This window comes from Mustela erminea, chromosome X, assembly GCF_009829155.1.
Source record: "Mustela erminea isolate mMusErm1 chromosome X, mMusErm1.Pri, whole genome shotgun sequence".
Classification (NCBI taxonomy): domain Eukaryota; kingdom Metazoa; phylum Chordata; class Mammalia; order Carnivora; family Mustelidae; genus Mustela; species Mustela erminea.
Window position 1 is genome coordinate 42,419,428 of NC_045635.1, and position 121,896 is coordinate 42,541,323.

The following is a 121,896-nucleotide window of genomic DNA, read 5'->3' on the forward strand; positions in this document are numbered from 1 at the left end:
TAAATAAATAAAATCTTAAAAAAATAAATCAGAGCCCTCAAATCGTGGGATACACACACCCAAACAGATCAGGGACCTCACATCCTGGATGTACACCCAAAAGAGCTCAGAGAATTTAAATTTAAATTCTAGGAAATACACGCCCCCAACGAATAGACCTCACATCCTGTGACACACAAAAAGATCAAAAACCACATGAGCGGAGATAGACACCCACGAGTGTTTCAGAGAAATAGCATCTGGGGACGTGTACCCATAAACAGATCGTAGACCTCAATCCCTTGAGACATATACACATAAAAATATCAGATACCTCATGCGCTGGGACATATACCTACAAACATTTCCAAGCACTCATATCCTAGGAGATAAACTAAAGGACGGATTGGGGGGGGGGGGACCTGGGTGGCTCAGTGGGTTAAAGCTTCTGCCTTCAGCTTGGGTCATGATCCCAGGGTCTCTGCTGAGCAGAGAGCCTTCTTCCTCCTCTCTCTCTCTCTCTTTCTCTCTCTCTCTCTCTCTCTCTGCCTGCCTCTCTGCCTACTTGTGATCTCTGTCAAATAAATAAATAAAATCTTAAAAAAAAAAAAGAATGGATCAGGGACTTCACCTATTGGGACCCATGCCCACAAGGACACCAGAGACTTGAAGCCTGGGCATAAACCCCTAATGCCTCAGAGACCTTACATGCTGGGACAAAGAAAAGGCAAAAACCTGATGACCCGAGCAAGACACAGAACCATAAACAGATCAAGGACCACACGATATTGACACACATACCGGGAACAGACCCTCACGTCCCAAGACATGCAACCACAAAGGGTTCAGACAACTCCTATCTTGATGGGCACCCACAGACAAATCTGACATCCTGGGGCACGGACCCTCAGGGATGTCATACTCTCGGACAGACACCCGCAGACAGGTAATACACAGAGAACTAGATGAAAGACCTCTCATCCTGCAACATAAATCCAAAAAGTGGTCAGAGAATTCACATCCTAGGACATATACCTGTGGCCCTAAGATGCACTAGCAAAACATCAGAGAGCATACGCCATGGACAGACACCCACAGAGAGATCAGATACTGCCCACTGAGACAGATGTAGAAAAAGAGCAGAGAGAGGCACGTTCCAGGAAATGAACTAAAATATCCAGACCAATTCACCCACAGAAAGATTAGAGACCTTAAATGTTTGACAACACACATAAAGAGATCGGAGATATCACATCCTGGGATGCACAGTGACAGAACACTCACAGACCTTACATGCTGGGAAACAGGCAGAGAAACTGACCAGAAACCTCACATCCTAGGACCCCCCCCCAAAGAGTTCATGGACATGAAGTCCTACAAAAATGCACCCCCAGACCATTCACAAACCTTGCATCCTGGAACACACACAATGAACCAATCACAGGCCTCATATCCAGGACTCTCCCCGCAAAGAGGATACAGATCCGGAGACACACACTCAGAAAGGTATCAGTGCCCTGAAGTCCTCGGAAGACAGCCACGCACAGGTTGGTCTAACCTCCAATCCAGTAACACATGCAGATGAACAGCTCAGAGACCCACATTCTGGAGCATCCAAAACAAAAAGACAGACCAGAGAACTTCAAATCCACAATCAAGTCAGACACTCCACACACTGAAAAACACCCCCAGGAAATCACCAGATGGCAGCCGTGACATCTTGTGGTGTAACCCACAAAGAGATCGGAGGATTTGTTGTTTCAGCTTCAAGTCTCTTTCTTTCACTCTCTGACCTCTGCTTCTGCCATCACGTCGCTTTCTGTGACTACTTCCATCATCCCACAGCCCCCTCCCTCAGTGTCCACAGTCACTTGGTTTCCTGTGATTGCTAAAAGTCCTAACTCCCTCACATAGGGACCCTTGTGATTAGAATGGGTCCTCCTGGGGAATCCAGGATAACCGCCCCATCTCACGATGCTTCCTAAATACATGTCTGTAAGATCCCTTTCTCCGAGTAAGACGACATATTAATGAGGTCCAGGACTGGGGTGAGCATGTATTTGGAGATCTGTTATTGGATGAGACAGAACACATGTGCACAAAGAGAAAGCTCAGCCCTGCGACACAGGGACATGAAGTGCTTGAAGACTTCACATCTGGAGTCCCACACTCCCAAGGAGACCAGAGACCCAACCCCCTGGGACATACATGCAGAGCACAAGAAAGCTACGTTCTGAGACATTGGCCAGCTGATGCCTAAGGTCCTCACACTCTGGGAATTAAACCTACAAAGACAGAAGAGAACCCGGTCTCTGGGACATATGCATCCAAAGAGAACAGGAACCAGATATGTTGGGCTATACACCTACACAAAGATCAGGGACCCACATTCTAGGACCCCCAAACAGACCAGACCTCTAACTCTGAAACACACACACCAAAGGAGCAGAAAAGCAGCCCACATTCATTTTCTCTCTCTTTCTCTCTCTCTTACACACACACACACACACACACACACACACCAGGGACCCCACACACTGGGACACAGAAACACAAAGAGAACAGACCTCATGCCCTTTACCAACATGCTCAAGGAGATGACACAGTCCCATATGTGACATACATGCACCACCAGATCAAAGACCTCATCTGAGAAGCACAACCCATACCACACCAGACACCTTCCATCCTGCGATATGAACCAACCAACAGGTTAGAGACCTCACACGCTGGTAAATGCATCCAGATAGATTTGGACACCTGAAATCTTCAGGCATACAGTCTCAAGGAGATCAGAGAGCTCAGATCCTGGGAGACGAGCCCACTAACAGAGATCCTCCCATAAAGAGGTGAAAGTCCTCATGTGCACAGAAATACTCCCAGAAACATCAGAGAGCTGGCAATGCGGGACACACACATGCCACCAGCTCGAGTCCCCAACCCATCTGAAACATACTACCCATCATGAGCTCAGAAATCTCAAATCCTGGATGATTTGAGATGATTTGAGATTCTTTTTTTTTTTTTTAAGATTTTTATTTATTTATTTGACAGAGAGAGATCACAAATAGGCAGAGAGGCAGGCAGAGAGAGAGAGGAGGAAGCAGGCTCCCTGCTGAGCAGAGAGCCCGATGCGGGACTCGATCCCAGGACCCTGAGATCATGACCTGAGCCGAAGGCAGCAGCTTAACCCAGTGAGCCACCCAGGCACCCTGATTTGAGATTCTTAAGAGATAAGAATTTCACTTCGTGGCTTATATACCAACAAACAAATCATAAACGCTAGCAAATGCTCCCATGAGATGTCGCACATCTGACGACCTGGAACATAAATCCCAAACAGCTCAGAGACGTAACACTCTAGCGTGCACACTCCTAGAACATCACAGATCTCACATCCTAGGACACGCATCAAGAAAGAGATCAGAGAACTCACCTGGATGAAAACCCCAGAAACAGCAAACAAGTCAGAGAAAAGATCAGTGAAAAGATCAAACACTTCACGCTCTCAGACAAATACCCACAAACAGAGGAGGGAATTTCCATCGTGGGATGGACACCCTGCTTCATTCCTGCTTCAGTCACCAGTGAACATACCAGAGGCTTCCACAGCACGAGACAGAGACAAACACACGGATCCAGAGATCTCACATTCTAGGACATAAAATCTCAGAAACAGAGCAAGCAAAAGGAAATGACACCCGCGAAGAAGGCAGAATCCTTACACCATGAACATACCCCACCCCTGGACAGTTCAGAGAATTCACATCCTGGGCACAGTCTGCAAAACCAGATTCTCCTCTCCTAGGACCATATACCCCAAAATGGCCGGGTCCACAAATTCTGGGACACACACTATTACGGAGATAGAGACCTCACACCCTGGTTTGTACACCTGCATGTGGGTCAGAGACCTGCCACCAGCAGACACACACTCACAAACAGAGGTGTTCACGGCCTTGGATATGTGCCGACAACCAGATGGAGACCTCACAGTCTGGGACACTGTAGTCCTTTCTTCCCTCTACCAGCTTTTTTTTTTTTAATTTTTTTAAAAATTTATTTATTTGACAGAGAGGGGTCACAAGTAGGCAGAGAAGCAGGCAGAGAGAGAGCGGGGTGGGAAGCAGGTTGCCCGCTGAGCAGGGAGCCCGATGCGGGGCTCGATCCCAGGACCCCGAGATCATGACCTGAGTCGAAGGCAGAAGCTCGAACCCACTGAGCCACCCAGGTGCCCCCCACTTTTTTTTTTAAAGGGAAGAAGGTGACAGCACCCGGTTGGCTGTCAGTAGAGCATGTAACTTGGCTGGAGCCTACTAAAAGAAGAGAAAGAAGGAAAGGAAAGACGGAAGGAAAGGGGAAAGGAAAGAAAAAAAGGAAAGGGGGAAAGGGGAGGTAAGGGGAAAGGAAATGGAAAAGGAAAAGAAAGGAAAGGAAAGGGGGCGCCTGGGTGGCTCAGTGGGTTAAGACTCTGCCTTCGGCTCAGGTCATGATCTCGGGGTCCTGGGATCGAGCCCCGCACCGGGCTCTCGGCTCAGCAGGGAGCCTGCTTCCCCTTCTCTCTCTGCCTGCCTCTCTGCCTGCTTGTGATCTCTGTCTGTGTCAAATAAATAAATAAAATCTTTTTATTTTTCCTTTTTTTTTAAAGATTTTATTTATTTATTTGACAGACAGAGACCACAAGTAGGCAGAGAGGCAGGCAGAGAGAGAGAGAGAGGAGGAAGCAGGCTCCCTGCTGGGCAGAGAGCCCGATGCGGGGCTCGATCCCAGGACCCTGAGATCAAGACCAGAGCCAAAGGCAGAGGCTTTAACCCACTGAGCCACCCAGGTGCCCCTAAAATCTTTTTAAAAAAGGAAAGGAAAAGAAAAGGGATGGGGAAAGGAAAAATAAAAGGGGAAAGGAAAGAAAGAAAAGGAGGCCATGTTTCTCCAATTTCGTGAAGGTGCAGGCTTTTTAGCTTCTCAGGGCTCTGGACCTGCTTCTGTAGCAAATCGCCCCAATCTTCTTGTAAAACAACACAAATTTATTATCCTATGTTTCTGAAGATCAGAAGACTGACAAGTAGTCTCCTGGGGTAAACTGAAGGTGTCCGCAGAGTCAACTTCCTTCTTGAGTTCCTAGGCAACAATCTATAGGACGACCACATTCTTAAGCTTGTGACTCCTTCCTCCACCTTTGAAGTCAGCAGTGTTTCGTCTTCCAACCTCTCTCTCTTTTTCCAATCAATCTCCACCTCTGTTTCTCTTTGATCTCTGCTTATGGTCACTTTTTTATTTTTATTTATTTATTTTTTGACTCTGCGGTCCTTCCCACACTGTGTTCTCGGATTCTTGGCTTCGTGTGTCCCTCCGCTAAGGACACATATGATACATTGGGCCTACCCTGATAATCTGGGATAATTTCCCCATCTCAGCAGGCTCAATTTAGTCATATCTGCAAAGTCCCCCTTTTTGGGTAAATTAACATAATTACAGGTTCCCGGGATTGGGAAGTGGACATCTTCAGGGTCTCGCTATTTGTTCACCAGAGACAAGCCCAAATAGCTCATAGACCTCACATTTGGAGTCATATAAGTGAGACACCTTCCGGCCTCTAACATACATCCAGAAAGAACAGATACACACCCATTTGGGTCCTTAGACCAAAAATGCGCAGAGTTCTTGGAATTAAACTCACAAACGTAAGAGAACCTGCCATCTAGGCTTTGAGATCTCCCTTGAACAGGTCTGAGGCTTCACACCCTGCTTCACTGACCAGTGAATATATCAGACATCTCACACCACCAGATACTACCCCCCACACACATCTGGAAATTCCCATGTTGGGACATACATGTCTCTTTGGGACAAAGAGATTCCAGACCTCGCAACTTGGGACACAGAGCCACAAACGTGACAGACACTTCAAATGCCACAAATAGTGCAGAGCCCTCACACCATGGGACAGAGACCATCAAACAGATCAGGGAGCTGAAATTCTGGGATACACACCCACAAACAGATTCGAGACCTCACAACCTCGACATATAACCACAAAGAAACCACAGGTTTCACACTCTGCCACACGTACCCACAAACAGATTGGAAAGCTCAAGCTCTGAGTCATATGTTATAAAGAGATCATAAAGCTCACATCCAGAGATATAATCCACAAACAGCGCAGAAGCCATACGTACCCAGGGCGCAGACCCGCACATGGACCAGAGATCTTAAATCCCGCAGTGCACAACCACAATCAAGCCAGATGCCTCAGACGCTAAGATACCAGAAACAGATTATAGACCTGAAATCTTATGGTGAAGACGCACACACAGATCCAAGAGCACATGTGCGGGGATGTTTACCAGCAAACAAATCAGATGCCTCAAGTCAAGGGACATACACCCACAAAAATTCAGAAACCTCACACACCCTGGACATACGACCTAGATAAATCAGGGATCTAATGAGCTTGCAACTGACCAAACAGATCAGAAACATTGCATCACCAGAAACACCCGACCAAACAGATCAGAGACTGAACAACTGTAAGGCAAACCCACACACATCTGGCAGACCTCACATAATAAGAATGGATTCCCCAAATCAGCTCAGATACCTGACATCTTAGGACGCATGCACACAAACTGGAGGCCTCGCATCCTAAGACATATTCCCACAAACAGCTCAGAGATCACAAGTTCTGAGACATACCCGCCCCTCCCCAAACATTGCAAAACCTCTCATTGTGGTCCATACACTGGCACATGGATCAGAGAGCCCCCACCATCAGACACCTGCTCACAGATGGGGGCGTCCACATCCTGGGCTGTGCACTGACAACCAGATAGAGACCTCGTGACCTGCAATGTTGTATTCATTTCCTGTCCACTGTTATATGAAACAACACACATTTACTATCTTTACCTTTCCACTGGGCAGAAGCTAAGAAAGGGTTTCAAAGGGCTAAAATCAAGTTGCTGGTCGGATTGTATCGCTCCTGGAGGCTCTAGGGGGAGAATCCATTTCCTTGCCTGTTACAGTTTCTGGAGCTACCTGCATTCCTTGGCTCATGGCCCCCTTCCTCCAATTTCAAAGCAGTATTTCATCCTCAAATCACTTTCTCTGATTTCTGTTTCTGTCATCACATCTGCTTCTCCGACTGTCCTGCGTCTCTCCTGTAAGGACCCTTGTAATTACACTGGAGTCAGCTGGAAAATCCAGGACAGTCTCCCCCATCTCAAGATAATCACTTTATCACATCTGCGAAGGACTTTTTTTTTTTTTTGCAAAGACCTTTTAACATGTAAGGTCCCATAGTTCCATGTTCCAGAGATGAGAACACGGCCATCCTTCAGCGACCTTTTCCAATTTAGATATACATACACGAGCAATGAAAAACATCCCATCCTATGATACACACCCATAAGTAGGTCAATGACCTCACATCCCATATCATATGATTCCAAAGAGATTGGAGATCTCCCACCCTTGACATACATACAGAGAGAGAGAGGTGTTCTGTGTCCTATACCCACACAGGGTAGGGATCTCTCAAACTGGAACACATCACCACAAACAGAAGACATCTTACACCCTCAGACACATACACAGAGGTCAGAAACTCAAGTCACGTAAGAGACCTTAGTCTAGGAAAAATACCTCAAGACTGATGATGTACTTGACTTCTTCAGGAAACACCCACAAGGAGTTCAGAGAGTTCACAGCTTGGGACACAGACCCACAAAAAGACCAGAGACTTGAGCCAAATGAAAGACACCACCAGTGAGCTGGATATACACACCTGAACAGATCCGAGACCTCCTGTCCTGGCACATATATAATCAAATCAATCAGAAATCTTGGAAATACCCATGAAATATCAGAGACCTAACAACCTTGACATAACTCACAACCACCTCAGAGACCTGATGCGAAGAGACACACAGAATAGCATAGAGACCTCACATCCAAGGACACATACTCATAAACCAACCAGAGACCACCCATCTTGGGATGTGCAACCCACAAAACCCACAAATTTAGGGATACACACTCTCAAACAGGTCAGAGACCTCTTGCCCTGGCTCATACACCCACACACAGATCAGAGGCCTCTACCATCAGACACACTGACAAACACACTCCTAGAATGTGAACAGACAACCGGATGGAAGCATCACAACCCAGGACACTGTATTGGTTTCTTATTGCTGTTGTAACAAGTCACCACAATTTCAGGGTTGTGGAAAAACACAAATTTATTTATATTACATCTCTGGAGGTTAGAAATCCGAAAATGGGTCTTACAATATGAAAGGCAGGTGTGAACAAGGCTGTGTTCCTTCTGGAGACTCTAGGGGAGAATTCATTTCCTGGCCTTTTCCAGTTTCCAGAGCGCCTATATTCTTGGCCCCTGGCCCCTTCCTCCCCCTGCAAAGCTCTCCGTGTTTCATCTTCAAATCTCTCTGATTTTTGCCTCCATCATCAATCTCCTCCCTGATTCAGGCTCCCTGTTCACATGTCCTTCGCTGGACATCTTCAGAGTCCTATTGCTTAGCTGAGAACAGACGTGTATGCACAACTGGGAATTTCACGGCCCAGGACATACCCCCATGAACAGCTCAAGGACTTTACAAGCTGAGACACATACCCACAAACATCTCCACCATCAGATCACCGTGTCTGACTTGTCTGTGTTGTTACTCTGCATTCAGTGACAATAGCCATTGTTTCCCCCCTCATTTTAGGACTCTTGTGATTACACTGGACACCTCTAGAAAATCTAAGAAAATCTTCCCCTCTCAAGATGTGTAATTTAATCATGGCTTCAAAGTACCTTTTAACATGTAAGGTCACCTCTTCACGCACAGTTTCCAAGGATTAGGACCTTGGACCATCTTTAGGAGGCCTTAAGTCGGCAGAGTGGAGACATACACACACACACAGTAAGACACCTTAAATCACAAAACACACACCTCCCAAAATCTCAGAGACCTGAAATCTTGGAACACAGACTAGAAACAGCTCTCATCCCTCCTCTGGAGTCATACATCTAGAAAGTGATCAGAGACCTCCTTCCCTCAGACATACATCTAAAGAGAGCAGAGAGACACACATTCTGGGACACATACCCACAAACCGGTCTGGGACCTCAAAAATTGGGACACATACCCACAAACAGAACAGATCTCATACCATTGACTAACAAACAAAAGAGACTCCCCCCTCCACCGCAAAGAAAACAACAACAACAACAAAAAACACTTGTGTACTGTGATAGAGACACACAAAGGAATCAGACTTCATCTGAGAAATACAACCAGAAATGGCTCAGAGACCCAAACCCTTGCAACAAGAACCCACAATACATTACAGACCTCATATCCTGGGAAATGCACCCGGAGTAATTAAAGAGGCTTGTTAGCTTGGGGCCCATACCCAGGAGGGAGCGAGAGAGCTCAAATCCTGGGGCACATACCTGCCAACAGAGCAGAAGCCCCAACCCTGAGATACAGCCCCACAAAGAGCTCAGAAATCTGACCTTCGATATATGCACTTGAAAAAATAATAAATTCCACATCCTGTTATGTGTCCAAGGATACAAATCCGAAATCTCTTAAATACTTGCAAACAACGCCAGAAAGCATGAGAGGTCTAACAAGCTGGGACGGGCAGCCTCAAACAGCTCAGGGTACTCGTGCCTGGGATGTACGTCCACGAATAGCTCTAAGACCTCACATCCTAGGACATGGATTCTGAAACAGATTACGGAACTCACACATTGGGAAAACACCCAGAAACATACCAGTCCTTTTAGCCTGGTTCACTTACCAGAAAACAGATCAGGATCCTCACACCATATACCCTCCCACGCATAAATGATCAGAGAGCTCACATCCTGGGATGCACGTCAACAGATTAGGGAACTCGCAACCTGGACACATAACCATGTAGACCTCAAACCCCCACAGTATATATCCGCAAAGAGATTAGAGACCTCACACTCTGAGAAATAGGCCAACAAACAGATCGTGGGGCTCAAATCAGATAGACTCCAAAATGGATCAGAGACTGTATACTACGAGATATACCCACAAATAGATCAGAGAACCCAAATCCTGCAACCTATGTTTCCAGGTACACCAGAGACCCAACATGCTATGAAAAAAGAGTTACAAACAGACCACAGAACTAATATCTTGTGCCACACACCCATGAAGAGATCAGAGAGGTCACACCCAGAGATACACACTCACAAGAGATCAAAGGATTCGGCCCAATGGACATACCCTCACAGCAAGCTCTTTCAAACCTCGCACCCTAGGCATTCATAACTCAACAGATTAAAGACCTTATATTCTGGCATATATACCACCAAAGCAAATAGCAAGTTCATCATCGTGAGAAATATACCTGAAACACATCAGAGACCTGATAATCTCAGAATACAACCCACAAATGTCATAAAGACCTCACACACCGGACATACACCCCAAATCAGCTCAGAGACCTCTTGCCATCAGACCTGCACACACAAACAGACGGTAGAGTTCACATCCTGTGATTTGTGCCAACAACCAGATAGAGACCTTGCAACCTGAAACAGTGTACTGACCTGTCGCTGCTGTGACAAGTCACCGCGATCTTAGTGCTGTAAAACAACACACGCTTACTGCCTTAACATTCCTACAGGTCAGAAGGCCAGAAAAGAGTCTTGTAGACTGGCCTTCCTCCTGGAGGCTCCAAGACGGAATCCATTTCCTTGCACTTCCCACTTTTAGGGACCGTCTGCACTTGTTGGCATGTGGCCCCTTCCTCCATCATCAAAGCCAGCAGGTGTTCCAGTTGTCACACCTCCTTCTCTCAGTTGGCTTCCAACTTTGCATCACTGTCTCGGACTCCGCGTGCATCACTCTCACACGGCCATTTCTGACGCTCACCATCCCACCTCCCGCAGAGAAGGACCGTCATCATCACATTAGGCCCACATGCTCGATCCAGGATAAATTCCCAATCGCAAAGTATTTCATTTCATTACACCTACGAAGTCCTTTCTGCCAGAAAGTTAACACAGTCACAGGTTCTGGGAATTGGGACGTAGCGATCACTGGAGGCCAGTATTCAACTAAACGGAGCACAGACATGATGTACATGGCATGGGGTGATACAGATGTGACATTCTGGGAAGTACACCCACAGACCCATCAGGGAACTCACACCTCATATGCACACCCACAAAAGGATCAGGGACCTAACAGCCTGCAAAGTCTAGCCATAAAGAAATCAGAGACTGGGAGGCACCCGGCAGGCTCGGTTGGTAGAGCATGTTACTTTTGATCTTGGGGTTGTGAGTGTGAGCCCCACACTGGGGCTTAAAAATAAATCACAGACTTCAACTCCTGCAACACAAACCTATAAACAGTTCAGAGACTGCATACGCTGGGCAGTCCATTGAGAAGCAGACCATGGTTCCTGCACCCAGCACATATACTGACTATCACGCGGAAGCCCTCAAAGCCCAGAACACAGACCCATAAAGAGTTCATATATGGCACCTGCTGTCATTCACTCCGAAACAGATCAGAAACCTCACAACCCGGGATATGTGCCCAAGTCCATTACAACCCTCATTCCCTGCGACACTCTCTCTCTCTCTCTCTCTCTCACACACACACACACACACACACACACAGCTCAGACATCTCATGCACTGGGACACTTACCACCAAGCAGATCAGAAACTTTATGTCCTGGGGTGTACAACAAACAGATCAGGGAACTTACATCCTTGACAAGATTCATGACCAGACGGCACATACTGACACATACAGGAAGGAACACAGAAGAAACCTCACAGCATAAACACAACCACAGAAAGGTCAGAAACCTTACACTCTGGGCATACATACCCTAAAAGATCTAGGCCTTCACATTCTAGGACATACACCCACAAACAAATCAGAAACCTCAACTCTTGCAGATAACCCCACCCCAGGAGATCGGAGAACCTACAACCTGGGACACATACCAGTAAAAACTAAAGAAACATATTCTGGGGATGCCTGGGTGGCTCAGTCGGTTAAGTGGCTGCCTTTGGCTCAGGTCATGATCCCAGGGTTCTGGGATCGAGTCCCGCTTGGGGCTCCCTGGTCAGTGGGGAGCCTGCTTCTTCTTCTTCCTCTGCCTGCTGCACATGATCTTTCTCTCTCTCAGATAAATAAATAAAAACTTTTTTAAAAAAGAAAAAAAATGGATTCTGGGATGTACATTCACAAGTGATCAGAGAACTTACATCCTGGGGCGTATAAGCACAAACAGCTAGGACCCTTACATCCTGAGAATCTGCAAAACCAGATCAGACCTTACTCTCATATTGGGCCCTACTGCTCAAAAGAGAGGAAAGAGCTCCTCTCTTGGGAATATACCTGCAGATAAGTAAGTGGCCTCACGCCATGAGACATATACCCTCATCCAGGTGGGAGACCTCACATGTTGGGGAAACACAAGAACAGATGAGTACTTCACACTGTGGGTCACGCCCCCTCAAAAAGATCAGAGACATCATATCATGCATGGTGGGATAGGGGCACTTAGAACCTGACATTGCTGCTCCGTTTGTAAGAATTAACTCCATGAACTGATCAGAGACCTCACACCCAGGGACATATAACCATAAATAGATCAAAGATCTTACACGTTCTATGTACACCCACGCAAGAGACCTCACATCCCAAGACATACAATGATAAATAGTCACAGGTCTCGCTCACATCCCAGAACAGCTAATGATAAAAAGACATACGCCTCATAGCTCAGTAAATAAGCCCCCAACCGGCTCAGAGACCTCACACGATGGGAAGCAAACCCAAAAGGACCTCGCAGATCTCACACACTGAGACATACAACTGCAGACGAATAAGAGACCTCACACCCGTGTTCACAGAAGCACAAATATACTGGAAAACTTACACCCTTGGCATGCACCCACGAAAGACCCTTCACATGCTGATAATTATAGTGACAAGCATATCACAGACCTCAAATCCTGCAGCTTACATGTGCAAACATCAGTGACCTCTCACTCTGGGACATATACCCACAAACACTATCAGAGATCCGCCCCCCTTCTGATGAATACACCACAAAGAGATCAGAGACCTCACAAGGAGGGGACATCGTTGCAGAAACAATGCAGACATGACATTCTAGGACATACAGCCACAAACAACACAGACAAGATACCTGGGAATTATAACCATAGGGGTGAAAGACCTGTAGGTCCTAATGCAATTATCCAAAGATCAGAGACCTTCCATACAGAGACATATCAAGGACTTCTTACATTGGAACATATACCTAGAAACAGATCAGGGACCTCATACACCGAGAGATATACTCACAAACAGACCTTGACATACACCAATAAAGACAGACTCACATACTAGAATATAACAACAAATAGATCAGAGACCTCAGACCTTGCGATATACATCAGCAAAGAGCTCAGGGACTTCAAACCATGGAATATATATAAACACCCAAAGAGTTCAGAGACCTATATGCTGGGTCATACAGCCACAAACATACTTGAGAACTCACATTATACTCCCCCCCCCACTCCAAATAGCTCAGAGACCTCACTCCCTGGGAAATGCCAACATAAAATTATCAAAAAACTGGTACCCTTGATCTATACTCATGAAGACAGACCTCCTATACTGAGACATACAAAGGGATAGACAGCTCTGAGACCTCATACACTCACAAACAGACCATGTATTTCAAATTCTGGTACATACACCCACAGAGTTCAGGGAACTTACATCTTGGGAACCACACCCACAAACACAGCAGAGACCTCACACTCTGGGACACACACCCTCAGACAGAACAGTCATATCCTGCAACGCGCACCCCACGAATGGACCAGAGGGCTCCCAGCCCCAGAAAACATAACTGAAAGAGCTCAGAAATATACCAACCAGGAAAATATATCCACAGAGACCTCAGAGACTGTGTGTATTGGGAAATATATCTACAAACATGTCAGCGTGCTCATGCATTGGCACATATATCCCCTAGAGACCAGAGAGCTAACATCCCGGGACATAAAACCAAAAACAGATCACAGACCTCATATCCTTGACCTGCATCCAAAAGAGAGATCTCCCATCCTGAAATATACAATGACAAACAGATCAGAGACCTCAGAGCCTGGGACATATACCCATAAGTGGATCAGAACCCTTTATACCATTAGAGCATAAACCCATGGAGCTGAAACCTCACACCCAGGACATACACATCCACACAGATTAAAGAATTAACATCCTGGAATATATACCCACACAAAAAAAATCTCTGATCCTGGGAACCACACACCCAAACAGATCAGAGACCTCATAATCTTGTGTACACACAGTCCGAGAGTTCGGCTACCTTGCACCCTGGTACATACGCCAGTGAACAGACACCTGGTAAATTGCAACGCAGAGCTGTGAGCAGGTCAAGGGACCCCACACATTTGGGACACACACCTACAAACAACTCAGGAACTGCATATCTTGGGACATACACCCGTGAACAGTTCCGAGGGCTGATACCTTGAAACACAGATTTCCCCTGCCCTTGGTTCCAGAAATATCAGTATTTGGACATTGACTCTTTGAACACAGTGGAGATGTTATACACGGGGACTCACTGGCCTGCACCGCTCCAGCACCGATCAGCCTAAATGCAAATTAGGCTGCATATGGCGTGATATCTCTTCCTGGGACTTAAAACTCCACACACTTCACAGAACCAAAGGGATCCTCCAAACACGATCCTCCAGAGTCCATGGCTGTGAACACTGAGACACGCAGAACACCTCATACCCACAGCACAGACTGCAAGGGAGCTCGGAGACTTCAGATTCCAGACCCAAGTACTAGGTAACTCAAAGACAACATACCCCGGGATTAAGGATCCCAAACAGTTATGATCACATTCTGGACATGAACCCCAAACAGCCCAGAATCCCCACACTTTGAGGCACAGATCCCCAAATAGTTTAGAGACCTAAAAACACATAGAGACTGCCCCCTTCAAAGAGATCAGAGACCTACAAATATGACAAAGGGAATGCCCCAAATACCCAGACAGATATGGATACAGGTCACAAAAAGCTCGGAAATCTCAAACTCTTGACAGAGAGCCTCATAGAGCTCAGAAATGCCACTGATGAACCAAAACTTAGCAATTTAGCACAACAGAAAACACCAATCATCTCACACAGTTCTGGAGTCAGGAATTCAAGAGCAACTTAGCTGCATGATTCTGGCTTTCAGTCCCTCAGGCTGCAGTCATCAGAAGGCTTGAGTGGGGCCGGAAGCTTGGCTTCCGATCCAGATCCCTCACATTGCTGGCAATTTGGTGATGGCTTTGGCTGGGGTGCCTCAGTTCTTTGGTACACAGATCTGTCCATATGGTTGCTTGAGAGTCCTCACAGCATGGTGGCTGCCTTCGCCTGGAGCAAATGGTCCAAGAAAGAGCAAGACAGAAGCCAAAATGCCTTTAAAACGTTCCTCTATGTAAGTACTGCTTTGCTGCATCCCACGAACATGGTTAAGTTTTATTTTTCATTTTCATTTAGTTCAAACTATTCTGGGCAGAGGGTGCCTGGATGACTCAATCAGTGAAATGTCTGACTCTTGATTTCAGCTCAGGTCTTGATCCCAAGGTTGTGGGTTCGAGCCCTGCCACTGGGCTCCATGCTGGGCATGGAGCCTACTTAAAAAAAAAAAAAAAGATACAAACTATTCTTTGACTTCTCTTATGACTTCTTTGACTCACCGAGGCCCTGCGCCCTCCCCCACAGCCTTTCTCCAGAGCTCAGGCCCTGCCTCTTGCATAAAAGTACAAATCTGGGGGCGCCTGGGTGGCTCAGTTGGTTAGGTGTCCAACTCCTGATTTTAGCTCAGGTCATGATCTCAGGGCTGTGAGTTTGAGTCCCACACGGGGCTCCATGCTGGGCGTGGAACCTGCTTGAGATTCTCTCTCTCCCTCTGACCCTCTCCCATCCCCTCTCTCCCTCTCTAAAAAAAGGATAAACCTGTCTCTCTTATAACTGGAATTACAGTTTTCACAGGAAGAACAATGTTTTTTTTCTCCCTGTGCACCTTTGCCTCATGACATACAACCTATTATGTATGTCCTCAAAGGAACAGCTGAAGTAAAACTGGGGGTTTACTAGAGATGGAAACACAATTCTGGAGAATATTTCCTCTTTATTGAACCCAACAGACATTTATATTAAGCAACATGTGCACATGACACCCATGTTCCAACTGAGACCGTCTTAGACTCACACTGGTCCCCTGGCCAGAGATGGCATTCACCTAGATTTCATCCCTTTCCCCAGCCCTGAACTTGGCTTTCAGAAGGGATGTGTGATTAGGCGGGGAGGGGTCTGAAATCAAGAGAGTGCAGGTGTGCGGACTGTCTGACACTGTCCTCCTGACTCAGAGAGGTCTTGCAAAACTTCAGTAGGTCAAATTAAGGTTTAGAAAGATGCTCCAAAAAGCTGGACTCTCCTACAACCCAGCCAGGACTTGGGGGTTCCAGGCTCTGAAACAGATTCTACCAGGCTCCAAATACCCATGTGTACTGGGTGTGGATAAGGCCTGATTCCAATGTCCATCTGAGCTATGTGATTCCCAAGACAGGGCTCTCACTGCTCTGGAACCACAAACCACCACCTCTCCACAAGCACGATCTCCACAAACGGTATCAAGGGAGAATCTGTGACCTCCAGAACAAAGGGCAAGACAGAGGTTCTGAAAGAAGTAGCCACCGGTATTTCCCAGTCTTGACAAGAGAGCTGGGGTAGCTGTGAGTCCCCAGGGAGGAGTCCACTACCAATCACATGACTATAGAGCCAGGACAACGTGTGTGTGCCCAAGACGTCCGAATTTTGGCAGGTGACAAGATCACTCATTCCTTATATAACACCCCAAAGAGCTTGGGGCTTCCAAACACTGGAGCAGAGACCTTGAAACAGACCAGTGACTTCACATCCTGAGAAATTTGACCCAAATGCTTCTCAGAAAACACCACGAACTTCAGACAAAGAGGCCAACCTGCCCCAAATTGTCAACTTGCCCCCCACAACGAACATCTGGCAGTACCTAGGGACACTGTGGTTGTCACCACTAGAAGGGGAGAGGTGCTACTGGCAAAGAGTGGGTAGAGATCAGGGATGCCACTTGTCAGCGGCCCCCTAGGAACATACCTATAGTTGAACAAGTAGGGTTCATTATTCATTTCTGTGAGGGAGAACGCATACCGCAGGAGCCAAGAGACATCTCAGTAAGAGGGTGTCCGGGAAAAACCATTTAGGGGCTGACTCAGTCAGAAGAACATGTGACTCTCGATCTCAGGGTTGTGAGTTCGGGCCCCACTTGGGTGCAGAGATTACTTAAAAAAAATTTTTTTTTAATTAAAAAAAAAGAGCCAATGACAGGATCTGGGTTTCAGTTAAGTGGTTTGGGGGAGGCTCTAAAGAAGGGGGACTCCTTCTAGATTGGACACTGTCAGAAAGTGAGGGCAGTTTTCATGACTGGGTATCTCAATAAATCTTATCTCTAGTGAGGGCAGACTATAGTAAGGACAAAGCTGAATTTGCTGTTAAAAAAAAGGAGCAGTCACTCGTTTTAACGGAGAGAGGGGGATGTTTGGTACCTTGTAGGTGGTGCAAAGACAGGTTTTTGTCTGTGCTTAGACAACATAATAAAGTAGCTTTGCTTTGTCTCATTTTATCGTGGTCTCAGAGTAAGCTTGTCTGAGGTTAGTGTTCTTTGAGGCTGGTTATGTCTAACAGGAGGATGACACGGCTTAGCTGTAAGTACTGGAACAACTTTGGGTGTTGGGGTCTCCTCCCTTCTTTCCTCCCTCTTTCCTTTCTTGCCCATGCTAAACATCTTTTATGGATTGATTTATACCTCTCCCCACTCAAATTCATATGTTGAAGTCCTAATCCTTAGGACCTCCAGAATGTGACCTTATTTGGAAACAGGGCCACTGCAGATGTAAGAACAAGGCATATTCCTGGAATACAGTGGGCCCCTAAGCCAATATGACTGATGTGTTTATTTAAAAAGGGGCATTTGGACACAGATACACACGTACAGAACACCATGTGAAAATGAAGGAAGAAATCAGGGCGATGCAACAGAAGCCAAGGAATGTCAAAGCCTGCCAGGAAACTACCAGAAGCTAGGGGAGAGGCATGGACAGATTCTCCTTCTCAGCCCTCAGAAGGAAAGAAACCTACCAACACCCGGATCTCAGACTTCCAGCCTTTGGAACCATGAGACAATAAATTTCTGTTGCTTAAGCCCTCCCAGTTTGTGGTATTTTTTTTTTTATAGCAGCCCTAGCAAACTAGTATAATATCCTACAATGCCTTCCATAACAAAGAATTTTCCAGTCCAAGATGTTCATAGTGCTCAGGTTGGGAAATCCTGCCCCAGACACAGATTCCAAAAGTATCCAGTGATCTCATTATCTCTGACAAAGACCAATAAAAACTGGCTGGGGGTACACACAGCTTTGAACTTAGACCCCCAAAGTGCTCAGAGATCTCCCACCCTGAACACAGAAGCCTAAACAGCTCAGAGAAGATATGTCCAGAAGAGACCCTAATAGGTCAAAGATATAATTCTCTGGGACAGAAATCAGCAAGGAAATAAGACCTAGTATTCAGAAACACGCAACAAATGCTCAGAGACATCACAGCAGGGGACACAGAACCCAAGAGAGCCCTGGTCCAAAAAGCTCAGCTATTTCACACCTTGGCCATAGACACGAAGCAGGTGAACAATGGCTCAGGAACAACAGTATCCATTTCCTGGTTCTGAAGTCATACAATGGTTACACAAGTTCTTTATATTAGGGGAAACAGGGCTAAGGGTATATAGGAACTCTGCACTCTTTTTGCAATTCTAAGTCTATAAAATGATTTTAAAATATTTTTAAATGAAAAAAGGTTAAAAGATGTAAAAGGGAATTTACATTTTATAAACTTTAAGAAACACATTTTGCCAACAAGCTCAGAAAACAGTATGGAGCCCCTCCAGTGGTCAGAGAAGTGCCAAGAAAAAGGAAAATCAATTTTAAAGAAAAAGCAAAAAACCTCCTGCACATTCTGAGACAAAGACCCCCACCCCCAAACAGCTTAGAGACTTCTCACCCTGAGGCAGAAACCCACGAACACCTGGAAGACTTGAATCTCTGTGACACAGACCTCCACATTGCCAGCAGCCTGCAGTAGCTACCCGGGCTGTGAGCTGACCTGACTTCAGAACCACTTTCCTCCTACCTACCTACACTCAGGCATATCCCTCCCCTGCCGGATGCCTAAAATCCCATCATTAAAAAGTTTATCCTTGGAGTTAGATCTTGCCCCTTCGAAATTCCCCCTTTTCTATGCCACACAGCCCACCCCCTCTCCTTACTCCTCCACAAACACACACAGACACCTCCACACACCCTTAGTTAGGCCTGGTCCAGAGTGGGGGCAGGAAGCCTCCAAGTCATCCTGTGGGGGGCGGGGAAGAGGGGATGTCCTAGAGGAGGATCATAAGATCACCTTGAACCTTCTTTGCAGAACTCAGACCTACAGGTAGCCTGAAACACAGATGTCAGGAACCCCAGGGAAGAATTTTTCTCAGTGCTACTGTGAACAGTGAGTGGGTCCTGAAATCAATATAATGGGACACAATAAACATTGTTTTTAAAAGAATAAGAACAGGTAGAAGAGAAGAGAAAAGGTTACCCGACACATTCTGTGCTAGCCAATAATGCCAGCTTCTTTACAGGTGCGCAAACTGAAGTTCCCAGACGGGATTCGAACTTATGGTCTCCAGAAGCGAAAACCCTGCCTCTGCAACCGCGAAGGCCGAGGCGGGGGCCATAGCGCCTGCGCCAATTCAGCAGCCAATAGCAGTAAGGAGCCGGACGACCCATTCGAAGCCTATCATTGACTCCCGAAAACCTTGGTACCCTGGAAGAGCTTGGGTGGGCAGTCTTGTGGTGACCAATCAGCGCTTGGGATAGGGCTTGGTCCCGCCCTACTTGTTTGCAGAACCAATCACTGCTCCGCAGCCTTCTACCTCACACCACCCCTGCTGTTGATTCGAATCTTCAGAGCCAACCCGGCGTAAGATCATGGTGGCGGCAGCTTCCAGATGGGTGGAGGCTTTAGGCTGAGGGTGGGGTCTACCATCCCCCTCCCTGGGGCTCCTTTTGGTCTGGACAGCGCCGTTCCCTTCTCCATCCTGAGTGCAGCTGATGCACAAGCAGAATGGGGAAACCTTGCACGTCCCTACACATAGAGTGGTTTCTTCCAAAATACACAACCCCCACCCTCATCCCTGGTGGTACCTCCCGGAACCGACAGTTCCGTCTCCGTGTCACACAATGGTATGTTCCAGAGCGGCACTACTCATCATTAACCCTTCCTTCCTTCCCACCCTTAAAGCCCTCCTTACGTGTGTGTGTGTGTGTGTGTGTGTGTGTGTGTGTGGCCTAGGAAGGGGTGTTTACTGTCAATGCCCCAGGCTTCATTCCATCTTCAGTTCACGCCAACTGTACAACTGAATAGACTCTAATGTCTTTCTCTCTCTTCACCCGCTCCATTCCACACTCCCCCCGACATATCCCCCAATGGACCGTCCCAGCCCCATACCCAATGATCTAGCTGAATACGATGCCAAGGTGTCCCAACCCCCTGCTGCAGAGCCCCAGCCCGGTAAAAAGGCGTGCGTTTTCCTGATGCAGCTGATGGAGGTGTGAATTTGTGTGGCAGCACCTATCGAAACAAAAATGGCTATCCCTCCCCACTGGTACCACCAGAGTGCATGTGTATTTCTAGTCCCCCGTGTCTCCACAAGCACCTAAAAGTGCCCCGCACACAGTAGGCACTCAAAAGGGAGTTTGTTGAATAAATAACTTCTTTGACCTGGCAGTTCCACTTCTAAATATGTGTTCTACCGAAATATACACGCACCAGTCTGTGTGCACAAGAATGGGAGGAGAAAACAACTAAAGGGTAAAGGGTAAATTAATCAAGGTTATTCATGTTATACCATAGACTACGTGCTGGCTGTGAAACAGAATGAGACCTCACTACTGGAAGCACAACCCAGATGGCTTGGGGACATCATACCATTGGACACAGGGCACAGAAAAGTTTGGAGACCTCAGACCATGGCACCCAGAGTCCAAAGCAGTTCAGGGGTCTCACACCATGGACACAAACCACAGAACAGCCTAGAGACCTCACACTCTGACCAAAGGCTGGCCAGAAGCGCCAAGGACTCACCTAACAAGACAGATAACCAGTTATTTTATAGATCTTGTCCTCTTGCCACAGACTACTACAAACAGCAACAGGAACCTCACACCCTGAGACCCTAAAGCACTTCAGGGACCTTTCATTGTGAGACCTAAAACCCCAAACAGCTTACATACCTCATACCATGGACACAGACCCCAAAACAGCTCTGAGATCTCACCACCTAGGATACATATAAAACATCTGGGCAAAGACCTCACAAGCTTGACACAGACCACAAAACATTTCAGAGGCCTGGACACAAACAAGGAGGGTGACACACCTGTGTCCGCTGGAGGGACTGTCTAAAGGACATACTGTTAATGGTGAGGGGAGCAAGTGACGGGGGGTGGGGGAGTGCTCAAAGGCGTTAAGATGAGCATTAGCCCTGCAAATTATTCTAAGACCTCACACCCAAACAGCTCAAAGAACTATAACATGAGCCTTGTGACCCAATCCCTGGGATACTGACCCCAGACAGCCCAGAAAGGTGTTACTCTGCACATAAGTTCCCAAACAACTCAGGAACATCACACGCTGGGACAAGACACGGCACTAAAAATAATTTAGTGACCTCAGACTCTGGAAATGTCTTTAAAGAGCTTATGAGATTTTATACTTAGGAACACATACATTCAAACACTCAGAGACTCCACACCCTGGAATAAAGTTTCCAAAACAGTACAGAGACTTAAAACTCTATAACCAAGGTCCCCAAACATCTCAGATGCCCCAAAATCTGCGACATGGAGTTCACAATAGAGACATTGTACCTTGGATGCAGACCTAGAAACTTTTCAGAGACCTTACAACTTGACATACAGGTTAAATAAATATATAGATCAAAGACCTTAGACCCTAGAGACAAACCCCAAATATCCTAAGAGACTTGATACTCAAGAACACAGACGCTCAAAAAAATGACACACAAAAACGCAGACACCTTGGGAAAGGGACACTGAGGGCTGGGTGGCAGGGTGAGTCAGTCGGTTAAACTTCTGCCTTGGCTCAGGTCATGATCCCAGAATCCTGGGATCAAGCCCCACATGGGGCTCCATGCTCAGTGGGGAGCCTGCTTCTCCTTCTCCCTCTGCCCCCCATGTGTATTCTCTCTCCATCTCTGTCTCTCTTTCCCTTTCTCTTTCTCTCACAAATGAATAAATTGTTAATATTTTATTTTATTTATTTTTTATTATTTTTTAAAGATTTTATTTATTATTTATTTGACAGACAGATCACAAGTAGGCAGAGAGGCAGGCAGAGAGAGGAGGAAGCAGGTTCCCTGCTGAGCATAGAGCCTGATGTGGGGCTCGATCCCAGGACCCCGGGATCATGACCTGAGCCAAAGGCAGAGGCTTTAACCCACTGAGCCACCCAGGTGCCCCTAATATTTTATTTTTAATAGGATTTTATTTATGTATTTGAGAGAGAGACAGCAAGAGAGGGAACACAAGCAGGGTGAGTGGGAGAGGGAGAAGCAGGGTCCCTGCTAAGCAGGGTCCCTGCTGAGCAGGGAGCCTGAAGAAGGGCTCAATCCCAGGACCCTGCAATCATGACCTGAGCTAAAGACAGATGCTTAACAACTGAGCCACCCAGGTGCCCCATTAAATAAAAGAAGAAGAAAAGAAAAGAGACACCAATATAGCTAAGTGACCTTGCTACCAGGAAACAGACTCTAATAGATCACATACATCCCTTGCTGGAATGGAGACCACCAAAAAGATCAGAAACTTCATGCCTGGAAACAAACCCCAAATTACTCAAAAACTTTACATCAATGGAACTTGGGAGCTACATGAGCCGGAACAACTTGCCCACTAAGGCCAAGAACCCAAAACCACTCACAGATCTCCAGACACAGATACCCAACACCCCATAGACTTTACAGACAAGACACTGACCTCTAAAGCATTCCAGATATTGGAGAGACAAAGAGAACAGAGATGCCATACCTTGTCACACATCCCCATAAATCACTAGAAACTGACCCCAAATAAGGCAGGGACATCACACTCAAGAAAGTAATCCTTAAGAGGACAGAGAAACCACACCATGGAATACAAAGTCTGAAACAGATACAGGCCCCAAATAGTTCAGAGATCACAAGTCCTGGGATACAGACCCCCAGACAGCTCAGATACCTCTGAGTCAGGACCCAGACTCTGAAGCAGCTCAGCGGCATCACAGCACATCATATGCGCTCACAGAAATACCTCAGAGATGTCAGACTCTGGGAAATATACCCATAAATAAATAAAAGACCTTCTTGTAACCAAGACCCACACAAATGTCAAAGGCCTCACTCCTGGAAACACCTGCCAAATGTCTCCAAGATCTCACATAATGGAAATTAGACCCCCAAGAGATTCGAGGTCTCACACCCTTGAGGGAGACTCCCACAAAGTTCAGAAACCTTCAGCCCTGGACCCACATCCCCAAAGAGTTGAAACACTGCCCATGCTGAGGGAAGGACAACCCCACCCCCAATGTAGAAAACATTCATTGAGGCAAAAAGAAATTGGGGTGCCTAAGTGGCTCAGTGGGTTAAAGCCTCTGCCTTCAGCTCAGGTCATGATCCCAGGGTCCTGGGATCAAGTCCCACATTGGACTCTCTGCTCAGCCAGGAGCCTGCTCCCTCCGCCCCTGCCTGCCTCTTTGCCTATGTGTGTTCTCTGTCAAATAAATAAAAATTAAAAAAAAAAGAAATAAAAACACCTCAGCAATCTCATTCTGTGGTACCAGACTCCAAAATGACAAAAATCTCACACCTCTGGACACAGAACATTAAACAATTCCGAAGCCTCATATACTGGATGCGAGTCCCCAAGGAGCTCAGAGGCTTCATAGTCTGGAACAATGACCTAGAAACACTGTAGACACCTCCTACCCTGAGTCACAGTGTCCCAAAGAGCTCAGAAAGCTCCGACTCTGAGCACAGCACAGGACAATTCTACGGCCTTAACCTCTAGACACTGACCACTCCATTCTACCCTCCCACTCCCCAGCAACTCCCACCTAACCTCACAGACAAAGTGAGAACAGAAGGACTCAAAAACAAAGAGATCTCACACGCCCCAGAAACCTTCAGAAGTGGACACAAGCTCAAGACAGCTCTGACAGTTCTTTTTCTAGAATACACACCCCAAAATGGCTCAAAAATTCCCCGTGGAGCATAAATACTAAGTACCTCAGTGATCTTATCCCCTGAGAGCTAACCAAAACAACTCAGAGGACATGACACTCTGGACTCCCAGAGAGTTCAGAAGTCTCAGGCTCCAGAACCCAGATCCATGAATGGTGATCTCACACAGTCACACAGATGGCTAAAGAGCCCAGAGACCCCACCCCTTGGAAACAGAGGTCAGATACATCATAACCTTGACAGTGACTATCAACAGGAACAGACTCTTCACACCTGGAAACATACCCCAGGTGGCTCAGAATTTCCATCATGTGTCACAGAACCCAAAACAGGAGAGAGACTTCACATCCTGGACACATGTCGCAGAACAATTCAGAAACCTCATGCCATGAACAGAGATGTCCATGAGCTCACAGATCTCACGTTTCAGGATTCAGATCCAGAAAACAAAAACAAAAACAAAACCCCGAACTCAGAGCTATCATACTATGGGGTACAGACCCTCAAAATAATCCTTGGAGTCTGCCAACAGTTGCCAGTTACTCAAAGAGCTCGGATGCCAGGGGCGCCTGGGTGGCTCAGTTAGGCGTCTGCCTGCGGCTTGGGTCGTGATCCCAAAGTCCTGGGATCAAGTCCTGCATTGGGTTCCTTGCTCAGCGGGAAGTCTGCTTCTCCCTCTTCCTCTGCTCTGCCCCCGATACTGCTCATTCCCCTCTCTCTCTGTCTCAAATAAATAAATAAAATCTTTTTAAAATAAATAAAAAATGAAAGAGCTCAGATGTCTCACATCTTGGACATAGACCACAGAACTAATCAGAAACTCCTCTCTTGATAGATTTTGAACAGGCTCCAAAATAGCTCATGGACTACATAGAAATCGATTAACAAAGAAACCTCCTACCTGAGACACAAACATGATAAAATTTTGAGACCTAACATCCTATGACTAGACCACGCATAGGTCAGAGGCATCACACACTTATACAGAAACTGTCAAAAACGTGAAAGACTTCAAACCCTGCAACATACCCCCCCCAAAACACAGGGATTTCATGGCATGGAACACAGACCCAAAAGAACTCAGATACCTCATACCCTTCAGAGAACTCAGGTCCCCAAAATGCTAAGAGACTTTACTCCCTGGACACAGACTAAAAAAAAAATTTATGATCTTCATGCCATGAATGAACATAATCTAGAGAAACACAGGAACCTCAAATGTTAGGACACAGACACAGGACCACCTCCAATAGTTCACATGGTAAACACACCCAGGGACATAGTAATTCAAAGCCACTCAGAGACCTCATACCTTGGGACAGAGCCCCCAATCCCAACATCTCAGGTACCTTACACTCTGGGACAAAATCCTACACACAGTTCAAATACCTCGAACCCTTGAGGAAAAAAAAAAGGCATAAAATTTCAAGATCTTATACCCTGGACACATATCCCAAAAGAACTCAGACACCGCCTATGATAAGGCATGGAGCTACTAAGCATGTGTACCCCCACAGTCTGGTCCACACAATCTCTAAAATGTCATATTCCAACCCTGGGGAATAGACCCCAAACACTTCAAGTGATCTCATTCACTGGGACAGCAACCACAAACCATCCCAGTGACTTCACACCCTGCCACAGATCTCTACAGCTCTGAAAATGTATGCACCAGATCTATGTATATCCCAGAGACCTTGTACCCTGATACACAGACCCCCTAATGTTCCAGAGACCACATAGCCCATGCCCTAGACTGACGAACAATTCAGATAACTAATACCCCGATTAATCACACGACCCTGAATGAATCAGATATCAGCCCTGGAAGTGAGATTTTTCCAAAAAGAACAAAAGCATCACACCTAAAATTTACCCCAAACAGTTCCAGAACTTCATACCATGCAAGACAGATGCCAAAATTGTTTTTGAGAATTTGCATCCTAAGACAAACACCAAAACAGCTCAGAGATTTCACACACAAATACACAAGCTACAAAAACCTTAAAGATTTCATTTCTTGGGATACTGGCTTGGGATAAATGGCTCAGGGACTGTAGTCACTAGAAACAGTACCTTAATAAGTCAAAAACATCACATCTCAGGACTGATACTCCCCAAAGGAACAGAGGCTTCAAATATACCCCGAACAACATAGGGATCTCATGTCATGGGACACAGAAATCAAAGGTTCTCAGAGACGTCACCTACTGGGCAGACACACACACACACACACACACACGCACACACACACCAGAGTTCTCAAATTCTGTGTCACAGGTGCCCAAATAGTTAAAATAAATCTTAATTCAGATAAAACTCCCAAAGAGCTGAGAGACCACATATTCTGGGGAAAGATCTTCAGATAGTATAAGGATCTGCTTTCCAGAGTGCTTGGTTCACTCATTTGGGAGATCATTGTGATCCTTGCTCTTGGGGTTGTGAGTTTGAGCCCCACATTGGGCAGAGAGATTATTTTTTAAAAATAAAATAGTGCTGGGGCGCCTGGGTGGCTCAGTTGTTAAGTGTCTGCTTTCGGCTCAGGTCATGGTCCCGGGGTCCTGGGATCGAGCCCCGCATCGGGAAGCCTGCTTCTCCGTCTTCCACTCCCCCTGCTTATGTTCCTTCTCTCGCTGTGTCTCTGTCAAATAAATAAATAAAATTTTTAAAAATAAAAAATAAAATAGTGTTTTTTTAAATAACCAATTGGAAATTCTAGGACCCCAAAATGTATCATTTGAAATAAAAAATTATCCAGATGTGTTCAATAGTAAAATAGATATGATGGGGGAAATATCTGTGAATCTGAAGCTAAATCAATAGAAATTATTTAACTTGAAGAACAAAGAGAAAAATATTGAAAAATGCGAGGAGGACTTTAGGGACCTCTTAAACAATATTAAAAGGTCTAATATTTATGCTACTGGAGTCTCAGGGGATGATATTGGCAAGGAAAAAAATTGAAGAAATAAGGACCAAAACTCCCCCAAATCTGGGTGAAAGACATAAGTTAACAGACTCAAGAATTGCCAAGAAATATCACAAATCAAATTATAAAAACCCCCACATTATTCATAAGAGAAAAACAGTACAAATTCCATAAATTTCTTGTCAGAAATATGGTGGCCAAAAAACAATGAGACAACATTTTGAAGTGCTGAGAATAACAGTCAATCCAGAATTCCAATCAGTAAAAATGACTTTCAGAAATGAACCAATGAGTGCCTGGGTGGCTCAGTGGGTTAAGCCTTTGCCTTCCGCTCAGGTGATGATCTCAGGGTCCTGGGATGGAGCCCCGTGTTGAGCTCCACACTCAGCGGGGAGTCTGCTTGCCCTTCTCCCTCTGCCCCTCCCCCCAACTCATGCTCTGTCTCTCTCTCTCTCTCAAATGAATAAATAAAGTCTTTAAAAATAAAGACATTCTCAGATGATGGGAAATGAAGACAATAGGTCAATAGCAGATGGGCTGTGCAAGAAATGATAAACAGAACACCAGAAAGAAACTTGGAACTTCAAGAAGGAGGGAAGAAAAACAAGAATGGTGAATATCTGGGTAAATTTAAAAGACTATTTTTCTCCTCTTAACTTCTTCAGACTATTAATAACTGTCCCGAGCAAAAATGTTACTATTGTGTGTTAACGTTTTCAATGTATAAAGATGTAATACATACGACAACCAGAACAAAAGGGGGTAGGGCAAAGGGAGTTACATGGTTGCAATCTGTCTACATTGTTGCCAGAAAATCAGTAAGGATACAGAGGACTTGAAAAATGTTATTAAACAGTTGGACCTTTTATAGAGTACTTTGACCAAGAACAGCAGAATACACATTCTTCTCAAATGCACATGGAACATTCACCAAAATAGGCCATATTCTGTGCAATGAAACAATCTTTAACAAACTTAGAAGAATTGAAATCACAGGGGCCCCTGGGTGGCTCAGTCGGTTAAGTGTCTGCCTTTGGCTCAGGTCATGATCCTGGAGTCCTGGGGTCAAGCCCCACATCTTGTTCTTTGCTCAGCGGGAAGCCTGCTTCTTCCTTTTCATCTCCCTCTGCCTGCTGCTCCCCCTGCTTATTCTCTCTCTCTCCCTGTCAAATAAATAAAATCTTTTAAAAAAAGAATTAAAATAAGAAAAATAAGAAAATATGTTCTCTGGCCATAATTGATGAAACTGGAAATTGGCAACAGAAACATATATATGTGGAAAATCTCAAAATATTTGGAAACTAAGTAACCACTTTTAGGTAATCCATGAATCCAAGAGGAAATCTAAAGGAAAATTAGAAACTAGTGTGAATTGGATAAAAATAAAAATATAATGAATCAAAATTTGAGGGATGCAGTTCAAGTGGGGATGAGAGGGAATTTAATAGCAATAAAATGCCAATAAGAGAAAAGGAGAAAGGTCTCAAATCAATTATCTAAATATCCAATTTAGAAAACTAGAAAAATTATGTCCAAAGGAAGGAAATAATAAAGATACAAACAGAAATCAGTAAAATTGAAAACACACACACACAGGGGTGCTTGGGAGGCTCAGTGGGTTAAGCCTCTGCCTTTAGCTCAGGTCATGATCTCAGGGTCCTGGGATCGAGTCCCGCATTGGGCTTTCTGCTCAGCGTGTAGTCTGCTTCCCCCCACCCCCCTGCCTACTTGTGATCCCTCTGTGTTAGATAAATTTTTTAAAAATCTTAAAAAAAAAAAGAAAAGAAAACACACACACACAAAAAAAAATAGAGAAAATCAATGGAATCAAATGCCAGTTCTTGGAAAACATCAATAAAATTGAAAGTGTAGAGCATGAAAAGTGTACAATTTTTTTTCATTAACTCCTAAATCAATAAGTGATTCTCTGTAGAAATTTTCTATTATTTCTGAAATCTCAGCTAGAAGGGATTTTACTCAAAACAGCCTAATTAGGAAGCCTTTGTCATATAAAAAATTATGCATAAGCAAAGGGAAATTTTTTGTCTGCATTGTGATTACTTGAATTCACAGTTATGCCATAAAAAGTAAGGTATTTAGATCTTTCATAACATCTCTATAGTAAGTGGACATATTATATATTTTATTATTGCAGTAGATTTCATCCTGGCACTTAAAAATTAGCTTGAAGTTTTGGAATCAGAAAATACTCTGGTAGTAAGACATTCAAGCAGACATTTGACCCTGTAAATTAATGATGCTAAAGTGTAGGACCATTACAACTTCTGTTGCAATTAATTTATTTTCTTCCACTGAATTTGTTTAAACATTTATTTTTAAGTAATATGTACACCCAACATGGGTGTGCAAATCACACCCCGGAGATCAAGAGTCAGAAGATCTACGAGCTGAGCCAGCCAGGTGCCCATGAATTCCTTAATGAAAATTTTATCATTTTATGAGTTCCTTTGGTACAAGTTGAGGAAATCCTACATCTTGTATGCTTAGCTGTACTAATTTGGCTTATATTTGACTTCCTACCATTTTTATATTGAATGATGGCTCAAAGAATTTCAAAAGGACCTTTCCTCATTTAGTGTCTACTGTTAGTAAATTCACCACAAAATTTACGCCTGCATTTTAGCATTTTGGTGCTTAAATACACACACACATGCATGCATGCATGCATATATATGATAGCAACCACCACAACTATGGTTGGAGTTAATAATCTCACAGTGCGTCTGTTTTATATCAAATGCATAACAAACCATGAGCTGTTGGAAGACGTGATCAAACAATAATTTGTATTCAGTATCTGCTGCAAATGAGGTAAACTTCACATTTAACCATGAAGGTGAGCTGTACTTGTAAGGTGTACTTTTCCAGAACATAGTCAGAGCTTTGGGAAGGTTTTGGAGAGCCAGGCATGCAGAGATTGGTTGCTGTAGAGAAGCAGAAGTGCGAAGACACTGAAGGACTTTCAGGGTTTTCCTGCTCCTGCTGGAGTAAGGCGGCTGGCAGTCCCAGGCTTTCAGAACAGGTGGCTGGAGTGAGCATGCGCTGTTTGCACGTCACCTAGGAGCATGCGGTTTTCGTTGACTGGCTGACTTTTCAGGAGGGCTTATCACTGGCTGGCATTTATCACCCAGAGATAATTGGATGTACTCCACAATTTGTTTATTCATTCTCTAGTGTGCCCAGAGAAGTGGAATTTCTGGATTACCAAAGATGCATATCCTTAAATAATTCCAAATGGTTTGCCAAATCGGTTGAATAAATTTTTAAAAGATTATTTATTTATTTATCTGAGAGAGAGAGAGAGAGAGAGAGAGGGAGCATGTCAGAAGGAGAAGCAGACTCCCTGTGGAGCTGGGAGCCCAATAGCCTGCTTCTCTCTCTCCCTCTGCTGCTCCCCCTGCTTGTGCTCTCTGTCAAATAAATAAATAAAATATTTTTAAAACAAATATTTTTGTTACCATTCTGGTAGTACGTGATGTTCCTTATTGTGATTTTAATTTGCTCTTCCCCTGGTGAAAAAAACGAGGTTGAATGTCATTCACCATTTTTTAAAGACTTAAAAATTTTTTTTTAAATAGTCTCTACCCCCAAGATGGGGCACAAATTCACAACCCGAGTTCAAGAGTTGCATAATCGGGGCGCCTGGGTGGCTCAGTGGGTTAAAGCCTCTGCCTTCAGCTCAGGTCATGATCCCAGGGTCCTGGGATCGAGCCTCTCTGCTCAGCAGGGAGCCTGCTTCCCCTTCTCTCTCTCTCTCTGCCTGCCTCTCTGCCTACTTGTGATCTCTGTCTGTCAAATAAATAAATAAAATCTTAAAAAAAAAAAAAAGAGTTTCATAATCTACCAACTGAGCCAGCCAGGCACCCGTCTTTCACACTTATTGACCATTTGGGCATCCTCTTCTGTAAGTGCCTGTTTGAATCTTTTGCCTACTTGTTTATTGAATTTCACAAGCTTGAAGTCCTGGTTGATTTGTAAACTCTCCGAAGCCTGGTCACTGGAGTGAGGCTATCATTGATTGGCTGATTTTCAGAGCACGTGTACAGATCCAAATTATCTCTATAGGTGATTACTTGTTCACAACTTTGGAGTTCAGCCACGAAACAGGAACAGCGGGCTCTCTGCTCAGCAGGAAGCCTGCTTCCCCCTCTCTCTCTGCCTGCCTCTCTGCCTACTTGTGATCTCTGTCAAATAAATAAATAAAAATCTTGAAAAAAAGAGTTTAATTGAGACCATGAGTGGGAGGGGGTACAGAGAGAGGGAGAAGCAGACTCCCCACTGAGCAGGGAGCCGGATGGGGGACTCCATCCCAGGACCCTGAGATCATGACCTGAGCTGAAGGCGGATGTTTAACCAACTGAGCCACCCAGGTATCCCTAAAATGATTTTAAAAACACAAGAAACAACAGGTGTTGGCAAGAATGTAGAGATAAAGGAACCCCCATGCACTGTTGGTGGAAATGCAAACTGGTGCAGCCACTCTGGAAAACAATATGGAGATTCCTCAAAAAATAAAAAAAAAAAAAGTAGGGGCACCTGGGTGGCTCGGTTGTTTAAGCCTCTGTCTTCGCCTAGGTCATAGTCTCAGGGTCCTGGGATCGAGCCCCACATAGGGCTCTCTGCTCAGCAGGGAGCCTGCTTCCCTGTCCCCCACCTGCCTCTCTGCCCACTTGTGATCTCTCTCTCTCCATCAAATAAATAAATAAAATCTTTAAAAATAAATTAATGAAAAAAATCTTTAAAAATTTAAAAAGTAGAACTACCCTCCAATCCAGTAATTGCATTACTGCGTGTTTACCCATAGTCTACAAAGCACTAATTCTAAGGGACAGATGCACCCTTGTGTTTTTTGCAACATTATTTGCAATAGCCAAATTATGGAAGCAGCCAAGTGTTCACTGATTAGTGAATGGATAAAGGAGATGTAGTATATTATATATACACAGGATAATATATATAGTATATACACTGTATACACTATAAAATATATACATACACACAATGGAGTATTACTCAGGCATAAAAAGAGAATGAAAACTTGCCATTTGCAATAATATGAATGCTTCTAGAGAGTATAATGCTAAGCAATGTAAGTTAGAGAAAGACAAATGCCATAGGATTTCACTCACCTGTGGAATTCAAGAAACAGAACAAAGATACAAACAAATACAAACCAAAAAAGAGACTCTTAACTATAGAGAACTGCTGATTGCCAGAGGGGAGCAGGTGAGGAGTTGGGTAAACAGGTGAAGGAGATTAAGAGTCCACTTGTCTTGATCAGCATGGAATCATGTGTAGACTCCTTGAATCACTGCACCCAGCTGGCTCATTTTTTTAAGCATCTGGTTCTAGATTTCAGCTCAAGTCATGATCTCAGGGTCGTGGGATGGAGCCCCACATTGGGCTCCTCATTGGGTGTGGAGCCTACTTAGGATTCTCTCTCTCCTTCTCCCTCAGCCCCTCACCCTGCTTGCACTATCTGTCTGTCTGTCTTTAAATAAGCAAAATCTTAAAAATAAAAAGGTAAACAACTCTCACCTTTCTTAGTGCAATGCCATGCAGAAACAGACAACAGCCTAGATTTGGCCCATGGGTCACAGTTTTCTAGCCCCTGAAACAGAACATAGCCAACTTTCGTGGTCATGATTTCCTTGCTTTTCTTGCTCTCTACCACCCACATCTGTGAACCTTAACAGCAGAGTTCAGTCTTGCCTGCTTTGAAATTATATAAAGGAACTAAAGTACAGTGTGTATGTATTGTGTCTTGTTTTTCCTCAACATTAGGTCTGTGAGACACCTGGACGTTGTGTGTAGCTAAGATCTGGTCATTCTCATGACTTTGTAGTACTCCATCAGTAGACAGATATCCCACGATGTGTTTTACCCATTCTCTGAGTGTGCACCAAGGAGTGTAATTTCTGGGTCACGGAAGACACATACTTTTTTGCATTTCTAAGGAATTCCAAGTGGTTTTCTAAAGTTTATACTCCCACCAACCATGCATAAAATATTACAGTAAAAAAATTGCTTTACTAATACAATATTATTGTAAGGTTCCTCTTTGCGATTTTAATTTTCTTTTTTTTTTTTTTAAGATTTTATTTATTTATTTGACAGACAGAGATCACAAGTAGGCAGAGAGGCAGGCAGAGAGAGAGAGAGAGAGAGAGGAGGAAGCAGGCTCCCCGCAGAGCAGAGAGCCCGATGCGGGGCTCGATCCCAGGACCCTGGGATCATGACCTGAGCCGAAGGCAGAGGCTTTAACCCACTGAGCCACCCAGGCGCCCCTTAATTTTCTTTTCCTTGGATGACCAACGAGGCTGACTATCCTTCATGTGTTTATCGGACATTTGGGCAACCTCTTCTGTAGTGTGCCACTTCGAATCCTGGACCCCTTTTCTAGGGGATGCAAAGGGTTTTTTTTTTTTTTTTAAGATTTTATTTATTGGAGAGAGAGTGGAGAGTGAGCGAGGTAACGAGCACAGGAGCAGGGAGCGGAGTGGGGAGACGGTCAGAAGGAGAAGCAGGCTTCCCACTGAATAAGGAGCCCGATGTGGGCTCAATCCCAGGACCCTGAGCCAAAGGCAGATGCTGAACTGACTGAGCCACCCAGGTGCCCCAACTGCAAAGGATTAAAACAAAACAAAACACATAACTCGTGATCAACTTTAAAAATTAAAAGTCTCTGCTAAATTGCTGTTATGTGGCTACTGTTGGGATATTGGAAGATCTGGGCACCCACACAGCAGCAGTTAGTGGGGAGAGTAGGGTTTCCTCCTCTAGATAAGGCAGGAGATTACTCAGGTCCCTGGTGCCCACTGCCAGGATGGCTTGGATCATGAAAGGGTTTGGGATACGCTGGGCCAGCCACCCCAGACTCCGACTTCACCTTCCCCTGCCAACTGGACTCTGCAAGCCTAGAGGGGTCAGGGAGAAAGGTAAGCAAGTGTTTCCCAGAGAACGGCTAGCTAGGAGTTGGCACCCACTCCCACATTCCTCATGCCCAGCAGAAAGCCATGGTTCTCAAGCAGATCCTGGAGCCTCTCTCTACATGGCCTGCTCCCACCCACACGCTCCTATCTCCCATGCTGCCCCAGGGCCCTCCCTTCATGCCCCTGACCTCATCATTGTACAAGGGAGTCCCAGCTGTACGGCGAGGCTTTGAGGCCTATTTTCTCAGTTTAAGAAAAAGTCCTAATGGAAATATTGGCAGCTTAGATCCTCATTTAAAAATTGAGCTACGGGAGGGCGCCTGGGTGGCTCAGTGGGTTAAGCCGCTGCCTTCGGCTCAGGTCATGATCTCAGGGTCCTGGGATCGAGTCCCACATCGGGCTCTCTGCTCAGCAGGGAGCCTGCTTCTTCCTCTCTCTCTCTGCCTGCCTCTCTGCCTACTTGTAATCTCTCTCTGTCAAATAAATAAATAAATCTTTAAAAAAAAAATTGAGCTACGGGATGCCTGGGGGACTCAGTCAGTTAAACATCTACCTTCTGCTCACGTCATGATCTCGGGGCCCTGGGATTGAGTCCCGCATCGGGCTTTCTACTCAGTGGGGAGTCTGCTTCTCCCTCTGCTCCCCCCCCCATTACTTGCATTCCCTCTTTCACTCTGTCAAATAAAATCTTTAAGAAAAAGAAAAGGAAAAAAAATTGAGCCATACTGGGGGCCCCGGGTGGCTTAGGTAAGTGTTGAACCCTTGGTCTTGGGTCAGGTCATGATCTCGTGGGTCGTATGATGGGGCCATGTGTTGATCTCCAGGCTCAGTGGGAGTCTGAGATTCTCTCCCTCCACCCCTTTTTGCTCTCTCAAATAAAGAAATGAATCTTTTTAAAAATTAAGCATAGGGATGCCTGGGTGTCTCAGTTGGTTAAGTGGCTGCCTTCAGCTCAGGTCATGATCCCAGGGTCCTGGGATCAAGTCCCAATCGGGTTCCTTGCTCTGCAGGGAGCCTGCTTTTCCCTCTGCCTTACCTGCCACTCTGCCTGCCTGTACTCTCTCTGATAAATAAATAAAATCTTTTTAAAAAATTAAGCCATATTGGGGTACCTGGGTGGCTTAGTTAAGCATCTGACTTTTTTTAAGATGTAGTTATTTGACAGTGACAGAGGGACCACAAGCTGAGGGAGTGGGAGAAGCAGGTTCCCTATAAGGAGGGAGCCTAATGTGATGCTCTATCCCAGGACCCTGGGATCATGATCTGGGCGGAAGGCAGATGCTTAACGACTGAGCCACCCAGGTGCCCCAGGCATCTAACCCTTGATCTCAGGGTTCTGAGTTCAAGTCTCACACTGGGCTTCATGCTAGGCATTAGCCTATTTTAAGATTTTTTTAGGGGTGCCTGTGTGGCTTAGTCATTAAATGTCTGCCTTTAGCTCAGGTCATGATCCCAGGGTCCTGGGATCAAGCCCCGGATCAGGCTTCCTGGTCCATGGGGAGCCTGCTTCTCCCTCTCCCACTCCCTTTGCTGTGTTCCCTCTTGCTGTGTCTTTCAAATAAATATATAAAATCTTTTTTAAAAAAATTTTAAAAATTGAGCCATATTTTCATTAATAGAAAGGTCTAAAAAAAATCCATAAAAATTCTGAAAACCTCAGATAATAGGAAGAGCCAGGAAGGGTTTGGCTTAGTAATTATTAGATGGTTTTTTTGTTACTTATTAAAGGCTCTGGGAAGACAGGGAGGGGGCCATCTTAGAGATGAGGGCCAAAAATGAAATGTGATTCTTCCAGAAGAAAATGGATAGGATGGACTATATCCTAGATGGGAATACAGAATACCTGGCTCCCTTTCCACATATTCCTGATCTCGGGGCTTCTAGGCCATGTTCCAGAATGGAATCTGGACATCTGCATTCAGACTGTGTGACCTTGGCCGAGTCACGAGTCCCCCACAGGCCTCTGTTTTTCTTCTGTCGAATGAGGAGTCATAAGCACCATTCTGACCCACCCCAGGTTTCACAGGTTTGTCGGAGGTCACAAGACTACGAAAATGAAGGATCTTTAAGGAACTAAATCAGTTCTCTCAGAACATAACACATTCTAACATTATTAGCACATAGAAGCTGTTTCTTTGGAGCAAAAGAGAAGGGAATACTGCATTATCCTGCTCACGCTGCCGTAACAGAATATGGCAGACCAGGCAGTTTACACATCAGAGATTAATTTACCTCAGTTCTAGAGGTCAGAAGTCTGACATCAAAATGTTGGCAAAGTTGGCTCCAGCCTCCCAACCCCCACCCCTACCCGGAGGCCTCGCTCTTTGGTTTGCAGATGGCCACCTACTCCGTGTGCCCTTACATGGTTTTTCTTCTGTTTTCTGCGTCCTCATGTGCTCTTCTTTTTTTTTTTTTTTTTAAAGGTTTTATTTATTTACTTGACAGACAGAGATCACAAGTAGGCAGAGAGGCAGGCAGAGAGAGAGAGGAAGGGAAGCAGACTCCCTGCTGAGCAGATGAGCAGAGAGCCCAATGCGGGACTCGATCCCAGGACCCTGAGACCATGACCTGAGCCGAAGGCAGAGGCTTAACCCACTGAGCCACCCAGGTGCCCCTCATGTGCTCTTCTTAAAAGGACAGGAGATTGAGGCGCCTGGGTGGCTCAATGGGTTAAAGCTTCTGCCTTTGGCTCAGGTCATGATCTCAGGGTCCTGGGATCGAGCCCCGAATTGGACTCTCTGCTCAGCAGAGAGCCTGCTTCCTTCTCTCTCTCATTCTCTGCCTACTTGTGACCTCAACCTGCCAAATAAACAAAATCTTAAGAAAAAAAAAGACAGGAGATTGGATTAGGACCCACCCTCATAGGTTCATTTTAATTTAACGGACCTCTTTAAAGGCCCGGTCTCCAAATACAGTCACATTCTGAGGTCCTGGGCGTTAGGGCTTCAATGTGTGAAATTGAGGAGGACAGAATTCAGGTGGTAATAGCTACAGATGAATTTTATCTGTCTGAGCTGGGGGAAGCGGGGGAGGGGGTAGCCTCGATCTGGGGTGTGTCGGTTTGCTTTGGGGAAACCTCACCTAGGATGGACAGAACACTCAAAGATGGCCATGGGCATTGACTGGTAGAGGCTTTCTCAATAAAATGCATAATCACGCTTATTGTTTTGGCTAAAAAATAATGCCTGCTCATTTCCAAAAATGGGAGGGGGTAGGAAGGGCAGAAAAGCACAAAGATGAAAATGTAAATGAAACAAAACAAAACAAAACAAAACTCCCTCTAGGAGCACCTGGGTGGCTCAGTCAGTTAAGCATCTGCCTTCAGCTCAGGTCATAATCCCGGGGTCCTGGGATCAAGCCCAGTGTGGGGCTCCCTGCTCAGTGGGGAGTCCGCTCCAGATTCTTTCCCTCTTCCCTCTGCCCCTCCCCCGCTCTCTCTCGCTCTCTCACATAAATTTTTTACAAATAAAAAACTCCTAAAAAAAAAAAAAAACTCCTCTAAATCCTAATACCAAGAAATAACCAAATAACCATTTTTTCTTACCGTGTTCCTTTTGCACATGTACAAGGAAGCAGATTGCTGGGTATAGAGTATCAGCAAAAGGGAAAGAATAAAAGCAACTTCTGGGCAGGGGCTGGCACTATACATGTTAAAGTAAAAGGTATCGAGCGTCTCTTCCATTAAATTAACAGAAAAAGTGGCACCTGGGTAGCTCAGTCAGTTAAGCACATATCCTTGGCTCAGATCATGATCTCAGGGGTCCTGGGATCGAGCCCCACATCCGGCTCCCTGCTCCACAGGGAGCCTGCTTCTCCCTCTGCCTCTCCCTCAGCTCGCTTGCAGTCTTTCTCTCTCTCTCTCTCAAATAAATACAATATTTTTAAAAAATTAATAGAAGAAAAATAAATGGATGCTCTGTTCGTTTCTTTTTGCTGCTATAACAAATTACAGCAAACACAGTGACTCAAAACAACACAAATTCACTATCTTCTCGTTCTGGAAGTCAGAAGTCTGGCACGGGTCTCACTGGGCTCCAGTCAGGGTGTTAGCAGGTCTAGGTTCCCTTCTAGAGGCTTCAGGGGAAACTGTTTGTTTGTTTGTTTGTTTGTTTTTTGCCTCTTCCAGCTTTGAAAGACCCCTGCGTCCCTTGGCCCATGGCCTTCTTCCTCCCTCTTCAAAGGTAGTAACTTCTGTTAGGCTCTTCTCACATCACATCACTCCTGCCTCCGTCCTCCGGTTTTAGGACCCTTATGAGTATATTGGCTCTACCAGATAGCCCAGGATAATTGCCTTATCTTAAGGTCAGCTGATGAGCAACTTTAATTCTCTTTCCCTGTGTAATCTAACATTCACAGGTCTCAGAAATTAGGGCATGATCATTTTTGGGGTAGAGGCATTATTCTGCCGGCTACACATGCACAATGTAAAAGAAGCTGCCAAACCTCCACTAAAGTTGTCATCGCAACATCTTCTACATTTCAATTTTTCTTAGTTCTCCACGCCAAAAAAAAAGATTATGAAAAACCTTTATCAGTTAAGATGCTTTTGTCTGCAAGTCACAGAAACCAACTTGAACCAGCTTGACCAATTAAGAAACTACATGGGGATTGCCTGGGTGGCTCAGTAGGTTAAGCGTCTGCCTTTGGCTCAGGTCATGTATGGTCCCAGGGTCCTGGGACTGAGTCCCATATTGGGCTACCTGCTCCGCAGGGAGCCAGCTTCTCCCTTTGCCTCTGCTGCTCCCCCTGCTTGTACTCTCTCTCTCTCTCTCTCTGTCAGATAAACAAGTAAAATCTTTAAAAGAGAGAGAATAGATGAACTCACAAAAAGAGGAAGTGGTTTCAGTTTGGCTCAGTGCTGTCTCAGAAACCCCAGATGCCTCCTACCCCCTCCGGCTGCAGGATCCTGAGGCTCCCGGTGCTTCTCGGTGCCTCTAATAACTAACCTACTACCTTGAGTGGAGGATAAAGGTGGGGTGGGGATGGGATGGGGTGGGGGAGTTCCAGGGACACGGAGTCACTGCCAAAGGACATCCCGCCAGCAAGGAGTGGCCATCACAGGCCAGGCTGTCCATTGCCCCAGCAGGCTCTTAACCCTTGTCAGCCCATGCCCACCCGTGCTGCTGGGAGCACTCTGACCCAGAGGCCTGCCTTCCTGAGTGAGGGAATGTGAGTTAGTCATCCATATCTCCAGGTCTGGCCAAAGGCTGCATTTCCCAGGCACCAGCCAGCCCTTGGCCTGTCCATTCTGCACAACTAGGGCGTCGCATGGCCTGCCCACCATGGGCTCAAGGTCAGGGTGCCTTTTACCTTCCCTCCCCTCTGCCTGGCAGGGGTAGCCTGGGCCTCTGGAAGCCAGGGCTCAACCTGGAACCTCACCAGGCCCAGGGTCGGAGAGGAGCTGGGAAGAGACAGCTTGCATCCCACAATTCAGTTCAGTGTCCTGAACAACCTGCCCACTGATGTCGGGACCACTATTCCCCACAGCTCGGCTGCTGTCACATAGCTCTTGTGCGTTCTCATCTCCAGATGCCTCTATACGTGTTGTTCCTCCCTCCCGCTGGCACAGTCTGTGTCTTTTTCTTCTGCTCAGTTAGCCCCCATCCTTCAGATTTCAACTGATGTCTCCACCCTGAGGACTGGTTCCCACCTGTGGACTTACCCTACCCTGGTGGGCTGAAGGATGGCTCTCCAAAAGGAAAAGTTAGCCAGCTCCTAATCCCTGGAAACTGTGAATGTTCACTTAGGTGGCAAAAAAAAGGGGGGGGGATTTAGTTGGTGTGATTAAGGGTCTGGGGATGCCTGGGGTGCTTAGTCGGTCAAAGATCCAGCTCTTTATTTTGGCTCAGGTCGTGATCTCAGAGTTGTGGGATCATGCCCAGCATCAGGCCATCAGGCTTAAAATTCTCCCTCTGCCTCTCCTTGGGCTCCTCTCCCCCCAAAAATGTTAAAGGTCCATGATGGGGAGATTACCTTGATTATCCAGACAGGCCCGAAATGTAACCACGAATGTCTTTTTAACAGCGTAGCCAAGTGGGATTTGGGAGAGAAGAGAAGTCAGGGGCGCCTGGGTGGCTCAGTCAGTTAAGCATCTGCCTTTGGCTCAGGTCGTGATCCCAGGGTCCTCGGATCTGAGCCCCTCATCAGTCTCCCTGCTCAGTGGGGAGCCTGCTTCTCCCTTTCCCTCTGCCTGCTGCTCACCCTGCTTGTTCTCTCTCTCTCTCTCTCTCTCTCTGCCAAATAAATAAATAAAATCTTTTTGAAAAAGAAGAGAAGACACACGCACAGAGGTGGTGTCAGTGTGATCACAGAGGTGGTGATTGGACCGATGCAGCCATAAGACAAGTGATGCTGGCAGCTTCTAGCAGCAGACCTCAACCTTTCCCTCCTGTCCTCGAATCCACTCAGCCTCAGCAGTTTAGGACTATAAAGTCTGGCAGAGACCATCTTGTCTAACCTCCTCACTGAACAAATGGGGAAACTGAGGCACAGAGAGTGCCAGGGACCTGTTCAGACTCACCCAGCACGACATTAGCAACAGAGCTAAGGTTAGAAACTGGACCCGGATGTGGGCCCCTGCTCTGTCCCAGGAGTCCCTTATAAACACTCTGAGTGATCTCTTCAAGGACAACCATAATGACCTTGATCACGGAGGGAAGAGAGATTCTTGCCCCGGCCAGGTGGTAGGAGACAGGAGCCAAGTAGCCTCTAGACCTTTCCCACTTAAGACTCGGTGGCCCTTCTCTGTCATCTGGTGAATTCCATAGCCCAGCCCCCATGTCCGGGTCAAGACCACCAGCACACAGAGTGTCTTTTGAGACCACTGAGCTCTACTCCTTCTGTACAGAAGAGGAAACAGAGGCCCAGAGAGGGCAAGGGACAGAACCCAAACCACACAGCCGCTCCAATGCAGAACAAGGGCTAGAAGTCAACTCACCTTGCCTCCATGCTTTGGTTCTATAAGCAGTGTTTGGTTCTACAGTCCTCACCCCCATGTCCTCCTTCTCCACTACTCCATCCCCACTCCCTTCAGATGGTAGGTGGAGGTCCCCTGGCTTTTTTTCTTCTTAAGATTTTATTTATTTGTTTGACAGAGAGAGACACAGCGACTGAGGGAACACAAGCAGGGGGAGTGGGAGAGGGAGAAGCAGGCTTCCCACCAAGCAGGGAGCCTGATGGGCTCAATTCCGGGACCCTGAGATCATGACCTGAGCTGAAGGCAGACGTTTAATGACTGAGCCAACCAGGTGCCCCTCCTGTTCTTCTTCTTGTTTTTTTGTTTGTTTCTTTGTTTGTTTTTTAAGATTTTATTTATTTATTTGTCAGAGAGAGAGAGAGAGAGGGAGTCACTATTGTGACAAATGTCAGGCGAGGGCATTTGGTGCAGCTTTGGCCAAAGAGATATAAGGGATAATCTATAGTGAAGGCTGTTCAGCCCAAATAAGAAGACAATGCCTCATTAGGAGAAAGCCTTTGTCCTGATCCCTTGTTCCTGCTTTGGATATAGATATGAGGTCTGGAAGTACAGCAGCCTTCTTGGAACCATGAGGTAAGAACGATGAAGAAAAAAGTCAGCATGCTTAAAGACCATCGAGATGAGGAGGGAAGGAGAATTTGACTCTGCTTATGATATCATTAAACCTGAGACTGTCAATCTCAAACTTTCTGGTAATGGGAAGGAAATAAACCTCTCTCACTAGAAGGCACTGTAGCAGAACTTTCTGTTACAGGGGGAAGAATGCCCAAGAAAACCCTTTTCATATAATCTCTTAACTACCCTTTGGGACAGCCAGACTAAGTCCTAGCACATGCTTTTTATACAAGGAAACTGGGCCACAGAGCCCATGTGGTTTAAACATCTTCCCTCAAATCCTCACAAACAAACTCTGGGTCTGGTGGAAAGGAAGGCATTCTCTTCGGGGTAGAAATCTACTCCCTAAACAATCGGCATCCCAGCACATTGCATGGGTCTGTTTGTAGGAACATCACATGACCCTGAAGGTGGCCATGACCAGGGGAGCTCTGCTTCCAACTGTTGCCCCACTGGTTCTTCCAGGGCTTTGTTCTGGGAGAAGTGGTGAGCAGGGAGGGAGAAGTTGGGTCTCAGCCCCTCCACAGCAGCTGTCTCCATTCTAAGGAGAAAAAGAAATCTGCCTTTGGAGACATTTGGTGAAGTTAAAGCTATCTTTAATCCGTCTATAGAAAGTAGCTTGATGTGCCCTGAAGCCCGTTATGAAAGTCTTGCCAAGCCACAGGGCAACAGAGCCTCATTCCCCTGTAGATCTCTGAAGAACAGGGCTCCACATCCAGGACCCCCCTGCAGAGGAGCCAGTGTCCAGATTGGAGAGGCAGATGCCCTCCCAGCCCCCTCACGCTGGCCAGAGCTCTGCCGGCTGTAAAGCAAGGATGAATAGCTCCTAGCAGCCAGGAGGCCGTCTTGGAAGAAGACTCTTCCCACCCCTTCCATGAGCTTCTCAGCTTGCAGAGTCCATTTCCACGGAGGATGCCATCGGCCCAACAACACTGTGTATTCCGGAATTAATTCTGCAACCACAAACCAAGCCCATAATGTCAGTGCTTTCACCTAATAATAAACATTTATTTTTTGGCTCTCATCACAGACTACTGTGGCTGCTCTAGGTTGGTGTGTGGAAGTCCCGGTGGTAGCTGAGGACCCCCGGCTCCTTGTCCACTGTAGCTTCGCACTCCACTGGAGCTCTCGACCCCCAAAAGATGGACAAAGAGCACGTGGAGAAAGCACCACCGCAGACCTTCCAAGCAACAGATGATCAACGTTCTCCTTCCTCGGGTATCCCCGGTCCCCCATGAAAAGAGTCAGTCTGCAGGGTCTTACCTGGCAATTGGAAGTGAAGCCCAGCATTTGCTTTGCCAGCACAAAGTGAGCCCCGCATATGAGAGCCTGTCATGTGCATGGCAGCACAGGTATGTTAAAAGATAAACCAAGGCACATTTAAATTTTCAGCTTCTTGGAGCCTAAGGCAATCGGAACTGGGCACCACCAAGCCGGAAGTGGTGAAAGAGTGCTCCCGACAGGAGCTGGGACTAAGTCTTCCCTAGGGCAGGTGGAAAGCAAAGGGAGGAGGTTATTTGATTGGCTACGGCTGAACCAGTGGCCTTCACCTGAGAAAGCCTAGTTGGCTGATTGTGATGGCGGTTCTGACATTTCGATTTCTTGGATACAAGTGCATTGCTCGGGCTTAGGTTTTGGTTTGCTTACTAAGGCATCAGAGCCACCTCAGTCTCAGGGCCTCCTTGTCTGAGTACCTTTAACGGGTGGTATTCAAACTTTGCCCTCTTAATCAGGGTCACCAAATGGACACCTCTAGCATCATTCTGTCCCCGTTCTGCGTGACATCATGAACGGGTACACCCCTGTGTGTGATGCCAGAAGTGTCCCCATCCCAGTGTGTAACCCCGGGAGTGCCCACCCCCCAAGTGCATGCCACCAACAGTCTCCACACCCGAGACTGTGATAGTGAGTGTTCAATGTGTGTGACCCCAGTAGTGTCCAAATACCCATTTGTGTGACTGCAGGGGTGTCCACACCCAAGAGAATTTGTGTGGCCATTTGTTTGACCCCAAGGCCATCCACACCACAGTCTGTGACCTCAGCAGTGTCCACTCCATGTCCTGCAACTATCCTGTGTGACCACAGGAGTGTCTACACCTCGGTTTCTGACCTGAGCGGTGCCAACGCATCATTTATTGGACCAAGGAGCTGTCCCCACCTCAGTCACCACAATCCCAGGAGTGTCTTCTCCTCGGTCTGTATAACACCACAGACGTTCACATCTCAATCTGTGCGACACAAGAAGTGTCCAGTCCACAGTGGGTGTGGTTTCAGGAGCCTCCACTCCCCAGTGTAATGTCAAGAGTGTCCCAAAGTCCCGCTATGTGGCCCCAGAGATTTCTACTCTCCGGTGTGATACACACCTTGGAGTGTTCAAACCTCTGAGTGACCCTGTGTCTCTCCAAACCTCCATCTTGGTGACCCCGTGTCTGTCCACACCCACCCATTCTTACCCTATAGTTGTCTATACCTTAAGCTGAGCCCAGGAGTGCCCACATCCCAGTCTGAGTGACCCCCAAAAAAGCTCCACAGTCCAATCTACAACCTGACCCCTGGGATGTCCACACCGTGATATGTGGGACCCTGTGAATGTCTGGGTGACTCAGGAGTGTCTCCTTAACATGTGTGACTCCAGAAGTGTCCACATGCAAACCTGTTGGACCCTAGGACCATCCACATCCTAGTTTGTCTGACTACAATAGTGTCAACACACTAGTCAATCTGACCCCAGAAACGTCTACAACCTGCTCTGTGGGACCCCAAGAGTGGGCAGTCTCCAGTGTGTATGATTCAGGGAGTGTCCCCTCCCTAGTGTGTGTGACTTCCGGATTGCCCAGACCCTCATCTGAGTAACCCAAGGCTGTCCAGCCCCTAGTGTATGCTTCCTCATGAGGTGGCCACACCCCCATCTCTGTGGCCTGCAAGGGTGCCCATAGTTTCACAATGGTGTATTCCAAGATGGTACTGGATTACCCAGGGCTGCTTGTCTGGCCCACCCTCTGTGTGGGTGACCTTTGAGGAGCTCTTGATGCCTAATTCAGCGGACCATTGTCCTTAGCTCTCGTACACACCATTAAGTGGCCTCTTCTAGTCCTATTTCCTCTCCACTCTCTCCAGGGGACCACTGAAGACCTGTATCCTCCTCCCCGACCACACACACATACATCCACATCCCCAAAGACACCATCCTGGCCCGAGACCCTGTGGATCTCAGAGAGAGCAAAGGCCAGTGCCAGCCAGCCCCCTGCCACAGACCCCACCCCGCAGAGAAGAGCAGAGAGGAAGCCAGTAGAGGCATCGCTGATGGGAAGGAAACTTTCCAGGAGCTTGTGAAACATGGACGGAAATCAACTTTTTACACCCTTTTCCTCCCCAAATAGAGTGTCGGCTCAAGTGGGCAAGGACATTTGTCCCATCCAGTTCTTCGATGCCTCTCCAGCACCTAGAAGAGCACTAGGCACACAGAACACGCTCCTTAGGTTTTTGGCACATGAATGAACCTCTGACCCAGCAATTCCACTTCTAACTCCATCTAGCACGTACACACATTTTCTGAGCTGTGTGCACAAGGCTGATAGGACCCAGCAGTTGGGACAACCTTGCAAATCTGCACATACAGCAGAGCGAAAGGAATGCCAGGGGTTAGTGTTCTACCATGGGGTACCCACTGTACATGAGGCTGGATGGGTGGGACGTGGGGGTGCCTGCGGGAGTGGGGGTGCCTTCTGCAGGACAGGCTGTTGACAAGGAAAAGCAGGTGGGAGCTGGTCATGTTGACATGTGTGTGTGTGTAAGGAAACACCAGAAACTGACCTCAGTGGTAATTTTTGGAGTATGGAGGGGGGAATGACCTTGTAGTCCATAGGCTGCTGCTGCTGAAACCTTTTATACAAACCCATATTCATGTATTATTAAGGGAAAATCACAAGCTAAAATCAATATGCACAGCATAGAGGACTTGTAAGTATGGGGAGGTACTTGGGGTGTGCCCAGGAACAAGAATCTCAAACTCACATGTCCCAGGGGGCTCCCAGGAGAGAGGGCACTCAGTTTAGGATAAGGTAAGCAGCAGTGGGACTGATGAATGGTCCCTGACTCTTAGCAGTGGAAGGAGAGGGCATGGTAAGGGATGGGTGGGAATGGGGAAAACCTCAAAGTTCACCCCCCCAAAGAACTCAGAAACATTGCACCCTGTGACCCAGAACACTTAATAGCTCAAGAGATCCCGACTCAATAAGGGATAACACGGAGTGCATGGGGAGATGGAGAGGAGAAGGGAGTTGGGGGAAATTGGAGGGGGAGGTGAACCATGAGAGACTGTGGACTCTGAGAAACAATCTGAGGGTTTTGGAGGGGCGGGGAGTGGGAGGTTGGGTGAGTCTGGTGGTGGGTATGATGGAGGGCACCGATTGCATGGAGCACTGGGTGTGGTGCGTAAACAATGAATTCTGGAACACTGAAAAGAAATTTTTAAAAGAGAGAGAGAGATCCTGGCTCAGAAACAGATCCCCAAAGCAGTGGTCACACCCTAACTCAGACAGCTTTTAACTTCACACACTGGACACAAACTCTGACTCCCAAACAGAGCAGAGCTCTCACACTCTGGGGACACAAACTTCCATAGACCAGAGGCTATGGTAGAGTAAAGATCTCCCCACCATACTTGGGATGGGTGGTTTTTCTGTGTTATTACAAAGTAACCCCTTACATATACACCTTGTAATAGACTGAAGGTTTGTGTCCCCCCAAACTCATATGTTGAAGTCTCAGCCCCCAAAGTGATGGTATTAGGAGGCGAAGCCTCTGTGGGGTGGGGGTGATCAGGGTTTGGATGAGGTCAGGAGAGTGGGGTCCTCATGATGGGGTGAGTGCCCTTACAAGAAGAGACCAGAGAGCCTGCTCTTTCATTCCACTGCATGAGGACACAGAGAGAAAGTGGTCATCCTCAAGCCAGGAAGAGAGACGTCACCAGCCGCATGACCCTGTGACCCTGCTGGCACTCCGATCTCAGACTTCTGCCCCCTAGAACTGTGAGAGAGTTCATTTCTGTTGTTAAAGCCCCCCAGTCTGTGGTACTTTGTTATGGTGGCCTGAGCTAACGAAGTCAGACCTCAAGCTTTTACTTTCGGGGCCCTGAGTTGTCAGAGTCCTTGTACTTGTACTGTCTGCCTCTGTCACCACCAGCATTCCTCAGCCTGTGGCTCTCCCATTCTTGCCCCTTGGTCTCTGGGCATGGAGCCAGAGGGTTGTCCGGAGGCTCCAGGGCAAGGACACCTTGCCTGCCATGCTGCCAGCCAGGATGTGGGGTCGAACTTTCCAGAAGCAGGTGAGTAGCTGGGTCTCAGGGGCTGGGGCATGGGTGTTCACACCAAGGCTGGGCAGCCCCCAGCCCAGGCCTGGTAACCTGCTTCCCTCCTTTGTGGGCTATCCTGGGGTGCTGACATTCAATTTCCCAACCTCCTGTCTCTTTCTCTTTCAAATACAAGCAGAGGGCAGCAGAGGGCCACGGAAAGGCCCTGTTCTAACACGCTCAGACAGCAACATGTCTGCAAGAACGGGCCTGGGCTGCAGACTGACCGCTCTGCTCCCTCAGGGTGACTCCAGGAAAGTCCTGACGGGGCAGTGCGGGAAGGGACCAGGAAACTGGGCACCGATCTTGAGGTTCACCCTGAAGGAAACCTTGAATAGGAAAGTTGAATAGGAGGGCCTCGTGTCTGGGCAATCTATTATAGAGAGTCACTGTGAGGAATAAAATGTATTTTGTGTAGTGCTTAGAACAAGGCTTGGCACAGAGTAAGTCTTACATGATTCCTATGTCCTGAGGATCCTTTTATAAACCAGCCTCCCTAATGTTACGTCAACAACCCCGAACTATCTGTCCCTTGTCTTCCCCGTCTGTTCATCCCTCACTCACTCTTGGATTTTGAACCACATTGGCCTTCTTCTGGTTCTTTAAGAGAACCAGCCCTGCTCATCCTTGAATTTGTAAGGATGGAGCATTTTGCCTGCAAAACAGGATCTGGGGAGTGAGTCTAAGCTTGCAGGGCATTGAAAAATGGGAGGAATGGATTGAGTTGATTTCCAATATACTACTAAAATTGCGAGGGTGGCGGGTTGCAGCTAAAGCACTGCGTAGGGGGAAATCTATAGTTCTAAATGCATAGATCAGGAAAGTTGAAAACCAATGAGTTAAGCTTCCATATCAGGAAGGTGGAAAAGGAACAGCAAATTGAACCCCGAGAAAGTGGAAAGAAGGAATTACAAAGATAAGAGCAGAAACCGGTGAAACAGAAAGCAAGCGTCCATTGGCTATGGTAACAAGGTCATAACTTGGCTCTTTGAACACATTAATAAAATATTAGTGATTTCTCTTTTCTCTAAAGCAATTAAGAGAAAAAAAATAAAGCACCAATATCAGGACTGAAAAGGGGATACTGTGACAGATCCTACAGACATTAAAAGGTTTTTAATATATAACTTTATTTTCAATGGAGTCCAAAGGTCAATTTCTCATTCTACTGCTTGTGTGTTCCCACGGATCCTCTGTATCCATGAGGACAGCAGAGCTCAGCAACTTTGCTAATGCTTCCTCCACTGATAAGACTAGAACTGCACAGTGTTTTTTTTTTAAGCTGGGCCTCAGTGCAATCAATTGTTCAAAATGTCATGGTTTGAATGGAATTGAACACAGTGGAATGAAATGAATAAAATAGTATAGGGTGGCACAAAATAGGATAGGATAGGAGAGAACAGAAGTCAGACTTTGTGCTAGGCACTGGACCTAATTGTTGTAGTAGATATCTACTAATTGAACAAATATTATTGAACATCTGCTAGTTGTTTGGGACACAGTGGAGAACAAAACAGAGAGAAATCTCTGCCCTTATGTACCTTATCTCTAGTTGGAGAGACAGATATTAGCATTGCGTTAGATATGCATAAGGCTCTGTGGCCAAAGATACAAAGATGGTTCTTATGAGGAACAGGCAAAGAGGCAATGTAGCTCGAGATGGATGAGGCTGTAGAGACTAGGGACCATGCTAGGGAGTCTGAAATTCAACAAGATGACCCCAACAACACCATCATCATCACCGTGAACTCTTACACTACTTGCTATGTGCCAGGCATTGTTCTAAGCCCTTAAAAATCCAACTGTTTTTTTAAGTGGTCAGGATAATCTTCTATGTCTAAAATCATGCACATTTTACAGAAGGGGAAACCAAGGCATAGAGAGATTAATTAAACATCAGTCTGGGTCCCAGGGTCTCTTCTTTTAACCATAATATTCTGCTACAGTGCCAGACCACACCTTATATTTCTGTAGCCAATGTCGTATAAATATACAAATTACTAACGAATGAAAATCAAGCCTCTGCCTTCAGCTCATGTCATGATCTCAGGGTCCTGGGATCGAGTCCCACATCAGGCTCTCTGCTTGGCAGGGAGCCTGCTTCCTCCTCTCTCTCTCTGCCTGCCTCTCTGCCTACTTGTGATCTCTGTCTGTCAAATAAATAAAATCTTTTTTTAAAAAAAAAAGTGCAAATCAAGAGAAAGATCAGATGGGAAGTGTGCTGAGGGGAGGAAGTAAGAATGGGGGAGGTGTTGTCTTCCTACTGGGCTTCAAGGTGGATCTGTAAACACACATGCCTAGAAACATTTATATCATCTGAGATGCTCCCTTCCTGTCCTGGCATAGCTAAGGAGTGAGATAAAGGGGACTGGGTTAAACTGGCCAACAGAGGGCTTGTAATCATAAGGTTGGGCCTCCTCTGTGTCTTGTCATTCCTTGCAAAAGAGAAGAAATCCAGCTTGGGGACAACAAGAGAGGGTTTGGTCTTGGTCTTCATCTTATCCCTTAACTTCATCTCTATCTCTCTACAAGGGGAAAGAGAACAAGAAAACAGTACAGAGTAGTCATGGCAGACTCTTATGAATCCATACATGGGTGGTAAGTTTCAACTCAAGTGGGCGCTCGGGTGGGTCAGTCAGTTAAGCATCTGCCTTTGGCTCAGGTCATGATCCCAGAGACCTGCATCAGACTCCCTGCTCAGTGGGGAATCTGCTTCTCCCTCTCCCTTTGCTGCTTCTCCTGCTTGTGCTCTTGCTCCCTCTCTCAAATAAATAAAAATCTTTTTTTTTTTTTAAAGACTCTACTCAGTTTCCTCCCAGGACTTTCCCTTAGAAATGGGCTTGAGGAGGAAGTATGGTCCTTGTGGAGATGAGGGGAAGGGAAGAGAAGGAAACGGGAAACACGGGTGTGACCAGTGGCAATGTGAACTCTTTTGAACTGTTTTCTTTTTTAAGTCATGGAGGAACAGCAGTCAGACTCTTTCACCATGCCTTATCCAAAGAATTGACCACATTGTGATGACAGTAAAGAGTATCAAAGACACCACCATGTTTTATTCCAAGATCCTGGGCATGGAAGTCACAACTTTCAAGGTACTCACTTTCTCAAGTACAAACTGCAAGTGAAGTAGAATTTGGTTATAATACACTTAATTCCTCCCCCTAAAAACACCCCGCAGGAAATCTGTGAGGCAAATTGAAAGGATCAATGTAGAGATTCCAAACTCTGAAGGCAAAACTTCCAGAGAGAGAATTGAGAAAAAGAAGGGGAGGTAAGTGCCATAAAAATAATGCAAGAGAATTTTCCAGTCTTTAGCCAGAAAGGGTTAACTAAGTATCCAGCACATTAGATATGTTCTTATGAAATTATAGAACATCAAAGTGGAAATGAATATCCAAATCCTCAGATCTTTCAAAGAGGTTAAAAAGAAAAGTAGCTCAGTCAATAGAGCATGCCACTCTTGATTTCAGGGTCATGAGTTCAAGCCCCACACTGCACATGGAGCCTACTTTAAAAAAAAAAAAAGAAAGAAAGAAAGAAAGAAAGAAAGAAAGAAAGAAAAAGAAAAGAAAAGTAGTTCAATGATATAGGGAAAAGAAATAAGCAGATACCAAATTGCCTAAGAGTCAGAGACCAGAAGGCAATAGAACAATTTCAAGATTTTGAGGGGAAATTCTATGTCCAGCCAAACTACTAACCAAGGTGAGTATAGAATAAAACATTCTTAGAAATATGGGGGCACCTGGCTGGCTCAGTCTGTAGAGTATGTGACTCTTGATCTCAGGGTTGTGAGTTCGAGTCCCATGTTGGACTTACAGTTTCCTTTAAAAAATCATAGATATAGAGTCTAAAACTTTGCCCACTTGTTTTGAAAATTACTCAAGAGCATGCCACATCAAAGCAAGTGATTAAGCCAGGAATAGGGAAGACATCAAAGTCAGGGCACAGCAGGTCCCAAGAGGAAGATCCTAGAAAGATGCCTAGAAAGATGCCTCAGTCTGGTTTGGAACAAGTGGCGGGGGGAGGTCCCAAGAAAGAGAGCGAGCCAAGGAAAAAAAGTGAAATAAGGTCATTTTATGATAGAATGGATGTGGCATCAGCCATGGTGATAGAAGAGAAAGAAACAGGAAAATGATAAAAGGAAGAGAAGAGGTGGAGAGGGAAGGCACATGAAGAGGACAGGAGGGCCAGTGAGACATTAGCTGTAGTTCATCTATCAAAACATAAAGATGTATGTGTGTCTTTTAAAAATTATAAAGGAACTAAAAGAGGAACTACAAGTGATGACAGAATTCTATTGGGAAGGGTGGTAATATGGATGAGCTAAATTCTTGTTTATCAGAGCAGGGAGAGGAGTGAAAATTCCTAAATCAATTTGCTAAATCAAGAAAATGTCTGAAGTTGCCCATTATCAGTCACCGACTGTGTCTGGAGGTACATAGGAGAAAACTCAATGAACAGTGGGTGAAAGAAGATTGAGTTTTCTTTTTTTTTCTCATTTAACAACCTCTGTAGAAAGTTGGGGTTCATGCAGAGGCTGGGAAGGAGGAGGACATGAATGGCAGAGAACTGCCAGCTCAGGGGGACTGGGAGGTTTCCAGAAGCTCCACCCACAACCTCTGCTGCCATCTCATTGTCCAGTCCATCTTACATGGCTGACCCCCGCCAAGGGATGCTGGGAAAATGTAGGCTTTTTAAGCTGCGCACACAACTGACCCCATTGAAATTTGGGGTTTTTATAAGAAAAAAGGGAGAAATACACATTTTATTGTACACTAAATAAATGTATATTAAGAAAAATTGCTGTCTCTGCCATGGGCAGCATTTACATATTATTTGAAGATAATGCAAATAATTTCCAGAAGAAATACACACACACACACGCACACGCTGAAAGCAGTTGCTTCTAGGGAATGAGACTGGACTGGGATGGGGCAAAGGGCTGTTGTTTTTCATTAAAAGCCCCATTGTAGGGGCTCCTGGGTAGCTCAGTCATTTAACTGTCTGCCTTCAGTTCAGGTCATGATCTCAGGGTCCTGAGATTGAGTCCTGCATCGGGCTCCCTGCTCAGCGGGGAGTCTGGTTCTCCCTCTGACCCTCCCCTGTCTTGTGCTCTCTCTCTCTCTCATTCTCTGTTTCAAATAAATAAAATATTAAAAAAGAAGCCCCATTGTACTTTGTTTTAACCTTGTTGGGGTAGGGAGGTGGCTTTGTCTCGTGCTCACCTTGGGGGTTTACTTCTTGGTTGTTCTTCCTCCCCAAATAGGGTGACCTGATGGTTAAGCATCTGCCTTTGGATAGGACCATGATCCCAGGGTCCTGGGATCAAGGCCCACATCAGGCTCCCTACTTAGCGGGGAGCCTTCTTCTCCTTCTGCCTTCTGTTCTCCCTTCTTGTGCGCGCTCTCTCTCTCTTTCTCTCTGTTAAATAAATAAATAAAATCTTTTTTAAAAAAATAGGGTGACCGGAAAGCATTGTGCTTTGGAGAACAGAAATTGAACCTCCATGAGGTGGGAAAGGAATTTGAACCTAAATCTGCTCACCCAGTTCCCGGCTCCCTGGATATATGTCTGATCACAGAGACACCTTTGGAGGAAATGGTCCAGCACCTTAAGGTGAGCTGGACATCCGTTCTTTTCTAGAAAGCTGTGTCTGGTCCTGAGGAAACAGAAGCATGACCCCGTCAGGTCTTCCTCAAATTTCAGACAGAACAAGTTTCCTCACTTCCAGATAATGCTTGTACACAACTGTTTGCTCATTATTTCTGTCGACATCATTGTTTCATGTAAACAAATCTATTATAAAGGGAAACATTATATCCTTTAAAAAAAAGATTTTATTTATTCATTTGAGACAGAGAGAGCATGAGCAGGGAGAGAGGCAGAGAGAGGAGGAGAAGCAGTCTCTCTGCTGAGCAGGTTGCCTGATGTGGGTCTTGATCCCAGGACATCTGAGCCAAAGGCAGATGCTTAACCATCTGAGCCACCCAGGCGCCCCACATTATGTCATTCTTGTAAAAAAAAAAAGCTATAAACTTAAATTCTTTTTACAGAAACGCATTTCTGTAAAAGGCAAAAAGTTTGACCAAGTACATGAAAAGCTCATTATATCTTGGCACAAAGGGAAGTTAACTTGTGAAAACAAACAAACAAACAAACAAACAGCTATAAAAACACCAGTCGTGGGGCTCAGTCAGTTCACCACCTGCCTTCAGCTCAGGACATGATCCCAGGGTCCTGGGATAGAGCCCTGAGTTGGGACCCTCTGCTCAGCGGGGAGTCTGCTTCTTCCTCTCCCTCTGCCCCTCCCCCTGCTAATATTCTCTCTCTCTATCTTGCAAGTGCACATGCTCTCAAGTAAATAAATAAAATCTTAAAAAACAATAACAAAAAACCCCCAACAGTTGTTAGATTTTATCCACTTCCTTTCTCTGAACACTCTGGGCCTGACATTACAAAGGAAGATTTGGCAGTTGAGGAGGTGCTAAGGACTTGTTAGCATCCACCAGAGGTTTTCTTCTTGGTATAATCAGAAGGTTTGAAATGTGGGGCACCTGACTGGCTCGTCAGAAGAATATGCAGCTCTTGATCTCGGGGTTGTGAGTTTGAGCCTCACACTGGGTGTAGAGATCACTTCGTTTAAAACAAAAAACAAAAAACAAAAAAAGAACGGATTTTTAAAAAAATTTGACAGACAGAGATCACAAGCAGGCAGAGAGGCAGGCAGAGAGAGACAGAGAAGCAGGCTCTCCGCTGAGCAGAGAGCCCGTTGCGGGACTCGATTCCAGGGCTCTGGGATTATGACTTGAGCCGAAGGCAGAGGCTTTAACCCACTGAGCCACCCAGGCGCCCCAACAAAATGGATTTTTTAAAAAAGGATTGAAATAGGATTTAAAAGGGAATATTTAATTTTGTGTCCCTCTAACACTCAAAATGATTTCATGTAAAGGAAGCATGACTTCTCCTTTTGGGGAACACAGATTAAGATCTTGTATATAATCTTCCTTCGGAAAGTATCAGTGAAAAAGGCTAATTTGGAAGTAGAGTGGAGAAAGCCTAGGGATTAAGAGCATGGATTTTGGTCCAGACTGCCTGGGTTGAATTCTGACTGCCACTTACTAGATAATACTAGGTACTATTATCATTCCACTTTACAGATGAGGAAAGTGAGGCACAGAGCAGTTAGGTACTATGCCCCAGGCCATGCGGCTGGTCTGTGGCTGGAGCAGAGGGAGGGAGGGGCGAATGGCAGGAGTTGAAGACAGAAAGACATCAGGGACCTTCTGGGGATTAAATTTTGGTCTCACCTATGTACTATGATGAATCACTTTTGCATTCTCCTCCCACTTCAGGCTTGTGAAGTTCCCATTGAGGAGGGTCCGGTCCCCAGAACAGGGGCAAAAGGACCCATTATGTCCATCTACTTCCGAGACCCTGATGGAAACCTAATTGAGGTGTCTAACTACATCTCCCCATGATTCAGGGCTGGCCCTCCTTCATTCTGTTCCCTGCCATGTCTCCCTCTCCCTTCCTTCCTACAAACTCTCACCTAAGCCCAGAAATCTCCAAGGACCTGGGCATTTCACTCTTCCTACTCTAGGGGGGTGGGTTGCTGATTTGGGTTGGGGACCAAAACTACCTGCCTGAATATCCCCCATCCACGGTTCCCCCTAATAAATTAATAACCTCTCAGTGAGTACGACCTCTTCATTACTATTGTCTCAGGGTTACAGAGGGATGTTTGTCTAGGGTGTGAGGTCTCTGTCTGGGGGCCAGTGACCAGTGTACAACATCTCTGGAGACCAAATCCAGGGCCATCCCCTTGGGATTCAGGGTCCTGACAGATTTCTCCTTGTTAGTGAGCCCAACATTTTTCATCCGTTTGGAATTCACTTCACCCCTTCCAAGTGCTGCCTGCTGTGTTCTCCAGCCCAGAGGCCCCGCTGAACTTCAAGATCTCTGTGAGTCCCATGGAAGCTTCAAGGAGTGCCCCAGATGACACTACCTCTTCCTGGAGTGTCTCCTCTGACCACACCCATAGGGTATGCAGTCCTTTCTACCTTTGGAACAGTTAGGTCCAGACTCGTTTCAATTGAGGCTCAGCTCTTGACAGAGCAGACAGACAAGGACAAATCTCATCTGTGTCTGTCCTCCCCCGCAACCAACACCATCCATTCAGTCAACTAATAAACACATATTGAGCACCTACTGTGTGCTTGGCCCTGTTCCAGACACTGGGGAGACAGAGTTGAACAGAAGAGATAAGCACATTCATGTTCGGGGAGCTGCTGTTCTAGTGGCAGAGAGAGAATAAATAAAATTAAGTAAGGAAAATATGAAGTATGTTAGAGAATGAGAAAGGCTTTCGGAGAAAAAGAAAACATGGAAAAGAGGAAACGCAGCTAAAAATTGCTGGGGCAGTTTCTGATGTGTAAGGGGACGGTCAGAGGACCATCTTCACTGAGGAGCCATTTGAGCGCGGATCCGAGGAGATGAGGGAGGGAGTGGCTCCAAGAGCTGAAGGAAGAGCAGAACAGGCAGAGAGCACCAGGGCCAAGGCCCTGAAGTGTGGCAGTGTGTGGGAAACAGTGAGGAGGCCAGTGCAGAGGCAGCGGTGAGTGTGTGGGGCGGAGGGTGGTGGGAGCAAGAGGTGAGGTCAGACGGCAGGTGGGGGACAGATCATGTAGCCTCAGAAGGAAGGGTCGTGAGTGGAGGAGGGCCACGATCTGACTCAGGATTTAACAGGCGCCCTTTGGCTGCTGTGAGGACAGTGGCTCTAGGGAGGAAGGCGGAAGCAGTGGAACCGTGATGGGGAGGCAACTGCAATGGCCTGAGCGAGCGATGCCGGTGCTCGCAGGGGAGGTGATAAAAAGTGGTTAGATTACGGAGAAATTCTGAAGACAGAGACAGAGACGAGTTTGCCAAGAGAGAAAATGTCAATTAGAGAAGAGGTCCAAGGGCATTTAGAGTTCTGAAACGAGGATGAACCAGCAAGCGAGGCAGGCAGAAAGGCAGAGGAAGTGTACGGCTTCCTGAATGAATGACGGATGAAGGAGCCATGTCTGAGGGTCTCCTGAGGTGAGTAAGCCCCTAGTCTTATGGACTCTGGTTTCAAAACGGCCCCCAGCTGGTAGTTCAGCCAGACCCTATGAGTGAACCCCCAAAGAGCCCCAAAAAGGCTGGGAAGAGAGGATATATCAGTGTGAGAGTTCCAGCATGTGAAAGGCTCTGCCAAAAGCTGTAGCGGGTCTCCTACTTTAATTTTTTTATTATTGGCTTAGTTTTACAATTAAATGTTTATTAAAATAATATAACCTGTGGGTACCTGGGTGGCTCAGTTAGTTAACCATCTGCCTTTGGCTCAGGTCATGATCCTGGGTCCTGGGATTGAGCCCCTTGTCAGACTTCCCGCTCGGTTGGGAGCCTGCTCCCCACCCCGCCCCCGCCGCCTGCCTCTCTGCCTACTTGTGACCTCTGTCTGTCAAATAAATAAAATCTTTTAAAAAAAGATTTTCAAACTCTCATTTGAAATGTCTCCTTGAAGAAAGATTGCTTTGTCTTAGAGCCTTTTGTTTCCTCCCCAAATTCACGTGAATTAGGTCATGCCCTAAGTCCAGAAGGGACTTCAAGGAATCGCTGTGTCAGTGGCCATGGGAGCAGGAGGCAGGGCAGGCAATGAAGGAGCCATTATCTGTAGGGCACTCAAAAACTAATACTGCCACTGACTACATCTGGTCTTTATTTTGTTATCACCAATGGCAGCAAGCCAGCAACGGCCAGTAATGTGGGTCGTGAAACCCTCCTCCCTGCCAAGGCAAAGGGCTGCTGCCACTGCTCACCCAGTCTATGCCCCTGCGCTTAGATATCCCTGCACCCGCAGCAGGCCCAGCAACCCCGCGGGCTGTACACAGACCTCTGAAATCTCCACCTTGGCCATCTCTTCGGTTCAGATTGCCACACGTTCTCCAGCCCATTCCTTTACCTTTGGCAAACATAGCTTGAATGGGCAAAATCATGTACACATAACAAATACACCCACAGCAATGCTTCTCTTCCTACAATTATGATAGTGCTCTCCAGTCAAGTCTCTTTTTTCTCAAGTCTCAAGTCCTTCTTGAGCCGGGGGTGATGGCCAGTGCTGCCACCTGTATACTAGCAGGCTTACCAGGTCCAGCTCTTGCTCGTCCTCTCTGGCCGGGCCGTCTGGCAGGCACTCGGTGGGGTAAACCGAGGGGTCTTTAACACCCAGCTGTATGCTGAAAAACTGTATGGATGGTATTACACTGTAACTTTGGGTGAAGGTTTCCTGGACAGGATAACACTCCGACTGTATAAATGCCAATCCAGGTTTCATATGAGCTAGCTGGCTTTCTGTCAGGCCCCCCACTCCCAGACAGCAATCCACTCCTGGGGCCCCTATGGAGTACTTGTCCTCAGTGGTGGCTTGCTGAAGAATGTCTAGAGGGTCCCAGGGGGTGTCAGGGTGATCTTGGAGCACTGCTTGGTGGCTTGCTCAATCTGAAACATCAATCTTTCCTTATAGAACAAAGCATATTCAAATAACCTCTTGCCAGGGATCAGCACCATTTGCTCACTAAGCACCCGTATGTACTGGCTGAGCCTGTCATAGGACAGCAGAGTTTGATGGTTGCTCCTGCTGTTCTCTGGGTACAGAACCCAGGGGGCTTCCCACTCCTGTGGCGCCTGGCAAGGGCGCAGTGTCCCTGGGGTGCCCCTGGTCCTGGCCTCCAGCGCTGGTGACCCCAGGCCACAGAGGCCACCTAGACTCAGAGGCCACCCAGCAGCCAGGCATCCAGGGCCCCCAGACCACACTTCCCGTCTATTTTTAAAGACAGCTTCTCTTGGACCCAGAGTCACATGCCTGGAGATAGATGATTTATGAAAGGAAAGAAGAAAGAAGTAGAAGGGAGGGAGAGAGGAAGGAAGGAATGAAGGAAGGAAGGGAGGGAGGAGGTGAGAGAGGGGGAGGAAAGGAAGGAGAGTGGATGGCAGATGGGTGAATGTATAAATGGGTACATAGATGGCTGGCTGGCTGGCTGGCTGGCTGGGTGGGTGGATGGATGGATGGACTGATATCTTCTGCCCCTGGAGAAACTTCACTTTTGTGTGCATAGAGAGAGGAATATCAGTTTGTAAATTGCAGATCTGCTGTAACACAGAAAAGATTGGAAACAACCCAATCTGCTCATGGGCATCTGGGTTGTTTCCAATCTTTTCTGTGTGATATATATATATATATATATATATATATCAACAATATATATTATAATATATTAATATAATATAATAATATTATATAATATATAATATGTATTATATATATAATATACATATTAACAATATTTAAACAAACTATGGTAGGGGCACCTGGATGGCTCAGTGGGTTAAAGCCTCTGCCTTTGGCTCAGGTCATGATTCCAGGGTCTTGGGATAGAGCCCCACATCGGGCTCTCTGCTCAGCGGGGAGCCTGCTTTCCCCTCCTTCTCTGCCTGCTTCTCTGCCTACTTGTGATCTCTGTCTGTCAAATACGTAAATAAAATCTTGAAAAAAAAATAAACAAACTACGGTATAGCCATTCCATGGAATGTCATATTCCATGGAATACAACTCAGCCATAAAAAGGAATAAACTCACAAGGCCAGCACTAACCTAATACCAAAACCAGATACAAGCACATCAAGAAAACTACAGACCAATATCTCTTATGAATATAGATGCAAAAATCATCAACAAAATACTAGTAAAGAGAATTCAGCGATATATAAGAAGGACTATACACCATGACCAAGTGGGATTTATCCCAGGAATCCAAGATTTGTTCAACATAAGGAAATCAATGTAATATACCATATTAATAAAGGACAAAAACCAAAAGATCTTCTCAACAGAGGCAGAAAAAGCATTTGACAAAACTCAACACCCTTTCATGATAAAAACACTCAACAAACTAGAACCAGATAAGACTTCTTCAAACTGATAAAGTGAATCTACAAAACCCTATAGCCAATATCATACTTAATGACAGAAGACTAAAAACTTTCTCCTGGATATCAGGAACAAGACAAGGATGTCCCCTCTTACCACTTTTATTCGACAATGTACTAGAGGTTCTAGCCAAGGAAATTAGGTTAGAAAAAGTATCCAGATTGGAAAAAAGAAGTAAAACTACCATTATTTGCAGATGACATGATCTTATACAGAGAAAATCTCAAGGAACCCACAACAAAACCATTATATACATATGAGCTCAGCAAGGTTGCCGGATACTAGATCAGACAAGACTTAATCATATTTTAATTTTTTGTTTTAAAATTTTAAAAAGATTTTATTTATTTATTTGGCAGACAGAGAGAGATGAGGAAGCAGGCTCCCTGCTGAGCAGAGTGCCTGATGTGGGACTTGATCTCAGGACCCTGGGATTATGACCTGAGCCGAAGGCAGAGGCTTTAACCCACTGAGCCACTCAAGTGCCCCTCAATCATTTTTTAAAAGATTTTATTTATTTATTTGACAGAGGGAGAGATCACAAGTAGGTAGAGAGGCAGGCAGAGAGAGAGGGAGAAGCAGGCTCCCTGCTGAGCAGAAAGCCCAAGGTGGGGCTCGATCCCAGGACCCTGAGATCATGACCTGAGCTGAAGGCAGAGGCTTAACCCACTGAGCCACCCAGGCACCCCAAGACTTAATCATATTTCTATACACTAGCAATGAACAATCCAAAGATGAAATTAAGAAAGCAATTCCATTTATGATAGCATGAAAAAGAATAAATTTAGTAATGTATCTAACACAAGATAGGTAAGACTTATACACTTAAAACTATAAAATGCTATTTAGAGAAATTAAATACAGGCTTCTGGGTGGCTCAGTCAGTGGAGCATCTGCCTTTGGCTCAGTTCATGATCCCAGAGTCCTGGGATCGAGTCACATATTGGGCTCCCTGCTCAGCAGAGAGCCTGTTTCTCCCTCTTCCTCTGCTGCTCTCTCTACTTGTCCTCTCTTTCTCATAAATAAATACAATCTTAAAAAAAAGACATCACATATTCTATTCATGGATTGAAAACTTTATAGTGCTAAAATGGCAATACTCCCCAAATTGATCTACAGGGCTGGTGCAATCCCGATCAGAATCCCAGCCTGCTTCTTTGCAGAAATTGACAAACTGATACTAAAATTCATATGAAAATGCTAGGAATGGCTCCAACAATTTTGAAGAAAAACATAACTGGGGGCACCTGGGTGGCTCAGTCAGTTATGTGTCTGCCTTCAGCTCAACAGGGTCCTGGTATTGAGCCCCACACTGGACTCCCTGCTCAGCGGGGAGCCTGCTTCTCCCTCTCCTACTCCCCCTGCTTGTGTTCCCTCTCTCGCTGTGTCTTTCTCTGTCAAAAAAATAAGTAAAATCTTAAAGGAAAAGAAAAGGAAAGAAAAGAAAAACACAGTTGGAAGACTCGCACTTCCCGATTTAAAAGCATAGTACATGGTTATAATAGTCAAGACTAAGTGGTACTGGCACAAGAGTAGATACAGAACAGAGTCCAGAAATAAACTTAGACACTATGGGCAACTCATTTTTGACAAGCGTGCCTAGGCAATTCAATGGAGGAAGAATAGTCTTTTTAACAAATGGTGCTGTGGGGATTGCCTGGGTGGCTCAGTCACTTAAGCATCTGCCTTCGGCTCAGGTCATGGTCCCAGGTTCCTGAGATCGAGCCCCACAACAGGCTCCTTGCTCAACCAGGAGCCTGCTTCTCCCTCTGCCTGCTGCTCCCCCTGCTTGTGCTCTCTCTGTCCCTCTCTCTCTTTCTCTCTGATAAACAAGTAAATAAAATCTTTTTAAAAGTCCACTTTAAAAAAAAATGTTCACAGCAGTAGTATCCACAACTGCCAAACTGTGGAAGGAGCCAAGATGTCCTTCAGCAGACTAATGGATAAAGAAGATGTGATCCATATACACAATGGAATATTACGCAGTCATCACAAAGGATGAATATCCAACTTTAGTATCAGCATGGACGGGACTGGAGGAGATTGTGCTGAGTGAAATAAGTCAAGCAGAGAGAGTCGATGATCATATGATTTCACTTACTTGTGGAGCATAAGGAATAACATGGAAGACATTAGGAGAAGGAAAGCAAAAGTGAATTGGGGGAAATTGGAGGGGGAGATGAACCATAAGAGACTATGGACTCTGAGAAACAAACTGAGGGTTTTGGAGGGGAGGGGCTGGGGGGGTTGGGTGAGCCTGGTGGTGGGTACTAAGGCAGGCCCGTATTGCATGGAGCACTGGGTGTGGTGCATAAACAATGAATCTCAGAACATGAAAAAAATAAAATTAAATTAAGATGTTAAAAACTTAAAGTTGGGGGCACCTGAGTGGCTCAGTGGGTTAAGCCTCTGCCTTCAGCTCAGGTCATGATCCCAGGGTCCTGGAATCGAGCCCCACATCAGGCTCTCTGCTCAGCAGGGAGCCCGCTTCCCGGTCTCTCTCTGCCTGCCTCTCTGCCTACTTGTCAAATCAATCAATCAATCAATCTTTTAAAAAAATTAAAGTTGAACATGCATACATTCTAAGATATAAAAAAATGGTGCTGGGACAACTGGACATCCACATGCAAAGGAACGAGACTGGACCCCTGCTTCACACCATATAGAAAAATTAACTAAGAAAAAAATCAAAGTCATGAATGTAAGAGCTAAAACTATTAAACTTCTAGAAGAAAACACAGGCATAAATCTTCATGACTTTGGTTAGGCAATGGTTTCTTAGACAACATGTAATGCATAAACAACCAAAGTCAACTTGCACTTTATCAGACCTAAAAGCTTTTGTGCTTCAAGGGACACAACAAAGTGAAAGGACAACCCTAAAATAGGAGCAACTATTTTCAAATCCCATTATTTGATAAATGATTAGGATCTAGAATATATAAAGAACTCATACTGGGGCCCTGGGTGGCTCAGTTGGCCGGGCCCCTGCTTTCAGCCCCGGTCATGATCCCAGGGTCCAGGAATCAAGTCCCATGCCTGTTTTTCCCTCTACCTGCCTCTCCCAACAGCTCCAAGATTTCATTTCTAGGTGTGTACCCAAGAGGACTGAAATCATATGTCTGCATAAAAATCTTAATATGAATGCTCATAGCAGTATTATTCATGACCCCCCCCCCAGAAAAAGTCAGTTCATTGGATGGACAAGTGTAACGTTGAATGTTCATACAATATATCATTCAGTCGTAGAAAGGAATGAAGTAGTTTAATCCATGCGAAGATGTGGGAGAACCTTGGAAACATTGCGCAAAGTGAAATAAGCCAGTCACAAAAGGCCATATATTATATGATTCTGTTCATATGAAAAGTCCAGAATAGGCAAATCCATGAAACAGACAGTGGATTAGTGGTTTCTAGGGATAACAGTATAGGGAATGTCTGCTAACATGACAGCCTTCTTTTTGGGATCATGAAAATGTCCTGGAATTAGGCAGTGGTGATAGCTGTACAACGATATGAATATAAAAACCACTGAAATGTACACTTCAAAGGGTGGATTTTGTGGTATGCGAATGACATCTCAGTAAAAAAGAACTATTAATACACATGACAGGGTGTGGGTGAATGTCGCAGACACTATGCAGAACAAAAGAAACATAAGCCATGTTATTCTGTGTATATGAAGTTCAAAACCAAGCCAAAAACCCCCAGTATCATAAGCTGTTTACCGATACATGCACACATAGTAAGGGAATGAAAATACTCACGAGGGAGACAAACCCCAAACTTGAGGTAGTGGAAGGAGAGAGGAAATGGACTTTGTATAAGAACTTCAGCTGGACCTAAATATATGTCTTTCAAAAGCATCTGAAGCAAATAAGGCAAAATATTAATGCTTGACAAAGGTGAAAGTTTGTTACAGTATCCTTTATACTTGTCTCTTAAAAAAAAAAATGCAACAGCTCAGTTCTGAGACAAACGATGGACTCCTCAGCCAGGCTCTGGTTGAAGTGCTTCTCTGTGCGATGGACACCAAGGGGAATTAGGTTCTGCCTCTGGCTTGGTGGACTCGTCTGGATGAGGTACAAATACGCTCTAGAACCTCAGAAGATGCCAGGGAGAAGGGAACAAGTCAGAAGAGCCTTCCAGGAAGAGAGGATGTTGGGGCTGAGCCTCAAATGGAGGCCTGACAGAGGGGACGCTTGACCCGGACACCCCACCCCCACCCCCTGGGTCTCTCCCAAAGCCTGGCCTGGCCCTGCTGATTCCCTTATCTGCCCGCTCCCAGCTGCCTCCCTCCTGGCTGAACTGTCGCCGCAGACTTCTGGGCCTGTGCCCCCTCCACAGGGATGGGGGAGGGAATGGGGTGAGCCTGGCCTCAGAGCCTCAGGGTTTCTGGCTCTTGACGGAGCCGGGGTTCTGAGGCCCCCACTCCCCACCCTTTACTTCCCTTCCTTAGGCTTTTTTCAGCTCTGGTTACGAAGAAATAGGCTGAGTCCAGTGTCCAAACTCTTGTCTGAGACATGCCTCCGGCCCGACCTTCCTGAGGACAACAGATTTCTCCACCTCGCTCCCAATATTGCAACTGCTGTTTCTAATAAAAAATAACAATGAGGAGAGTTACCACTACGGAGCTCATCCTCTATGGCTTGCCAGGCAGGACCTGTGTCCAGTGGTCTTCTCAACAATGTTTGCTGGGGGTTCTATGATTGTACCCGTTACCCAGGCAAAGAAACTGAGGCTCAGAGTGTGGCCTGCTCAGGAATCATGCAGCAAATCAGTGTCAGAGCTCAGACAAGAGCACAAGCTCTTACATGGACATCTTCATTTGTCTGAGACCACTCCCGGCAATTATGTGCACTTATATCACCATGGTGAGAATGGGATAAAATTAAGTAGGGAGAGCACTTAGCACAGTGCCTGGGGCAGCTCAGTGAACTGTGTGCTGCTATTGTTATTAGGATATTAGTGCTAAAAAAAGAGAAAGTATTGGTATCAGAATTAGCATTCTTATTTGTACAGTTGTGGATAGAATTAGAATAATGATGATTAGATTTAGAATTAATATCAGTATTACTAGCACTAAGATTAGTATCAATATTAGAATTAAGATTAGGAATTAAAATTGGTATGGGTGTCACATGTTATTAGCATCATTACTAGAATTAGTAGTGCTAGTAAAAAAAAGGATCAAGTTATCATCCCTTGTATACAGTAGGTACTCGGTAAATCAATAAGAATACTTAACATTTAATGAGATCTCAGATTCAAGCAAGTTAAAATCACTCAGTGGATTAAATCTCATTTAACTGTCCCAATCCCCCTCCAGAGTAGCCACTGCTATTACCCCATCTCTACAGATGAGGAACTGAGGTCCAAGGGGGGCTGGTAACTTGACCAAGGCCATGCAGCCCCTCTGTGGTTAGGGCAGGCTATGAACGACGGGGGTGGGGGGTTGGCTCCAGAGTGGAAGTCCCAAAAACACTGCCCCATAAGCCATAGAGGTTTTCACCCCGCCTTCTCACTTATGAGGGCTCAGCAGAGGACACTGCACACAGCAAGAGGTCAATAAACGCAAAGTCATAGCCATGCTCTTTTTCCTCCTCAAACCTCCCATTTTGCTTATGAGGACGAGGCCCATGGAGGCAAGAGGATGACAGGAAGCTCCTTCTTGGGCAGCCGGTGGGAGAGCAGGCTGCACTGACCCAGGGCTCCATCAGTGTCCTGTGCCCTTGGCAGGTCTCAGTCTCCCCATCTGTAGAATGGGTGGTCAGGACAGTGCTCCATCCTATGGAGTCCTTGGACCACCACTGGGTGGTCTTACCCCTGCTCTATGGGGAGCCAAGTTGGACACCTCATGTGGGCGTGAGTCCATTGATTTTACACAGAGGAAGTGCTCAGGACAGATCTGGCCTGTGGTCTGTGTCAGCATTAAACACTGGCTGCCATCACTGTTGTTCCTCTCTGGGGGAGGTGGGACAGGGTAGAAAGGTGGGGACTGAGGTGCAGGGGTTCTGGAGGTCCCTCTCAGCAGTTGAGGAGAGAGCCACAGATCACATGGGTCCACATTGACCCATATGGCCCTGTCCCCTCCACCCCAGCACCACCGGCCCAGAACCTATCCCAACTTGACACTTGGGGTCTCATGGACTTCCTCCAAGACTCCGTCCGTGAATCTCTGTCTGTCTCTGTCTCCTTTCCCAGGTTCTCACCCTGTGTTCTTGGCCTCTGTCACTCTGGGGCTCTATCTTTCCCCTTCTGCCCTCTCATTTTCTTTGCCTCTCTCTGTAGATCTTTCATTGTCGCTGGGTCTCCCTCGCCGTCTCTCCCTCCTCTCCTTACCCTCTCTGCCTCCTTCTAGTTGTGTCCCTTTTTCTTCCTGAGTCTCCCCATTCCCATCTCTCTCTGTCTCTGCCTCTTGCTCTCTGTCCCTCTCCCTTCTTTATCCCTTCAGTTCTTCTTCCCTTCCCCCACCCTATCCCGCTCCTCAAGGACCCGAAGAGAAACCAACCCTGGGTCCCACCTGTTTCCCGCCTCCAAAGCAGCATGGCGGGCAACAAGTTGAGGCCACTGTCCCTGGGTGCCCCCCAGCCCCGCCCCCCATCCCAAGACAGCCTGTTACCGCGGAGCCAACAGCCACAGTCTCCTCCATCTGATAAGACTTATCTGCTGCCCCAGGGCAGGCCGGAGCTGGCGTAAGCCCCAGTGGGGCACTGAGTGAGTGTGCCCCTGCCGCCCGCCAGCCCTGGCCTGGCCAGGCCTCCAAGTTGGGCCTGGGTCATCAAGATGTCCCATGGGTTCTGGTTCAAATCCCACCAAAGCTCTGTGAGTCTCATTCTTCTTGCCTGCAAAATGGGTAGTCACATCCCTCCTCTCCCTGTTGGCCGGGAAGATTCACATATGTAAGGGCCCAAGCCTGACCCAGCACACAGGAGGGACTTTGGAAACACTCACTGAAAAGCCTAGTGGAGTCATAAAACCGTATCTGCTATTTTCATTTTATCTTGGCTTCAGCCCATTTTGTTTGGCTGGACACTGAAGTCCACGGGAGCCCAAGTTGAACAGGGTCCAAGAATCCATGGGGTGGGCAGGTGGGGCAGAGGAAGGCCCCCACTGCCCAAGAGGTGCCCCACCATCAGGGAGCCCGCCCCCTCCTCTGGTCCGCCCCACCCACTGGGGCACCAGCCACTCCCTGGGGAGGAGGGAGGAGGGAGAGGGGAGGGAGGGAGGGAAGGAGGAAGGGAGCCTCAAAGGCCAAGGCCAGCCAGGACACCCCCTGGGATCACACTGAACTCGCCACATCCCCAAAGCGGCCGAACCCTCTGCACCAACCAGCCCAGGTCAGTCTCAGCCCCCCAAAAGCCCCCAGCAAGGCAAACCCCAGGCCTGCTGTCCCTTACCTCAAGGCTACCCCTCCAGCCTTCTCTAGCCTCCCCAACCCACCACTGGTCCCCAAAGTGTCTACCACCCCTGAAACCCTTTACCGCTCCTCCAAACCATCTGTCTTTCCAGCCCCCATCTCTACTCCAGAAACCAACCCCCAAAACTGACCTCTTTCTGCCCTGACTTCCATCCTCTCCTTCCAAGGTATCTGTTCCTCTGATGACTTAACTCTGTTCCCCACACACCATCCCTGCCCCCTACAACATGCCTTTCTCCCCTAAATCCTAGCTCTGCCCTGAATCTGGTTTTCACTCACCTGGAATTGTTTCTGTCTCTGTTTTCTCCCCAAAACTCACTTTTGCTCTCCCATACCTATTTCTGTTCCCCAAGCCCCTGTCTGATCCCCATCCTGGTTTCTGCTCTAAATTCTCTAGTCCCCTAAACCCTGGCTTCATCCTCTTATCTCTGTCTGTGCCTCTCAAGCCCCCTATTTGTTCCCTGTGACTTCTCTCTGATCCCCTCCAAACCACTACTCTCCTCTAGCCCCTTGCCCACACACCAAAAAGTCTGTCACCCTAAACACCAAGTCTACTATCCCAAGTCTGTTCTACGACATGAATCCTCCTCATGCCTGCCTTCCCTAAACCCCATCTCAGCCCCTAAAATGTGTCTCTGGCCCCCTGGATCTCCTCTTGCCCCGTCTTTCTCCACCCCAATTCCATCTCAGTTCTCAAATTCCTCCTCTGCTCCCATAACACATCTTTATCAGACACACTCCTGCCTGTCCAAACCCATCTCTGACCCCTAAACTCCATCTCTGCTCCAGCAAAGCCCACAGAACCCCCAAACTTTTCCATGGTCCTCAGAATTTGTCTCTGACCCCCGAACTACATCTCCAGCTTCTGAACGTTCTCTCTGGCTCTCAAACTTCACTTCAGATCTCCAACCTTGAGTTCTGCTTTTCCAACCTATTTCTGATCCCAAACTGTGACCTTTCAAATTTGTCTCTGCTCCTCAAACCCCGTATCTGCTCTCCCCAAACACTATAGCTCTACCCCCAACCTCTCCCTGACTCTTCCACCCATCTGACCCTCAAATTCCACCTCAAAGCCTCCCAAGACTCATCTGCCCCCACCCCACATCTCGGCTCCCTTCAGTCCCAAGAGACCCTCCATTGATGGCTGGGATAGGGATGTTACCTGGGGTGAGGGGCTGGGCCTTGGGAGAGTTGAGGGTGCCGGCCTGCTGCCTGCTGCCCGTTGGGGCAGCACTTACTCTAGTAGGGCAGCTGATAAGGAGCCTTCATATCCCCCAGCCTCGAGATAAACTTTATCTCTGTCCGGAGACTGATAACTGGGGGTGGGGGGGCTGGGCCCCTGCCATAGGAGGGGTGGGCAGCCCTGGAGCCACCAAGGTGCTAGGTACAGGGATGTGGGGCAGTGGGACTGGAGGGAGATCACGGGGGAGTGGTGAGATGAGGATGAGGGGGGATAAAGGACAGTGGAGACAGAGACAAAAAGAACAAGAGACAGGCAGACAGAGAAGGAAGGGAGAAACGGAGCGGGGCGGGGGCCAGAAAAAGAGACAGTGACAAACAGCAAGAGACGGGAAGAAAAAGAAAAGAGAAACAGAGACAGTAGGAAAGTGAACGAGACCCAGGAACAGAAAACGAGCAAGGCAGGAATGTAGAGAGAGCTTCACAGATAGAAGAAATCATGGAGAGACGCAGAGGAAAGAGACGGAAACAGAGGAGGAGGCAAGACACCCACTCTGGGGAGAATGAGTGGAGATCCTGGGGCCTGGGCAAGGCTGGTGGTGGACCCAGCCATGGGCACCCCTCTTTACCCACACAATCATGGGCTCCTCTCTTTACCCATACACGCCCCAACCCTGAGCCCAACCTTCAGCGTGTTCACACAGTGGTTCACGTAGGCTGGGGCTGTGAAGATGGCCTTCTCCCCTATCTCTGTTACTCCACCCCAAGGACAGGAAAACTGAGGCCTCCGGATTCACAGGGCAAGTCAGGGGCAAGAGTAGGTTTGCTGGCTCCTCACCCGGGCTGTGTGCAGTGGGGTATGGCCAAGCATGTGGGACTAGTAAGACAGACATGGAAATAAAGCCAGAGGGCAGAAAGAGAGAGAGAGGAGACAAACAAGCAGAAAGAGACTGAGAGGGAGAGATGCAGAGACATTCAGAGACGTGACTGGAGAGGGAGGGACAAGTGAAACAGAAAGAGGTGAAAAACATGGAGATGAAGATGGAGAGAGACAGCCAGAGATAGAGACATGGAAAGCCAGAGAAAGGGAGGGGGGAAATTTGGCACTCATTAAAGCAGAGAAAGAGAGAGGACAAGACATATCATGGTAGCATAAGACGATGGGACAGAAATATGGAGGGCCAGGCTGGAGAAGAGAGTGTCGCCAGAAGAGAGACACACAGGGACACAGATACACACACAGGGAAGGACAGAGACAAAGGGGCAAAGACGAAGCCGCCATCTCACGGGTCTTAGCTGGGCCCCTGTCACTACCTCCTATCTGGCATATGGGGAAACTGAGGCCTGGGGCTGGCTGGAAATGAAGGAACCCAAAAGCAGAACTATGGTAGGCCTCCCCCGGGCAGACCTGTACCCCTCCTCAGAGGAAGCCAGTAGCCTTGGGGTGATTTCAAAAGTTGGGCGGGGATGGCAGAGATAAGCGGTGGGGGGTACTGACCCCCCCCATGGAGTGGGGAGGAACTGAGGGGGCCCTCTGTCTGCAGACCCAACGGAGGTGGGGGGAGGGAGGAGTCAAGCCGGAAACCATGGGTTTCTGAGAAAGTTAAAAGATGCAACAGATAGGGATGAAGTTGGGGAGCACAGGAGGGTGAACCCCAAGGTCCCAGGGGTGACATGTGGCTCAGGGGCCTTTGGCTCTGCACCCCAGCCCGTTCCACCCAGACTCCTCTAGAGAGAGGGAAGAGGAGGAAGGGGAGAAGATGAGAAGATAAAAAGATGACCAGAAAGGGAGAGAGAGGAGAAGGATGAAGGAAAAGGAGCACAGGAGAAGGGGAAGTGGACAGGCAGGAGGGAAAGAGAAAATGAGGCGGGGAAGAGATGCAGAAAGGGGGAAGGTGGAAGAGGTGGCTGGTTAAAGAAGAGGGAGAGGAGGAGGGGGAACAGAGAGAGGGAGAGAAGAGGAGGGCAGGGGAAAGAAAGAATGAGGGTATAAGGGGCCCAAGAGGAGGGAGGAGTGGGAAGAGAAGCACGAGGGGGAAGAGGGGGAGTTGTGAGAGGAGGAAAAAGGAGAGATGGGAGGAGGGCGAGAGAAGAAGGGGAAGCGAAAGGGGAGAAGAGGGAATAAAAGGGAAGGAGAGGAAGGGGGTTGGGCAGAAGGAAGGAGGGGATGATGGAGCGGAAGAAGGGGAGAGATCTGGGGAGGGAAAGAGGGACAGGAAGACTGAGGGAATGGAGTAGGAAAGGGAGACAGGAGGGACGGGGGCGGTGGGAAGGGGAGGAGGAGTTTGGAGTCTGAGGACCCCTCCCGTCCTCACAGGTCCCATCCAAGGCCCCATGGAGTTCCCTGGCCTAGGGGCCCTGGGGACCTCTGAGCCCCTGCCCCAGTTTGTGGACCCGGCCTTGGTATCCTCACCACCAGAATCGGGGGTCTTCTTCTCCTCTGGGCCTGAGGGATTGGATGCAGCAGCCTCCTCCACGGCCCCCAGCACTGCCACAGCTGCAGCGGCAGCTCTGGCCTACTACAGGGATGCTGAAGCCTACAGGCACTCCCCAGGTAAACTCCTCCGGGTGGCTGTCTTAGCACAGGCTCCGTGCTGTCTGGGTGGCCATGGACATCCATGTCTGGGTGACCCTTAGCTAGGGCAGAATCCCACTAAGAGGTCATCTTGAAAATGGCCACTTCCCCCAGTTGATGCCAATGCTCCCCATGCGCAGTCTTGCTATAGCCATACTGGAAAGCAACATCGGAAGTGGGTGGTGGCGGCCCTAGTTGTCAAGGGACCCATGGGGCTCTGAATCCCAAAGGGCATCCTCAACGCCCCTTTGGAAACAGGTGGAGGTTACCGCAGCTGCCAAAGTGATCATGGGGGTCGATGTCCAGGAATTACCCGATGGCCAGCAGCTAGCTGTTCCAGTTGCCTGTGGGAAGACTGGAGACTTGGCCACTCAGTCGGAGCTGTGGGGCACCGCCATGGCTTTGGACTGATCCCTCCTTCCTTCCTGTACCCACCCTCCATAATAGTCTTTCAGGTGTACCCACTGCTCAACTGTATGGAGGGGATCCCAGGGGGCTCACCGTATGCCGGCTGGACCTATGGCAAGACGGGGCTCTACCCTGCTGCAGCCGTGTGCCCCACCCGCGAGGACTCCCCTCCCCAGGCCCCGGAAGACCCAGATGGGAAAGGCGGCAGCAGCTTCCTGGAGACCTTAAAGACAGAGCGGCTAAGTCCAGATCTCTTGACGCTGGGGCCTGCGCTGCCTTCATCCATCCCCGTCCCCAGCAGTGCCTACGGGGGTCCTGACTTTTCCAGTACCTTCTTTTCTCCCACCGGGAGCCCCCTCAATCCAGCGGCCTATTCCTCCCCCAAGCTTCGTGGAACACTGTCCCTGCCCCCCTGTGGTGAGGTGCCCACAAAGGGACAGGGAGGTTAAAATCGGGGGGGGGTCTCCAAGGCAAAGCTGGGCTGAGCCTGGGCTTCCTCGTCCCCTCTGTCCACCCCATCAGAGGCCAGGGAGTGTGTGAACTGCGGAGCAACAGCCACTCCACTGTGGCGGCGCGACAGGACGGGCCACTACCTATGCAATGCCTGCGGCCTCTACCACAAGATGAATGGGCAGAACAGGCCCCTCATCCGGCCCAAGAAGCGCCTGGTAAGACGCCAGGCCTGCCTCCCCTTCCCTAGGAACTGTTCTGGACCTGTGCAGGGATCCCTGTCCTCCTGCTCTATGAGAATTCATATCCCCCAACCCCATCCCTTCCCCATCCATGCAGGAACCCAGCTTTGCATAGGAATGCCTATCCTCAACCTACCATCATAGGCTACTTCCAGGAACCCTGTCTTGTCCCTGCACGACAGCAATGTTTTCCTCCTTGGGCTCACATGGGACTCACCTTAAGACAACCTGAACCACCAGGGGCCTGGCACCCTCCCCTCGATGTGCTGATTTCATTGGCCTAAGGAGTCATCTGGGCCTTAGGATGATTTTCAACTCCCTGGGTGATTCCAATGTATGGCCAAAATTGGGAATCACCCCCAATACCAAAATCCCCAACCCTGTCCAGGAAGCCCTATCCCATACAGCACCCACAGTCATCGTCCTGTTAAGTTATATCTGTTCTCACCCTGCACCGGAAGCCCTACCTTCAACCTGACCCTGACCTCTTGGGTCCCCTAAGCATCCCCCCTCCCGCCAGTGGGCTGATCTTCACATTTTCTCTCCCCCAGATTGTCAGCAAACGGGCAGGTACCCAGTGCACTAACTGCCAGACAACCACCACGACGCTGTGGCGGAGAAATGCTAGCGGGGACCCGGTGTGCAATGCCTGTGGCCTCTACTACAAGCTACACCAGGTTTGTCTTGCCTCATCCCCAGCCTCCCTCCTCCCCTGCTCCTGTTGCATCCCCATGTCTACTTGCCCTCATAACCCTCCCCTCTCCCCACCTTTTCTGCTTCCTCCTTCCTTCTCTATTCCCCTCCACCTTGGTCCTCATCCTCCCTCCTCCCATTCCTTCATCTCTTCACACCCTTCCATGACCTCCTGACCCTCCTCCTTCCTCCTTGGGATTCCTTAGGTCAATCCCTGCACCATAGCAGGGTCATGCTCCCCTAGTCCCTGAAATAATTCCCTATGCTTAACGAGGTGGGATGGAGATGGCCTCCCTGGTCAAGACACAGAGGCAAAGATGTGGAGTTGGGAAACACCGTGGACCTCCCTTTTGGCAGGTGAACCGACCACTGACCATGCGGAAGGATGGTATCCAGACTCGAAACCGCAAGGCATCTGGAAAAGGGAAAAAGAAACGAGGGTCAAGTCTGGGAGGTACAGGAGCAGCTGAAGGACCAGCTGGTGGTTTCATGGTGGTGGCCGGGGGCAGTGGGAGTGGGAATTGTGGGGAGATGGCCTCCGGCTTGACGTTGGGCCCGCCCAGCACTGCCCATCTCTACCAAGGCCTGGGCCCTGTGGTGTTGTCAGGGCCCGTGAGCCACCTCGTGCCTTTCCCAGGACCCCTACTGGGTTCCCCCACAGGCTCCTTCCCAGCAGGTCCCGTTCCTCCCACCACCACCACCACCACCGTGGTGGCTCCACTGAGCTCCTGAGGACACAGAGCATGGCCTCGGGGCTGGGGCGGGGACCCTCTCCTGTGTGGGCAGCAGTTATTACAACCCAGCCCTCTGGCCTAGCCACCCCTTGGCCTGGACCTTCAAAGCTTTTGTAAAATAAAACCACCAAAGTCCAAAGTCCCAAGAGTGGAGGTGTGAGTCTGTGTGGGACCAAATCAAGAACGACGGGAGGGAGGTCATGTGTCTGGGTGTCTCTGAGGATAGCATCTGGTGTGGGCGCCTGTGTGACACTTCACAATTGGGGGTTGTGACATGCAATTGTGAACAATGTTTGTGAAAGTGCATGTGGCAGCTTCTAGGTGGCCCAAGACGGCATGGGTCCCCACATACCACAGGGTGAGATACGGCATGTGATTGAGGGGGTGAGGCTCTGCAAGACGGGGTGCATGACACATGGCAACAGCGGGAGCCAGGGTATAGGCGACTACAGGAGAGGACATGGAGTGCGTGTGCAGTGGCACACGCGGGAGGAATGCATGGCATGGTGTCCATGTGACTACACGCGACGTTGGGGTGATCTTTAAGACGGTGTGATGTCTTATGTGTGGGGCACAGACCTGGACGGACAGATGCTTCTGGAACGTTGAACGCGGGCTGTGTGTGGGGGCATGTGAAGTCTAAGAGCAGCACCATGGGGGTCTGCACATCCAGTGAGCCCTGGGGCTCGGGTAACGGCAGCATTTCTCTGCAAGTCTACACATGTGGGAGTGCAGATCCCGTGGTGTGTGCCAGGCCACAGTGTCTCTTGAGTGGCTGTCAGGTGTAAGCAGTTCTGTGTGTACTCGTTCGTGGAAAGTATCAACATGCAGAGTTTCAGCTGGGTCTACATCAGGGACCCCTTTCCAGAGGACACAAGACATGTGCTGGAGAGGAAAGGGGGGCGGGGGGGAAGAGGGGACTGGAATGGGAGCTGTCCAGAAGGTCAGAAGGCCAGTGTGCGACCATGAGGCTATCCGGGGGACCTTCCCTGTCAGTCATCGCTTATCTCTTTGGGCCCAGCTCGGCCTGCAGCTCTGTGGGAAATGGTAGAGAAAGAGAGGGGAAGATTAGGAGGACAAAATAACTTCTGGGGATGATATTTAGACCCCGTAGGTAGGGGGGAGCCCCCCCACCACCATGCCAACTCCCACGCCAACGCACCTACTCACCTGGGCCAGCTGTTCCCCACCCTGAGTAGAATCTGTTCTTCCGCAATGGAAAACCCTGGGGCACCAGTGTGGCTCAGGCAGTTAAGCCTCAGACTCTTCAGATGAGGTCTTGATCTCAGGGTCATGAGTTCAAGCCCCATTTTGGGCCTACTTAAGAAAAAAGAAATTCCAAAATGGAAAACCCTTACATAGGAGCCTGTGTGGAGTCAGGTGACACCCCGAGCCAGAGAGGTTAAGTAGCTCACTGGAGGCCACATAGCTGAGACAGGGGGCCAAGCCAGGTTCTGTGGTTTAGTCTCCATACCACCCCGCAGCTCCTGATAGCAAGGAGCCCCATTTGCTGAGCATTTACTGTGGGTCGGGCATAGCTGGGAAGCTTCAGTTGCTTTAGTTCATAAACACCTGGAAAAAGAATTACTCCAAGGAAAGGAAAGTATATTACACACTTTACATTTTTGTTTTGCTAATGAAAAAGTAAGGCTCATAACTGGTGTTACTTGCCCTGGCCACACAGAGTTTAAGGAGTGGATTTTGGATACCACTTCCCCCCCATATGAGTCTTGCTCATACTTAACTGGGCTGCCTCTCTCTCTACCCCCCTCCCTTGCTCTTGCTCTCATCACTCAATCCACTCACATCTGAATTTGCTTTTGGGTTGCTTCTCTTTATGGCTTTCCCCCAGAGCCCCAGAGCAAAGACCGTGGGCCCGCAGGTCCTGAACATAGTAGGGGTAAGCAGATGTTCTCAGGACAGCTCTCCTTCAGCTACTGGCCACGCGGGCCCTCTGCAGAATCATGGCAGTCCATGTTCATTACAGGGATTGTCCAGAACCTCCCTGGTCTTTGTAAAAGCCTCCTGCCTCCCTGGCCATCCCACAGAACCCCAGCCCTCTTAACCTGTAAGAGCCCCTGTCTGCATCTGGAACAGAAACCCCTCTCAGAAACTGTGCTGGACATGTGCCTGGCCCTCCCTTGCTCAGGAGCCCCAGCTCTTACCTCCCAGAACAGCTGCCCTAGCCTGACTCTCTAAGGGAACCCTTTGTCTAATTAGCAACAGGAAACCCATGCTGACCCTGGACAGAAGCATCAGCCCTCACCTTGCTTTGGAGAAAGCCCTGTCCTCCCATGGCACTGGAACCTTGGACTCAGGCCAGTTAGGAATCTGTGAGCTCACACTCTAAGGAAGCCCTTTCACCACCCTTTAGAAAACACTTGTGCTGGGGTGCCTGGGTGGCTCTGTCGGTTAAGCAGCTGCCTTTGGCTCAAGTCACGATCCCAGGGCCCTGGGATAAAGCTCCATATTGGGCTCCCTGCTCAGGAGGGAGTCTGTTTCTCCCTCTCCCTCTGACCCCCTGCCTGCCTGTGCTCTGTCAAATAAATAAATAAAATCTTAAAAAAAAAAACTTTAAAAGAAAGAAACACCTGTCCTGACCCTCTTTGGTAGTCTTGATCTCTCTATAGAAAACCTGTCTTGACTTTGGACAAGACACCTCTGTCTTCACACTGTACTGGAGCTCAGCCCTCCAGATAGCATTTTAGAAACACTTGCATCACAATAAAATTTAGTTCTGAACCACTGACCTAGCTCTCTCTGCAGAAACTTTCTTCAACCTCTTTGGGAACTCCCAACTGAATACAGAATCTCTTGTCTCCATTGTTGATAATGACCCTTGACGTCACTCTGCACCACAATCTCTGATCTCACACCCTAACCTGTAGAGTTCATAAAACCCATGATCCAACTCTTTTTTTTAAAGATTTTGTTTATGTGACAGACAGACAGGTGGGGGCGGGGGGAAGCAGGCTCCCTGCAGAGCAGAGAGCCCGAATCAGGGCTCAATCCCAGGACCCTGAGATCATGACCTGAGCCGAGAGAGAGAGAGAGAGAGAGAGAGAGAGAGAGCGCTCATGCGCGAGGTGGTGGGGAGGGGCAGAGGGAGAGAAAGAATCTTAAGCAGACTCCTTGCTGTGCATGGAGCCTACTGCGGGACTCTATCCCAGGACCCTGAGATCACAACCTGAGCTGAAACCAAGAGCTGGACACTTAACCAACTGTGCCAGCCAGGCGTCCCCACTCCTGTCATTGTAATCCAATTCTTAACATGAACCTCAGTCTTGAACTTACAACCCTTTCCTAAAAAAAAAAAAAAAGAAAACCCTTTTCTAAGCTTGTGGTAGGAACGGATGCCTGTCCTGACCCTCTACTTTAGGCCTAGAACTCATCTTATACAGTTATTTATGGCCTCACCTGGCCATACTGTACAGGGCTTTCCATCTTTACCACGTGTTAGCTTCATAGCCCTGACCCTCTACAGGCAGCCTTGCCTACAACTGTACTAGAACCCTCTGACTGGACTTTCCATAGAAAACCTTTTCCTCTCAACAGAAATCCTTAACTCCACTCACAGGAATCTCTGGCCTGATCCTTTAAAAAAAAAAAAAAAAAGATTTTATTCATTTATTTGACAGTGAGAGAGCAAAAGAACATGAGCAGGGCAAATGGCAGGAGAGAGAGAGAAGCAGGCTCTCTGCTGAGCAGGAACCCACACAAGACTCGATCCCAGGACCCCGGAATTATGATCCAAGCGGAAGGCAGATGCTTAACTGACTGAGTCACTCAGGCACCCCTCTGGCCTGATCCTTTATAGGAACTCCTAATCTTGCTTTCTGGAAACATTCTCTTAACCCCAAACAGGATGTTCTGACCTGACTCTCTCTGACAGCCCTGGCCCTGACCTTGTCCTGGAAGCCCCACCTTCCCCCCTTTATAGGAACCATTATTCTGACTGTGGCTAGTGGCTGCCACATGGGACTGATAGCTCTGTGGGGTCTGTAGACTCCTGTAGTAGGCCCTGCTATAGGTTTTTCAATCCTGTGTTCTCCTGAGCTCACTCACCTTTCTGACCTCCCTTACAGTGAGATGTGGACATGTGACAGAATTCTGACCAATGCAGTGTGGGCAAAGTGATATACACCACTTCCAAGCCCGGCCCATATAAATCTCTCATGGAATCCTTCACTCTTTTCCCATCTACCAGCTCAATAGTGCAAACTCCAAGGATTCAGAGGACAGCAGAGCCACAAAGTGGAAGTTGCCTGAGTTTCTGAATGATCAGTAATATTCACATTGGACTTTATATGAGCAAGAAATAAACATTTATTTGTAATTGTCTAATATTCTGGGTTTGTTACAGCAGCTAGCATAATTTAGCCCAGTTGGGATGCCTGGGTGGCTCAGTCAGTTAAGCATCTGCCTTTGGCTCAAGTCACAATCCCGGAATCCTGGGATCAAGCCCCATGCTCTCTGTTCAGCAAGGAGTCTGCTTCTCCCTCTACCTCTCACACACACTCATGCTCTCTCTCTCACACATGTGCTCTAATAAATAAATGAGATCTTTAAAAAAAAATTTAGCTCAATCTTTAAAAAAAAGGCGGGGGGCGCCTGGGTGGCTCAGTGGGTTAAAGCCTCTGCTCAGGTCATGATGCTAGGGTCCTGGGATTAAGCTCAGCATCAGGCTCTCTGCTCAGCAGGGAGCCTGCTTCCTCCTCCCTCTGACTGCCTCTCTGCCTACTTGTAATCTCTGTCTGTCAAACAAATAAATAAAAATCTTTAAAAAAAATTTAGCTCAGCTGTGCCTGGGTGACTTTGTCATTAAGCATCTGACTCTTGATTTCTGCTCAGGTCATGATCTCTGGGTTGTAAGATCAAGCCCTGCATCAGGCTCCACACTCAGCGTGGAGTCTGCTGGTCCCTTTCCCTCTGCTCTTCTCCCCACTCTCTCTCTCTCTCTCTCAAATAAATAAATAAATATTAAAAAAATTTTTTAAATTTAGCCCAATTAAAAACAATTCCTTGATCGAATCTAGACGTGAACACCTGTACCTACTGCCTACATTAACATAGCTCTGAACCTGTAGAGAAATACTTGTGCTGAGCCTGAACTGGACCATCTGATCTCTTTGTAGGAAACTCATAATGCAGTCTAAGGAGCCTCATCCTGAACTTGTTTGGGAACCCCTAGTCTGGAGCTCTCCTTAAACAACTGTCTTGCCCTGTAGAGAAATCCCTGCTTGGTTCAGGAGAGGGAACAAAAGCATGGAAACTACAGGAATCCCTATCCTCACTCTGTCGATGAACCAAAAGTGACCTGATCCTGTCCATTAATCGCAGTCCTCACACAAAAGGAATACCTCTCTTCAGGAAGCACGGAAACTCTGCACTCAATCCTGTGAAAGAATCCCAGCCAGATAAAGGAAACCAAAGACTGACACTCTACAGCAGGATCAGAAAACTATAGCCTTCAGGCCAAAGTCAGACTTTAGCTGGTCTCTTCATTTTTTAAAAAAAGAATTTATTTATGGGGCACCTGGGTGGCTCAGTTGTTACGGGTCTGCCTTGGCTCAGGTCATGATGCCAGGGTTGTGGGATCGAGTCCCACATGGGGCTTCTCCCTCTGGCCCTGCTTGTGTTCCCTCTCTTACTGTGTCTCTGTCAAATAAATAAACTATTTTTTAAAAAAATAACTTATTTATTTTGACAGAGAAAGAGAGAGCACAAGCCCGGGGAGCTGCAGAGGGAGAGGGAGAAGCAGAATCTCCACTGAGCAGGGAGCCTGATTCGGGGTTTGATCCTAGGACCCTGAGATCACCACCTGAGTGGAAGGCAGATGCTTAACTGCTTGAGCCATGCAGCTGCCCTCCCACCCCCATTTCTTCGTTTTTAAAGGAAAAGAAAGAACATGCCACAGAAACCATTATGTGGCCAGCAAGGCCTAAAATATTTACTATCTCGCCCTTTATAGACAAGTTTACTGACCTCTGCTCTTCAGGAATCTGTCTTCTGACTATAAAGAAAAATGGGCCATGGGTCTTAAAGGGCTCCTTTCTCTATTACTCTGCAGGCATCATAACCCCCAGAATGTTCCTCAGCGTGTATCATATTTTCTTTGGAGCACATGGAAGCTTAAAAGTCTTAGGGCTTGATCCTCTTCCACTGGGACAAAAAAAACCAAAACATGTTCTGGTAGGAAAAGAGTGGAAGGAAAGAGAAGGGTGGAAATGAAGTTTTTAAAAGGGACATAGGGCCAGGCTACTGGGCAGTGGGGCTGTCAATCTATTTGTTAGTCAGCGATGCTGAACCCCAGACCGCTTATCTCTTCAGCCCCAGCCTACAGCCCGGTAGGAAATGGTGAAGAATGAGAGAGGGAGATTAGGAAGGAAAACCGGCCTCGTGCGGGGCTGACATTTAGACATGGAGACAAGGCGTGCGAGGGAGTTGGAAGAGTACACGGGTACAACTCCCCCTACTTCCCAGACACACGCTTTCTATTACAGTTTGGGAACAGAGGTTACCCAGTGGAGGGGGCTGGAGGGAGAACTGCTATCCAAGTAAAACTCCCCTCTTTGAGTCTGCTCCAGCCCTGGGGACTATTATCACAATTTGCCTGATGAAGAAACCGAAGCACAGAGATGTTCAGTAACTTCCCTAAGATCACATGGCTAAGTCGCATAACCTCAGTTTCCTTATCTGCGAAGCAGCCTTAATGATAGGAATAACAATAATAACAACAGCCACAGCACTGTGGCTTACGACAATGCCTGTCACATAGTACTTGCTATCATTACAATTACTTGCCCCCAGGAAGACTCCTTCCATCCTACCCTCCATATCCCCGGCAGAATGGCTGCAGCTAACATTTAGAGAGTGCTTCCTGTGGGCCTTCTTAGTGCATACTAACTCAGAAAATCCTCACAGTATTTAACATCATCACCACTCCCATTTTGGCCACCACCAACCATCCTCCAGTGTCAACCCCGCTCCGGGGCCCTGTCCCCAGCCCGCCCCGCGCTACGTCATCACAGCTCGCCGCGCGGGAAGCCGCCGGGAGGAGAGGAGACTCCCCTTCCTAATTCCCTCGCTTGCTTGCTTGTTCTCTTGAGTCCTCGTGCGGCACAACTGGCGCGGGTCCGGAGGACTCCTAAGGTGACTGGACAAGGACGGACGGACAGCGGCCACGGCAGCCGCGAGGACAGCGGCAGTGGTTGGGGGAGGGGCAAGCTTGAGCCCGAACACCGCCTCAAACCGCCGGCGCGCACTTTACGCACGCGCGGCACGGCCAGTGTAGCGCGCTGACGCGCTTACGTGCTGACTTGGCGTTTGTGAGCTCGCGGGAGGTGTGGCGTGCGCAAGGGGCGCGGCCCTGTGCCGCGACATGCAGTGTGGGCGGGATCGGGGCGGGCAGTAGAGAGACCGGCCCAATGGAAAAGAGGGCCTCTAGCACCGGCCGTCCCGCAGGTCGCCAGGAATTTGGCGGCGTGAGCCCGGGGCGGAGTTTGAGAAAAGGGGTGCGCCCCGTGAGTGGCGCTAAGGGGATTGGTCGGCGTCGAGTTGCGGGGGTGGGAAAGGGGAGGGGACTGGCGGGAGGCAGCTCGAAACTGGCTGAAGGGGTTTGGTGGAGCTTGAGGGTAGGGTTTGAGCAGGGGGTGGGATCTGGTGGAAGGAAAGGGGCAGTCCCCCGAGGAGCGGGGCCCGTTGAAACGTTAGGGGCGGGATCTGGCCAAGTGGAAGGTGCCGGTCCGGCCCGATAAGGGGTGGAGTTAAGTGGATCGTTAAGGGTGGAGTCGGGGCCGGAGCTGGGTCTGGGTCTGGCTGAGTGAAAGGGTGGGTGATTATCCTGGGAGATTAGCTGGAAGGGGCAGATTTGTGAGGGGGTGGGGTCTTGGCGAGGCTTGGAGGAACGAAAGAGTCTGGCAGTGGGACTTGGGGGAGCGGAAAGGGCGGTGATCAGCTAGAGGGGGCCGGCCCTAGGACGGACTGAGCCCGGGGATTTATTGCTCCGTGAAAGGACAAGACTTTTCGAGGGGAAAGAATAGTGTTAAAGGGGTGGAGCCTAATGGAATGGGCGGGACCAGGTGGACTGGACACCCCAGTGAAAGGAGAGGGCCTTGAAAGGGGAGGAGTTTAGAAGGCGGTGGGGAGTAGGATATCAGAAAGGATGGAGACTGTAGGGGGCGGGGCCTGGGTAGGGTCTGGGGTGTGGGGTCCTCAGGGCACTCCAGCCCGTTCGTAGTCATCTCCACCCCACCCCCCAGAACGGCATCAGGGGTGAAGTCTCCCCGACCATGACCTCCACCGGCCAGGATACCACCACAACCAGGCAGCGAAGGAGTAGGCATAACCCCCATTCGCCCCCCCACGACTCCAGCGTCACGTCGGTGAGGCCCCAGACCTGCCCTGATCCGGAGAGGGGGGCGGGGAGGAGCAGTGAGCCATGCACTGGAATCTGACCCTTCTCTCTGTTTGGCAGAAGCGAGGTGTTAAGAAGGGTGCCTTACTCCATTCCAGTCCTAGTCTGGCAGAGGTAAAGAAGAAAGGCAGAATGAAGAAGCTCACCCAAGCCACAGAGCAAGACCTAATCGTGGGCCTGCAAGGGCTGGTGAGAATGGCCTGGCCTCAATGGATTTAGCCTCCTGTGACAATGAAAACCCTGAGGTTTTCTCTCCTGAACAGTGGGGCTGTTCCTTCTGACTCGGGCCCTGAATGGATCGGTGTCTCCCTTTTTTTTTTTCCCTGCAGGATCTGAACCTTGAGGCCAAGACACTGTCTGGCACCGGCTTGGTGTTCGATGAGCAGCTAAATGAATTCCACTGCCTCTGGGATGACAGGTGAGGCTGCCTTCTCCAGGCTGTCCCCTGACCACACAAACCCATTTAGAGCCTGTTAGCAAGAATGAAGCCATTCTTCTGCTAGCCTAGAGACTGGAAGCAGATGATTTTGAGAGGTGAGGTTTAGGCTTGAAAAGATTCTTTTCATTTGGCCAACACTTACTGAATATGCACTGTGTTCTGGAAGTTGGTGATACAGATGGGTCGGGCCAGACAGACAGAGTCCCTTCTCAAGGAGCTAATAAGTTGACTAGGAGAGCAAATCATCAAACAGCCAGCAGCAGTAGGAGGTGTTTAATGAAGGATGACCTCAGACCAGGGGATTCAAGAGTGTTTGATAGAGGACCCTAGACTAGCATCCGGGGTTCACAGAAGGCTTCCTTGAAGAAAGGACATTCATGCAGACGTGGGAGAACTATACTTCCCATTTGCTCACACATTTTTTAATCCATCAGCAAATCCTTTTGGCTCCATTTTGGAAACGTATTCAGTACCTGACCTCGCCGCACTGCCTCCACTCCAACCACCATCACTCACCTAGTCTTACCGAGGCCTTTCCCTGGCCCCACTGCCTCCACCCTCATCCCTCTGTCCTCCACACGGCAGCCAAAAAAATAATAATAGGTACAAGATGATGTTCTCTTCTTTTTCTTAAATTAGCTTCCAACTGAAATATAGTTGACATAGAGCATTCCATTAGTTATGGTTGTGTTCTCTTTCTCAAAATCCTTCAAGGGCACACCATTGCCCTCAAGGTAAAGTCCACATTCCTCATTCTGGCCTCTAAGGGTCCACGTGATCCGGTGCCATGACACCTTGGTGACCTCATCAGCCAGTCACTTGCTTCGCTTCATTTCACCCACCCTGGTGCCCCTGCCATGCTTCCACCAGGCTAGGCGCTCAGCCAGCTCGGGTCTTTACCGTGGCCATTCTGCTTACTCGCTTCCACCTTCTCCCCTCGTAGTTAACATTCACATCTCAAGGAGACTTTCTCAGAGAGGGCTCTGGCCACTCCCCTTCCCCCACGTCTGCTTTCTGAGACATTCCTAGTCCGTGTCATCATTTGTTTGTGACCGCACTTGCGTGTTTCTGTCCCCCATCCCAATAGAAGGGCTGGTGATGGCAAAAGACTTCATCATTGAGTACATAGACATACCATCTCCCAAGGAGTTAGGGCCACCACAGTAGACAAACAGAATGCCTGCCTTCACGGACATTGCATTTTAGAAGGGGAAGACAGCCAGTGAGTGCTGTGGAGAGACACCGACGCAGGAGGGAGAGTGGCAGAAAATGTGGTGGAGGGGAATTCAGTTCTAAATAGGATGGTCAGGAAAGGCCTCACGGATCTTTGAGCAGGGATTGGAAAATGAGGGAGTGAGCCATGGAGACATCTGGGAGAAGATTGTTCTAGGCAGGGCGAGGAGCCAGCTGAAAAGTACTCAGTTGGATGGAGGAACAGGGAGGGACCAGTGCAGGAGAAGCAGGGGGAATGAGGGGAGAGCACTGGGAGGCAGCATCTGAGAGGCATCAGGGCTGGTGGTTCCAGGCCTTCAGAGCATGTGGAGGGCTTGGCCTTTGCCTCTGCTGGCGATGAGAACCACAAGGAGGTTCTAAGTAGAGGAGGGATGTCATCCGATTTGGGTTTTAGCCAATGTCTGGCTGCTGTGTGGAGGAAGGGGCCGTTGGGGGAGTGAGGGCAGAAGCAGGGAGGCCAGTGAGGAGCTGAGGGCAGGATCGCAGGCAGGAGGTCCTGGTGGCAGCAGTGGGGGTGATAAGGAGAGGGGCAGGCTCTCAAAGTATTGCAAGAACAGAGCCAAACAGGCATCATGGTTGACCCCAAAGTCTCTGACATGACCAACTGTTAAAGGTGGATGAGGAAGATGTGTAGGAGCAGAGGGGCCACTCACCTGTGTCCCTTTGTGTGTGTGTGTGTCTGGATGTCTTGTCAACCCAGCTTCCCTGAAGGCCCTGAGCGGCTCCATGCCATCAAGGAACAGCTGATCCAGGAGGGCCTTCTGGACCGCTGCGTGTCCTTCCAGGTGAGTCCCCCAGCCAACACCCTGGGTGGGTGGTGGGCAGGAGCTGCCGGAGCCTGGGTGTGGCCAGTGCCTGAGCCCTTTATTCCTTGTGTCTCTCCAGGCTCGTTTTGCTGAAAAGGAGGAGCTGATGTTGGTTCACAGGTGAAGGCTTCCAAGCCTTGTAGAGATGGGGAGGAGGCTGCCCTGAGCCAACCAGGGCAGGCCAGATCCTTTGGGAAGGGATGTCTTGGGCCTTGTGGCCTTGGGCAAGTTGCTAAGCCTCTGAATCTGAGGGTCCTCGCCTATCACGTGGGAGCTAGCAAACAGAAGTTCCTCGGGAGGGTTCGAGATGTGTTGAGTGCTTAGAATGGTGCCTGCCGTGTCATCAGCCCGTGAAAGGCTACTGTTATGATAGTCTAGTGTGTAAACAGAGGGTGGGTGTGTGGACAGAGTGCTCAGAGGTCCCCCAGTGGGGCTTCAGGAACCCAGAGTGAGGGCCCCAGCGTGATGTGATTCAAGGAAAGCTAGCTTGGCAGAGGGGCGATCTGAGCTGAGAAAGAGCAAGTCAGGCGAAGAGGAGAGCTGACAGGAAGTACACACAGCTATAGCAGCAGTGTGGCCAACGGCCTGAGGGTAGGATTTATTGTGGTGACAGCACGGGACAAGGGATATTACTGGAAATGAGGCTGGCTAGGGAAGAAGCAGGGAACATGTTCTGTATCACAGCTGTTCCCCCCCACCCCCCCGACCAGATTGACAGTTGAGGGGTTCTGATTTGACCAGGGCTCAGATAGGGAAGAGACCGTGCCCTGACGAGGGCCCAGGAAGGAGGCAGGCCCTTGAATCTCCTCTCCTGTGTCCCCAGCCTAGAATACATCGATCTGATGGAGACAACCCAGTACATGAATGAGGGAGAGCTCCGCATCCTAGCAGACACCTATGACTCAGTTTACCTGCATCCGGTATGGATAAGAACTGTGAGAGCAGAAGGGTGGTGGCAGTCCTGGGGTTTCCCATCCCCAGGCGCACCACATCCTGGGGAGGAGTAATGGAGTGGACAGGGCTGCTCTCTCCCTTACTCCCTCTCTGTCCCCCACTGTCTCTTCAGAACTCATATACCTGTGCCTGTCTGGCCTCAGGCTCTGTCCTCAGGCTGGTGGATGCGGTCCTGGGGAACGAGATCCGGAATGGCATGGCCATCATCAGGTAGGACCTACTAGCATTTGCTTTTTTTCATATTTAAAAAAATTCCCCCCTTCAAATGTAAAATGTATTGGTATGGGTGGTATGTTCCCAGGGTCAAGAGTCGAAAGGTAAAAAAGGGAGCACCAAAAAAGTCTCCCACCCCATCCCCCAGAGCCCTGCTTCCTGTCCTGGAGGTAGTCATTGTAACCAATGACTCACGTGTGCTCCCAGAAACCTTCTGTGCCTATTCATGGAGTAAATGCCCTATTTCATCAATGCTAAGATCCACATCGGGTCATCTTGAAATCCAGATTCATCCTACAAACAGTGGTGTCTTAGAATCATTTAGCAGCGTTCTCTCATTTGTTGTTGACACGTGAAATCACTGTACCTCTTAGCATTGTTGGCATCCCGAAACTGGTGAATTGCGGAAGATACAGCCTCCCCCGTCCCTTTTTTTTAGCCACAAGTGGTAGTAGCAGTGAACATGTGCATTTTTCACATCTACATCTTGTTAAGCTTTTCTCAAAGGTATATGCTTATACCTTAGACCTGTGTGGAATGCCACAGTGCGAATGCACAGGAAGTTAGCCAGCCCCCTAGCACTGGGCATTTTGGTCTCCCCCTCCCCAAGTCACTGGCCATTTCTAAAACCTGTCGCAGTAAATACCATTATCCATTTAGAAACATTGTCATTTCAACCTTTCTGTTACATGGGCTGTGGGCTGAGTCTCCAGGAACAGGACGGGTGTGAGGCTGTATGTGTTGATAATTTTTACTTTTTTTTTTAAATTTTCAATTCCAACTTAGTTAACCTGTGGCATTCTGTTAGTTTCACTTGTATCACATAGTGACAAAAATGTGGAATACTTCACGAATTTGCATGTCGCCCTTCTGCAGGGGCCATGCTAATCCCTGTTTTGTTCCAATCTTAGTGTATGTGCTGCCAAAGTGAGCACTATCCATTGATAACTTCCATGAACATTACCAAATTTCCTTTGGGTAGAGAGCAGTAGACCAGGGGTAGAGGTCTGGGGTCCCCGTTACTCAGTTCCTGGCCGATTGGCAGACGTCGGCACTGGGGACGTTGGTGGTCTAGAATTGGAGAGCAGGGGAGAGTCTGCCTCTGTAGAGGAGGACCTCCCCCCTCAATCTGTGGCCTCCCGTATCCTGCCCAGGCCTCCCGGACACCATGCCCAGCATAGTCTTATGGATGGATATTGCATGTTCAACCATGTGGCCGTGGCTGCCCGCTACGCTCAAAAGAAGCACGCCGTTCAGAGGTCAGCAGCAAGCCACAGGACGGGTGTGATGGGGGTGGCGCAGGGTAGGGTGTCCTGGCCTGGGCCCTTCCCCCGCCAAGGATGCACCTTGATGCTCTTCTATAGTACCTACCCCCCCACCCCATCCTCCTCACAGGGTCCTTATCGTGGACTGGGACGTGCACCATGGTCAAGGAACACAGTTTGCCTTTGACCAGGACCCCAGGTATGCTCCAAGTGCCACCTTTGATGCTAGACTCCCAGCCACCCCCCGCCTTTATGGGCCCAACCAGAAGGGGCCCAGGAAGGAAGGGAAGGCATTCAGATTCATTGGGCCCACCTCAGAACCGGGTTCTGTGCTGTTCCCTGCATGTCTGCATTGTCACTTAATTTCATTCCGAGACAGGGTCTCTGGGGTTCCCCATTTTACAGATGGGGGAACCAAGGCTTACAGTTCACAAGGTCACACAGAGAAGTGGGAGAGATGAGATAGGAGCCCCCAGGTCCTTGGAGATCTTGTTCACCTGTTGACCTTGAAGCTGGAGTGAACTTCAAATGACTATTTTTCTGATTAGGACAATTGCAAAGTGTTTGTTTAAACAGAATTGAACAATACAGAAATGTCTAAAGCAGTGAGTCTCCTGTAATTCCTGTCACCTCCAAATAACTAATTGATAGTTTAGGTTATATTCTGACAGAATCTAGCCGGGCTCGAAAAAGGCATGGAAGATATTAGAGAAACCCTCTCGAGAGATATAAAAGCCCTTTCTGGAGAAATAAAAGAACTAAAATCTAACCAAGTTGATGACAGAATCTGAATATTCAATGTTATCACTAACACACTGCCTAATGAGACAATCCTCTCTACGTTCTTTGGAAGCATGCTTTTTCCATTTAACAGCACTTTGTGGACACCTCTCCACATCAGTGCCTCTAAAAACCCACCAGTGTCCCACTGTATGGCTGTACCTCTGGTCGTTTAGCCCCGGGACACTGATGGCGTTTTCTAGTTTTTGCTAGAACAGACAGTTCTATGGGGAAAAAATATAATTTTATATATTTTATAATCTGTAGTTTAAAAAATATGTAACTTTGCACTTCTGCGAGTATATGTAGAGGATGGCTTTCCAATAGTGGATTGCTGGGTCGGGGGGTCAAAATGCTTTATTTCTTTTTTAATTTTTAAATTCAGTTAGCCAACATATAGTACATCATCAGTTTTTGATACAATGTTCAATGAGTCTTTAGTGGCATATACCAGACTTCCTCCAGAAAAGTGGTACCAGCTTCCCCTTCCTGCAGAAAGTAATTGAGCAAGTCCTTGTCAGTAGGGACACTACTAGGTAGTTGTTTGATCCAGCCTTCTGTCAAACCGACTGCATAGAATCCCCTTGTTCCCTGTGGATCCTGAGTTCCCACGGTCCATTATTTCATCTGGGTTGGCTATTCTCTAGACACGACTTTGTTATTTTCCAGCATTCAGTGTTGCTGACAGACGTCTGCTTTGTATTCCTTTCTGAGTAATCTGTTTCCTTCTCCAAAGGTTTTAGTCTCTTCTTTCCACCCCTGGTGTTCTGAACTCTCACCCTGGCCCCTTCGTTCCGCTTAGCAGTGGTTAGACGTTTTACCTCTGAAGACTTGGGCCCTTCTTAAGTCCCTGGACACATTCTTCTTTGATGCTTTCTTCCTCTGTATTCTACTGTACGTATTCTGCCTGGTCTCTTGTGTTGTATTCTCTCGTGTTTTCTTCTCCCTTTTGCTCTGTGTCCTGGGGGATTTCCTCAGCTATACCTTGAAGACCTTCCATTGAATTATGTATTTAGACATTCTTTTCATCTCCAAAAGCACTTTCTCCCTGTCTGTTTCTACGCCCCCTCATTCCTCAGCTTGTTTTTAGAGAGGAGTCATTAGAAGTGCTTCAAGTTTTCCTTGGTGTGGGATGCTTGGGTGGTTCAGTGGTTAAGCATCTACTTTCGGCTCAGGTCATGATCCCAGAGTCCTGGGATGGAGCCCCACATCTGGCTTCCTCCTTAGCAAGGAGCCTGCTTCTCCCTCTCCCTCTGCTGGTCACTCTGCCTACTTGTGCTCTCTCTCTGTCTGTCTGTCAGATAAATAAGTAATAATAATCGTAATAAATCTTGATGTTTTCTTCGGTTTGCCTCAGCTGTCTAGCAGTTCTTGCTTGGCATTCATACCAATTATGGCGCCATTGCATGTGGCTGTCTTGGGCCAGCTCTGCTGGGGCACACAGGAGTCTATTTCCTGAAAGATGTTTCCCTGGGGTGGGGGCAGGAAATGTCCAGTGACAGGTCTCAACCTATCATGTTGAGATGACATGCATTAGATGGGGTCCTGTCAAATGCCAGTTAAAAGGCAGAGGATCTCTTCTTGAGATGGTATCTCTCTCTCTTTTTTTTTTTTTTTTTTTTAACTCTCTACCTCACCAAACATTGGTCAGTTTTACCTGTCTTCTTCAAATCTAGCTTTTGGCCTCTTTGGCCATCTCCACTGTTCTAGTGTTTTTGTTTTGTTTTGTTTTGTTTTTAAAGATTTTATTTATTTATTTGACAGGCAGAGATCACAAGTAGGCAGAGAGGCAGGCAGAGAGAGAGCGAGAGGAGGAAGCAGGCTCCCTGCTGAGCAGAGAGTCCGATGTGGGGCTCGATCCCAGGACCCTGGGGTCATGACCGGAGCGGAAGGCAGAGGCTTTAACCCACTGAGCCACCCAGGCGCCCCTCTAGTGTTTATTTTTTTAAAAAGATTTGTTTATTTATTTTGGGGCAGGAAGAGAGAGAGTGAGCGGGGTGGGGGCATTGCTGAGAGAAACTCAAGCCCACTTTGTGCTGAGTGCGGAGCCTGACGCTGGGCTCGATTCCATGACCCTACGATTATGACCTGAGCCAAAATCAGGAGTTAGATGCTCAAATGACGGCAGTGCCCCTAGTGTTTATTTTTTTATACTTCATTTGTTTTGTTTTGTTTTTTCTCTTTATTAATCTTTCGCTCCTGTGTTATTTTGTCCATTTCTGGCTTCTTAAATGCTTCAACATTTATCAACTCAAGTGGCCAGTCTAGTTTCATTTGGACCTCCCATCACTGCCATCCTCCTATATTTTGAAATTAATCCCAGATTACTGTATCATTTTTTCTGTAAATATTCTTGAACATCTCTCTAAAACATAGAGGAAACATTTTAAATTTAAAAAAAAGCATAACCAGGGGCGCCTGGGTGGCTCAATGGGTTAAAGCCTCTGCCTTCGGCTCAGGTCATGATCCCAGGGTCCTGGGATCAAGCCCCACATCGGGCTCTCTGTTCTGCGGGGAACCTGTTTCCTTCTCTCTCTGCCTGCCTCTCTGCCTACTTGTGATCTCTGTCTGTCAAGTAAATAAATAAAATCTTTAAAAAGATAAAATTTAAAAATAAAAATTAAAAAAGCATAACCATAGTATCGTCTCTAAGCAAATTAACAAGAATTCCCTAATGTCATGAATCATTCTTTTTCTTTTAATAAATACATTGGAAGCTATCACTGTGTTCTTTGGTGGATATGTTAATTGACGATATGCACGGATATGAAGAATTATGAATATATATATTCTTTCTTATGAATAAGAATGTATAATTGGGGGAAAAAAAAGAACATTTATCCATGCCCTTCAATCTCCTAGCTCTCCATCCCTGGGGCTCTTAACTCCATCAGCAGGGTCCTGGGTGGAGACATTGATCAGGCCTCAAAATACTACTACAAAGATGATAGAAACAGGTAAACCAAGGCTAAGTGGTAAAAAGAAACAAGGAAATCTAGTGAATGGGTCATTCAGTGAATTGGCCATTCAGAATTGATTTTGTGTGCATTGACCTGGATCTGCCCTTGATTTCTCAGAAGGGAAACCTCAGCTCATCTTGGGGACCCTCCCTCACCTGCTAAGCATGAGACAGGGTCCCATGGGACCCCTGGAGCCTCAAAGACTATTTCCCAGAGATTTGTTGAAGTTTCTAATTGCCTGACATCCTTTCTTTCCTTCTCCATCTTTCTGGGATGATACATGTTTAAACTTCCTCTTACTGTCTTTTGACTGGGATTGTGGGAGAGTAAGGAGGTGAACCTGTACTATCAGTGCACCATTCTTCCCCTGGAAATCAGTGGAACTTATTTTAAAACTTTGTGCTGGGGCACCTGGGCAGCTCAGTTAATTAAGTATCAGACTCTTGATTTCAGCTCAGGTCATGAGCTCAGAGTCATGAGATCGAGCCCTGTGTCAGGCTCCTCAGGCTCTGGGCTGGGCTTGGAGCCTGCTTGGGACTCTCTCTCCCTCTTCCTCTGCCCTTCTCTTTCCCTCTCTCTTTAAAATAAAAATAAAAAAATCTTTCAAACAAACAAAAATACCTCCTACCTTTGCTTTATAAACTTAATTTCCTTCAGTGTTTGTTCTTCCACTGGCTCTGGTGTCTCTCATGGGGTAGGCCTTCTTCAAATATTTTCTTCATTCCTTTCTTCCCCTGATGGTCATCTTTCTGTTCTACTGTGCGTTTCTCTTCCTCTACTGGTAAGTTAACTTACTAAAGAAAAAAAAAGTTTATGGGGGCGCCTGGGTGGCTCAGTGGGTTAAGCCGCTGCCTTCGGCTCAGGTCATGATCTCAGGGTCCTGGGATCGAGTCCCGCATCGGGCTCTCTGCTCAGCGGAGAGCCTGCTTCCCTCTCTCTCTCTCTCTGCCTGCCTCTCCATCTACTTGTGATTTCTCTCTGTCAAATAAATAAATAAAATCTTTAAAAAAAAATAAAAATAAAAAATAAAAATAAATAAAAAGAAAGTTTAGAACTGATATTATCAGAGTCAAAAGTAAACCCATCATCTCCCACCTACTCAAGACCAGAGCTTTCACATGGGTTCCAAGATGCTTTTCTTTGATTTTAAGAATCTTCCAAATCACTTGCATCAGATTTCACAACCACATTTTCATCATTTATTCAAATGTCACTAAGTTGGTCTGGATTTATTGCTTACCACTATTTCTTGCATTTTCCTAAAAAAAAAAAAATATAAAACTGTTGCCTTATAATTCTTTCTGGAACGAGATGGGGAGTGGATGAACAGATGGATGAATGGATGGTTGAGAGATTATTCATTTTGATTGCCCCCATCAAATATATTTGTTTATTTGTGAGAGAGACTGAGAGAGAGTGCATGCGTGCAGATTCACAAGCAGGGGGAGCAGCAGGCAGAGGGAGAAGCGGGCTCCCCTCCTGAGCAAGGAGCCCAATGTGGGACTCCATCCCAGGGATGGAGTCATAACCCAATGGGATCGTAACCTGACGGGATCATAACCTGAACCCTAGGCAGATGCTTAACCGACTGAGCCACCCAGGAATCCCCCTGCTGGGCCTTCTTTCAGAACATGGACCTTCATGTCTTTTCAGCGTCTGTTCCATCTATCTGTCCTCACTGCTCTGAGTACTCAGTTTCTCACCTACAAAATACAAGTAGTATAGGTGCCTTGTAAGGTATTGGAGAGAAGGAACTGGCCCCCACTTCAGCTCAGCTACACACACAGAACCATGTTCCAGGCCCCCTTACCCCCCACCTTTGAGTCTTCCCACATCCTTCAGGGGAAGCACTAAACTAAGTTCTCCTGCCTGGTCTGCTGCTCTTTGCCACCTTAGCCAGATCCTGCCAGGTAAGAGCTGTGTGCCCCCTGGTGGGCCTCCAACATCACAGGATTCATCCTGCTACCATCACCTTGGTCATGGAGGCACGGGGGCAGGCTGATACGATTTTGAGTCCCCCACAGGGCCAGGAACCCTCGAGGCCTGGGATAGACAGACCCCATAGCTGTCAGGGTCTCAGAGCTGGCATGGAGGAGGGCAGGAGTGTTCTCCAAGGGAGGCATGCCAGTGAGAGAGCAGGTGAACAAGTGAGGAAAGTAATGGATAAGTGGGAGAATTTGTGAATGGGCAGGTGCAGACGTTGGTGACTAAACAGAAGAATGAATGGATGCAGGAGATAAAGGCTTAATGGGGAGATTAATGAGAGAATGAACGAGTGGTTGAGTAAATTGGGAGCTGTGGCTTGGGGCGTCTGGGATCATTGACTCTTCAACGCCCCCACCTCTTTTTTTCTCCTTTCTCCCTCTAGCGTCCTCTATTTTTCCATCCACCGCTACGAGCAGGGTCGGTTCTGGCCCCACCTGAAGGCCTCTAACTGGTCCACCGTAGGTTTTGGCCGAGGCCAGGGATATACCATCAATGTGCCTTGGAACCAGGTCAGTGTCGCCCCGGAAGTGAGGCCCACCCCTCCCCTTCAGCCAGAGGGCAGAACATCCCCATCGTGCCTCTCTGTCCACAGGTGGGGATGCGAGATGCCGACTACATTGCTGCTTTCCTGCACCTCCTTCTGCCAGTCGCCCTTGAGGTCCTGGGGGTCTGGGGTGTGTTGGGACAGGAGCGATGTTGAGGGTTGGGCCGTGAGGGCAAGTGGCCTCATGTAGTCCCTTTCCCCCTCAGTTCCAGCCCCAGCTGGTCCTGGTGGCCGCTGGATTTGATGCCCTCCAAGGGGACCCCAAGGTAAGGCAGGCTCCCGGGGGTGGTAGATGGACAGAAGGGGGTTTGTACGGTGCCAGGCTGATCCTCCACGTCCGCCCCTCCCAGGGTGAGATGGCCGCCACTCCGGCAGGGTTTGCTCAGCTAACCCACCTGCTCATGGGTCTGGCAGGAGGCAAGCTGATCCTGTCTCTGGAGGTGAGTGACTCACGTTGTGTGTCAGCCCGTGGATCCAGGAGGACGTTAGAACAAAGCTCTCAGGTCAGGCAGGAGTTCCTGTCCCAGCATTTCTACTCACTAGCTGGACAACCTCCTCCAAGTCACTGAACTTCCTCGTGCCCCTGCTTCCCTTGTTGCCGCAATCAAGGCGATGGCCTTATAGCACTGCTCAGTGACCGAAACGGAAGTCCCCCTTCAAATTCCTCGTTGCTTGATATGTAGTCAGCACCATTAGTAGTAGTATTACTGTTCTTCCCTGGTAATACCTGGTTCTCCCCTGACCACCCCCCCACACTCCTTTCCCAGGGTGGCTACAACCTCCGTTCCCTGGCTGAGGGTGTCAGCGCCTCCCTCCACACCCTTCTGGGAGACCCTTGCCCCATACTGGAGTCTCCTGGTGCCCCCTGCCCAAGGTGAGCCCTGGTGGAGGAGGAGAGAAGTGGGACCCCCGCTGCCCAGCGCAGTTTGGTCACATTTCCCCTCCCCTGCCCTCTAGTGCCCAGACGTCCCTGTCCTGTGCTCTGGAAGCCCTGGAGCCCTTCTGGGAGGTCCTTGTAAGATCAGGTAGGAGGCAGGGAGGGGGCCAGATGGGGAGTCAAGCATGGAATGAGCCCTTGGGAGAGAGACTCTTCCAGACCCTCCTCACACTTTCCTGGGGCCCCCTTGGTGGGGAAGGTCAGGCCCTCTCTCTCACACTAGACCCTGGTTTCACACCTCCCACCCCTTTCACATTGGGGTAAACGGAGTTCCAGAGTATTCCAGGGATCCAGGGTTGGGGAACAGGGTGAATGTGGCCTCCCCTTACAGCTGAGACCTTGGAGGAGGACTTTCTGGAGGAAGAGAACGCGGAGAAGGAAGAAGATGGACCGTGGCAGCCTCCAGCGCTCGCAGTCCCGACGTGGCCCGTGCTACAGGCTCGCACGGGGCTGGTCTATGACCAGCGGATGATGGGTCACTACAACTTGTGGGACAAGTATGCAGTCAGAGTGCCATCGGCTAAGTGGACAGGGAGACCCCTCCCCCTTCCTCAAGCACTAAGCCCTGCCTCTGGTTCCTGCCCCCTCCTTCCCCAGCCACCACCCAGAGATGCCTCAGCGAGTCTTTCGGATCATGCGCCGTTTGGAAGAACTGGGCCTTGCGGGGCGCTGCCTTACATTGCCCACTCGTCCCGCCACAGACGCAGAACTGCTCACCTGCCACAGGTCAAACCGCCCCCCCCCCAACTCTTGTGCTTGGGGTGGGATGGGGCCTCAGGGCACACCTGCCACCACCCCCCGGGGGAAGGGGCTGGAAGCACCTGACCCCTGTGCCCCACCTGTGCCTCCAGTGCTGAGTACGTAGGTCGACTGCGGGCCACAGCGAAGATGAAAACCCGGGAGCTGCACCGCGAGGGCTCCAACTTCGACTCCATTTACATCTGCCCCGGCACCTTTGCCTGTGCGCAGCTGGCCACTGGCGCCGCCTGCCGCCTGGTGGAGGCCGTGCTGGCCGGAGAGGTACCTCCCCCGTGGGGGTGGGGCGACGCTCTGGGGAAGTTGGGGGGCGGAGTGGGGGTCTCTGGGAGGGTAGGGCTGGGCCAGAGGGGCCTGGGGAGGAGGACCCCTGCTCCCGGGAGGCCTTGCTTACTGGCCAGTGCAGTGGGGGAATGGGGGCTGGGAGCCCCTAGCAGCGGTGGGGGGGTGGGGAGGGGTGGGCAGTGGCAGGGACGGAAGGAGAGAAGAAAGGGGAGAGAAAGCGTTGAGGGCAGGTGGTCTAGTCTTTGCTTCCTGCTCCTCCCCCAGGTTTTGAATGGCGCTGCTGTGGTGCGGCCCCCAGGACACCACGCTGAGCGGGATGCAGCGTGTGGTTTTTGCTTTTTCAACTCTGTGGCTGTGGCTGCTCGCCATGCCCAAGCCATCAGTGGGCATGCGCTGCGGTGAGAGCTCCCTGGGCCACCCCCTCCACCACTACCAGCCCAGTGCTTACTCAGCAGGCCCCTTGGGGCAGCTCCCCCAGGACTTACCCAGAAACACCGAAGAGTACAGTTGCCCAGCACTTCCCCAGAAGAGGACCCAGGATCTAGCCCTGCAGTGCTCACCCAGATAGCACCCCCAGATTGTGGCACCAGGCAGTTATAAATCAACATCCGGGGTCCCCCTGCTCCTTCATTTCTGGCCTCTGATGGCTGTTGTGACAGAATTCAGGGTCCAGGGCCTCAGTGCTTCCTTCAGAATACCCAGTATCTGGCTCCCCACATTTACCCATGGGTGGACAGGGGGTCTGGGTCCGAGCACTTGCTTCGGCCCACAGTGAAGACCTCAGGACCCCGGCTCTGGCTTTCACCCTTCCTCTGATAGGCCCCACCAACCTGTCACCCTCTGCTTTCCCCAGGGACCCAGAGTCCCTGCCACCAGCAGTAAATGCCCCCATAGACAGTCCCCAGGGCTCCAGGCCCTGCCCTCCCCCCAGGTGGGCCAGTGTCCCAGGTCACTGAGGAGCCATTCCCTCCCCCAGGATCCTCATAGTGGACTGGGACGTCCATCACGGTAATGGCACTCAGCACATATTTGAGGACGACCCGAGGTGAGCTAGGGTGGGGGGCAGGGTGTGGTCCGGGAAAGGGGGGCAGCCAGCCTCAGGGGTGCTGGGGGGCCACTAACTGGCCGCGGTCCCCCTTCCCGGCAGCGTGCTGTACATCTCCCTGCACCGCTATGATCACGGCACCTTCTTCCCCATGGGGGATGAGGGTGCCAGCTGCCAAACGGGCCGGGCTGCGGGCACTGGCTTCACTGTCAACGTGGCATGGAATGGGCCCCGTGTGGGCGACGCCGACTACCTGGCTGCTTGGCATCGTCTGGTGCTCCCTGTTGCCTACGAGGTAAAGTACAGGCTGTACATGGCAGTGACTACGTGGGTGACTGCGGGCCCGCACGTGTCCCATGGGTGGTTGTGGTGATGGCTGTGGGGGGGTTGTGATTCAGCTATGGCCTTGGCCCATTCCCACCTCTGCAGAGTGGCTCTCCGTGGCTGCCCTCTCTGTGTGCGACCATCAGGGACTTCCAGGCACGGGGGAGGCGGCCCCGCGTGCCTACAGGCTCTGTGGAATGGCACATGCCAGGCGGGGAGGAGTTGGAGTACGTGTGTGAGGCCACACACATGCCTCTTGGCCGCTGCCATTTCTCTCTCTGACGGCTGGGACACCGTCTGTCACTACACATTGCTCTCTCAGCAACAGCTGGTATATGGCTTTGTGCGTGTGGGAGGGTGTGCGTGACAGGCCTCTCTCTGGCCGTCTGCTGTGGCTGTGTGTGTGTCTGTGTCGGGTAGTGACCCGTCTGTCCTTGCCTGACTGCGTGGGGGCCTGTAGGTGACTGCACTGTGTGCACTGTGTGTGTGTGTGTGTGTGAGAGAGAGAGAGAGAGAGAGAGAGAGAGACTTACAGACAGAGGGACTGTTGTGACTTGGGTAATGGCACGTGTAGGATTGTGTCTTTGCAGGGGTCGCTGTGGCTTACTGTCCCCTCTGTGAGATACTATTTTGTGTGTGTGTGATTAGCATGAGGTCGGTTCAGTCTGTATGCTGCTGTCTGATCATATATGGATATGTGATCATTTTCTGTGTGGCACTTGCATTGTCACCTTCTGCGATGGAAGTGTGCACGCACCTCCCTTTGGCACTGTTTATATAAATGCACATATGTCCCATGTTACCGGCTCCTGACATCTAAGTCTCTACATTGCCCGTCTCTGCCTCATGTCCCCATCTGTCCATTTCTAGAAATGTCTCCATGTCTCTGTGTCACATCTCTAAGTCTCTGCTCAGTGTGTTCGTGTCTCTGTTGATCTGTCTTGGTGTCTCTGTGTCTCTGCGACCCTGAGTCTATCCTGTCTCCATGTCCTCCCCTTGCTGTCTTCATGGCTCTAGTCTTGTGTCCCCTGGCCTGCAGGTGTCCAGCTCTCTGATTTGCATCTGTGTGCATCTGGGGTGCCTTCACATGTTGGCTACCCAGGCCTCTACACTCACGCCCATGTGTCTCTTCTCTCCCTGCCTCAGTTTAACCCGGAACTGGTGCTGGTCTCAGCTGGCTTTGACGCTGCACGGGGTGACCCGCTGGGGGGCTGCCAGGTGTCACCCGAGGGCTATGCCCACCTCACCCACCTGCTGATGGGCCTTGCCAATGGCCGCATCATCTTAATCCTTGAGGTAACCTGCTCAGTTCCTCTTCCTACGGTGGGGGGGTGGTTTGGAAAGCTTGAAGTCCTGCCCTCTCAGCTGGCTGGGGGAGACACTCGGGGCAATTTCCTAAACTCAGCTTTGAGTGTGCCCGCCTGGGACTGTTGGCACGTACCGGGCATTTATCCTAACACCGGCTTAACAGCTTTCCCTGAGTGCTGAGTACATGCCATTCGCTCTTCCCAGCACATCGTGTGTGTTACAAATTCACTTACTTGACAAAGCAGCCTGCTAAGGTAGAGTCTGCCGGCCTTGGCATTCTCCTCTCTCAAGAGCAGGGAAACTGTAGAGCACAGCGAGCTGTAGTGACTTGCCCAAGGTCACACACTCAGTAATGGCGGAGCCGGGGCTTGAGCCCAAGCAGCCCAACTCTGGCATCTAAGTTTTTTCCACTACCTGAGCCACCTCTAGCAAGCTCCCCAGACAAAGCAAACTCATGGACCTCTTGGAAGTCGCTCAGTGTCCCTGCCCCCCCATGCCTCAGTTTCCTCATCTGTAAGAGGGTACTGGCTACACATGGAGCAGTGCCTGGCATGTGGTAGGCACTGCCTCAGTAGTTTCTTATTGTTGTGAGGCATCACACATGGCTCGAACCCTCTCGGCCACCTTACGTGCTGCTGTTTTCACCCCTGAGCAGATAAGGCCAGTTGCCAGCAGAGATTAATTGGCTGCTTCCAGATCCCATGGTGGTCCCAGTGCCAGGGCGGTGGTGGAGAGCATGAACTCTTCCATCCCACAGCCTGGCTCCCAAGCCCAGCACTGCCTCCCATCAGCCGTTAGGGCCTCAGACACATGATCTAACCATTCAGAGCCTCAGTTTCTTTATCTGTAGAAAGAGCAGAGACTGGGGTTTCTAAAAAGTGTGAGACAAGGAGGTCTTCGTGCGGATAGAGCACATGTGGTTGTGAAGATGAAGAGAGTCGACACACGTGAAACGCTCACAACAGGGTCTGGCGCACAGCAAGGGCTCCACGCATGTCTGCTGTTACTCACGTCACCCTCGGTGTTAACTGTATTTGTGGTAGTTATTCCCTTGCACTTGACCTCCTAATTTCTCTCCCTCAACAGCCACTCCACACGGTGGGTGCTGCCCATCTGACAGGTGGCACTTCTCCTCACTTGTCCTCATCTGCCAGACTTGCAGGGCCATGAAGGGGGATTGGGAGGCAAAACATCTTGCCTCCCAAATTCCATGAGGAACCCCCCCCCCCAACATACCTTTTCCTCCCCTTTTTCTTTTTTTTTTTTTTTTTTTTTTTTTTTTTTCCTCCCCTTTTTCTTAACAAAGGGTGGCTATAACCTGACATCCATCTCGGAGTCCATGGCTGCCTGCACCCGTTCCCTCCTTGGGGACCCGCCACCACTGTTAACCCTGTCGCGGCCCCCACTCTCAGGAGCCCTGGCCTCCATCACTGAGACCACCCATATCCATCGCAGATACTGGCGCAGCTTGCGGGTCATGAGTGAGCACGCGTGGGCAATGGGGGGGGTCCCTGGGGGGCTTGGGAGAGGGCAGGGATCAGAGGCAGGATGGGGGAGAACACCCGCACTCAAGGATCTCCCTCCCATGGTTCCAGAGGTTGAAGACAAGGAGGGACCCTCCAGTTCTAAGTTGATCACCAAGAAGGTGACCCAGCCAGCCAACCGTGGGTCAGGTGTGGGGATGACTGCACCAGACGGGAACATTCTGGATACAGACGCAGGGAAGCCTACCTCAGCATCACCCGTGGCAGCATGCACTCCAGACCAAGCTAAGTCAGAAACCACTGTAGTGGAGTTCAGCCAGGACCAAACCTCAGAGGCTCCCACCGGGGAAGACACCGCGGACCAGACCCCTTCAGAGGCAGCCACAGGAGAGGCTGCGGTGGACCAGACTCCTTCAGAGGCAGCCATGGAAGGAGCCACACCTGACCAGACCCCCTCAGAGGAAGCTGTGGGGGGAGCTGAGATGATCCAAACCCCTCCAGCCTTATGTACTGACAACCAGACTCCTCCAGCCTCCCCTGCGCAAGGAGCGACAACCCAAATATCCCCCAGTAAGCTGACAGAGAATCTCAGGACCTTGGACCTAAACAGCGAGGCTCAGGTAAGACCCACCACACTCAGGTAGGGGGGGAAGAAGGGGCAAGAACCTGGCCTCTCAGATGCGTCTCTTACCCCTGTGCATCCAGGAGGCAGCAGACTCTCAGATCCCAGAAGACGAGAGGTTGCTAGGAGAGGCAGCAGGAGGTCAGGACAGGGATGCTTCCGGGCTGACTCAGAGCTTTGGGGAGCATGCTGACGCTGACCAGGTGAGCTCAGGGCTCAGGGAGAAGACCGTGGCGTCCTCCTCTTGCCCGTACGTGCCTCCAGGTAGGAGCATGTGGTGTAGAGAAACATAACAGGGAGATGGAGTTCCTAGCTGACTCAGTGTCACCCACATCAGGTCGTGCTTTATGCCGTGACACCGCTACCCTGGTGTCCCCATTTGGAGGCAGTACGTCCTGTCCCTGAATCGGGCCTGGACGTGACCCAGCCTTGTTGGGACTGTGGAACCCTTCAGGAGAACTGGGTGTGTCTGTCTTGCTATCAGGTAGGCAGCAGCAGAAGGGGGTGGGGCGGAGGTCATCCCAGAAGCTGACTGCTGGCAGCTGCTGACCCCCCCAACACTCCATCCCCAACCTCAGGTCTACTGTGGCCGTTATGTCGGTGCCCATATGCTCCAACACCATGAAGTCTCAGGACACCCGCTGGTCCTCAGCTACATCGACCTGTCTACCTGGTGTTACAACTGTGAGGCCTATGTCCACCACCAGGTGGGTCCTGGGCGGCCCCAAGAATGCATGCACACACACGCCCTCACATACGCACCTTCGGGCCGGGGTAAGGGGCGATCGGAGATTCCAGGAGAAGGGTTGTCAAGGCCTGGTGTCAGAGAGCCCCCTGGCTGAGATACAGGGGTCCTCACTCTCTCTAAGTCACCCCCTCTCGCCTCCTCAGGCTCTCCTGGATGTGAAGAATGCTGCTCACCAGAACAAGTTTGGGGAGTGCATACCTCACTCACTCTAAATGTCAGAATGTGCTCCCCTTCTCCATCTTCTGAGGACCTGGATGAGGGCAGCGCCACTCCATCCCATCCTGAAGACACTTTTCACCTCCCCAAGGGTGCCAATTTCAGCATAAATACTTGTAAGAGGACTGTGATGATCAGTTGTAAATCTCCCTCTGCCCACTGCCTGTTTGAGGGACTCCATCTACTCTGCCCTGGAAGGAAAGGGGGGGCAGTTCAGTGGTCCCAAGAGGGGGCTGATATCACAAAGCTGATACTTTGGAGGGAGGGGAATCAACTGACAATATATGGCAGAGTTCCATTTGTAATAAAGGAACAAGCTGTTACAAAACCTGGAGAGAGCCTTTTGATCTTTATTTTTAAAGATTTTATTTACTTATTTGACAGACAGAGATCCCAAGTAGGCAGAGAGGCAGGCAGAGAGAGAGAGGAAGAAGCAGGCTCCCCGCTGAGCAGAGAGCCGGATGCGGGGCTCAATCCCAGGACCCTGGGATCATGACCCAAGCCGAAAGCAGAGGCTTTAACCCACTGAGCCACCCAGGTGCCCCGAGAGCCTTTTGATCTTAAGTGGGTGAAGAAACCCACACCCCTGGCCAACGCCTGGTCTGATGAATAATGAAGGAATGAGGGCATGGGTCTTTATCAGGTCAACCCCTGCCCATCCAGTGTCCAGGAAACTGAATGGCAGTCGGGCAGGCAGCTCGACCAGCTCGACTGTAGATTAAATGGTGAAATTCTGGAACAAATGAGTGCCTGCCTTAGAAATAGCCTCACAGCCAGTCCCGGCTACACCCTGGGCTGAGAAGGCAAGACAGCCATCAGGAAGTAGGCCCCCCCAGGCCTCAGTCTCCCTATCTGTCTTTTTGTCCTGATTCGGGTGTGCATGGTCTAGGTTCCACATGCTTAGATTTGGTTGGTCATGGGGAACCTCCTGGGAAAAGGAGTGCCTATCATTGACCAGGGGTGAGGAACTGGAGGAGAGTTTGGGCATTTTATTTCTCTCATATAATGAGAATTTCTTTGGCAACTCAGAACAGTTCAGGCTGAGGTCTCTTAGACTTTTTTTCATGGTCACCTTATGAACCCAAGATACCCACCAGAGCGCTGCCCCAGTTAAGAAGAAGGGGAAGGGGCTGTGGCTACCTCGGTCATGACTATTTTAAGGAGCATTCTGGATGCCACCCCCCCCACCCCAAACGTAGCCTTCCATCTCATTGGTCAGATCTGTATCAGATGGCTGCCATAGCTGCAAGGGAGTCTGGGAAATGTTTGCACTTGACACCCATCCACCTCAAATCAGGTTCCTTCGGCCCTGACGCCATAAACCGCCCATTCAACTCCTTCCCTCCAGAAACAGGCACAACCCTCTCCCCCAAGCTACTTTCCAAAAAGCCTACTTAAGGCAGCCCAGGCTCCACTTGAGGCCCCCATGAGACCTATGCCAAAGTCTGGCCACTCAGGTCAAAACTGCTACACCCTCTGCGCGCCAAAAACACGTAATCACCTCCCGGATGGGGGCAAGGTAAGGGAGAGGTGCAGCGGGGGGTACACAGGGAGGTCCCACCACTGGCTCCGTGTACCCTAAGACTACCTCCTTTGCGCCCTGTTGCTGGTTACTGGCGGGGACAGGACCCCGCACCCACCCCTGGGGAAGGGGGGGCGTGCCTGCTGAGGGGTCTGGGAGGCCTTTGCGCATGCGTTCTCCCTCTCCCCTCCCGCCCCCTGCCTCCCACCTCCCCCCAGCGGTTTGGGGCGGGGTGGGAGCATCTCCTCCTCTGTCAGTCCTGTCACAGCTACGGTGGGTTCAGGTCGAGCGCTCCCGCCTTTCCCAGGACCGAGGTGAGCCGGGCCGCCGGGCCTCCAGCCCCCGGCCCCGAGCGGGGAGGCCTTTCCGCAGTAGGCTGTGGAAGAGCTATGGAGGTGGGCTTTGAAGGGGGCCCTTCCCCTACCTCCTCCCATTCTCAGGGGCCAACACCCACCCCCAGCCCCTAGCTCGGGAGCCTCGGTGGAGACAGACCTGGGCGCGGGAAGCAGGGGCTGCGGGCCCGAGCCCCGGGATTGGGGCGCCCCGGCACCCTAGAAAAAACCGGGTGAGCTGGGCCGGCGGGACCACAGGGGACAGGTTTAGGGGAAAACCTGTGGGTCCACCAGCCGCACCTCCCCCGGTTAAGGGAAGCGTGGCCCCGCGCGGGTGTCCGTTCGTAGGGTCTCACGTTCTGGCGCCTGCCTCCCCTCAACGTGCACCCCTGGATCCTGGGCGAATCCGGGGCCGGGTGGCTCCAGGAAGGGATCACAGGGTCTCAAGGGCCCTACGGGGACTCTCATAGCTCCCGGGCCACAATAAGTGGCTCGGTGTCACTAGGGAAGGGCGAGACCCCCACTGCCGTCGGTGGGGTCCGCGGCGGGCCGTTTGACCTCCGGCGGGTAAACGGCCACCGCTGCCTCGCTTGCTAAGGCCTCGCTGTTCCGTGCCGACACCGTGGCCTGGGTGGGGGATGGCTCAGCCTCTCCTGGGTGGTGGGAAGTGTCGCGGGGCCGTCAGGCGGCTCCCCTGCTGCAGGCCCAGGTCCTGGGAAATCATTCCTGCGGCGCCTTACCGTTCCCGAAGCCCTTTGCTAAGGGGGCAGAGTCTGTCTCAAGTGTCCCCGGCCTCAGGCGCGAGCACCCAAGAATTCCCAGTGGCGCGGACCCCAAACTCGAGAGTTAGCCTTCACCCCTCCCCACCCCTCGCGCCGCCTTTGACTCTCCGAGCAAATCCTGGCGGTTAGTTCCACCTTAGACTCTGACCTCTCCATCGAGGGCCTTGGACCACAGCAGCGGCCTCCTCGCCGCTGCTACATCTACTCCCTTTCTGTTCCCGAAGCATTCGAGGATTCCCCCCCCCAGCTCTGTCCTCAGTTTACCTCTTTTCACCATGGCCCTTCTTTCTAAGCCAGAGCATCTAATAACTATTGCCAGGAGTCTCTTTGGGCTGAGGACCTTACAGTCGCACCCCCATCTGGGACGTTCCCCACCCCCCAACCCTGACCTCCAGCTCCCAAATTCAACAGAACCCCCCCACGGATTCCTTGAACCCACCATCTGCCCCCCAAAACCGTTATTCTCCCCCGGGGTTTACAGAAAGCCTCAGGCTCCCAGCCATTATGATGCATTTGGTGAGGCCACACAGAACCAAGACCAGGATGTGTATTGAATAAGTTTAATGGTAATTTGCTATTAATAGCTAGCACTAATTGAGCACCTGCTGTGTGCCCATCATCTCCTACCTGCATGATAATTTACTTGCTTATTTTGTTGATTGTCTCCTTCTCACTTCCAGAATCTAATCCTCCCAAGGGCAGGGATTTCAGTCTATTTTGTTCGCTGCCTCTTCCCCACCCCCACACCTCCCACCTTCCTTCCCCACACCCATCACAATGCCTGGTGTGCCGGACGACGCTGGAAATAATGCATGAAAATTAGATAATAATAAAGAGGCCTAACTTGAACCGAGCACCTCCAGCCTGTTTATTTATTATTACAGGACATTTTACTTATTTATCTTTGTTGTTGTCTGTCTTCCTGACCACCATGTCACGTTCCTGGGGGCAGGGGCTTGCTGACTATTTTAACTATTTTCCCCAGTTGTTTGTCCTCACCACACAGTGGGTTCTCAATAGCCGCATGCTGAATATGTAAGAAAGACTTAAATTCTAATGCTAATGACCAACCGACCTCATAATTTTCCCATTTATTTCATTTATTGTCTCCACCTTTTGGAATACAAACTCCCTGGGGACAGGAATGTTGCTCGGCAGATAATATGTGACCCACACGTGCCGGGCTTGGGGATCAACAGTGATAAGATCGGAAACCAAAATCAAAACTGGCCCAAATCCCCACCAGCCTACGCCCAAGGGGGAGGGGCTGCTAATGGGCAGGAGCTTTCTTTTCCGGGTGAAGAAAATTTTCTTAGATTACAGTGATGGTTGCACAACAGTGTGAATATGCTAAAAAAAAATTGAATCGTGAACTTTAACTAGATTAACTGTGGTATAGAAATTACAACTCAATAAAGGGGCTCTTAAAACCCGTGCCTTCACATAGAGGGAATGAGACGGACAGAGATTAAGCAACATAAATAAGGTATACAGCCTACTAGAAGGTGCTTTGCACACACCTAGCCACTTATTAAATGTTGATTCCATGACACCAGCTGACCCCTTGCCCCCAATGGTCTTGCCTAACCCCCCGCTCCCCGCCCCCCCCCCGCCTCTCCCCCTTGTCTTTTCTCTTTCCCTCACAGGGCCTGCTGTCCGTATCTTCCCTGAGCTGCCCACCGGAGGAATGGCGCTGCCGAGAAACCCTAACATGTTTGATCTGGGCCTGGGTACGTGGAACCTCAGCTCTCAGGAGGAGAGCCAGAGGGCTCGGGCACCCTCCAAAAGTGTCGGCAAGCAGCTGCCCGAGTACAAGGCGGTTGTGGTGGGTGCCAGCGGTGTGGGCAAGAGCGCGCTCACCATCCAGTTGAACCACCAGTGCTTTGTGGAAGACCACGACCCCACAATCCAGGATTCCTACTGGAAGGAGGTGGCCCTGGGCCACGGGGGCTGCATTCTGAACGTGCTGGACACAGCGGGGCAGGCCACTCACAGGGCCCTGCGTGATCAGTGCGTGGCCATTGGGGATGGCGTGCTGGGGGTCTTCGCCCTGGATGACCCCTCGTCTCTAGCCCAGCTGCAGCAGATGCGAGCCACCTGGGGCCCTCATCGCACCCAGCCCCTCGTCCTTGTGGGCAACAAGTGTGACCTTGTGAGCAGCCCTGGAGATGCTCGTGCTGCTGCAGCAGCCCTTGCGAAGAGCTGGGGGGCCCCCTTCGTGGAGACCTCAGCCAAGACACGGCAAGGCGTAGAGGAGGCCTTTACCCTGCTCATCCAGGAGATCCAAAAGGTCCGGGAGGCCATGGCAAAGGAGGCCATGGCAGGGGCCAGTGGGGATAAGGCCCGGCACCAGAAGGCCATGTGCCGCTGCGGCTGTTCTGTGGCCTGAAGATCTCTGTCAGGAAGAGTGGCCCGCACCCATCTTCCCCCACCCCCAGCACCTAGCTGTGTGGGACACTGTTGGTGTACTGTGGATAGATGAGTCCCTCTGTTCGGGAGGTTTTCATTTGGTGATGGGCATTTGGTAACGTGCAGCATCATATTGGTTACTGGTGAGCGGAGATTGTGAGCCAAATTAAATAAATGGTGTTCTCAGGTTTCAAAGCTGCCTCTGTGCCAAGTGTTACGTGGGTGCGAGTGAAACTGGGGAGACTGTTCCTTGAATGGTGAGAATTCCTTCATTCAAGAAATGCTGGGGGGAGTCCACTGTGTGCCAGGCCCTGCTTTGGGTGCAAATGATGTAGAGGCCAGCAAGGCACTTAGAAATCCCTGCCCTTGTACATATAACCTAAGACTGTGTAAAAGCGAGTGTGGGAATAAAGAGTGACAGGGAGATCAAGGAAAGCCTTATTGAGTGTTTGACATTTGTCCTATTTCCCTGCTTTGACAAATACGCTTTCTTCATGACCTGGAGGCCCAGGTTTAAATTTCTCAGAGGCAGAGTCCCCCTGGGGGGTGGGGGGGTTGGTTACTGACCCCTGGCCTGCAGTCCACTCCTTCTCTTTCCCCTGGTAGCCTTTCCCCCAGAGCAGGAAGGCTCGTGGGTGCCTGTGGACACCTCGGCCAGCCAGCACAGCCCAAACTACTCATGCCTCACGGCAGTCCCTTGGTCCCCAAAAGGATGGGCCCCAGGAAAATGCTACTTGCTACAGGCCCTGAAAGTCCTCAGAGCCTTGTGGAGTGGGACCCAGGATCTGGGTGGTTACTGTCATTGTCTCTTTGGATGCCTCCCCCAGGAAAAGAGGCAGAGAGTGGGGGAGGGGGCCCCTCTGCCTTTGTCTGAGGGCGACCACCACCACTCATCCCACCGGACCCCACCCCGACCCTTAGCCAGAAACTGCCACTCTGGACAAGCACATAGCTGCTTCAAATCGCATTTATTGTGGGGCCAAAGGCGGGGATCTTGGGGTTTGAGGGCAGCAACTGCGGCCGACGGGTAAGCCGCTCTCAGTGTACCGACGGGGAGCAGTCGGGGTGTTGGGGTGGGGTGGTCCTGGGCCCGAGGGGGCTCAGAATCCAGGCGGTGCTCAGGGGGGCAGAAGGCGGCGCACCGGCGCCTGGGATGAGGGGGTCTCCAGGCGCTTCACCCGCAGCAGGGCCCCCAGCACGCCCTCAGGGGGCACCTCTGGGCCCAGATCCTGGTCCGCAGCACGGCGGAGGCGGCGCGGGGCAGCCACAGCCTCGGGATCTGGGCTCCCCGCGAGGATCCGCCCCAACAAGTACCTGCAAAAGAACCGGGAGGAAGGCGATGAGCGTGTATCCGCGCATCAACGTCTCTGCCCTAGGACCCAGACGGCCCTGCAACTCCATACTGCCTGGGGACCCGGCCCAGAAACCCGGCATCGGAGCGCCCCTCCCTGGGACCGACAGTGCGGCTCCCCACTCTCCCCAGCCAGACACCTCGGACCCTACACCTTGGCTGGATGTTCTCCCTCCTTCCTAGGATCGCAGGGCCTAAGTGTCGGCGCCACGCTGTGAGGCAGGCCCCCGCCGCTCCTGCCGCCCCCGCGACGCAGGTGCCGCCCCCTGCCCACCCCTTGCCGGGGTACCTCAGCAGCTCCGGGTCCACGTCAGGCGTCTCGTCGCCGGCGTCCTCGGTCTCTGGGCCGGTGGGGCCGTCGTCGTAGACAGGGGGCCGGGGTCTGAGCGCAGCGGCAGGGGCAGGGGCCGGGACGAGCTGGGCGGCGAGGGCGGCAGGGTCCAGGCGGGCGCGGAGCAGGGCGCGGGCCAGCTGCGCGGCGGGCGCGTCGGGGTCGTCCTCCAGGCCCAGCGGGGGGTCGTTGGTGCGCGGGGAGCTCCAGGCGCGCAGCAGCTGCGCCAGGACTCGCGCCTGCTGATCCTCGGCCTCCTGCGCCTCGGCCCGCGCCCGCTCCTGCCTTTCGGCCTCCAGCAGGTGCGCCAGCGCCCGCGCCAGCTCCTGCACGGCCCCAGCCGCCTCGCCCCGGGGCGCTGCTCGCCGGAAGCGGCGGGGAGAGCCAGCCTCAGCCATGGGCGACGCAGCTGCGCCCAGGCCGCGGGTGTCCTGCCGGAAGACGTGGGAGGGGGGAGATGTCAGCGTCTGCCAGGCCAGGGACCCCCGCCGCCACCAGGGGAGCCCTGTGGACCTCAAACATCCCCAGATGCCGCCCAAGGCACCGCGGCCCCTCAAATATACCCAGACACCCCTAAGGTCACTGGAGACTCCCAAATATGTCCAGTCACACTGCAGACCACCAAAGACCGCTGGTTCCCCAACCCCTCAATGATTTCCCAGTGATTCAGGATTTGCCCCAGGGCTGCTGGAGAACAGGTGTCTTTATAGGAGGGGTGATGGTGTTTATGACAGCCATAGATTTTTCTATATTGATGTCGTGGACTGTAAGAATCATATTTGCATTTTATAGGTTCTTATTGTTCACTGCTTTTGCCCAAAGGGTAGCAGACTGTTCTGCACCTTGCATTTGGGAATCTGTCCGGATCAGTACTTTCAGTGCATCTTTTCTCTCTCCCTTTTCTCTTTCCTCCCTCCCTCCGTATCTCATTCCCTCCCTCTCCATCTCTCTCCCCCTTCCTCTGTTTTCATTTCTTTCCTCCGCATTGAATCCCTTTTGTATGGATGCACACATTTTATTTAACCAGTCTTCGACTGATGGATGACAGATGGACATTTATGGTGTTTCCAATCTTCTGTTATTACTTTTTTTTTTTTTAAAGATTTTGTCTTTTAAGCAATCTCTACACCCCATGTGGGGCTGGAACTCACAACCCCATCAAGAACCTGGCGCTCTACTGACTGAGCCAGCCAGGCACTCCACCCCCCCACCCCCCACCAATCTTTTGCTATTCTTGTAATGTTGGGATGAGTAACCTTGTTCATATATTATTTGGTATGTGTGTAAATCTTTCTGTAGAATAAGTTACCCAATGATTAATTTTCAATCCAGACAGTTTTAAGGAATTTCAAAAAGCTTAAAGAAATAAAAACCGGTATCAAAAGTATGAGTAAGGAACAAAAAACCCCACAAAAATGACGATGAAGATTTGAAAAAGAAACATCTAGAAATATATTTTCTTAATTTTTACTTATCTATTTGAGAGAGAGAATGAAAGAGAAGGTCAGAGGGAAAAGCAGACTCCCCATGGAGCTGGGAGCCCAATGGGGGACTCGATCCCAGGACTCCGGAATCATGACCTGAGCCAAAGGCAGTCGCCCAACCAACTGAAGCACCCAGGCGCCCTAGAAATATGTTTTAAGTGAAATTCAAAATGAAGGAGGCAAGGGGCACCTGGCTGGCTCAGTGGGTGGAGCCTGTGACTCTTGATTTCTCGGTTGTGCAATTGAGCCCTACACTGGGTGTAGAGAGGACTTAAAAGTGAAATCTTCAAAAAAAAAAAATTAAATGGGCCAGTTAGACAGCAGATTCAGTCCAGCAGACGGAAGTAATAAGATGGAACAGAACTTAAGAACAGATGCACAGATATTGACAATTGCTACATGGCAGAAGGGATACTCCGAGCAGTGGGGACAGGACTGGCTCTTTCAAAAACCCATGCAGGGCGGTGCCTGGGTGGCTCAGATGGTTAACCATCTGCCTTGGGCTCAGGTCAACCAAGCCCCACATTGGGTTCCCTGCTCGGCGGGAAGCCTGCTTTCCCTCTCCCACTCCCTATGCTTGTGTTCCTTGTTCCTGCTCTTGCTGTCTCTCTCTCTGTCAAATAAATAAATAAAATCTTCAAAAAAAATCAACATGCAGGAACAACAAATAACCCAAACGTGGGAGCAATGAAAAGGAAAAGATGAGCAGGGACACCTGGATGGCTCAGTTGGCTCAGGTCATGATCCCAGGTCCTGGAATTGAGTCCCACATTGCATCATCGGGCTCCGAGTTCAGTGCGGAGCCTGCTTCTCCCTCTGCCTGATGCTCCCCCTGCTTGCGCTCTCTCTCTCTCTGACAGATAAATAAAATCTTTTAAAAAAAGAGAAGATGAATAAACTGACTAATTAAAATGAATAATTTCTTTTTATCCCAAGACACCATAAAAGAATGAACAGTCAAACCAGAGTGGGAGAAGAGGTCTGCAACACAGATAGTCAATAAAGGACTAGTATCCAGTATACCAAAAAATGCCTTAAAAGCGAAGAGAAAAACAAGCTAATATAAAAATAAGGAGGGGTAAAAAAAATAAAAAATAAATAAAAATAAATTTTAAAAAAATAAGGAGGGGTGCCTGGCTGGCTCTGTCAGAAGAGCTTGCGACTCTTGATCTCGGGGTCATGAGTTCGAACCCCACCCACGTGGGGTGGAGAGATTACTTATATAAAGAATGAAAACTAGATTTTAAAAATAGGGAAAATTGATGTCCAAGTATTTCACAAAAAAGGAAACAAATCGAGTAACTAAATACATGGAAAACAGTGAGCCTCATTAGCAATCAGGAAAATGCAAATTTAAGTGCCAGTGAGATACTAAGCATCATACATCCCAAAGAACTCAAACCTCCTAGTGATGCCCAATGCTGACATGGCTGTGGGAAAAACAGAAACTCTCATACATTGCTGATGGGAGTTCAATTGCCAAAATAACTTTGAAAAACAGTTCAGCAATGTCTAAAAAGCTGCACAAATCCTATGACCCACTCCTGGGTGTGCTACAACCCAGGGTAGCTTTTGTACATATACTACTGGAACCAGGTTTGTGAAAAATCATATGGGGCACTGTTTGTGACAGCGCTGAAGTGGAGAGAGCGGGGGAGGGGGGATCCTGGAAGCTGCCCAAATGTCTACAGACATATTGAGAACACACATGAATCATGATATACTCAGACACTGATGATATCCTCAGAAAATGAAATATTAGGCAGCAATAAAAACAAATGAATTACGGCCATGCACTTCAATGTGCAAATGTGCATGGTGGATGCATCTCACAGGCGATGCAGAGCCAAAAAGAAAACAAAACAAAACCAAAAAAAAAAAAAAAAACCAAACAGCAAAAAAACACACAATAAAACAAAAAAACAAGGAATTCCACTGCGGCTGAGACTACCAGATGCCCCGATGACTTCCTAGTGACCCCTAGTGACTAAAAGGAGCCTGATGCCTGGTATGATTCCATTTCTATGAAGAAAGGCTAAACAACATATTGTTTAGACCTACACACATATGTGATAAGCTACAAACCAAAGTAAGGAATCAATGAACAGAAAATACAGGATAATGATTAGGGAGCAAGTGGGTTGTTGTGCACAGGGGGCTGGCTCCCAGGGGCTTCTAACTATCGGTCATGCTCAATTTCTTAACCTGAGTAGTGGGTACACACAGGGGTTATTTTATCATTATTCCTTACATCATACATGTATGTTAACCATATTATGTCATATGTAAAATATTTAATAATTTTTTAAATCCCCCATCCTTGATGAGTTGAAGGAGGATGTGCTCCAAGTGCCCTAGGCACCCATCACCCCTCAGCCCCTGGAGAATCACACACTCACCAGCAATCACAGCTTCCCATGGGTTCACACTCCCATGGGCTAACAAGCCTTAAGATGTCACACGCGCAACCTGACATTGCCACAGCCACACACGAGGAACTGCACACATTCACAGACGCTGCTGTCCATGTGGTCACAATGGCCAAGCTACCCAGATGCAAGGACACACATCACCCTTAAAGACACAATGCAGCCCGGAGACATCATGGCTCCTCTCCCCACAATGACACAGCTCCATAAAGGGACAGGGAGAAACAGCCTCCTGAACAGCCATACAAAATCCTAGTCGCTTGGTCCAACAGAACCAGAATGGGATGTGCACATGGGGCGGCAAAGACCACTCCCATCTAAAGAAGGAAATCACACACACACACACACACACACACACACACACACATGCCCATAGGTTAGCCATCCCCATTGGATTTACAAACAGTGTCCCTGAGACAAGTCAAACGCAGGAAGACCCCCAGCATCACCCTCACTGCACACCCAGACCCACAACGGCGCCCCTGCAGGGACGCTCGGAAGCGCTGACATCAAAGGATACGCACTTACAGAGACAGCACATTCTCACGCCCCAGTCAGCGCATCCCACACACAGTGACCTATGCGGACACCCCCTTCCTTCACGCTCGCTCGTCCCATGGACTGCACCACAAGCGACCAGCGGAGCGAGGCCCGGCCTGCGCCAGGTGCCAAGGGTGGGCAGGGCGTGGCTGCCAGCGGAGAACCGCACACCCGCAGGCCGAGTCCTGCATGGCCTGGGCGCGGACGGGCGGAGGCCCCCGGACCCCCTCTGGCCGATCTCCCCGCACGTCCGGGAGCAGGCGGGGGCCCGCGAGGACGAGGGGCCAGCAGCCGAGCACAGACCCTCGCTCGCCCACAGCCTCCTCCCGCCCACCCCCACCCGGTGCCCGACTGGTGTCGCACCTTTACCGGCCGCGCGCAGAACGCGGGGGACGGCCGTAGTAAGGCCAACAGCAGCAGCACCAAAAGGCCGACGCCCCCGGCCCGCGGCCCGCCGAGCAGCGGCGACCACGCCATGCTGCCCCAGCGAGCCGGGCTCCGGACGGGCGGACTGGCTGGCAAATGCGCAGCGCTGGGGCGAGCGGGCAAGGCTGCGGTGCTTTGCGGCTGCGCGCGCGGGGGAACCCGGTCCTCCCCCTGCCCAACCCCCCCACTCCCCTCACCCCACCCCTCCTCCGTCTCCCGCCACTCTACGCAGGCGCAGCCCGGGAGCCCCAGCAACCCCTCCATCCTGCCCGTCGCCATGGAGATGCCCAAGGGGCAAGGTGGTAAACTGGAGCCTTCGATGGCGGTTGCCATGGCAGTCGGAGGGCGGTTACCGGGGCAACAGACCTTGCTGTCCCTTAGCAGACAGGCAGGCAAAATTGACTCAGTGGAGTGGAATGGGGATCTGGTCCCCCACCTCTCCCTCCCTGGGGAGGAGACATATGACTTTGTTCACTGGATAAACAGTTCCTCGCTGCTATGGGTGAGGATCGATACATAGATAAATAGATTTTACCCATACATTGTTCCAGAAAAGGGTCTCAAGCCACTTAAAACGATACATCCAAGGAAACAAAACTTTGGTAAAATTTGAGTAGACATTGGGCAAAAAATGTTGGGGAGGGAATGTTAGTGGCTATTTCTGGGTGGGGAGATAGATAATGGTTTGTCACTCTCTCCTTTACCCTTCTCTCTGTTGTCTGAAAAAAAAATGTAATGAATATGCATCACTATTAAAATCATATCAACATAAAGATATTTTCATTTAGGAATCAAAACAAACTATGCGGGCGCCTGGGTGGCTTAGTTAAGCATCTGCCTTCGGCTCAGGTCATGATCTCAGGGTCCTGGAATTGAGCCCCAGATTGGGCTCTCTGCTCAACAGTGAGTCTTCTTCTCCCTCTCCCTCTGTGCTCACTCTCTCTTTCCCTCTCTCACGTTCACTCTCTCTCAAATAAATAAATAAATCTTTAAAAAATAAAAAACAAAGTATGGTAACATGGCACAAATTCAAAGTGAAGAAAGACACCTTGATGCTGCTATGAGTATATCTAATCCATTGATTCTGTCTCCACCTCTTCTGTATTACAAACAACTTTACAAGGAAAATCATTATACATATCCCTTTATGGTCCTGAAGATGATGTTCCCAGTGAGGGGGTGACGAACACATGTTTAAAGGTGGCTCCCATGATGCTTGTCTCTTGGTGTCCACAATCTTGTGTAATCCCCTCCCTTTTGAAAGTATGCATGACCAAAGGTGACCAGATATATGTAATAACATGTACATAATTACATCAGAAATGAGGTTGGTGGGGCGCCTGGGTGACTCAGACGGTTAAGCATCTGCCTTCGGCTCAGGTCATCATCCAAGGATCTTGGGATCGAGCCCCGCATCAGGCTCCCTGCTCCTCAGGGAGCCCACTTCTCCCTTTCCCTTTGCCTCCTGCTCCCCCTGCTTGTGCTCTCTCTCTCTCTCTGTCAAATAAACAAAATCTTAAAAAAAAAAAAAAAAAAGAAAGAAAGAAAGAAAGAAGGTTGGAACTGTTATGGGCGGGAGAGTCTGTTGGGTGAATGGAGATGTTGGTTCTTGGATTCCCCATGAAAGATTTACATGAGGATCCACAGTCAAAGGCAGCCAGAAGGAAGTTAGCAAACACGAAGCAGTTTATTAAGGACAATGCACACTCAAGAGTGGAGAGTGGGCATTCCCCGAGGTCGCAACTGCGCCAGGTTAGGGATGTCTTTTCTTTTTATCACAGCAGGGTGGTCTCTGACTGAGGTTATTCTCAATCACCTAAGGGACTTCTCCTACCAGTTGGGAGGGGAGTTTTTGGCCCTACAAGGTTCTTGCTGGAAGTGTTATGGCCATTTTCCCCCCCGGGGGGGGACATTTAAACTGGGCACAGACTGGTGGCTGGACCCCAGGCCAAGCTGGGGGTGTAATATATAATGTAAATATACGATAATAAAGCTCTAGGTTACCCTAGCCTCAGGTGGAGAGAAAGAGAGGTAGCCTCTAGGAACCGAAGGTGGTCCCAGCGGACAGTCAGCAAGAAATCAAAGCCCCCAGTCCTTCACCTGCAAGGAACTGAATTCTTTTTTTACAAAAGATTTTATTTATTTATTTGGCAGAGAGAGACACAGGGAGAGAAGGAACACAAGCAGGGGGAGTGGAAGAGGGAGAAGCAGGCAGGTTCCCCGCTGAGCAGGGAGCCCAATGCAGGGCTCCATCCCAGGACCCCAGGGTCATGGCCAGAGCCAAAGGCAGATGCCCAATGACTGAGCCACCCAGGCGCCCCAAGGAACTGAATTCTGCCAATAGCCAGAGTGAACTTGGATCCTTCTCCAGTCAGGCCTCATATGAAACTGTAGCCCTTGTCAGCACCTTCATTTCAGCTTCATGAAGCCTGAAGCAGAGATCCCAGTTAAGCCACGTCCTGACCTCTGACCCACAGAAACTGTGAGTTAATGTTGTTGTGTGTGTGTGTGTGTGTGTGTGTGTGTGTGTGTGTTAAGATTTTATCTATTTATTAGACAGACAGAGATCACAAGTAGGCAGAGGCAGGCAGAGAGAGAGGAAGCAGACTCCCCGCTGAGCAGAGAGCCCAATGCGGGGCCAGGACCCTGGGATAATGACCCGAGCCTTAGGCAGAGGCTTTAACCCACTGAGCCACCCCGGCGCTCCTGTTGTGTGTTGTTTTAAGCTGAGAAGTAACATATCATCAACAAACTAGGAATAGAAGAGAACACCTTCAACCTGATAAAGGACAAAAGCCCATGGCTAACATCATACTTAACAGTGGATCAGGATCAAGACAAGGATGTTCCAGGGGCATTTGGCTGGTTCAGTCAGTATAGCATATGACTCTTGATCTTGGGGTGGTAAGTTCAAGCCCCATATTAGGTGTAGAGCTTACTTAAAAAAAAAAAAAAGATAGGGATGTTTCCTCTCGCTTTTATTTGACATTCTAGCCAGGGCACTTGGGCAAGAAGAAAAAAGCATCCACAGTGGAAAGGCAGAAATGAAATCATTTCATTTGCAAATGATGTGACCTTATACATGGATAATCTTTTTTTTTTTGAAGATTTCATTTATTTGACAGAGATCACAAGTAGGCAGAGAGGCAGGCAGAGAGAGAGAAAGGAAGGGAAGCAGGCTCCCCGCTGAGCAGAGAGCCCAATGCGGGGCTCCATCCCAGGACCCTGAGATCATGACCTGAGCCGAAGGCAGAGGCTTAACCCACTGAGCCACCCAGGCGCCCCTACATGGATAATCTTAAGGAATCTACAACAAAAACATTGGAGTTAATAGATGAGACTGGCGAGGTTGCAGGATATAAGATCAATATTACAAAACTCAATGTTATGTCTATACATGAGCTATGAACCATCCAAAATGAAAGAAAACAATTCCATTTGCAGTACCATCAAAAAGAATAAAAACACTTAGGAACAAATTTAACAAAATAAGGGCAAGACTGTAGCCTGGAAACCACGAAAACCATCTAACATAAGCCCAAATCCCATAATCACTTTCTTCCAACACCCCTCTTTTAGATACTCCATGGTTCTCCACGGCATGTGGTGTCCCTCACAAGCTAATAAACCCAGGTTGGTTTGACTGCAGCTGTGTTCCTGATGGTCTTTGACTAATGGGCACTAACACAAATGGAGAAGGTTTTGCTGAGATTGGGCAGAAATCCTCACTGCCCTACTCTGTTCTGAGACCTTCAACTCAGTAAGAGTGCACATATCTGAAACCCCTTGTGTCTCCAGCTAATTGAGTCACCTCCCTGCCCATGCTTGGCTTGGGAGTAAGTTCACAGAGCCTCAAATATAGGCAATTCAATGAGGTCCTCTGCATTGGATGTTTTGTTTGTTTTCCTAAGAATGAGGATACCCCAGACTTTGGTTATCTGATCAGATACATAGTGTTACTTGGTAAAATTGTTTTCTAGATTTCTAGCACCTGTTTCTGTGGTCTGTCCAATTGTCTATGTGAAACATATAAGTGTTATATTTAGTTACATAGTTGAGCATTCCTTGACAACAAAAGGAAAAAGTCTATAGGAAGAGAAAGAGCATAGCCCTGACATTTGTTCCCAAACTGGCCTTGGGGGCTGAGAAGTCCCTGTCTCTTCAGACCAGCATCCTTTGGACAAACAAGCCTTGGATCACCATTAGAAAATCTGATGCGGAAGCAGTCTCAAATAGATGTTTGTACACATGTGTTCATAGCAGCGCTATTCACAACAGGTAAACACGGAAGGAAGCCAAGTGTCCGTCGGTGGATGAGTGGATAAACAAAATATCATATATACCTACAATGGAATATTATTCAGCCTTTAAGGAAGGAAATTCTGATACATGTGACCACAAGGATGAACACTGAGGACATTATGCTAAGTGAGATAAGCCAGTCCCCAAAAGAGGAATACTGAAGGAGTCTACTAACATGACGTACTTAGAAGAGTCAAAATCTTAGAGACAGAAAGTAGAATGGTTGGTTACCAGGGACTGTGGGAGAGGGGAGAAGAGGAAGTTAGTGTTTAATGAGTACAGGGTTCAGGGTTTTTTTTAAAGATTTTATTTATTTGAGAGAGAGCACGCTCCAGCACGAGTTGGGGGGGGGTGCACAGGGAGAGAGAGGGAAAGAGGAAGAAGCAGACTCCCCACTGAGCAGGGAGCCCTACACACTGGGATCCTAAGACCCTGTGATCACGACCTGAGCCACCCAGGCACCCCTGGAGTTTCAGTTTTATAAGATGAAAAGAGCTGGGGCATCTGGATGGCTCAATGGGTTAAGTCTCTGCCTTTGGCTCAGATCATAATCTCAGGGTCCTGGGATCGAGCCCCACATCGGGTTTTCTGCTTAGCGGGGAGCCTGCTTCCCCTTCTCTCTCTGCCTGCCTCTCCGCCCACTTGTGATCTCTCTCTCTCTGTTAAAATCTTAAAAAAAAAAACAAAACAGGGACGCCTGGGTGGCTCAGTGGGTTAAGCCGCTGCCTTCAGCTCAGGTCATGATCCCAGCGTCCTGGGATCGAGTCCCACATCGGGCTCCTTGCTTGGCAGGGAGCCTGCTTCTCCCTCTGCCTCTGTCTGCCATTCTGTCTGCCTGTGCTCGCTCTCTCTCCCTCTCTCTCTGACAAATAAATAAATAAAAATATTTAAAAAAAAAAACAGATGAAAAGAGCTATGGAGATGGATGGTGGTGATAGTTGCACAATATTATGAACGTATTTAACACTACTGAAATGTACACTTAAAATGGTAAAGATAGTACATTTTATGTTATGTGTATTTCACCACAATAAAACAAACAAAACATACATGAAATTTCTTCTTCAGTCTTGTCTTTGTGTCCCTGAGAATTGCTTTGTTTAATTTCATCTGCTCAGTCAGGAGGGTTTTTATTCCTGGCCCACCACCATGACAATTGGCCTTTAGTGGGAATTTAGAAACACCAGCTACATAACACCCCCTTATGGAGCACTGCGATTCTCATGGGATCTTCCCAGTCTAAAACTGTGCCTGTCAGGCCAAGCACCTGTGTCCTTCATGTTTTTTCAGCAGAATGTCAACATAAATGTTTATCTAACCACAACAGGCATAATTTCACCAGAGAAATGTCAAAACTGCAGTAACTACTTTGGGAAACTTCTGCCATGAGAAAGATTGTTCATTTGAGGGCCACCTTAGAACAAAAAGGGCATCTGGGGGCATCTGGGTGGTGGCTCCATGGGTTAAGCATCTGGGTCTCGATCTCAGGGTTGGCAGTTCAATGCCCTCATGGGGCTCCACACTGGGCGTGTCACCCACTTAAAAAAAGGAAATTTATACAATTTTTTAAAGGAGCAATAATGGCAGAAATCCACACAAAGAGATGGCTTGTTTCCTTTATCTAAGAGAGAGATCATCTTGTTTAACAAAGGAGACACCCTTCTCTTCATTTCTGTATTTGGGGATTAAGGAGTGTCGACGTTTAAGATTTTATTTATTTATTTATTTAAGAGAGAGCGCACGCAGGATCTCACGCGGGGGTTGGGGGAAGCAAAGGGGGAGGGAGGGAGAGGGAGAAAGAATCTCAAGCAGACTCCTCACCAAGCACAGAGCCTGGGGGCAGGGGAGGCAGGTTCCATTTCATGATCCTGAAATCACCACCCCAGCTGAAACCGAGTTGGACACTTAACTGACTGACCCACCCAACTTTTTAAAAAAAGATTTATTTATTTATTTGAGAGACAGCGAGCGAGCACATATGTAGTCAAGCTGGGGGAAGGGCAGAGGAAGAGGAGAAGCAGTCTCCCCTCTGAGCGTGGAGCCCTCCTTGGGATTGATCCCACAGCACTGAGACTATGGTCCAAGTGGAAATCAAGAGTCAGCTACGTGACTGAGCCACCCAGGTGCTCCAAGGAGTGAGGAATTTTTTTTTAAAGATTTTATTTATTTATTTGGGCACCTGGGTGGCTCAGTCATTAAGCGTCTGCCTTTGGCTGAGGTCATGATGCCAGGGTCCTGGGATTGAGCCCCGTATCAGGCTCCCTGCTGGACAGGGAGCCTGCTTCTCCCTCTCCCACTCCCCCTGCTTGTGTTCCCTCTATTGCTGTGTCTCTCTGTCAAATGAATAAATAAAATCTTCAAAAAAAAGATTTTATTTATTTGAGAGAGAGAGATAGTGACAGATAGAGAAAGAGACACAGGTAGGGAGGAGAGAGAGAAGCAGGCTCCCTGCTGAGCAAGAAGCCTAATGCGGGACTCGATCCCAGGACCCTGGGATCATGCCCTAAGCCGAAGGCAGACGCTGAACCGACTGAGCCACCCAGGAGCCCCAGAGTGCTGACTTTTTTTAATACTATGCCTTGATAAAATTACCAAAGGCCCAATTTATTGTTTAAATCAGCTGTAATAACTCCCTTTTTGTATTTATTTGATGGGACACCTGGGTGGCTCAGTTGGTTAAGCAGCTGCCTTCGGCTCAGGTCATGATCCCAGCGTCCTGGGATCGAGTCCCACATCGGGCTCCTTGCTTGGCAGGGAGCCTGCTTCTCCCTCTGTCTCTGCCTGCCATTCTGTCTGCCTGTGCTCGCTCGCTCTCCCTCTCTCTCTGACAAATAAATAAAATCTTAAAAAAAAAAAAGATGTATTTATTTGAAAGAGAGAGAATGTGCACACGGGGGAGGGGCAGAGGAAGAGGGAGAAAGAGAAGGAATCCTCACGCAGACTCCCCACTGTGCATGGAGCCTGATGCAGGGCTACATCCCAGACCCCAAGGCCATGACCCCAAGGGCAACCAAGCACCTTCCACCTAACCAACTGAGGCACCCAGGTGCCCCATCTCTTTTCTTATTTTTTTAAAGACTTTATTTATTTATTTGACAGAGAGAGAGAGAGAGAGAGAGAGAGTGCACACAAGCAGGCAGGGAGGTAGGCAGAGGGAGAGAGAGAAGGAGGCTCCCCGCTGAGCAGAGAGCCCAATGTGGGACTTGATTCCACCCGGAACTCTGGGATCATGACCTGAGCCAAAGACAGATGCTTAACTGACTGACCCACCCAGGCGCCCTCTTTTATTTTTTATTATTTTATTGGCTCTTTTGAGAGAGGGTTGAAGGGTAGAGGGAGAGAATCCCCTCGATCCCAGGACCCATAGGATCACGACCTGAAGCAAAATCAAGAATCAGTTTCTTTAACCAACTGAGCCACTCAGGAGCCCCTGCAATAATTCTCTTTTGAGTATTTTTAAAAAGATTTACTTATTCATTTGACAGAGAGAGAGGTAATACAAGCAGGGGGAGTGGGAGAGGGGAAAGCAGGCTTCCTACTGAGCAGGGAGCCCAATTCGGGACTCGATCCCAGGACCCTGGGATTATGACCTGAGCCAAAGGCAGATGGTTAATGACAAAGCCACCCAGGAGCCTCTCCTTTGAGTGTGTTTATGTCAGATTGTATTTTCACGCAGCCAAAATTCCTCCCCTCTCCTTGTAGAGGGAATATAACTAGATTTTTATGATGATAATTCCTTTCTTTAAAAAAAAAGATTTTATTTATTCATTTGACAAACAGAGATCACAAGTAGGCAAAGAAACAGGCAGAGAGAGAGGAGGAAACAGGCTCCCTGCTGAGCAGAGAGCCCGATGTGGGGCTCAATCCCAGGACCCTGAGATCATGACCTGAGCCGAAGGCAGAGGCTTTAACCACTGAGCCACCCAGGTGCCTCTAATTTCTCTTTTTTAAAAAGATTTTATATATCTATTTATTTGGGACAAAGAGTGCACATATGTAGGGTGAGTGGCAGGCAGAGGGAGAGGGAGAATCAGACTCCCTGCCAAGCAGAGAGCCCGACGTGGGGCTCCATCCCAGGACCCTGGGATCATGGCCTGAGCCAAAGGCAGACACCCAACTGACTGAGCCACCCAGACGCCCCTTACAGTGATAATTTCATGTTCATCTGAAGGCACCTCAGGAACCCTTATTAAAATGGACAACAAATGAAGGCAATTCTATATCTTTTGCCATACTTCAGATAGCCTTAAGAAGAATGGAAGGTAGCAAAACTGCTTCGTGGTATTAGCCACAATAGCAGAGCTAAATTGGCCTTGATACTGTACCAACATTGATGGGGTAACTTAAAGGCTCTTGCTGAGGTGGTCCCCTTGAATGTCATACCTCCAATGACACAATCATGGCAAATACTGTAAAGGTAGGACATGGGTAGGAACCCAAGACTTGAAGTCCCTTTAAACACCTCCAAATGGGTTATGAGCATGTTCTGGCTGTGGTTTATTTTCTAGGCCAACTGAGATTTTCATTGGCAGAGAGCCTTTGCTATAAGGGGAGGGGAAATTGCTTCCTTTTGTATTTGAATCTCAACTTGTCTCTCCAGTAACAGGGGCGCACATTGCACTCATTTAAATAACTGTCCTCTAAAAACTTACTCACAAACCCTACAGTCATTAGCATCCATAAGCTTCAGAAAAAGTAGAGACTTAATGGGATTCTATTTTTTTTTTAATTTTTAAATTTTATTTTAAAGATTTTATTTATTTGACAGACAGAGATCAAAAGTAGGCAAAGAGGCAGGCAGAGAGAGAGGAAGGGCAGCAGGCTCCCTCTGAGCAGAGAGCCCGATGCGGGACTCAATCCCAGGACCCTGGGATCATGACCTGAGCTGAAGGCAGAGGCTTTAACCTACTGAGCCACCCAGGTACTCCCTTAGTGGAATTCTAAACGTAAAAACAACAGAAAACAAACTGATGGTTGCCAGAGGGGAAGGGGTGGGGGGAGTAGGCACAAATGGGTGACGGCTAGTGGGATGTACAGGTTTCCAGTTATGGAATGAACCAGTCATGGGCAGGAAAGGCACAGCATAGGGAACACAGTCGACGGTATTGTAATGGTATTGTATGGTGACACAGGGTAGCTATACTTGTGGTCAGCAGAGCATCGCATATAGAGACGATGAATCACTATGAATTATTATGTGTTCCTGAAACTAATGTGACAGCGTATGTCAACTAAACTGGAATTACAAAAAAATTCAGGGCGCCTGGCTGGCTCAGTTGGTTAAGCGTTTGCCTTCAGCTCAGGTCATGATCTCAGTGTGCTGGGATTGAGTCCCGCATCAAATCTTGCTCCCTGCTGAGCAGGGAGCCTGCTTCTCTCTCTCCCCTTCCCCCTGCTCGTGATCTCTCTCAATCTGTCTCAAATAAATAAAATCTTTTTTAAAAAAAAATCAACACACCTCTGGGGCGCCTGGATGGCTTGGTCGGTTAAGATCTGCCTTTGGCTTAGATCATGATTTCAGGATCCTGGGATGGAGCCCAGGGTCTGGCAGTGTGCTCAGCAGGGAGTCTGCCTGTCCCTCTCCCTTTGTTCCTCCCCCAACCTGTGCTCTCTCCCTCTCAAACAAACAAACAAACAAACAAATAAATAAATTCTTT

At 48.9% G+C, this 121,896-nt stretch overlaps 5 protein-coding genes, 2 long non-coding RNA genes, 1 other non-coding gene and 1 pseudogene across 16 annotated transcripts; 5 read left to right on the plus strand and 4 right to left on the minus strand.

The window, feature by feature from the left end:
- The first annotated feature begins 46,955 nt into the window (after window positions 1-46,955).
- Window positions 46,956-55,498, plus strand: GLOD5 (glyoxalase domain containing 5). The gene is made up of 4 exons (XM_032330420.1): window positions 46,956-47,278; window positions 50,257-50,394; window positions 52,763-52,918; window positions 54,655-55,498. The coding sequence occupies exons 1-4, from the start codon at window positions 47,237-47,239 to the stop codon at window positions 54,778-54,780; spliced, it is 462 nt and encodes a 153-aa protein (XP_032186311.1). The 5' UTR covers window positions 46,956-47,236; the 3' UTR covers window positions 54,781-55,498.
- A 1,884-nt stretch (window positions 55,499-57,382) lies between these two features.
- Window positions 57,383-58,167, minus strand: LOC116582734 (annotated as a pseudogene).
- An 8,367-nt stretch (window positions 58,168-66,534) lies between these two features.
- GATA1 (GATA binding protein 1) lies at window positions 66,535-73,153 on the plus strand. Its single transcript, XM_032330418.1, has 6 exons — window positions 66,535-66,649; window positions 70,226-70,462; window positions 70,931-71,308; window positions 71,414-71,559; window positions 72,135-72,260; window positions 72,634-73,153. Exons 2-6 carry the CDS (start codon window positions 70,243-70,245, stop codon window positions 73,006-73,008), a joined length of 1,245 nt encoding a protein of 414 aa, XP_032186309.1. The 5' UTR covers window positions 66,535-66,649; window positions 70,226-70,242; the 3' UTR covers window positions 73,009-73,153.
- LOC116582735 lies at window positions 72,256-75,462 on the minus strand. Its single transcript, XR_004282504.1, has 3 exons — window positions 74,181-75,462; window positions 73,590-74,045; window positions 72,256-72,691 (listed from the first exon to the last, which is right to left on the minus strand). It is a non-coding gene; the product is annotated as an uncharacterized LOC116582735 (long non-coding RNA).
- Window positions 75,463-80,024: 4,562 nt separating this feature from the next.
- HDAC6 (histone deacetylase 6) lies at window positions 80,025-100,665 on the plus strand. 9 transcript variants are annotated; one of them, XM_032330579.1, is made up of 29 exons: window positions 80,025-80,162; window positions 81,272-81,394; window positions 81,487-81,615; window positions 81,756-81,844; window positions 83,799-83,883; window positions 83,984-84,024; window positions 84,728-84,824; window positions 84,971-85,068; window positions 86,226-86,330; window positions 86,467-86,535; window positions 92,445-92,571; window positions 92,655-92,720; window positions 92,813-92,872; window positions 92,957-93,046; window positions 93,374-93,480; window positions 93,564-93,631; window positions 93,875-94,040; window positions 94,141-94,269; window positions 94,395-94,563; window positions 94,849-94,982; window positions 95,561-95,629; window positions 95,732-95,924; window positions 97,100-97,249; window positions 98,568-98,742; window positions 98,857-99,365; window positions 99,451-99,570; window positions 99,705-99,851; window positions 99,946-100,074; window positions 100,259-100,665. In XM_032330579.1, the coding sequence occupies exons 2-29, from the start codon at window positions 81,302-81,304 to the stop codon at window positions 100,325-100,327; spliced, it is 3,483 nt and encodes a 1,160-aa protein (XP_032186470.1). In that variant the 5' UTR covers window positions 80,025-80,162; window positions 81,272-81,301; the 3' UTR covers window positions 100,328-100,665. The 9 variants fall into 9 exon arrangements, with proteins under 9 accessions (XP_032186470.1, XP_032186468.1, XP_032186464.1 ...); XM_032330573.1 differs by lacking the exon at window positions 80,025-80,162 and adding an exon at window positions 80,355-80,524 and having other exon boundaries at window positions 81,490-81,615; XM_032330572.1 differs by lacking the exon at window positions 80,025-80,162 and adding an exon at window positions 80,356-80,524.
- LOC116583772 lies at window positions 85,903-86,006 on the minus strand. The gene has a single exon (XR_004282884.1). It is a non-coding gene; the product is annotated as a U6 spliceosomal RNA (small nuclear RNA).
- On the plus strand, window positions 90,648-91,350 carry LOC116582811. The gene is made up of 2 exons (XR_004282520.1): window positions 90,648-90,885; window positions 91,120-91,350. It is a non-coding gene; the product is annotated as an uncharacterized LOC116582811 (long non-coding RNA).
- A 3,977-nt stretch (window positions 100,666-104,642) lies between the features above and the next one.
- On the plus strand, window positions 104,643-105,432 carry ERAS (ES cell expressed Ras). The gene has a single exon (XM_032330582.1). The coding sequence runs from the start codon at window positions 104,655-104,657 to the stop codon at window positions 105,354-105,356; it is 702 nt and encodes a 233-aa protein (XP_032186473.1). The 5' UTR covers window positions 104,643-104,654; the 3' UTR covers window positions 105,357-105,432.
- Window positions 105,433-106,325: 893 nt separating this feature from the next.
- Window positions 106,326-112,108, minus strand: PCSK1N (proprotein convertase subtilisin/kexin type 1 inhibitor). The gene is made up of 3 exons (XM_032330581.1): window positions 111,875-112,108; window positions 107,017-107,489; window positions 106,326-106,690 (listed from the first exon to the last, which is right to left on the minus strand). The coding sequence occupies exons 1-3, from the start codon at window positions 111,986-111,988 to the stop codon at window positions 106,495-106,497; spliced, it is 783 nt and encodes a 260-aa protein (XP_032186472.1). The 5' UTR covers window positions 111,989-112,108; the 3' UTR covers window positions 106,326-106,494.
- Between the last annotated feature and the right edge of the window lie 9,788 nt (window positions 112,109-121,896).

Coding starts and splice junctions, on each gene's coding strand:
- GLOD5 (XM_032330420.1), top strand. CDS start 47,237: ATGCTGCCAGCCAGGATGTGGGGTCGAACTTTCCAGAAGCAG. Junction 47,279..50,256: donor GTCGAACTTTCCAGAAGCAG/GTGAGTAGCTGG, acceptor TTCTTTTTTAAG/TCATGGAGGAACAGCAGTCA. Junction 50,395..52,762: donor TGGAAGTCACAACTTTCAAG/GTACTCACTTTC, acceptor TTAAAAAAATAG/GGTGACCGGAAAGCATTGTG.
- GATA1 (XM_032330418.1), top strand. CDS start 70,243: ATGGAGTTCCCTGGCCTAGGGGCCCTGGGGACCTCTGAGCCCCTGCCC. Junction 71,560..72,134: donor TCCGGCCCAAGAAGCGCCTG/GTAAGACGCCAG, acceptor TCTCTCCCCCAG/ATTGTCAGCAAACGGGCAGG. Junction 72,261..72,633: donor TCTACTACAAGCTACACCAG/GTTTGTCTTGCC, acceptor CCCTTTTGGCAG/GTGAACCGACCACTGACCAT.
- HDAC6 (XM_032330572.1), top strand. CDS start 80,438: ATGGAAAAGAGGGCCTCTAGCACCGGCCGTCCCGCAGGTCGCCAGGAA. Junction 85,069..86,225: donor AATGGCATGGCCATCATCAG/GTAGGACCTACT, acceptor TATCCTGCCCAG/GCCTCCCGGACACCATGCCC. Junction 95,630..95,731: donor ATATTTGAGGACGACCCGAG/GTGAGCTAGGGT, acceptor CCTTCCCGGCAG/CGTGCTGTACATCTCCCTGC.
- ERAS (XM_032330582.1), top strand. CDS start 104,655: ATGGCGCTGCCGAGAAACCCTAACATGTTTGATCTGGGCCTGGGTACG.
- PCSK1N (XM_032330581.1), bottom strand. CDS start 111,988: ATGGCGTGGTCGCCGCTGCTCGGCGGGCCGCGGGCCGGGGGCGTCGGC. Junction 107,490..111,874: donor TCTGCGCGCGGCCGGTAAAG/GTGCGACACCAG, acceptor GTCTTCCGGCAG/GACACCCGCGGCCTGGGCGC. Junction 106,691..107,016: donor GTGGACCCGGAGCTGCTGAG/GTACCCCGGCAA, acceptor GTTCTTTTGCAG/GTACTTGTTGGGGCGGATCC.